General features: G+C 34.2%; 5 protein-coding genes across 6 annotated transcripts; 2 read left to right on the top strand and 3 right to left on the bottom strand.

Annotated features, from left to right (window-relative positions):
• Positions 1-5,526: 5,526 nt before the first annotated feature.
• LOC120353345 lies at positions 5,527-6,803 on the top strand. Its single transcript, XM_039436656.1, has 2 exons — positions 5,527-5,880; positions 6,705-6,803. Exons 1-2 carry the CDS (start codon positions 5,527-5,529, stop codon positions 6,786-6,788), a joined length of 438 nt encoding a protein of 145 aa, XP_039292590.1. The 3' UTR covers positions 6,789-6,803.
• A 7,556-nt stretch (positions 6,804-14,359) lies between these two features.
• Positions 14,360-22,244, bottom strand: LOC120353344. Its single transcript, XM_039436655.1, has 2 exons — positions 21,066-22,244; positions 14,360-14,866 (listed from the first exon to the last, which is right to left on the bottom strand). The coding sequence occupies exons 1-2, from the start codon at positions 22,014-22,016 to the stop codon at positions 14,360-14,362; spliced, it is 1,458 nt and encodes a 485-aa protein (XP_039292589.1). The 5' UTR covers positions 22,017-22,244.
• Positions 22,245-39,077: 16,833 nt separating this feature from the next.
• LOC111048476 (pre-mRNA-processing factor 19) lies at positions 39,078-97,754 on the bottom strand. Its single transcript, XM_022334364.2, has 9 exons — positions 97,603-97,754; positions 83,621-83,770; positions 82,592-82,872; positions 81,402-81,596; positions 72,502-72,687; positions 65,931-66,131; positions 44,814-44,958; positions 42,044-42,248; positions 39,078-41,262 (listed from the first exon to the last, which is right to left on the bottom strand). The coding sequence occupies exons 1-9, from the start codon at positions 97,619-97,621 to the stop codon at positions 41,121-41,123; spliced, it is 1,524 nt and encodes a 507-aa protein (XP_022190056.1). The 5' UTR covers positions 97,622-97,754; the 3' UTR covers positions 39,078-41,120.
• On the bottom strand, positions 96,463-116,489 carry LOC111048474 (neuralized-like protein 2). The gene is made up of 3 exons (XM_039436992.1): positions 115,411-116,489; positions 104,471-104,472; positions 96,463-96,558 (listed from the first exon to the last, which is right to left on the bottom strand). The coding sequence occupies exons 1-3, from the start codon at positions 116,102-116,104 to the stop codon at positions 96,478-96,480; spliced, it is 777 nt and encodes a 258-aa protein (XP_039292926.1). The 5' UTR covers positions 116,105-116,489; the 3' UTR covers positions 96,463-96,477.
• On the top strand, positions 103,474-109,262 carry LOC111048475. 2 transcript variants are annotated; one of them, XM_022334363.2, is made up of 4 exons: positions 103,474-103,635; positions 104,330-104,499; positions 105,991-106,098; positions 109,093-109,262. In XM_022334363.2, exons 1-4 carry the CDS (start codon positions 103,519-103,521, stop codon positions 109,217-109,219), a joined length of 522 nt encoding a protein of 173 aa, XP_022190055.1. In that variant the 5' UTR covers positions 103,474-103,518; the 3' UTR covers positions 109,220-109,262. The 2 variants fall into 2 exon arrangements, with proteins under 2 accessions (XP_022190055.1, XP_039292928.1); XM_039436994.1 differs by having other exon boundaries at positions 103,482-103,635; positions 104,337-104,499.
• Positions 116,490-144,179: the final 27,690 nt, after the last annotated feature.

Raw genomic sequence — 144,179 nt, 5'->3', positions numbered from 1 at the left:
TTTAATCAGATATACTTGTCTCTCCGATTCGTTTAATTGTGTTTTTTTAATTTCTTCTCCGTAAAACCTACCACCAATTACTTCTCCGTTTAGATCTTGCAAGCTGTACGTTACAGGTTGAGAAGGGAATATAGAATGAATCACAAAATACTCTGTGCTCCAATTTATGTTGTAAGATTTATCGAAAAAAACCCTTTTTTTTGAGATTCGTACAACATCTCCTAGCTTAAATTTTGGTTTTGAATCTTTCAATATTTATATTGTCTATTGAATGCATAATTCAAAGATATTAAAACATGATTACAATCTTTTTTCCACACATCTTTAGGTTTCATTCTAATTGAAGTGTGTGTTGTTGCATTATAATTTCGAACCAAACTGTCTAGCTGGCTTATCCAGTTTTTGGTTCCACATTCAATTAAATATCTATAAATTTTTGCTCTAATTGTTCTATTAAACCTTTCAACTATGGAAGCTTTCTTATCACTAAAAACATGGTAATGTTTAATACTGTATCTAACTTATAATGCTTTAACTTTCGAATTAGAGAATTCTGTTCCCTGATCTGATTGGAACAACTTAACTCCCTTATTTTTAGAAATAATTGGTTCAAGTGCATCAAATACAGATTGACTTGACTTCTCTTTTAATGTTACACAATATGCAAATTTTGAAAAACAATTAATAACAACTAAGATATACCTATAACCTTTATTAAAACGTGATAAACTGCTCATCTCAATGAGATTGGCTTGAAGCAAGTCTTTTCAACTTTTCAACTCATATTTGCGAGTGGGATAGTTGACACATGGCATGCTATGAAGTTCTAACGCTATCTTAGATCTAATAATATTCATATTTACAACAGAAAATCAAAATTAGTGGTGTTGGATGATCATCATGGGACATACTGAGCAATCAGTTAGAGCATTGTCGGCACTCTATAATGTCCAAAAGGCAAAGTGTCCACACCATTCTCTGCAATGTATCTCTTGTCATCATAAGGACTCAAGCAGATTTTTGCACATTCAATCTGATACATGGTGTGATTATAGGATCTCATCATATTGAATTTTTCAATGTGTTCACAACATTCAATCAGCGATTTCTTGTATAAATTAAAATTAGGTTTTCTACATTTCACTCCAGTCTATACACCCATTGCTACACATTTATTTACAGGTTCTTCATTCTCATTACATACTAAGTATGAGTAAAGTTTAGATCGAAGCCCAATAAATTGACGGATGGTTCTGAGGCTGTCTCATCCTTGAACTTTCCTACAACTTTATTTCTCTCCAAGGAAAAGCAGGGGTGGTAAGGGGGGTAGCTACTAGTGTCGAAAAGGTTCAAATTTTCTTTAATCGACTGATACACATCCTCTACTTTTACATTTAAAAGAAAACTATCGGTATCGGTCTTATAGAGTTCTACACAATCCCACGGTATAATTTTTTGTAATTTACAATAGAAAAAATTGTATATATGGAATTCACTCAACTCCAGTACAGAAAACCCGGAATAGATAGGCTTGTCCATTTTTAGTTCCAACTTACGAGAGAAAACTGCGATCACGTTCAGACTAATTATTTGCCAGCGTTTGCATAACGGATTTGGAATGTACTTATCTAATTGTTTTTCATCTGCAATAATTTTAACATTGATATGCTTGCAAACTGATTGTATAGTCTTACCAAAAATCAAATTGCAACAGGCCTTAAAAAAAGATACTTCAAATTTATTTTTCGCAGTCTGTCTATTGCAGATATTGAAATCGATGTAGCTTCTCAGCCAGGGAGATTAGGAGAAGCTAATTACGCGATGTACTTTCATTAATTGCAAACCGTGCTGAAGGTAGAGTTTTAAATTGAGGTAGTGGACAATATACTTTTCACGGTCAAAAAGTGTGTTCATGAGCTTTTTGGTTCCAGTTTGACCGTTCTCATTTGTTTGATAGTTTGACAGCAATTCGTGTGGAGGTGTTTGGTGGAGAGGTGCGAGTAGGAAGCTGGAATGCTTATCATGTAACTCTCTTGGATACTTGAGATCACATTCTATTACATATCCAGTTTCTGAATTGCTGTCCAAATTCGCGAAATCAAGCTTGGAAATTTCTTCCTCTGTGAGGAATTTGAAATTTCCAACAGGTAAGTTTCGACTCATGGCCTCCAAGTATAAACTGTTCACATCAATATAAAGGAGATAATTACTTGGTTTTGAGGGGTCGTATGTCTCAGGTAGATGCTTGTCATTCACCTCACAATAACGTTTACCGATAAATGACACCCCGCCACTCATCCCAGCTTCAAACATGAGATGCATGTCAGGATGTGTGATCAACTCTAGTTCGACCTTAGTGTACTTCAACATACAATTCCAGGTAAAGTGCGCGAGGGAAACAAAATGGGTGACATCAAGGCCGTATGAGCTAAAAAGCGTAGACCTCATAGATTCAAAAACTTCCGCTAATAGCAACACATCCAAACATAAATAGAAATTGTGATATTCACTGAGTGATTTCAGTTTGAATGTCGAGAACACTCTTTGTGCATGCTCATATTCTTTGTGAGACAGAGGTGTATCAGTTGAATCATTATGAAAACATTCGATGGGAGGAAGTGATATTTCTGCGAATTTTTCGTGACAACTCATGTATGAGTAAAGATATATTCCTTTTTTCAACAAGAGATGTCTGTGTTCACGTGGCGGGTCATGAAACACTGAAAATAAACGTTCAAACTTCTTTTCCATGTCTGAACTCTACCAAATTACGCACCAATACTTCCAAGGATTCACTCATAAACTTGTGGGAATCTAAAAATTTAATTTTGCCCACTGAAAGTGTCAAAAATCTCTCTGACATATTCGCAATGCAGGAAATTCCTTTTTTGCATTTACCAAGCGCTTTCAGAATGAAATGCAAATCAAACCCGGAGAAATTGTGAAAATAACATGAAATGTACTCTGGAGTACAAGCTGATAAATTACAAGAAACGTGGGCTGCACATAGGTAATTTCCGGTTTCATGCGCGTGGTGATGACATTTAATATCGGTGTCTAAGAATGGTTTGGCGCAAAGCCCACAGTTTACCAAATTTTGAAATTTGTGCTCTTGACTTTCGGATAAATGTTGCATCGGAATTTCGTGTTTCATATCCTCATACAAAATGTCACTGAGATCTGTAATTTCCTGAAGAAATTTCTCCATGATTTTTTCATCTAAATTACTCGATCTATGGAGTACAGGTCCGTGAGCGATTTCCCTGTTCACATCGATAACAACAAAACAATACCTGCAGGGAATATGTTGCACTGTTTTCTTTGTATAGCTATGAGTAATTTCATCGGAATCAGATTCATCATCATCATTATTATTGATATTAACAACGTGAGTTTCTAAATCCACGTAAATTGTATACTTTCTCTCCAACGTTGCACCTAGTTTCTTGAATTTAATTGTGTCTCCGCATTTAGGGTATGAAACACGCTGTGATTCAAACTTGGAACAAAGCTGCTCATGTTTCATCAAATTTGCTTTGCCATCACAATTTTAAGATTTGTTTGATGTGAATCTATGAAAACAGAAATTACAAACATGTACTAGACCGTTGTGTTTTGAAAGGTGAGAGAGAAGCTGTGATAATCCGTTTTTCCAGTTTGCTGTATCAATTAAACAAAAATGTGTTTTTCCTGCATCAGCTTCCAACATTAAAAGATTAATTTGATGTTTACGAGTGTGGAAAATGCTCGTGTGGTGGGGGAAAAACTTTTTGTTGTCATATGCAATGACATGAATTGCAATATCCGGATTCAGTATTTCAAATTTCTTAATATCGTGTGTCGTCACTGGAAAATTTACACCTCGCGTATTGAGTGTGTGAGCAAACTTGCTCAAATACTTTACAGTCAAGCATGAATTCCTTGGTTTCTGATGGAAATATGCGGGGACTGACCATAAAAAGCATTTTTCGTCAGACAGATTTTTGACATTTATAATACAATTTTTGTTTTTAAGAAACTGGGGTGTTTGAATGAAACTGGATGTGAATATTGGATTAAATTTAATCACGTTCATATCCAGTGACTCAATTTTCTTCAACACCCAACCGCTGCCATGTCGAACAAAGTTCTCAAAAGATGACAGGATTTTCATTATGGCCAACATGAAATGATCATTAAAATCTTCATAATACTCAAGCACGTTTAGTGCTATGTTGGAGTAACTATGAAGATTGATGAGAGATGAGACAGAATCACTAACCCCTTCATCCATCACCACTAATTTGTACAATAAAACATTTAACACAATGAACCATTTTACATTGCCATCATGCCGTGCCGCATGCTCCCTAATTATCTCGAAAACACGACATTTCGACCTCTCGAGCACGTTCTTGATGCTGATTTCCTCGGGATCCTTGATGTTAATATGATGGCGGACCGTGCTGGAATTCACGCCATGTAGTCTGTATTCCCTTGGCATGATGATGATGTTAGCTTCTGAAAAACAAAAGAATAACTATCAGGATGATATAGAATTAGAGTGATAGAGTACAACTGCATGTTTTTAAATCAGTTGTGAATTAGCATTGGTAGAAGAACGCTGTGTGAAAATGTTATCTCAGGATCAGATAATGTTGCATGAAAGATTAAGATTATGAAATTTGATAAAAGATGGACAAAATCTTCTCAGCATTTGTCAGCGGAAAACATGGCAAAAGAGGGATTTATATTCGCATGTGTACCAGACATTGTGCAGTGTGTATTTTGTCCAATTTATTTGGGAAAATGGGAAGAGAGTGACATACCAGCAATAGAACATGCAAGGTACAGTGAACTGTGCATTGAGAAGGAAAGATAATATAACAATTGAATAGGAGAATTCTGATAATAATATTCTACATCAATATGGAGAAAGATATTTAACTCTCAACTTTTATTTTGAAAAACATCATCGTCATCTACATTGTGACTATTGTAAATCATTATCTGATAAAGCAGACTATTTTGTGAGAAATGGTTATTTCTTACATAAAAATCACTATCTGCAATGTGTCTATTGCAAATATATTATTGAAAATCCATTTGAAAGAGTAATACATTTACCGTTTTGTTTATGTGAAGAGTGCGAGAAAGAAGGAGAAGGAGAAGATTAGTCAGAAAATCCTCCCCTCCGAGGACAAAAATTGTCCTCCGATGACAAAAATTTGTCCTCCGTCAAAATTTTCCTCTCCTCCGACTCCCCTCTGAGGTTAAAATCAAAGTAAAAATGTACTTACATGTGTTGGTTGATACATGAATGACAGGTATCTACTCGGCTATAGATGTGCAGGTATAGATGACTATCCGGCTATGCTTCCTTCTTGATGTAGGCGTGATTGTGTGGTAACCTCTCAGGTATGTTGCCTCGACAAGAGCTCAACTGCTTATGATGTTGGAAACCGAGTTGAGAGGTGAGCACTCCAATGCTGTGAAATCAATGAAATATTTAATAACTGATAATATTAGAAATCACTATCACACAAGATGAGTTCATCATCATCATCAACCTCATCCTCATTCATTCTCCCAGATAGCCCACCAGCACATGAGCGTATCCTCAACTACTGGCAACAGAAAGCTGCCCTCGCTGCCGATGCATCCGCTGCTGCACCTGCTCCTTCTCCACTCACAGTGGAACCACCATCACCGGGGGAGATCGTGCTGGGTGACAGTCCAGTTCAACACTTGGCTCCACCTGCTACCTGGGCACCGCGACATGCGGTGCTAACAATGCTGAGCAACAACAACATGAAGCAGAAGCAGGGGAAGAGGAGGTTGGTGTTTGACGAGCCTGAGGTTAGCGGGGATGAGGACGAGACAATCTTCTCACAAACAAAGGTTAGTTTCAACAAATATTATCAACTTGTATGTGTACAAATTTTTATAAAACAATGGATCATTGGAAAAAATCTGTACACATACAAGTCTTTGATTATTATTATTATTTGATAGCAAAGAATTATTGTTAAAAATAATCACTCATGCATAAATTATTTGATAGCAAGGAAATATTATTTGAACTGATCAGAGATACAATTGAATTACAAGATATTATTGTTAAAAGTAATCACTCATGCATAAATTATTTGATAGCAAGGAAATATTATTTGAACTGATTAGAGATACAATTGAATTACAAGATATTAGTGTTAAAAGTAATCACTCATGCATAAATTATTTGATATCAAGGAAATATTATTTGAACTGATTAGAGATACAATTGAATTACAAGATATTAGTGTTAAAAGTAGTCACTCATGCATAAATTATTTGATATCGAGGAAATATTATTTGAACTGATTAGAGATACAATTGAATTACAAGATATTACTGTTTAAAGTAATCAGTAATGCATAAATTATTTGATAGCAAGGAAATATTATTTGAACTGATTAGAGATACAATTGAATTACAAGATATTATTGTTTAAAGTAATCACTCATGCATAAATTATTTGATAGCAAGGAAATATTATTTGAACTGATTAGAGATACAATTGAATTACAAGATATTAGTGTTTGCGGATTCTGCAATACATAAGTTATTACTCACTTTGAGATTGTGTAGTGAATCTATTGATCAAGTTCTCTAGTATGATTTGACGAATCTGATTTGATGATAATCTGAAACAAATAAGACACTAATTAAATATTTTCCAACAGAAACGTGCTGCAGTGGAGGACGGCTCATCACTTGTCCCCCTGATGAAGGAAGTGCAGAGAGCAGAGGAGGTGGAGGATGAGTAGGGGGAGATGGACTTTGTTCAGCTCATCAATTACCCCGCACCCAAACCCTGGGTGCCACTGAGAGAGTTGAAAGAGGATGTACCCTACCCCATCATCAGTGTGAGGGAGCATACCAATAAACATTGATGATGTGTTATTTTGAAAATTAGCAATGTAGGAAGCAAATTGGTGTGTGAGGTGTATTTACCACAACGATTTGCTTCCTGCATTAAGGCAGAAAAAATTGTAGAATTTAATAAAATTTGTAAAAATTTGGTCATGGTAGTATCACATAAGTTGGGGAATTGGACTGATATAAAAATTGTTAAGCATTAACAGTTTTTATATCTATACAATTCATCGACTTATGTGTTACGAATTGTATAGATGTGTGTGTTAAGGTAGTATTGGTAGTAGTGAATAAATTGTGTACATATTTTGATAAAAATTGTTTTTAATTCTTACCTGTTTACACTTGTTGTTGTTGTTGATGATAAGTTCACAATGAATAGTAGAAACACAGACAGAAGAAGAAGAATGGTTCACCTTCCACCTTGCACTCTGTTGTGACTGATATGTAAATAAGCTGGGCTCCCCTTTTATAGTTTGTTGCGAACATGCACAGTGCCAAGCGTCTTTACTACTACACACACACATACACACACACAGCCAAGCGGTTTCGGTGAGTTGATGCATCGCTCTCTCCCACATCTGTTTTGGCACGCGTTCCTACAGATATGGGCAGGTCCGATGACATCATTTCCCCCTTTCAAATTGCTTTCACCTTTTCAGATTTGTTATTTAAAATAATATTCTTATCATTCAAACGATGCTATAAGCACATAGCAATCTGATAGTGTGTGAATTCATTTCCAACTCAATTGAAAATTAAACCAATTCAATTTTCTTTCAATTAAGTTAGTGTATTGATTAATTAAGTAATTAACTTCAGTTAATGTTCAACCATTGAGTTGAAAGGTAAGAAAATGGTATGTAGGAGAAAGCAAAGTCCAAGGAAACGAGGTAGAGGAATCTTGAGTTCAGCGGCAAAAGTTCTTAAGGGTGTGACGGGTATAGCAGGTAATGTGACATCCACTATTCTAAATAAGCTCATTGACCTTCAACAAAATGAAATCCACCTCCCTGGGGGCTATCAGTATTGCGGGCCGGGGACCAAGGTTAATGAAAGGTTAAAGAAAGGTGATCAAGGTATAAATTCATTAGATAGAGCCTGTAAGGTACATGATATAGTGTATACACGAAATAGCGATAATAAAACTCAAGCGATAGCTGACAGAGCTCTAGCAAACACAGAGTGGGAGATATTCAAAAATCCAGAAACACCCCTTGCTGAGAAAGCACTTAGCTATCTTGATACAAACGTCATGAAAGCTGAAGCAGCGTTTGGTGGGTCTTTGAGAAAGAAGAAGAAGAAGAGGAAGAATGAGAGGAGAAGTTATAGTAATGATATTAGATGCAAAGCTATAGCTCAGTTGAAAGAGCATATTGCAGGAAAAGGGTATTTTTTGAAACCTTTTCCTGGTATTAGTTGGGGGAGAGTTTTAATCCCACCCCCTTTACCACCACCATCATCATATGGTGTGAGTTTATTCCCCCAAAAACAAGTTAAGAAACGTAGAACAACAAAGAAGAGTAGGAAGAAGAAGAAGAAGAAGAAGAAGACATGAATATTGAAGGAGAATTGAGTAATTATGATTTGATTGATTGGTAGAAATTATTACAGATTCGGCTAAGAGGTATATATATGCTAGATGCATTACCCAAAAAATTCTAAAAAACAAGAATGGTATTGTGAATTTAGCAAGGGAAAGCAAGGATGGCACGCATTGGGTTGCATATAAAGAAGTTGGTTCTAATGTTTGGTATTTTGATCCATTTGGAAATTTACAACAGCCATACGAATTGGACAAATATTGGAAAAAAGAAATTGGAGTGAATATATTTTATAATGTAGAGCACATGCAACCATTAAATAGTGATTTTTGTGGGCATCTTACATTATTGTTTCTTGCAAATCAGTTGTAATTAAGTGTTTGTGCTGAACACACATTACAAGATGGTTGTTATTACAGATCTAACACAAGTAACTTCTATGAACATTTACAAGAAATTATAGAATTGGATAAAAATTGTCAATGGGAAATTGGATTGATTAATTTTTGTAGTTACAACAGTATTGCAAATGTTAACAAAGGAACAAATTCCAGCTTCAAATATGGTGATAGATTAATTGAGCTGGATACAGGTGCATATGAAGTTGAGGATATTATAAAATCTTGAAAGAATAAATTGAATATTGATGAGAAGAAGAATAAACTTATTATATGTGCAAACACAAATACTATGAAGATTGAAATTCATTCTGATAAAGTTATTGATTTAACACGTGCTGATTCGATTGTTAAGATACTTGGTTTTGATAATGTTGTTTTGCAAGCAAATAAATGGCATTATTCCCAGCATTTGGTTAACATAACAAGCATTGGCAGTATTGTACTCGAGTGTAATTTAGCATATGGTAGTTACTCTGACGGAAAACAAAAACATATAATCTACGAATTTTTGCCAAAGGTTCCTACCAGTTATTTAATAAACGAAGTACCATCACCAATTATTTATGTACCTTTGAATACTCATCGAATTCAAACTATTAATGTAAAGATAACAGACCAGAACGGATCGTTTATTGATTTCTGTGGAGATACAATTACAATTAGGTTGCACATATGTGAAAAACAAAAGTAAACGTAATGGGTTATCTTCTTTTCAATCCACGTTCAAATAAGACGTGTCATTAGACACGTCTTATTTGAACGTGGATTGAAAAGAAGATAACAATGTCACAATGTCATTAGAGAGACGAACGTGAGAGCGTCAACACTTAAAAACAAACGTGCTTTGTCAGCTAAAAGTGTGAGAAGTATTAGAAGAGTTAGGTTTTATAGTTGATTGGCGGAATGTTAGGAGGAGGAGCTGCAATTAGTGAAATTCTGGACATGGAGACAGAGCTTCAGTTTTATAATGATATAACCAAATTCGAATTTCACACTCATACAGTTTATTCGGGACAAGAAATAAAAAACTCTGACGAGGCATGTATTGGTATAAATTCTTTAGATGTCTATTCTTTACCTTGCAAATCATTTATATTTATTGAGGGAACAGTTAGCTGTACAAAACCGGGAGCAGACCCAGCTTGTCCACCGGTTGCGGCAGACTATAAATTAAGCAGTAACGTAATCGGTAACCTTTTTGATGAAATATGATATGAATTAGCAGGTCGACAAATTTCTAAATCATTGAAACGAGTGGAGGGAACATATTATAAGAATGCCAATGGAAAGAATTCCTTTAAAAATTTTAAATTACCATCCGATAGGAAAAAGAGACATTGGTAGACCTCGGAAAAGATGGCAATAGAGGAAATCAAATAAGAATATAGGAAAAGCTGATAAAGAAATTCAAAATTAATAACATTTTATACTTGTATAAGCTATAAATTTTAGATATAATATATTCCTCAAAAACATTTAGTTTTTTTGTAGAATGCTGTTGTGAGTCGGAACAGGCAAAAGCCTAATCCATGAAGGGAAGAAGAAGAAGAAGAAGATTGATTGGATTAACATCTACAATTAAAGCTATACTAGTGAAGAATACACTCGATAAAAACACATATCAGTTGGCTGGTTTTGACAGAGCAGGATATGCGCTAACAGATAATAAATTCACTTTCTGTGTACCACTGAAATTAATCCAAAGATTTTCAAAGAATAATTTTAAATTTGAAACAGGAACTCGTCTTATTGAGGTCACCGACAGACCTAAATTGTGTTGAGTCCACAACTGGAACAAGCATTAGTGTGAAAATTACAAAACTGCAATGGAGAATGCCCTACATAACTTTAGAAGATCACGTAAGACTGAAATTTTTGAGACTGCTCGATGCTGACACTCCACTGAAATTAAGTTTCCACCATTGGGAAATTTGTGAATTACCAAATTTGCAAAATTCACTTAACCATTCTTGGGCAGTCTGCATCACATCGATTTTTGATAGTCCAAAATACGTTATAATTGCATTTCAAACCGATCGTAAGAATAAAATTAAAAAATCAATATCTAATTTCAATAGCTGTGGTATTTACAATGTTAAAGTATATTTGAACAGTGAGTATTATCCATATGAAAATCTGCTAGGTAAAAAGGAACTATTATACAGAATGTTTTTGGATTTCACTCCCTCGTATTATAATCATTCAATCAATAGCAAACTTGGAACAGAATCGACTTTAAGATTTTTTGTGATTCAACACCGCTGGTTGTTGTGGATTGTTCATACCAAACAAGTCATTTGAAATCTTTGACAGATTTTCATATTGAAATGGAATTTATTACTGCAGTACCTGCAAATACTTCCGCTTATTGCATTTTAATCAGCGATTGTGTGATGGAGTACACACCAGGGATGGGTATCAATACATCAATGTCTAAAAACATTGATGTTTCAACACCAAACTGTACTTTACTGTTCTTTTACTGTTCTTTTACTTTACTGTTCTTTTACTTTACTGTTCTTTACTGTACTTTTCAAACTTTACTGTTTGATGTTTTTCACTTATCGATGGTTTTACCTAGACATCGGTCATCAGATGTTTTTCCCAACTAAAAAGAAGAAACAATTCTAATTTTTTAATTTGATACAAGTTTTTTTTTTTTGTTTGAAGGGGATTATCTTGAGAGCAATAAGCAATAGTAACAGAATTACAATCATTATCTCTATCATATTTAGTGTAGTATTCTGTTTAGTGTTTTTTTATGAATATAGATCACTCTTGTGAAAGATCTCACATAAGTTTTGATTTCCTGCAGATTGCTATTTTTATTTTCCAATCAGGCTCTCTGTATTTTTATGTGAGACTGTTGGATACTCTTGAAGATTCACATTACTTCTGTGGCCCGTGTCAAGGTTAGATAGTTAGTTTTTTAGAATTGAATAAGAGGTCGGATTCTTTGTTTCTTAGGAAGAAAGATTTTTTTCTTACTACAATTATTTCCTCAACATGTGTTTAACACTAATTAATCTAGCTCTGGAAAAGAGGTCCTTGTATTTTAAGGAGTGCAGATATCCATATAAAAAAACTTAATCCATTTTCATTTCCTAAAAAATCTATCAGGTATTGAATGAATACGATATGAGTATCAATGATTGCTAAAATTAGCTTAGGGTGAAATTTCAAGACCGAATCCTCAAGGATATCCCGAGAAGTTTCAGACTAAACCATGAAGATGACAAATCTTGTGAACTAGAGTCTTTCTAGTCACAACCTGACTTCAATTATTCGAAAGACTGTTACTTGAATACCACAAGTCCAAAATTGCTGTGATTCCAGTTAGTAACTGTTGGAATATTGGAACAATAGCTCCAGATAAAATAGTAGTCACTTTAGAAGCTCTTTTTGTGCTCTACAATCTGAGATCAGGTATAGCGATCTATCTCATATTCCAGGTACACCTGACAACAATGCTTTTTGTATTGTGAAAAACACCTAATTTTCATCTTCAAGCATCATCACCAACTACATTGTCCTCACATTGATATTTCGCACAACGACATAAGTTCTTGAGATTATGTTCTATGAGAAACACCTGTAAGATACACTTCATTTCAGTATTTCCTAGTGGAGAGGCGCGCTTTAAGGACACCTAAAGGATCAAAATTTCAAACACATAACTTTTGACACAATGCTCAGATTTCTTTGTACTACACTTCATCCTTCTCGGTTCGTCACAGCGGTTCAAAATCATGCATAATAAGTCAAATTCGGTCGAAAAATGGAAAATTGATTGTTGAGTGTACTTAAGCCCATATTCCAATACACAGAAAATGACCAATTTCTATATTCAAAGTTGCATGTCCTGTGAAATACTTCTGATAAAATTTACAAATCTAGTGAGAATGTGAAAATTGTCCCCCTCTACCCACTCCAATAAATAATACTTTCGATTCCAAAACAATTTGGAAGTTAAGATTTTAAAAATGGTTGTAATGGGGTATTTAAAATCGTATTATATTGGGGTTATATTATGTATGGTATTATAAGGTTGTGAGAACAACCCTAGACATTATGGTAACAATTTATAATAGGGGAATCGCTTGGCTTGCGAGAGGTAAAATTGATCTAACTCTATAACTCATGAGAAAGGAACTATATTTTAAAATAATAAACAAAACAGTTATATTTTGGAGAACTAAGTAATCGATTTAATCAAATTGTAACTCAAAATGAAACTGGAAACTTAAATAAAAATAATATTGAGAAAACTTTTTAAACAAACGATAGAATAATTACAGGATTTGCCTTCAATAAAAAAGATGAATAATATATAATAATAAAATTGATAATATTAGCTCACTGAACTCACTGAACCAGGAAAATGGTGTTTCGGAAAAGAAGGGTAGAGCCGGGCCCGATTATCTGCTGTAGATAGCTCCAGGTCCCGTCCTCGTAACCGACTGACTAGAGCCTCTCATTTTTTTCATAATTTTACTTGTCATGAATTTTCACCGTCGTCAGCAATTTATCTATTCATTGTGAAAATTCATGACAAATAATAAAAATTATGTAGTTCTATTACATCCCCGGGTCCCCCTAAACTTCGGCCCGAAGTTATCGAAAAAACGGCATCTCTCTAAGTTAATTTTTACACATTTCAATAATATTTCAAAAATTAAAGTCAAAATTACCGCAAGCTAAAATTATTATTATTATTCACAATATTATTCTAATTGGATATTTATATGTAACATAACTTTCAATGAATACCTTAAATCTATGTGAGTGCCAATTCATAAGCTAAATGCAAGTGATATAAATTACATTATAGTGAACTAATTCATAAAAAATCAAACTTAGCCTAACACATCAATCAACTTCCAATCAACAATTCAATACATTCATATCTGAATAAGAATTGAATGGAAAAAATTTCAATTATATTGATGAATAAAATTAAACCTACAAAATCTACGAAAGTAATAAAATTGAATCATAATGCAAAAATCAAACATCAAGTCCGAATAGTATTCGAGTAAGCAAAATAATATTGTGAACCTTGAAAATAAGAATAATAATAATAATTGAAATAGTTTATCTTCTAATCTGGGAAAATATTTGAATCGATAGCATAAAAGAGTAAATGGATACAATAATAGTGAATAAGTAATTATTATTTGCATAGTTTCCTATATCCTAACCCATTATTTTAATGATTTCATTACATACTACTTTACTAAAACACAATATATTCTTAAAGCTCCTGTGGGTAGTCCACAATTGGAGTACGTTTCGGGACTCTCAGTTGATTTGCTTTCTTCTTAATATAATTTTGAAGACATAAATACAAGAATATAACAGTTATCAGTGTTTGCCAGACAATAATAATATAAATGATCAGTTTATTGTTCACCCCTAACAAATCAAAGTTATTTGGCATTTCAACATGATGGAAAATGTCTTCTGAGAATGAGTTGTGCTCTTCAAATTTTGAAAAATTCAAGTGCCAATTTTCATTTAAATTTCCGAAAGGTTTAAGTACTGAGGCAGAGTCTCATGTTTAAAAATTGGGATGCTCAATTTAGATAAATTTGTCCACATGTGAGGAATTAAGTTATTAATAGCTGGAGAAGGATGGGAACGGGAGTCGCAAGGATAAAGAGTGCTTATCAGTACGTCGCCGTTGTCGTCTTGAAGTTCGCAGTTGCAAGGGATGTGGAGTGATAGGGTTCCTGGACTGTTGCTTGGGACCTCAGTTGTTGAGTTTTTACAGCGAATTGTCGTCTTTTTGCCGGTGTTGTGGAATAGGAAGGTGTCTTCTCGTAGGCGAGTGATTAGGGTTTGATTGTCAGTTGCTTTACAATCAAATTTGCAGACTTCTCGTAGCTCCGATACGTCTGCTTCTGATGTTAGAAGGTGGAGACAAGTGGCTTGGGTGGCGGAGTTCGACATCTTTTTCCTCGGAATCAAGCAGAGGCCTTTCTGCTTGAACTGGCAATCGTCTTCTTCGTCATCTGACAGGATTTGCAGTTTATTTTCTTCTCTAAGTATCAGGTGATGTTGGGAGGTCAAACGGCAGGTATGACCATTCCAATGAAGCGGGATAGATTGCAGGTGGAATAATGAAATAGTTGAATTTTTCTTCTTTATTGGTATTTTGAGGGTAACCAATAGTTCGTTGTCGGATTTTCTGCAGGATGTTAGTTTCAAGTTTCGAATTTTATCGTTGTCTTTTGTTGATATGGTGAAGTTTCTCTTGTTTATTTTCTTTTCGAGTTCTTGAAGTCGATTGTTTAGGTCTTCTTTTGAAATGACGTGATGAGAAAGTTGTTGATTGTAGCATCTCATGTCGATTTCATTGTAGTTGTTAGATAGAGTCATCATATACATGAAAATAGTAGTCCTCAGTTGTGTTTTCAGTACATCGGTTGTAGTATTCCCTTTCTGAAACTTATTCTGTTGGTGAATGATTCTTGCCAAAGAATAAGGTCATGCTTCATGTTGTTCAATACTTTCTTCACGTTCTCTGCCATGCCGTTCATCTTGCGTGTGTTGTCTATCAATTCGACATGTTCAGCGTGAACGAAGTCTTGAAGATTACTGAGATGAGAAGTGATGTCGGTTTCGGTTTTCACGTATGCGCCCAATTCTTCGTCGGTAGCTACTCCGCAACACCAGTTTAGGACCGCCCCGATCGTATCGATAGAGCGTTCGCGGCGTGGTAGTCGATTTTCGCTCTCAGCTGGAGTGTTGTCGTCATCGCTGCCAATGTAAATGCCGTCTTGTAGTTGTAGAAGTTGCAGCTCCGTTCGATGAATCTGATCAAATACTGCACACTCCGATGAGGAAGGGAAAGGACATGAGTCAATTTTTAAAGGAGTACTCAGAAGGTTCCTCATAACAAATAAAGGATTTGACCTAGGAATACTGAATGTTATTGGAACTGTGGACTCGTAAAATACTACATTGTGAATTTCTTTAAATAGAGCTCCGTGAAAAAGAGAAATTTCTTGAGACAATACCGTACAACATATTTCTACAAATGCTAAGGAACAAAGTATTATGGTATTCATTTTAAAAATATTATATCAGTTAGTACTCTATATTAATCTATCAATGAACAGTTCGTATAAGATATCAATTTTATAAACAATAATTACTAGTAAAATCCCCAAAAACCCTACAAATAGATTATGTAAATGGTCAAATTAATAGCTATTTCTTATATTCCAATCGTAATCACCTACTGGAATTGATTATTTCATTAACATCAATACAGATAATATTGTTATTAAAATATTTTATTCACATAAATAATCTTATAAATAAATAAATTATTATATCAAGAATCATCCGTTTCTGAAAAAGAGAAACATTTTATTACATACGAGTCAAGAAAATAATATTCAAGCATAAATCGTATTTGATGATTTTCAAATAGCATTCATTCATAAACAAAAACGTGAGAACAATTCACATCTTTTAATAATGAATCATCGTTAGAATGTCTAGTAAAATTGTCTATCAGAGCTCAATTATATTTCATTGTTTCATCGAAGTAGAAATCCAATTAATTAATTGATTGATTGAAAACTGCATACTATTGTGATTTGAGAATCATCTCGATATCTAGTCGTGAGAAAATGGATTTGATCGCTTCACAAGTCAATACTGATCTCGCAAACAAAATTCTCTAAAAATTCAGTTGTAAGCATGATATTGTTTTTCAATGATTTGGAAAATAAATAAATTACATGAATGTTTCATCTCGATTTCTTCTCATCAATTGTCTTTTTAATTAATGAAAGGCAAAGATTTAGGATGAGCGAGGTATAATTGCTAGCATAAAGAAAAGTGCTGGAATAAAGAATACAGTTAGACAATAAAACAATAAACACTTAATTGATGGGATCTCGTATGAAATATTTTTTCAATTTATCTACATGAAAAGCTACATTTTTATAAGTACCTCGTAGCGGAAAAAATATCTCATAGACTTCATCTGTTACTTTCTTTACTACTTCATATGGGCCTGAATATTTTTTGACTAATTTCCTAGACTGTCCTTGTCTTACATCAGGATCGTGGACCATAACTAAATCTCCTGGTTCAAAAATGCAATCTGTTCTATTCCTATCGTAATAGTATTTCTGTTTTTCTTGTGCATCTGATAAGATTGATGGTATCTGTTCTCGCACTTCTTTAAGATTTGCTAATCTCGCGTCTAAATGATAAGTGACGTCGTCATTTTCGGGAAAGATTTTCAAATCTAAAGGAGTAGTGGCTTCAAAACCGTGCAATAAGAAAAAGGTGTATATTTCAAAGAGCATTGTTTCGAAGTATTGTATGCGAATAAAACTTTCGGCAGCATTTGTACCCACAATTTCCTATTATCGGCTACGTAAGCTGTTAGCATCTCTTGAATTGTCCGGTTGGCTCTTTCGGCCAGACCTTGACTTTGGTGGTGACTTGATGATCCTAATATGTGTTTGATTCCAAGCTCAACCATAAGGTCATCGACTTTTTTATTTACAAAATGTGTACCTCTATCGGATCGAATTTCTTTTGGAACGCCAAATCGGTATATTAATTTCCATAAGCATTTAGTGGTATTATTTGCGTCGGCGTGTTTACAAGGTTCAGCTAAAATATATCGGGTCGTTAAGTCAACAATCGTTAGAATGTATGAATAGCCCATTGAGCTCTCTAACGGACCGATGTAGTCCATCATGATACTTGAGAAAGGCTTACTATCACACTTGATGGGTGATAAGAAACCTTGAGGCTTCGTAGTAGGGGTTTTTCTCTCTTGGCAATTTTTACATGATCTTACATAATTCGCAATGTTTTCATACATATTTTCCCAATAATATTTCGATGATATTTTCTCATGGGTTTTATAAATGCCGGTATGTCCACCTGTTAAGGAATCATCATGGAATGTTTCAAGGATTTTATTGATAAGAGATCGGGGTACGAGAAGTTTCAATTGATTGGTATGCCCATCAAATTTCTTCAGATAGACAATGTCTTTTTCGATCGTGTATTTTCTCGCCTTTCTAATCGTAGCTGTATCACTATGATTAGGGTTTCGTATTGCATCATATATTTTTCTTATACTCTCATCATTTTTCTGTAAAGTCTTTATGTCTATTTCTTCTATTTCGAATATATTGTAGTTTTCGTCCTTTGTGAGATCAGTTATATCCTTCTCTAGTGGATATCTACTCAGGGCATCAGGTACGTGCATTTGGGCTCCTGGTTTATATTTCAAATCAACGTGAACTCCGTTAATTTCATAAGTAACTTACTGACTCGAATACTGGGGTTTTTCCAAGTTTTATAGTATTGCAAACTAGCATGATCTGTGTAGATTGTAAATAATCGGCCAATTAAGTATTGTCTGAAATAATTTACACAATACACTATTGATAGAAGTTCAATCTCTCCTACTGCCCAATTTTCTTCATGTTTTGTCAGTTTTCTGGAAACAAAAGCTACTGGATGTAATTTTCCATTGTCATCTGGCTGCGAGATAATGCCCCCTATTCCAACTCGAGAAGCATCTGTGTGTACCACTACCTCCTTATCATTATTAAAATGATGAAGTACGGGTTGTGATAAAAGTTTGCTTTTTATTTCCGAGAATGCGTTCTGCTGATCTTCTTCCCAAGTGATTGGTTTATTCTCGTTATTTTTAGATATCAGATTTGTTAAGGGTCTTGCAATTATAGCGTAGTTTTGAATGAATTTTCGGTAAAATCCACTAAGACCAAGAAATGCTCTGACATCTTTGACAGTTTTGGGTATAGGGTATTTTTCGATAGCTTCCAAGGTTTCGGAAGCGGGTTGTATCCCTTCCTTTGAGACAGTGTGTCCAAGTACTTTAATTTTTCGGTAGAAGAAGTGACATTTAGATGTATTCAATTTTAGTCCTACGTCTTGCAATCTTTTCAAGGTTTTCTCGAGCTGTTGATATTGCTTATCAAATGATTCTCCATAGCTAATGATATCGTCCAAGTAAATCAAAACTCCTCTATACAATAATCATTGAATACTTGGTTGATTGCTCGTTGGAAAGCATTTGGAGATGTTCTAAGACCAAAAGGTAGTCTTTTGAACGTGTACAGCCCTTTATGAGTTGCAAATGCTACATATTTTCGACAATCTTCGTGTAATGGCTGTTGGAAAAATGCTTGTCTGATATCTAGGGTGGAAAAGTAATCCGAATTGTCAAGAGAATCAAAAATTGTTTGAAGAAGGGGAAGGGGATATCTATCCGGTAATATTTTCTCGTTCAACATTTTATAGTCTACAACCAATCTGAATCCACCGTCTTTTTTAGTAACTAAAAATGCGGGAGAAGCATAATGACTCTGGGTTTCACAAACTATTCCTGCTTTTATCAATAACTCTACTTGTCTGTCTATTTCTGTTCTTTGAGCGATAGGTAATCTGTACGGTGACTTAGCAATGGGTGTGTAATCTGTAAGTTTGAACTTGTATTCGGGTAATTTCGCTTCCTCGAAATCAATTTCGTTTGTTGAAAATAGGTGTTTGTATTTATTGATGAGTCTTTTCGCTTTGGAATTTTGCTCTGGTGTAAGATCTTTATTAATATCTATTTCACAACCCCCTCCATCGAATAGAACAGAGTCTACTAATGAAACAGATTCGTCGTAATTACAAACTTCTCCTTCAATTTCACCAATAATAGTTTCATGCAACAATCTTATATCTTGCCTTCCTAGATTCAAAATTCTAATTTCACTCATGTTTGTTTCAAAATCATCCTCATTCCAAAGCACATGCAATTTTTTATTATGTAATAACGATTCATTTGGAGTAAAATGGGATACTTTGAGCAATTTTTGTGTTAGATTGACTTTGACATTCACGTCTTTTTGAGCGGGGATTATTGTTTCAAGAGCACATTTGACGAAATTTACGGGATTGGGTATGCAGACTTCTTTTGTAATATTTGTTTCAGAATCGTTGTGTAATCTATTTAATGTACAAATCCACTCTTTATCCATGTCTAATTCGACTATTTTACCATTATCGGTCATTGAAATGATGTTATTCTCATAATCTAATTTCATTTTATATTTTGAGAAGAAGGAATTTCCAACAATAATATCGGCCTGTAAGTCTTCAGAAATTACTAAATTTACTTCGAATTTCCTGTCATGTATTTGAATTTCACTCGAGATCATTCCTGTGATCGGCATTAATGAACCATTAGCTACCGATAAAGCAATACTACTATTTTTCAAATGTTTTAGATCATCGCTACTTAAAAGATTTTTTTGAACTATGTTTACGTTCGTACCGGTGTCAATGGTAATTGATACATCTTTTCCTTTGAATTTTCCATTAATAGTAAGTACTGGGACTTGAATTCTTCTCTCTTTAGTCAATGATCCATTCATTCCAAGTTCGTGCTGAGCATGCATTTCGGAAGACAATAGCTGTTTGAAGTTGGTTTCACTTTCTATTTCGTTAGAGCAATTATTTTCACTTTCATTTGAGTATAACTGATTATTATTGGCATTGAGAAAAAACTGCCTGACAAATTCTATCGCTTTGGATTGTTCATCTTTCATTGATACAGAAGATATTATATTACATGTGATTTCTTCTTTATCAATTGAATTTGGAGAATAATTATCAAATGGAAATTCAGCGCTTTGTTTTTCAAATCCGGATCCCAAGTTCATATCCGATTCGTCTAGGCTCGGGATCCTGTATTCGAGTTTTTTGATAAGAAAAAACAATCGTCTTTCCAGTGATTATTCCTCTTACAGTATGTACAGAATCTAGTCCTATTAGGGTTGATTGGTGTCCTGTAATTGACTGATGTTGATTGTGTGTAATTATTGTTTGTATAAGGTTGTCTTTGGAAATTGTTCTGATTTGTTTCGTGTGGGAAGACGTTTCCGCTCCTATTTCCAAACTGTCTATTAGGATTAGGATTATGTGATTGTGTGTTTCTGTCGCGATCATTGTAATTATTATTGTTTGAATAAGGTTGTCTTTGGAAGTTGTTCTGATTTGTTTCGTGTGGGGAAAAGTTTCCGCTCCTATTTCCAAACTGTCTATTAGGATTGGGATTTTGTGATTGACCTACATTTCTACTCAAATTTTTCACCACAATACTCAGATCGTTCAATTTCTTTTCTAAAGTATCTACTACATTTATTTTTTGGACAGGCTGTTCGATTGAAGCATTATGCATTCCTAACTTTTTGTCTAGAAGGAAGCGAGATCTTTCATATTTGGCGAGATTTTTCTCTAAATCTTCAACTGATGCATTGTCCATGAAAGCAACATGTTGCAATGCTCCTACGTCTAAGCCTCTCAAAACATATCCTACTATTCTTTTCTCTGACATTTGAGGCTCAAGAATGTGACAAAGTTTTATTATATCTGCTGTGTATTCTGTGTATGTTTCTGTTGGTAATTTGTTTCTGTTTTCGAGTTTTTGTCTGGTTGTCTCTTCATGAACAGGGTCTACAAGTTTACTTTTTAAGTGGCCTACTGCATCAAGAAATGTCGCGTTTTCATTTTTATCCGAAAATATGTCGAAAATTGCCAATGCTGTTTTCTTGAGGTAGAGGGGTAAATACAAGATTTTATCATCCTCATCCCACTTATTTATTTTTGCTGCCCTATTGAAGGTTTTCAACCACTCGTTGAAGTCTTCACTCTTTGTACCCCCATAGCTTTCGGGTTTCGCAAAGGGTCTTTTATCATTCCCTGCCATATTATTTTCTGGAATTAGGATATTTGCTAAGTTATCGGGAGCTACTGTGTCGTAGATGGGTTCTTGATTTCTGCCTAGCTTGCCTACTATTCGCTCGTAATCGGCTAACATAGGGAAGATAATACGATCGCGTTGAGACAGGGACCCTAACTTAAGTAATCGACTTAGAGCATCTCTAGCTCCTGAATCGTGGTCCACATAAATACAAACTTTTTTTGCCAAGTCAACAGCGAATCTCAAGTATTCAATATTAACAGATTGAGGGATGTGAATACCTAACTGTTTGCCTAGCTCTAATAATTCTGATTTATCCAGAGATTTTACTTTTAAATCAATAGGTAAACGTAATAATGAAACCTCGAATTCACTAGGTGATTGTTCAGAGTCACTAGAACTAGAGCTACTCATCTCAATATAACAATAATAACAATTATCATATTTACCCTGTACGTTGAGAGAATAGAGGACATAATTATACGAGATCAAACACAGAATATAATAATTATGATAATGACCTGAAATGAAAATGTCAATAGATAATTTGAAGGCTAATCTTGTCAATTAATAAACTCTTTCTCATGAGAACGACGCCCAACACCATGTAATGGGGTATTTAAAATCGTATTATATTGGGGTTATATTATGTATGGTATTGTGATGGTATTATAAGGTTGTGAGAACAACCCTAGACATTATGGTAACAATTTATAATAGGGGAATCGCTTGGCTTGCGAGAGGTAAAATTGATCTAACTCTATAACTCATGAGAAAGGAACTATATTTTAAAATAATAAACAAAACAGTTATATTTTGGAGAACTAAGTAATCGATTTAATCAAATTGTAACTCAAAATGAAACTGGAAACTTAAATAAAAATAATATTGAGAAAACTTTTTAAACAAACAATAGAATAATTACAGGATTTGCCTTCAATAAAAAAGATGAATAATATATAATAATAAAATTGATAATATTAGCTCACTGAACTCACTGAACCAGGAAAATGGTGTCTCGGAAAAGAAGGGTAGAGCCGGGCCCGATTATCTGCTGTAGATAGCTCCAGGTCCCGTCCTCGTAACCGACTGACTAGAGCCTCTCATTTTTTTCATAATTTTACTTGTCATGAATTTTCACCGTCGTCAGCAATTTATCGATTCATTGTGAAAATTCATGACAAATAATAAAAATTATGTAGTTCTATTACATGGTGATTTCAGTTTTACATTTTTTTCGTAATTTTACTGTTGATCAAGAGTTTCTAAAACGAGTCTGATACATCATAGAAACTTACGATTGATTACAAATTGTAGATAAATTCATCCTCTACGAGCTCAGTTGCCTAAAATCCATCTTGAATCACTTTTCGCTATCATAGAACTGCCAAAAGCATTAATATGAGAAAAATATCTACAATTTCCGGATTTTTTTCAACAATCAAATCTCACTTTACGAACATATTTTTTCATGAATTGTCTACAGCAGATGAAATAGAAAATTCTATTGTACATATGAAGATCATGTAATAATTTTTATAATAAGGGGTTACGGAGATACATAGCTTTGAATATAGAAATTGGCCATTCCTTATGTATTGAATATGAATAAGTACCTACACTCAACAATAAATTTTCTATTTTTTGACCGAATTTGACTCTTGATGCATGATTTTGAACCGCCTTGGCGAGCTGAGAAGAATGAAGTGTAGTACGATGAAATCTGAGTATTGTGTCAAAAGTAAATTATAAGTGTTTGAAATTTTGATCCTTGAGGTGTCCTCAAGCGTGCTCTACTAGGAAATACTGAAATTAAGTGCATCTAATGGGTGATTCTTACCCATGAACTCATGTCATTGTGCAAAATATCAATGTGAGGAAGTAGTAGAAATGGATGGTTGAAAAACATCAACTCAGGAGTACTATCAACTCAGTTGATGGATCAACTCAGGAGTACTTTCAACTCAGTTGATGGATCAACTCAAGAGTACTTTCAACTCAGTTGATGGATCAATTCAGGAGTACTTTCTGATGAGCACATTCAGATCTAATGAACATATTATAAATACAGTGGAAAGTAACAAAATTTCATTAAGTAATCAGGATGATAAGAGAATTATTTGTGAAGATGGAATAAATACTTTTGCCTATGGGCATTTTTCATTGAACAAAGATTAAAGTAAAAAAATGAACTAAAAATACCGTAAGCATCAATTTTCATAACCATCTTCTTCACTGTTCAGTTTTAATTCATAAAAAAAGTAATATAGAGGATTCGAAGAGTTTGTTTGAGTTCATATAATTTAGATTGTGCTCATTACTATACACTATCAGGATTCAGTTTTGATGCAATGCTTTCATATACTAAAATTGAATTGGAATTTTTAACAGATTATGAAATGTATTTACTATTTGATGAGCACATTCAGATCTAATGAACATATTATAAATACAGTGGAAAGTAACAAAATTTCATTAAGTAATCAGGATGATAAGAGAATTATTTGTGAAGATGGAATAAATACTTTTGCCTATGGGCATTTTTCATTGAACAAAGATTAAAGTAAAAAAATGACTAAAAATACCGTAAGCATCAATTTTCATAACCATCTTCTTCACTGTTCAGTTTTTATTCATAAAAAAAGTAATATAGTGGATTCAAAGAGTTTGTTTGAGTTCATATATTTTAGATTGTGCTCATTACTATACACTATCAGGATTCAGTTTTGATGCAATGCTTCCATATACTAAAATTGAATTGGAACTTTTAAACAGATTATGAAATGTATTTACTATTTGATGAGCACATTCAGATCTAATGAACATATTATAAATACAGTGGAAAGTAACAAAATTTCATTAAGTAATCAGGATGATAAGAGAATTATTTGTGAGGATGGAATAAATACTTTGGCCTATGGGCATTTTTCATTGAACAAAGATTAAAGTAAAAAAATGAACTAAAAATACTGTAAACATCAATTTTCATAACCATCTTCTTCACTGTTCAGTTTTAATTTATAAAAAAGTAAAAAAATATACTATTGTATTCATAGATTCTATTCATTTTTTTTTCAGATGGCAGGAAAAATTTTGAACATCCTTGTATACCATATTACTAGTAAAAGTATACACATTACTTATGATTTGAACTCCAAAAAATGGTAGTTTCAAGTTCATTTGGTAGGACTATAGTAGATATGGATATAGAAGAGGTAGAAGAAAATATAGAATGTAGCATTTCATTGATAATAAATGATGATATTCATTATAAATTAAAAATCAATTTTATGAACTAGAAGTAATAAGAAGTGAATATGAATCAAACCTGCACTATTGCAATATAGATATTTATTTAGAATAAATAAATGTGTTGTTATTTAAATATAATATGAAAATGTTATTAAAATCAAAGATAATATTATGCTCTCATTGTATTTTTCATCAATAAATCTATTACCTATTAGCAGGATTATTGTTTTTTTTCCAATACATATTCCTCTCTATCCTCTTACATCACTTATTGATGATAATTGAAAAAAAATAGTTCTTTAATTGAAATGGGGAAGGACTTTGAAGAACTATTTTTTTTTCAAAAGAATCATCTATGATGCAAAACCATGTATTGCTACTCCTGGTATAATGTGTGTGCTCACAAGGTCACTCATAATAGCCTAATGTTTGTTAGCATAGATAATTTTTTATCATAATCTAATTGGACTCAACTCTTTGGATTATAAGGAAAGCTCAAAAATGGTTATCATTAGCAATTTTATCAGTTCAAAGTAGATATCCACTGTGGTGTAATGGGTAGCAGTCTTATCTGTTATACTCAAGGTCCCAGGTTCGAGACTTAGAGCTGTACTCTTAGGAAAGGTATAAGGTAAGGCAAGTATCATCAAACCTGAAAGATCTACTACACCACAGAGGATATATATATTTTTTTGTTTGTATGATGTCACTGAGCATTCAAGAATAAAATACACATACTAGAAATTGATGATCCTCTTTGATATTTTTTGTTTCACAATATACATATGCTGATTTTTGCAATCATTTTTTCTGTGTGAACAGTTAGCAATAGACTAATGTGTATGACAAGAGTCCTCTTCTATATAATCTACTCTATTCTAGAGTGGTGGTGAGGTAGATGAAAAATAACACATCTAATCAAGATAAGTGATTATTTATTGATATGAAAAGACGCAAATCAGGTGATTTGGACCAGAATTTTGCAACTGCAGATGAGATTAGTCGGTTTTGTGTTGACTAGTTCAGGTCATGATGATGGCTTTTCTGATGAGATGATTGAATTCTTAGCAACTCTTCAGAGAATTCCACTTCTTGGGGAGCATTTTGAATGGATTATTATATGAATTATTATGAATGGATAATTATTCAAATAAGTTGTCTTTTATGGTTTATTATTGTGATAATTGTACTATTGAAAACTAATTATCAAGGAGTTTTATTTTTATTTATTATAATATTGTTTTTATAGTTTAATTCATGCATCATGTGAATCATTTCAAGATTCATTTGATTTGATTATGTGTTATTATATTGTTGATATTGATATGTGAGCTGACGTTGTTGTAACATTTTGCCAATGTTCTAACTACACAATTTATTTTGAATTGTGATTCACCTTGATGTGTAATGGGATTAAATATTGAACAAAAGTAGACCATATGCAACAGACTACTCCTACCACAATTCTGATTGGAACATTCATTCGATTGAAACTACTTAATCAGTTTTGCCAGTTTGTACTTTAATTTTTATTTTCACATAAAACTGATATAAATGTGAGATTCTTGTATCTTTGTGAGTTCTCAGAGTATAAAAGATGATGCTGACAACAAAATGCACTCGGTCTTACAATGTTGTCAGACAGTGAACGTGAACGTTATCTGCTTAATGCAGTGAGTGAGCTTGAAGCTGAACTGAATTATCATGATATAATGACATTGAGTGACTTTTTCAAGGAGAGTGGTCATTTAGAGTTTTGTGCAGATCGTGAATCTCATAGTTGTGCATGCATACGACTCAGGCAGAAGCAGCAGGCTGTTGTTGATGCAGTCAAGGATAGCAACGTTTTCTATGTATGTGATGATCTTCACAACCCATTGAGAAATACTCATGTAACCTCCACCAATGTGAAATGTTTCCTGCTGAAAGTTTTCACGCAAACTATGAAAAGTATCAAGGATAATATCAACAAGAGGGCAATGCATCATTGCCCACCAGGACTTGCAATGAAATTCACTGTCATGTTTGATGACACTTGCATACTGCTAAAATCTTTCTTCAAGTTGGATAAGGGTAGAATGGCTGCTATTGTTAATCTTGAGAAGGTACCCAACTGGAGGGATAAGGATGTGAAGATTGTGTTGAGTGTTCTCAATCAAGACCAATACTACAAGTGTGATTTTATATGCGGACAACAATCTAAATGTCTACTGGGACTGGGTCAAAAGGAGATTAAATTTACAGGATTTACAAAAATTGAGAGTACAGGACATGTGAAACGATTCAGGCTGGAGGATGGAACATCTGGTGATTCAGCTTTTGAGATTAGGATCTACAAGGCTATACGCAGACCTATGCCACTGCCATCTACTGGGGGATATGATGAAGTTGATGGACCATGCATTGTTTGTGAAAGGAATAAGCCATCAGTTGAGCGGTATGTCACCAACAATGATTATAGCCGAGGAGAAAGACTTCTTCAGCTGTATATTCTGTTCAATACTGAAGATTAATTATATGTTTGTCAATAAATACTATGTGTAATGAGCCATTTGTTATTATTGACTATCCTACTTCCTCATTTTCAGTCATTTTTCAGTCACTGTTCAGTCACTGTTTACTTACAGCTCATATAGGTAAGAAATCACCTTACTATACTTTCAACAAAGTACTTGTGAAATGATAGTTCAACCGATTTGATAGTACTCCTGAGTTGATCCATCAACTGAGTTGATCCAAGCTTCTTTCTATTTGTTGGTTCAAGTTAATTGATAGTTCAACCAATTTGATAGTACTCCTGAGTTGGAGGCAACAAGTTCATCAGATCATGATGTTGGCGGAAGTCATGATTAACCAACTTCCTGCATAAAGATAAGTTTATCAGAGTAGGATGATTCCTATTGTATTGAATGACTAACAGTATAGGATGTAATTTATGCTTTATCTCACACCTTGTGCTTACTCTAGAAGTTGAAGGTTGTATGGAATAAAATGTGCAACAATTGTGGTATTACTTGATGTTTATTTACAGTGTATGCATGAAAAAATATATATAGTGCACAAAGATAATATTTCAGTCCAATATATCAAGAACTATCCAGTGATACAAATCTCCTAGTCGATTGCTTATTTCACAAAATCCTCTGCCGAACATGAATTTCAAGATGACTGCTCCCTCGCATAGATCGGTACAGCAGCTTGATACTTCAGTGTCATGGAAGATGTATGTCAATGTCTTCAAGAAGTTTTGAGCCATTCCAAACGGTTCAGGCAGGTCCTTATCTCCAAAGTTTAGGAATGGTTGTATGATCCATTGGTTGCTGGCTACTAGTAGACAGTCTCCACACTCACACATGTCTACTTGCTCCACTGCAGGCTGATGTTGTTACTGGGTCTGGCACAGTGGTAGGAGTTGTAGTAGCAGCAGTACTAGTTGGAGTAGTACTAGCGGGAGTTGTAGTGCTAGCAGGAGTTGTAGTACTAGCTTGAGTAGTTGTGATGATAGCAGCAAGAGTTGTTGTAGCAGTTGCAGTACTCACTGGAGTAGTAATAACAATGGATGCTTGTTCTTCACAGTACGGTGCACAGACCTCAACTGACCTTACAACAACCACTTCCAGAAAGTCCAACGATGTGAATGTAGGGTGAAGACAGGTGTGCAGATTGTATACGCAGTGGACTCGTTTGCAGAGAGATCCCACCACAGCTCATTCCCCAGCCATATTCATGTACCAGTCTCTGATATCGATGTACATTTGATCAATTGCTGACTGATTACCATGTAGAGCAGGAATCCCTGATGTTAGCAGGCACTGTTGCATATGACGGATGTTTGATGTATCCAGTCCGTGTTCCCTTGAAGTGAGAAATTCCTGTGTCCTGTACTTTGGATCCAATGCACTAGCACTGAGTACTAGCACAAGGTAGAGCGCTGCTTGGTACATGCTTGTAGCCACCATGATTGAAGTGGTGTAATGGTTTACAAACAATTACACCTACACTCTACCTACCTACCTACATTCCTTAACCAAACATCTTACATCCCCATATATACAAAGAAGATTCGAACCCAAGTCCTTATGAATAATTCAAACCCGAGTCCTCTAGAATGGAAAGCAGAAGTGCTAACCACTACACCATGGTGGATATCTATTTACTTGTTGTTTATTATGTATACTTTAACAACTATATCCAAGCTCATTCAGCTTCTAGTGAGCTGAAAGTGAACAGTGACTGAACAGTGACTGATCAGTAATTGAACTGACTGACTGACCACTGTGTGGACGACCCCCAACCATGCTCCTGCATGATCAACTTGAGCTAGAAAGATAGGTCCCCCATTGATGCCTCTAATGCAGGTGGGCATGGCCATTATTCTCATTTAGGATAATGATGAGGAGACATCTTGAAGTCCCCCACACAAAGTATTCATCAAAATGGATCTTTTAAAATAATAACCAACAATAATAATAAACAATATAGATTGTACTTACTTTGCTATTCACTAAAAACTGCACTGCACTGCCATTTCACAGTAACATCGGCTGTATGGAAAAGTCAGAATAACCATTTGATCATTGTTGCAGAGGTAAATTGAAGCATGTGGGAAAATCAAAGTCATTGAATCAAGAAAGTTCTCCAAAGATTTGAATGGTTCACAATTTTCTTTTCTATACTCAAACAGTAACTCCACAGTCCACCTGGTGCTCATGGTAAAGATGCAGGAACATGAAGATTCAGAGTTATCTGCTGGCTCCATTGCAAATGTGTGGTACTATTGATAAATGAATATCTGTTTCAATGTTACTGGTATCCAACACTGGAATTAATGTATCCACATAAAATGGTTTCATTGTTCTTGAAACTGGTGAAATCCAGCAGAAATTGCTGTTTTCAATGATTGCATGCTATTCTTAACACATACTTACTTTCAAACGGTACAAGGTTCATTCTTGTTGTTCATTCAAGTGAGTTGAACCTACTTTCAAAAAATGCAAGCTTCTTTCTATTTGCTGGTTCAAGTGAATTGATAGTTCAACCGATTTGATAGTACTCCTGAGTTGATCCATCAACTGAGTTGATCCAAGCTTCTTTCTATTTGTTGGTTCAAGTGAATTGATAGTTTAACTAATTTGATAGTACTCCTGAGTTGATGCATCAACTGAGTTGATAGTTCAACCGATTTGATAGTACTCCTGAGTTGATGCATCAACTGAGTTGATAGTTCAACCGATTTGATAGTACTCCTGATTTGATCCATCAACTGAGTTGATCCAAGCTTCTTTCTATTTGTTGGTTCAAGTGAATTGATAGTTCAACTGATTTGATAGTACTCCTGAGTTGATGCATCAACTGAGTTGATAGTTCAACTGATTTGATAGTACTCCTGATTTGATCCATCAACTGAGTTGATCCAAGCTTCTTTCTATTTGTTGGTTCAAGTGAATTGATGTTCTAGAACCTACCTTGAAGTACTGGTGGAATGATAGTTCAACTGATTTGATAGTACTCCTGAGTTGATCCATCAACTGAGTTGAAAGTACTCCTGAGTTGATCCATCAACTGAGTTGAAAGTACTCCTGAGTTGATGTTTTTCAACCATCCATTTCTACTACTTGAGGAAAAAGTAGATGGTGATGATGGTTGAAGCTGAAAATTAGGTGTTTTCCACAATACAAGGAGCATTGTTGTCAGGTGTACCTGGAAATCTATATGACATAGAGCGCTCTACCTGATCTCAGATTGTATAGCACAAAAATACACCTAGAGGGATTTTGAAATAAACATTTGAATTGTAACAATCAGAAGATATTGTTGATTAAGAACTAAAATTCACCAAAATTGATTTTTTCTTCAAATGTTACTCATTTTTGAAAAATTATAACAAAGTACTCTATCTAACTATTGGAGAGAGAGAGTTCCGAGTGATCTCATTTTTTTTCAGAATTATATAATCTGGGAGAGATTTGGCAGATATAGCTGAAAACTGGAAAATGAGCTGAAAATACAAGGTTTTTGGGCTATCTTGTATCTAGCAGAAGGAAATCTTGCATGAAGAAATTGGTTCTAGACTTCTCTTATGTTCCCAAATAATATATTAACAAATCAGAACTACAATATAAATTGCAAGCACACCCCCTTTTTTATGTCTATATTGACTGGACTAATAGTATCATCCTTAAATGTAGGGCGATAAACAATGTTTAAAAACATTGATGTTCGAAAACATTGATGTTTACTGTTTGATGTTTTTCACTTATCGATGTTAGGATGAAAAAACATCGATGTACAAAACATCGATGTTTTGTCTTTTGATACCCATCCCTAGTACACACCTCTGATGAGCATGGTGAAAGAAGTTCAGTAATTTTATTGATAGAGTGCACTGCACGCAATATTATATAAGGTGTGCACCCTGACAAATTTGGTTCATTATCAGTTTCACCTTTGAACAGGTAACATCTAAAATGTCCTATTCTTTGTGTTCTGATATTTTGGAGAGTAAGAACAAAGTGCAAACTCGGTCTATTGGTATCCAGTGTGATCTTGATTCTGATAGTTTCTATTATGAGCCAAGGTGCAGTACACCGATCCAGAAGCCACAGGAGGTGGAGGAGCAGAAACGGTAGGAGGAGGAGGAGGGGGAGAAAGACAACGGATTCAATGAGCCCGCCGAACAGAAAGAAGTGGACAAGCAGATGACTACAAAAATTGCTACAGTTGATCTTCACTGGTAAAATTATTGTGAATAATTATTGTAAATATATCAAATTATTGTGAAAGAACTTGCCATAATTGATCAGTTTAATAATTATATTGTATTCCATTTCAAATCGCCATTTGCAAAGACGGAATTGAGTGCAAAATTGTATAATGATGTAACATGGTTAGAACGTCACTATCATAAAATAAAATGGGAAGATGGAGATTTAGAATACACTAACTCATTAATACGTGATTACCTTGTAGGTTATGAAAAAAATTTAAAAAAGGAACTGAGAAAGCAAAGTTTTTAAGAAGATTGAATACTAACGTTCAATGTATACCAGAGGATTTTGCAAAACCCAATTTCAGCTTTTTCACTAGTTCATGGTGTTATGCTGTGTGTAACATTCATAAAAATAGGCCTGATGGACGATGTGCTTTGTTCAGTGCTCAACATTATAATTCTTTGTTGTTTAAAAATATGTATCAAACAAATAATTTCATGTGTGAAAACAATCGAATGCAAAGTATGAAAATGGCTGTGATGTACACGATTTCGCAGAAAAGAACCTTCGCTTGTTATGGATTTTTCTTCAACAGAAAAGAGATTCAGTGTGTTTATTGCATTCATGCATTGAGACTGCATAAAGCACGTACATGTTGCCTGTCTACAATTAATGAAGAAAGACCACTTAATTACTCTATAATAGTCCCAGCCTACACTTAGTTTTGTTCATTTGCTTATCATGGACCCGAGAAAGTGGTTGGCTGCTGACAACGAGTTGGAAGTGAGGTTAAAAAACTTTAATGATTGGTATGATGAGTGTGAAAGTGCAATTAGGAAATCAACTCGTAAAAATTATAGTTTGGCGAAACAATTAAAAGACATTTTTCTAAGCACGGTTAATTTAAATGACATAAGAGACTATCTATGTTATTATCGTCCTCATAATTTGTGTATAGATAAGTTAATTAAAATTGAAGATGAAATTATGAATAGTTGTAGTAAAATGTGTAAATGAACTTTTTCTGTGTTCAAATGATTTTTCATTCCAATATTCCACTCACTTTTTAGTTTAGTAGCAGCTCAGAGCTAGACCCAATAACACCAGCACGTGTGCCGCCGTGATCTTTTTATAGAAGTGAGACACACCCCCTTCAGCCATCTGTTGATGCTAACAGTACACAGTGTGCACGTTGTCAATTTATAGAACAGAGACACACACCAAACAGGGGAGGGCATTAACATGCAGTGTTATGGTTTTTCAAAATTCAAAAAATTAACTCGTCTCTTGATGGCAATTTCATTTAATGAATTTGATTCAATTGCGAAGAATATTAAATTTTCAACAGGATGTCAAGATGCTGATTTGCCGTTAACAAAAACAGAAAATGTGCACTTTCTAATTTTATCTGAGATATTTGAATTACTCGATATACTAGACACTGGTCATCTACATTATGATTGTACAAATGATTTGCCATTATCTGTTGTTACAAATTCCGATGAACTTTGGAAATGCTTGTACGATATTGCAGATAAAAAATGTAAAAGAACTTAGAGATTGCGGAGAGGGGGGAGGGGGATTTCGAGCAAAAAAGTGGCCTCACGCTCTCAAATCTCATCTACTGCAGTTGGCAAACTGTAGCGGGGACAATTTGAATATGATGCGAGATGCAACAGATATTATTGGAATATTGAATTATAAAATTCTAATTCGATAAGCAGAAGCGAGTCGAATAATTGAGCAATAGAAATTTTTAATGTATGCTGATATAAAAATCATGAAAGTTATTAGTTGATGCTATTAAGCAGAATAAGTTTTAATTGAGCCATCTGTGATATTTTTCTTGTGTATTTTCTCTTACTGTATTATATTTTGCTTTTATTGTTTCATATATTATTTTTTGCTCTTTGATTTCATTGTAGTTATTTATTGATTGAATGGTGTTCTTTTCATTTTTAATCCGGTCATCATGCATGACCAATCTTGTACTAGTATTTTTTATTATCATTATTGACAAATAAATAGAATTATTAACCAACTGTATTCTTCATCGAATAAGTTGGATAAATCAGATTTATTTAAATGGTTCAATCTAATCACTGAAATCAAATTGACTGAAATACAGGGTCATAGTATTAAGTCGAAGCAGTATTACAACCTCTTCAACATCTATAATTGTGGAGTCAGTCAATGCAGTGGTAAGGATTACCGATTGACAAAGCAGCAGCCGTTTGCAGCAGTTGATAGCGGAATTTGGTATAAGCTCCTCGAAGAGCTGGTAAGAAACATATGGTATCTTTATTTCAGCAGGTGTCAAAATAAAAAAAAAATATTCAAATTTCAAATGTTCTACCAACAGACTGCCAGCTGGGCACATGTAGGTCAAATACGGCTTTACAACTTTCGAGCTAGGATGGAAATATATTTTAAAAAATCTGGTGTGGTACACTCACACAACTTTCCTTGCCGTTATTTGAAACTACGATCAGACTTCTGTATATGTGTATATATAATTGTTTTCAGAGTACTTTTTCTTTGCGTGAATTGTGAAATTCGATGATTTTTTTTAGTCGTCATTTTTTAAAAGTCGTCAAAACAGCTGTTCTACAGCTCGACTATGTGTTCTTTTTATGAACTGCCTACCTACCCACCTCATGCACGAGAAGGAGGTTTCTAAGTCCATTTCCCAAGGATGGGGTGGACCCCCATTGGTTTCCCAGAAAGAAGACTCATGCCAGTTGATAGAGCTGATGAATTATACAGGGTTAAAAAAAACAGGGTTGATGAAATTGAAAAAAATCGGTCAAGTTATTTTTGAGAAAATCGTGAAAAACATGGTTTTTTAGTACGCCGCCATTTTCCTCAAGAATATTACGGAGCTCCTGGAATTTTCCCGGAAATGAGACTCATGCCAGTTGATAGGGCTTATAAATAGCTATCCATGGTATAAATTTGAAGGAAATCGTTAGAACCGTTTTCGAGAAAACCGTGAAAAACATGGTTTTTTAGTCATTATCCGCCATTTTTCTCAAGAATATTACGGAGCTCCTGAAATTTTCCCAGAAAAGAGACTAATGTCAGTCGATAGGGCTTATGAATAGCTATCCATGGTATAAATTTGAAGAAAATCGTTAGAGCCGTTTTCGAGAAAAACGTGAAAAACATGGTTTTTTAGTAATTATCCGCCATTTTTTCCGCCATCTTGAATTGAATTTTATTGAATTTCTTATTGTCGGATCCTCATGGTATAAGGAACTTAAGTTTAAAATTTCAACTCAATCGGTTAATTAGGAATGGAGTTATCGTGTTCACAGACATACACACACACACACACACATACACACACACAGACCAACACCCAAAAATCATGTTTTTGGACTCAGGGGATCTTGAAACGTATAGAAAACATGAAATTAGGGTACCTTAAATTTTTTTGGAAAGCAATACTTTCCTTACCTATGGTAATAGGGCAAGGAAAGTAAAAAATCAGTACACAGGTTTAGCTGAGGTGGAAGAATTTTTTCGCCAAAGATACGCCGATATAGTAACAGGTGTTTTTCGAGAACAAATTGACATAATAAGTTCGGTACAACAAACGTTGTAAGTTCGAAATAAGTTCAGTTCTGAAATCAAATTCGGTACAGAGGTTCCGCTGAGGTCTACATGCAGGCGAGCGAAGCGAGCCCGCTGATCTCATTTTTGGACGATCCAGTCGGGGGTCCAGGGGGCGGAGCCTGAAGCGAGCCTGACGGCTAGTGATTTAATAGAATCAACACTTGCAAACAGTTTGCATACTGAATAATCTCATTTTCTCGAACTTCGAGCTTATTTTCAATTTTAGGTGAAAATGTTACTGAACATTAATTGTAGATTTCTTTTCCACTTGAATTTTTTTGTTTAAAATGTATCTGAAGCCTGATAATTGGGATTCTAAAATCAAACTTTGCATGGATGGGGCGGAGCTCCTGAAATTTTTACAGATATGGGACTTGTGGCAGTTGATAGAGCTTATTAATGACTTTTTTAGGTATAAATTTGATCAAAATCATTGGAGCCGTTTTCGAGAAAATCGCGAAAACCACTGTTTTTTACAACATTTTCGCCATTTTAGTCGCCATCTTGAATTGCATTTGATCGAAATTGTTCGTGTCGGATCCTTATATTGTAAGGACCTTAAGGTTCGAACCCACTAGAACGTATCAGACACGGACCGTGTCAGACCATGCCAGGCACGTAAAATAACAACTATGCCCACTACACCGGATCAACAGCGGTCTATGCCAGTACATTACGCGTATGGTACGCGTATGATACGGGTATGATACGCGTATGATACGCGTATGATGCCCGGTCAGAAGTTGTTGGGAACGCGTCAGTTAGCAAGAGAATGTAGCGGTGAACTGGTTACCAACGCGGTGCATACGCGGTTACAACGGGGTTTGCAGGCGTCACGTGCCATGCAAGGAGCGTTCCGTCACAGACAAAATATACTGGCAGACAAATGTTGACCTGGACGTGCATGGCACGCTCCGTGCTTGGCCGGTGACGGAACGGTCTAATGGGTGCATTACATATCAAATGATGCAAAGAATATTTTTTTGCATGTGTCGGTACGGGCACGGTCATGGTATGATACGTTCTAGTGGGTTCGAACCTTTAAGTTCCTAACTTCAAGTCATTCTGTTAATTGGGAGATGAGATATCGTGTACACAGACACACATACAGACCAATACCCAAAAACCACTTTTTTGGACTCAGGGGACCTTGAAACGTATAGAAATTGGGGTACCTTATTTTTTCGGAAAGCAAGACTTTCCATATACTTATGGTAATAGGGCAAGGAAAGTAAAAAATCTGAAATTTGGGACTTGGAAAAAAAATCCGAATTCCAAAAATTTCATAATTTTGAACATGTGATACACATGAAATGATACCGCTTTGAAGCGCTGAGAAGATTGAGACCAATTTGAACCTGATCCGATAAAGTATTTGAAAGGTAGGTTGATTTTTAGGGTAAAATATAATTTCCGAATAAAGGGCCGCCATCTTGAAACGGGGATGAATTGAAAAATTAAATATACAGTATACGTTTCTACGCCTTGTTTCATAGTACTTGTATACCAGATTTTATCCAAATCGGACCATAACTGCGGTACAAACAGACAGATTCCGATTGACTTGAAACAAAGAATTCGCTTCGTTAATTCAATAATTATTATATCTGATAATTAACAAAAATAAAAATATTCAATAAATAGCTAATTAAAACGTCTTACTTGATTATATTGTACAAAGCTTTGCTTGCAGAAATAATTGAAGATACATTATTTTGGCAAAATCAAATCAAATCAAAATTTTTATTCACAATACAAACAGTTGAGGGTCCTGCCAAACCCAAAGGTTTTTCGGCGGGTGCCCAGTTACAGGAAAAAAATGAGTTACAAAAGATAAATAAACTTGAACAAAATAAATATTACACTTCAAAGATTTTAAGTAAAAAATAAAAGAAAACTAATGCAAAATGAAAAAATAAAATTAGAAATACACATCATATTTTGATACAGAATTAATAAAAAAAGGGAAAAATGGAAATTTATTAGAAAGGAATGAAATAATAAGGAAAAGGGAAAAATTTTTTTTACACAAGTAATAGTACATTTTTATCGTTGAGGCAGGCGGCAGTGACAATAAAAGGAAAATTTCAAAACTTCTGCCAGAAAAAATTGAAAAATTCTAATAATGTAAGCATATACTGTAATTTTTTTAACTTGACGTTTCTTAAATTATGTGTACGTTTGTAATATTATTAGTTCCATAAATTGATTGTGCTGTTATTATTGAGATACAACATTACATCCTTCTTAGTGTAATCACGAATATTTGGAGGTAGTATGTTAAATAAGTAGGGAATTACATAATGTAGGGATCTTCTACCATAAATATTATTGAATCTGGGTAGGTACTACATATATTGACGGGAGATCTTAAATTGTAGGGTGAGGGAGGAGCAAGGAGTCTATAGTATAAATTTTCTTTGTGGAGTATTACAATTATAAATTATACAAATATTTGAATCCCTCTCATGTACAAGTGGACTAAGGCGTTTCACCCTTCAGTCTGCTAGCCCTGCTTGGTTGTTGGTTCGAATCTAGCTTGTAGGCATGAACGTTGATTGGATTCTCTCATATTATTATCGAGTCAGAGTATTGCCACTCAGTCGGTGACCGGCCTCTGATACTCATATGTGTGAGTCCCGCTTGATCATCTCATGCCATTGCTCACGCACAAGCAAAACGCTTATGAAGGCTTCAAATACAATGAAAAAGTGTTTATTATTGGAAATTCAAAAAATTAGGAATTTTTCTTTCACTGAACGATGCCCACACAAGCTTCTAGATTGCACTTTCAATTTTCGTTCGTGCATGGATAATGAGATGAAATCTTAAGCCACACTGAACAAATGTTCGACATACATGTTCGGCAAACATGTTTGTTGAGGAGCTAAGGGACAAACATTTTGAAAAGTTTGGACAATAATATTGTTTGTCAAACAAAAAATTACTGTTTTTCAAAACATTTTCAGTTTTGACAGCTGTAAAACATAAAACCTGTTATTCCCACTTACAAATATTTTGTTTGGTGACGCATCCACACTTGCCACGGGCAAACATTGTTTGTCAAACATAATAAAATTTGCCCGATTTTTTCAACAAACATATTTGTCGATTTTGTTCAGTGTGGACACGGCTTTACACAATGCATTCGCAAACAAATTGTCTTTCAACAAAGGTTTCAATCGATTGAGCTATCGGAATCCAAAATGAATTTACGAAAGGCATTTTGTTACAATTTTGTACGGAATTTTGTCCGTAAAGGGCCCTAAACACCTACGGATTTGGCCTGGCTCGGCTCGGCACGGGCGAAATCCGTGAGTGTGTAGGCGATTTTCTTCCGAGCCAAGCCAGGCCAAATCCGTCCAGGGCTACTGGCGCGGCTCGTCTCGGCTCGGGCGAACTCCGTGAGTGTGTAGGCCTAATACAAATTGAATAGGTCGTGCACAAGTGTACAATGGAATGAATAATGAAATAATGTATTCGACTTTCAATTTCGGTTGTTTTTGAACAAACGGGAAGTGATTTTATAAGGGCATGAAGGAGTTAGGCTCAACTCACACGACTCAAGTCGAGAAGAGACTGCAATTTCTAGTCTCTTCTCGACGCAGCATTTGTTTTTAAATGGTGACGTCGCGGAGACTAGAATCGACTAGTCTGAGTGTCACCATTTGGAAACACATGCTGCGTCGAGAAGAGACTAGAGTCGCAGTCTCTTCTCGACCTGAGCCGCGTAAGTGTGAGTTGAGCCTACTAGCGGTCACAATTCCAACGAGCATCAGACTCTTATACAATCACATTAATTATATATCATTGTGATGACTGATATACAAAGCCAGTTCCCACAAAAACCAGAATAGAGACCATGAAAACAATAAAAGTTTGTAAGACCACAACATTAAAAAAGATCAGTATAGTTTTTAATAAGAACAGCATTTTTATTGGTTCCATTAAAAAAAGTCAATAATTTGACAAATACTAAGATAATAAGAAAACTAAATATATTTCTCTATTTGTTGCGAATACAATTCAAGAACGTTTATTATAAGAGTTATCAAATCTCTCTGCAATTAAAAGTTTCTCTTAGTAACAGCATACTTGTAATATATTCTAAAACTTTGGATTTTAAAACTGAAATGATAATAATATTCTATTCATTTATTTATTGATAAATAGAAAAATTGGATTAATTAATATTAAAACCTTATGAATTGATGCTGGAGATATCTAATGGTTATTCCATCTCTATCCAATAAATAAATAAATATTCTCTTTCATTTTCACGTAAGATTTAAAAATTCAATAATGAGGAAATATAATTTAAAATTATAGTAAAATGAACCTAATATAATAAATTCAAAATACGCTGATTGTTTCATTCCGGTATTAATAGTATAGATGGCTAGTCAAAAAAGTTAAATTCGAAACAGGTTTGTAAGATATCTTGACTTACTGGGGCCTATTTCACAAAGGTACAAGTAATGTTACCAACCATGGTTACGAACAAGTACTTGTAGTTACAAGTTTACAAGTACTCACGTTTAACAAAAATTTATGATCTACAAGTTTACAATTTTACAAGTCTACAAGTACTTCAATATTAAACATAACCTATTTTCATGATAATTTCCTTTTTTCATCCTTTATAAAGGTTACTTGTACTTTTCAATAATTACTTTGAAAATATTTGAAAGCAATATAATGTTTTTTGTACAGTCTACTTCATTTATTGCTGAATTTGTAGCCTACACAGTATATGTACTCTGTATATATATATATATATATAATATATATATATAAAATGTATACTATTTATACTAATGTATAATATTTATATATATATAAAATGTATACTATATTATAATGTATACTATATTATACTGTGCATATACTATAGTACACATAACCTATGAGGTAACATATTAAAAACTATTTTGGAAATTTATTAAATTCAATTTCCTGATGCATATATTTCCAAAATAATGAATTATAGAGGAATATAGGCATTTTTGATTATTGGAAATATTTATTGAATATTTAAAATAATTTTAATGATGACTTGTAAATCCTTTACATAGCTTTCCACTTCGGTAGAAATTTCATAGTTACGAACAAGTAATTTTGACAAAAATTGTTGGCTACAATGAAAATCTTTGTGAAACACTTGTTCGTAACAAGCAAATCACTTGTAAACTTGTAGAAATTCATTGTAACTACAAGTTTACAATTCTGCTTTTGTGAAACGCTTGTAATCAGCTGTTCTCCAAAAGCATGGTTGGCAACAAGACTTGTAACCTACTTGTACCTTTGTGAAACAGGCCACTGGTTACCAACGCATTGCGTTCAATTTATTCACTTTCAAGTAGGCCTATATACGTTTCGAATCGTTTTAGCAACGTGAATTCCCAACCTTAAGAACTTATACTGAGAAATTAAGTCACTTTCATTCTCAAATGTAAGTTAATTACACGTACTTGGAAACTGAGTTTAGCGTTAATTACCGAAACTAGCCGTTACTTGGAAAAATGAAATAAAAAAGGAAAGGTACTTAGTAGGCCTATATCAAATAATAAATTTGGATTGATTAATATTAAAACCGTATGACTTGATGCTGGAGAGATCTAATGGTTGTTCCACCTCACCGCATAACCTTCTATTTCCCAATATTTGGGAAAAGTTGTCTAAAACATGTTCATTTCTTCAAAGAAACTGCACATGAGGTCCTTAAGCACAATTTATTATTCCGCGCAAACATTTACGTCGTCAAAAACTACAATGATGAATAGAATCGCACTTTATGAGAGAGTGTAATCAAGAACTTTTATTCACAAGACTCTATAATTGGACAACTTCAAGTTCACTGTAGAGCTGTATTAATCACTCAAGCAGTTTTAAATGAAGAGCTGTTAAATTGATTTTTAATAGAGTTGGAATTTGTGAATTATAGACCGTAGAACTTGAGTGTACGATCCATACTTGTGGATGCGATATACTGAGCATGTTTTCCGAAGCGGACCCCTGTGGCCAGAGCTGTGTGGTCATTGAATACTCTCAATTCTTGCCACTGCTTGCACAGATAAACTCTGGAACAACAATACAAATAATTATTATACAAAATAATTACAATAGATTGAATACTATGCTATTAATTTTTTCAAGTATGTAAGCTTTTTGATATTTATATTGGAGTGTAGTGTTTATAAAAATTTTACTATGCTAAAATTGTTTTGAGATTTCACAAGGTAGAAACTTGAATAATTGATAACGCAGGACTAAAAACTGAATTAAAAGGTTTGGAAAAATATCCAAGATAATTGGAATTAAGCCATCAAAATGTAGAAGGAGCCTCCAATAGTGTATAGTGCTTAGTGCTATTCAAGCTAATATAGGCCTACTTCCCTCAGGTAACTCATGATTAATGATTGATTATGATAATATACGCAATTTTAGCTATGTTTAGTATAATATTGAGACATTACATTTGATCCCTGTAGAAACGTAAAGTTAGTGATTGATCTTATAGAATAAAAATTCAATGATGTATTTCTTTGCTTGAAAAAACTGATGTCATAAACATAGAAATTCAATATTTGTACAGATAAAACTATCAAGATTGAAAAGAAACTAGTTCAGTGGGTATGTATCAAGTGTTTGAAAGTAAGGGTATGCCGGGAAAATATATGATGCCTCCTACATGGCTGGGCTCTCAACTCAGCAATAGAGTCTCAAACAAGTTGGGCTTCACTTGCTAAACTTATATCTCATGCATGATAATTGCAAACTGACGTGGTAAAGAGAGAAACATTGTTTGTTATGAAAGATTCTATATTGAAATTTTGCTAAAATGTGAATAGCATAGCTTACCTAACATCAGTGCCAGCAACCGCCAGATAAGTTCCACTCTGGTCGAAGCACACGTCAGCGATCTCATAGTTGTCATCCAGCTGCAATGTTTTGATGTTTTTCAGCTTGCGAAGATCCCACAGTTTGACACAGGCATCATCAGCGGCAGTCGCAAGGTAGTAACCGTTCTCCGAGAACGAAATAGCTGTTATTGGGCCCGAATGTCCTGAAATAGAGAGATAAAACAATAATCGATTATAACTGTGAAGTTCAATAATTAATTTAATAGTGCTATTCAAGCTAATAAACTTCCCTCAGGTGACTCATGATTGATTATAAAATGTAAATACATTTGCATTGATTTAATAATAAATTAATTCAATTTAGAATTTATTAGAAAATTGACAGTTGCATTACATTATAAATGAATTTGAAATTATTGAAACAGTTCACTGATAGAATAGTAGAGAGATTGAAAATTGAAAGAAAATCAAGTTCAATTCATTTTCCATTTTTCTATAGAATCACCACAGTAGAGAACAGAAAATAAAACACATTTAATTCCTTTTTTATCCTGATACGTGGTAGGTCCAGAAAGTAAGTTCCGTTTGGTAATAAAATTAGATTGTGTACAGATACAGAAAAGTTATTTATTGCACAAAATTCTACAACTCTTAAACTACTTTTCCACATAACTACCAAAATTCTGCAGACATTTGTCATAGCGTGGCACAAGTTTTTGTATGCCTTCTTCATAGAAATTTGCCGCCTGTGTCTTCAATCAGTTGGAAACAGTTTCTTTCAGCTTGTCGAAATTTCAGTTTTCCGGTAACAATTTCATGCATTAGTGATCGTGAAATTTGGGGAAATTCCATAGCGAGAGCATTAATTGTAAACCTTCGGTTTTCATGGATCTTGTCATCAATCGCGTGAACCAGTTCTTCTGTAACCAAAGATGGACGCCCACTTCGTTCTTCATCAAGCACATCACTACGTCCGTCATTCAACTGACGGACCCATCTTCTCACCATTGAATCACTCATCGCACTTTGTCCATAAACATCGCAAATTTGCCGATAAATTTCACTTGGGTTCACTTTCATTGCATTCAGAAAACGAATCACAGACCTGATTTCACAAGCGGCGGGATTTTCAATCAACTCTGACATTGTAAACAAGCACAACAAAACGTACGTGGCTCACAGCGATCGCCGAATGGCCCACGTTTCTTCTCCTTGATACAGAGCGTCTACCGCGCATGTGCAGAACTGCGATCGCAGCGCTGTAGCAGATATAAATTGAAACGGAACTTACTTTCTGGACGTGCTATCGTATTATAGGTGGACTAGTTGGAGGGTATGAAACATACCCAATCCATGATCACTTTGAAAAGTCTCCCACATTTACTTCCTATTACCCCTGCAGAAGTATGGGGCTTAAAGTGTGGGGTTCACCCTTGGCAAAAGCAATTACAAACATTGTACCAAACACGTTTTAATTTTAATCAAGTGAAAGTATAACTTTTGGAACTTGACTTTACCAACATCAAAATCAAAAACATACGCATTAATGAAGATACAGAGATATGACACCATATGGATCCACAAGATAATTCCTGAAAGTCCACCAGAGTTGGAATATATGAACTAAGAATTGAGTGTATATTTTGAAACATTCAGTTGATGTTATTTATTAACACTAACTTGAACACTTTTTTTAATGTCAGGCCATTCATTTATTTTTATAGTCCAGTCAATATAGACATAATAAATGGGGTGTGCTTGCAATTTATATTGTGGTTCAGATTTTTTAATATATTACTTGGATACATGAGAAAATGAGGTGTTTTTCACAATACAAGGAGCATTGTTGTCAGGTGTACCTGGAAATGTAGGATAGAGGATACCTGATCTCAGATTGTAGAGCACAAAAATACGCCCAGAGGGGGTTTGAATTATACATCTAAATGATAACAATCGGAAGATATTGTTGATTAAAAACTAAAATTCATCAACATTAATTTTTTCTTCAAATTTTACTCATTTTTGAAAAATCATAACTCAGTACTCATTGGAGATAGAAAGTTCCGAATGATCTTATTTTATTCAGAATTTTATAATCTAAAAAAATAGCTGAAAACTAGAAAATGAACCGAAAATACGAGGTTTTTGGGCCACTCTGTATCTAGCACAAGGAAATTTTGCATGAAGAAATTGATTCTGGACTTTTCTCATGTACCCAAATAATATATTAAAAAATTTGAACTACAATATAAATTGCAAGCACCAATGTATATAGTGACTGGACTATTATTCACTCACTTGAAAATTATATCAATGCTGAAACATATTGTAAGAGAAAATTAGAAAAAAGGGTAAATGGTTTTTTTTTTAATTTTAATTTCTTGATTTTGTAACACGTATAATCTTGGGTCATAAGTCAATTCAAAACCAAGATATTATTTTTATTCATGCATCTCTAGTAATTTTCAATTATATTAGCTCTGTTCAATTTCATATTTATAAATAGTTATTTAAAATGTATACTGTTTCTCAGATTTAAAGCAATAAATAATTATTATCAATACCATGCTGTTTTTCAAGATTTTAGACAATAAAGTCTCGCCAATAGTTTGATGGCAAGTGTATGAGACCAGATATTTTTCCAAAAGATTACGTCCTAAAGACTCTAGTTGGAGCATAAGTCAGATCAATAAATTTACATAATCAACAATAAGTTTACATAAATCCACACTAAGTTGATCAATGCTAGGATGAGTGGAGTGACTTGCCTGGGAAATTGGCGACGTTGGACTTTTCTTTGAGGTCCCAAATCTTGACCTGAGAATCAGAAGTTCCTATGCCGAAAATGAGACCATCAGGATGGAATTGTGCAGTTGTCAGTGCTATGCCACCCGTAGCACCTTGGTCAGCCACCTAACATACATACATAATTGCAATAATTATAGTCCGGGCACAAATGTCATTCCGTGGTCATTTTTGGGTAACAGCCGTGGAAGAAGTATCAATTTCTTCGTTTAGGTCTGACATAATAAGGATCGTGATGATGATAAGTCGAAATCACAGGCAAACACCTCGAAAACAAGATGGCCGCAAATCTTCTAGGGTTTTACTTTATCTCTTGTATTTCAATAATCATTCAAGATATTCCATCGTTTTTTGTCGAAAATATTTTTAAAATCTTCCTTTACAAACTTTGTTCTATAAAATTTCCCTCTAAAGCGCATATTTTATTAGTTATAACCTTCAAAAGCCCAAAAAACTTTTCTTTTACATTTTTTCCGAATGAGATGATTCTATCGAATATTGTAGATTAATTTATTACACTTTGGTGGTAAAATCAATCCGATATTTCTCATAATAACTATGTGGTAAAATCAATCCGATATCTCTAATAACTGAATAGCAAGCGATATTAAAAAAATCTGTCAATAATGACCGCCATCTTGAATTTTTTAATGATGTCAAATTTTTTCGTTGTTTGCATCATGATTCGGCTTGATGTAACGAAGAGATTGAGGCCATTTGCAAGTCTCTATCTTGAAGTAGTAAAGAAAAATCTATTTTATAGTTCTAGCTTGTTACCTCAAGCGTATGGAAAAACGCACCAGAAATCATGCAGGGGTTTCTTTGGAGGGCGCTGGAGAACACATATGTTTACGCAAAGCGCATGAAGATACATAGAGTTTTAAACATGAAGAAACGATCTAAATTACATAGATTTGAGATTTGTCTGTATTGCACAAAAAGTTATAATGGAAAGAAATTAGAAAAAATGTTTTTTTTTGGGCTTTTGAAGGTTAACTAATAAAATATGCGCTTTAGAGGGAAATTTTATAGAACGAAATTTGCAGAGGAAGATTTTAAAAATATTTTCGTTCAAAAAACGGTTAAATATTTTGAACGGTTATTGAAATACAAGCGATATAGCAAAACCCAAGAAGATTTGGCGGCCATCTTGTTATCGAGGTGTTTGTCTGTGATTTCGACTTATCATCATAACGATCCTTATTATGTCAGACCTAAACGAAGAAATTGATACATATTCCACGGCTGTTACCCAACAATGACCACGGAGTGCCTTTTTCATGACATTTGCGCTCGAACTATTATAACAATATTAACTAACTAAAATAAATGATGAATCTCATTCTAATTTCAATAGAATTGAAAAAAAACCTGAAATAGAACATCATTATCAAGATATTAAGCTACACTTAAAAAAGTTGAACAAGACTTTCCTAAATCTTGATGATTTAATACAGTAATAAGGTTAAAAAGGTGAGTTCATATTGATATTATTGGATAGAATTGATTTAATGAAAAAATCTGGTGTGGCGCACTCACACAACTTTCCTTGCCGTTATTAAAATTGGTCACCTGACGCTAGTGTTCACGCGCATCTCAAGTCTACTATTCAAAGATCTGAGCCAGCTGGTGACAGGACAATAACGCTGGAGACACACGAGGTCTGCTATCTCTTCATAGTGAATGATTTAATAGAATCAACAGTTGCCAACAGTTTGCAATTGAATAATCACATTTACCCGAATTTCGAGCTTATTTTCAATTTCAGGTGAAAATGTTACTGAACATTAATTGTAGAGATTTTCATGCTCAATCTTTTCTACTTGGAATTTTTCGTTTAAATTGTATCTGAAGCCTGATAATTGGGAATCTAAAATCAAACTTTGCATAGATGGGGCGGAACTCCTGAAATGTTTACAGATATGTAGTCCAGTCAAATGGTAGTTTTTCAGGAAACAGCCCCGAAATAATTTTTCTCGACAGTTCTATATGTATTTTGGGGCGCTGAATTCGAATCTGAAATTTGCTGACACGCCAGAGGGCGGCTTCACCCCCAAAACCCCCCAAAATTTCGGACTTTTTTCAATTTTCCCATTTTATCTCGTGAACCTTGAGTTTCTCAAGAAAAATCATTCTCGACAAAATTAAAGAGAATAAGATTTCAAATAAATTGAGTGGTCGCGCAGGATTCTACCTTTTTTGGTTCCGGAGCTACGAATTTTCAAAAAAGGGGTATTTTTTAAGGGGTTTTCAAAAACACAAACACAAGCACAAGTTATGAGTCAATTCCACGTAACGAATATATTATATTTACAATAATAATGGAACGAATTTCCCACGATGACATATTCAAAAAATAACAAATTAAACAAATAGGAGTTGCTAATCATGGATCAACTATCCTAACGAAAAACAATGATCTGTCGACAATGAGATCTGTTTTGCAACTTAACTCAGCTCTGGGCTGCACATGCCTAGAGCGAAGGGGATGGCTCAAGTCGTGGGAATGAAAACGATAACAGGACAAAATCTCTTTCTCAGCAATAAGCAGCAGATCAAGGAAAACTAAAACTACTATACAAAGAAACTGGCTTGAACAATATGGGAAGCCGGCGTTTGCCGGCCGAGAGGTCGCAGTCTGACGTAGGCTCATGCCATCTCATGCGCTTACGTAGACGCGATCGAGGCAACCTGCTATATACCATCCTTGCTGATTGCGTTCTAACTATTCCGCCCACCAAATTAAGTTTCAACGAATTTAAATAACGTAGAATTTGAAATACATATGTGGAGTCACAAATTATAACACTGAATGAAGAAACACAAAATTAAGAGTTCAGAAAAAGTCTGTTACAACACTGGAACATTTTCCTATTGTTGTTGTAGATCTGTATACATTTCAATTATTAATGGGAAGCACGATCACGCGATTCACTACGCGCTTCATGACCCCACTTGCGGTGCAAAGTGTCATCACTCTGGTGTCATTGTCGGCGCCAGGTTGGATCGCTTTGACGCAATCGTAATTTGGTGGGCGGAATGGTTAGAACGCAATCAGCAAGGATGGTATAAAGCAGGTTGCCTCGATCGCGTTTACGTACGCGCATCAGATGGCATGAGCCTACGTCAGACTGCGACCTCTCGGCTGGCAAACGCCGGCTTCCCATATGAATTACATGCAAAACACCGCGTCAAATATCAATTCCTCTCATGAAAACCGCTGTATCGATAAAAAATATGAATATGCGATTCAATTCAGAAAGAAACTGGCTTTACATCAATATGTCATTTGAAACCATTAATTAATTTCCAAAAGTACAGAAAATACTTGAATCTATCACTATATTATTTAATCCGTAAAACCGATTCATCAGTGAAAAGGCTGGTAACTTATTTGTTTTGGACTTATTTTAAACAATGATACGACAAAATAAAGAAAACAAATATAATTTTATGCTGGTCATCCAATTATATTTAGAAATGATTGTTTTTTATTTGACAATCGTTTGTGAAAGTAAATAGTATCAGCGCCCGGAATGCTGAATAGTGGCCAATTGCCACTGGGTTGGTGAAGTGTTCAGATTTTTAGGCAGTAGTGGAGGGTGCTTCACATTACATGCAATCGCTGAGTTGCGTAGTCGACCGCCCACCTGGTGCGTTTCATGAGTGTGGTATTGTTTGCACATAACATTGTCCGGTGCCAATCTTTTCTAAAGAGAGAAGTACTCTTTCATAGAGGAGATTCGATTGTGGCCTGATTTTACACTTTCTTCTTTGAACGGTAGCGCTACAACGTACCGGCCAGAAGGAAGGCGCCTTGTAGTATCGGTAAAGAGTCTCCCGCAATATTTATGTGAAGGATCTTCTGGAGCGACGGTTGGAGCTTCTTCGGATTCCCAAAACTTGTGAAGCACTTCATTGATTGGTTCTATACAAGCGAGTGAGGCTGTAACGGCTTCAGACTGGCTGGCAGAATCAACCTTTCCGATAACGACACAACCGAATTTTGTATTCAACACATGAGGCCCAGACTCAAACTTCAATAATGTGTGCTCACTACATAAAATGTCAATGAAGCAATCAGCACCTATGATTAAATCAATCTTAGAAGATTCATAAAATAAATATAAGATTTTTATCAATTTGATATTTCCGTGCTCAACACTGATAAACAGTTCTATCTAATCAGGACAGACAAAAGTGGATAAATAACAACTGGCATAGAAAGTGTAGAATAGATTTTGTAACAGGCTTTATTATCTTCTACTAACTGCGGCGTTCTTTCGTTGCCATGACGACAAGCCTACTCCTTGTGAAGCGGGTATTTTAAAATTTCAAAATCCTTTTGTTTCCTTACTCGGGGGCTTCCTTTTCCGCTGACGTCTCGTTCGCCCTCTTGACGCATCCTTCTCTTCCCTTCTTTTTAGTTTCCTTTTCACAAGACCATTCTTATCACGGACTTCAATTTAAAATGTCTTCAGTGCGTACTCGAGCAAATCGAAGCAATCTCATTCGAGGAATAGAAGCCGATATTGATGATTTGAAAGAGGGTCTTATAAATGACGATTTGATCGACATAGCTATTGATTTTCACGCTACACTAGTCGGAATTAGTCATAAATTCTCAAATGAAGCTGTAGTTGATCTTATTCCATTAACTACTTCATTGTTAAATAAATATGATGCTTCTTTGAAGGTGAATTCTGATTTAATGACAATGGTAAATGATGCTAAAGACGAGAATACATCTCTATTGGAAAAATTGAAGGTAGAAAAGGAAAACAGAACTTTAATGCTAGATGAATCTCTGTCCAATGAGAGAGTGGCAAATAGTGAAATTTGCGCTTTGAAGTTGAGAGTGAATGAGTTGGAGGACCTAGAACTTCAGATGAAGGATGAGCTTAGTTCAAGAGATGCCATCATCAATATTTTGGAAAGAGATGCTCAACTTGCTGCGGATAAAATTGCAAACTTACAGGCAGAACTAAATTTGATAAAAAATTCTAAGAATTGCGAGTCCTCACTTTCGGAATCAGAGTTTGATATGCCTAAAAATACAGTAAGACCTAGACGTCGTGTTTCCAGTCCCTTAACTCAGACTGAAAATAGATTCTCTGTGCTGGAGGTGGATGAGCCACAGCCCTTGCTGTCGGCCAGGAGAACAAACTCCAGAACTAGGCCTACAAATACAAGGTCTCTGAACGTGCGATTCTTCGCAAGCAGCCAGGAAGGGACGTCCATAAGCACTTCCACGCTGGAGACCATAAATTCACGGCCATGGTCAAACCGCGAGCGAAATTCAGGGACGTAGCAGAGGAGTCTGGTGAGCTGAGCGACAACGATGTTAGCGTTTTCTTGGCAGGAGGAAACGACATCGCCTGTAATGAGAGGGAGGAGCTTCATGCAGCACTTCGTAGCAAACTACAGGATCTGCAAAACCGACGGGCTAAATATGTGATAGTTTTTTCAGTGCCTCACAGACACGACCTTCCAAAATGGTCTGCTATCAATAAAGAAATTGAGAAAGCCAATGAGGAAAATTTCAATCTGTGTAAACATTTCAAAAACGTTTCTTTTGTAAATATTAGTGATATTGGTAGAAGACTTCACACTAGACATGGTCTGCATCTGAACCGAGCACGGGCTGAAAGAACATGAAATTAATTCCCTTCGTATTAATAACATGTCTTTAGTATGTAGCTATAGCAGAGTTGATATGAGGAAGGGAGGAGTAGTCATATATGTTAGTCTTGAATTGTTGAATATTATTAATTATAAATTTACCGTTCTAAATACTTCTGATCTTTGTAAGGTGAAAGATATCGAGATATGTGGCTTTAGTTTCAAGGTTAATGGAAGTTCTTATTCCATTTTAGGTCTGTATCGGTCGCCTAGCGGTGATTCTAGTGTATTTTTTGAAAAGCTTGAAATCTTGTGTGGTCGTTTTTGCAGTCATTTAACTGATAAGGTGATTATTGCTGGTGATTATAATATTAATGTTTTAAAAAGTTCCTCTGAACATAGAAATCTTGTCAGTATTCTTAACCTATTTGATTTGCACTATGTCATTAAAGAACCTACAAGAATATCTAGAATAAGTACAACAGCCATTGACAACATTGTTACTAATATTGATATAGGTTTTTATTCAGTACAAATTCTTCATACACTTTTGTCTGATCATACTGCACAGGTATTTCAAACACATGATTCCATAAAAAGATTCAAGACTAAGAAATTACCCCTTGGCCCTCCAATGTATAATTGCTCAACTGATAATATAATGAAACTGAAAACTTCTTTGGGTGGTGAATCATGGGTTTCAGTTTATAATGCAACAGATGTAAATAACCAGTTTGCGCGATTCCATGAAGTTTTACTATCTCACCTTAATATAAATTGCCCTTTAAAGCGTAGAAGTGATAAGAATCAAAGCAAAAAGAAATTTAGAGGTGAATGGATTACTGATGAAATTATACAAATAAGAAACCTTTTGGAAGTGGCTAAACTCAGAATGAATGATGGTATGAGAATTGATATTGAGCTATTGACAAATATTAAGAAAATGTATGATTATAAAGTTGTTGAAGCAAAAAAGAAATGTTTAAGTGATAGGATTTTAAGAGAAACAAATAAATCAAGACTACCTGGAAAATCATTAACGAATTCAGAGGTAAAATAAAACAAATACAGCCTAATATAGAGTTAGAAGAAAATGGGAAAACTCTAAATAACTCCAAGCAGATAGCAGATACTTTCAATAGATTTTTCATATCAATGGCTCCCAAAATCAATGCTCCAAAATCAAATCTACAAGTTATTGATGCTCCATCCTTAGACAAATCAAATAATTGTAACAACAGTATTTTCTTGTTTCCAACTAATAGTGTAGAAATTCTCAAGATTATAAAAAGTATCAAAACAAAAAATAGTGTTGGATTTGATAATATTCCAGTTCATGTGATAAAGGAATGTTGTAATGAAATAGCTCTTCCTCTAGTCTTCATAATGAATAATGCTTTTGAAATTGGTATATTTCCAGATCTTCTCAAAGTTGCTAAGGTGAAACCATTGTTCAAGCAAGGTATAAGAACTGACATACATAATTACAGACCCATTTCTATTCTTTGTTCTCTCTCAAAAGTATTTGAGAAGCTAATTTATAACAGGATAGTAACCTATCTCGAGCAATTCAATTTAATTTCGTCCTGTCAAAATGGTTTTGTGAGGGGCAAATCGACAATAACTGCAGCAGTAACCTTTATTGAAAGTATTATTGATCAGGTTGATGAGGGTAACTTTGCTGTAGGTACATTTATGGATCTCTCCAAAGCTTTTGACAGTGTTGATAAAGAAATACTCCTTAGTAGGCTGAAAAGTGTTGGAATTAGAGGTGTATGTGGTAGTCTGATCAAGTCTTATTTGACAAATAGAGTTCAGTTTGTTACAGTTGACTCTCATTCTCAGCTGGCTGAATCAGTGCGATTGAGTGTTACAAGAGGCGTGCCCCAAGGCTCTATTTTGGGGCCCCTGCTCTTTGTTCTGTACACTAACAATGTGCAGTCCTCAGTCCCAGTGGGTTCAAACATAACACTTTATGCCGATGATACGACATTGATGTTTAACAACAAAAATTTAGCTGATCTTGAAGTGGATGCTAATATAAAAACAAATATGGTAGCACAATATTACAATGAGTCACTTCTGTCAGTAAACCCCCAAAAAAGTAAATATATTATGTTTGGTTCTAAGCATCAAATGTTCCAGCCTGTGATTAGCATTGGCGAGTCCACTGTTGAAAATGTAAAAGAGGCAAATTTTTTGGGATTGATTGTTGATAAGGATCTGTCCTGGAATGCACACACTGACGGTCTGGCAACTAGAATTAGTAGGAATCTATTTATATTGAGAAATATTGTCAGGTATGTGCCCAATGACACAGCGAAATTATTATATTATGCTTTAATATATTCCCATATTGTGTATGGAATAGAAATTTGGGGTAGCTCTTCATTGAAAAACATTAATAAAATATTTATTTTACAAAAAAAGGCAATAAGATACCTGGCAGGATTAGGCTACAACCACACATGCCGAGAAGCATTCAGAGAACTATCACTTCTTACGGTTCCTTGTATTTTTATTTATAGAGTAATTTTGTTTGTAGTTAAGAATATTAATAATTTTAATACTAATTCAGACGTGCACCATTATAATACGAGGTATAGGGGCAATCTTAGTGTTCAAGCTCACAGGCTTTCTCTTTTTGAGAAAAAACCTAGTTATGTAGGAGTGAAATTATTAAATGGTCTTCCAACTTATTTAAACCATACATCGGCTACTTTCAAAACAGATTTATATAGGTTTTTGGTTGAGAAGAGGTATTATAGTCTTCAAGAATTCTTTAATGATACATGACGTAGCCTATTCTTATAGACTAGTAATTTGTAATTAGATGTAAAATTCTATTTTATAGAAACTCTCATATGACTATTGTATTGATTGATTTATGAATTGTTTTGACTTTGATAATTGACGTTGTTCAACTATATGGATGTTTTGTTCTATATTATGTTGAATAAAAATATATTCTATTCTATTCTAAAATCTCTCATCTGCTAATTTCAAATTTGCGAACTGTCGAAAGTCTGCAGAATTGAAACTTACGCTAGGTTGATTACACGTTAGTTTCAATGACACTGTAGCGGTGGTACTCAATTTGAAGTGCGGTTGAAATCTAGATGAAATACTCAGGTCAACGTTTCCGTAGGTAATTGATGTTCGAGACCCAATTCCGACGAGCCTTCTGCTAGAAGGTTTTGGTTTAAATGTAACTTGTTCATGAGTTCTCTAGTGATGACGGTGACTTGCGATCTAGAGTCAATCACCGCACGATTAAATACATTAAACACAATAACTTGAGCAGTACCCAACAAGCAATTTGAGGAGTCGGATGCAGGAAGGTTGGTATCACATACATTAGAAGCGGAGTTTTCTAAATTAGACTGAGAAGACAACACTTGAGGTTCAGATCTGAGCGGCATTTTTTCAAAATGGAGTAAGGTGTGATGACCAGTTGAACTACAAGTTTTGCAAGATTTATTGGAGCGGCAAAATTTTCTATTTTGGTTGCTAAGACAAGCAAAGCAAAGTTTCAATCTCTTAACAGCATCATATCTTTCTTTGACTGTCATTTTGAATAATTTTGGACAAGAATAAATGTTGTGATCCTTTGATGAACAAACGTTACATGAGGTGTTACCTTTTCTATTCACGTTTGAATTTTCAGAGTCTGAGTTTGCGTTTGAAGTGCTAGCAACTATCAGGCTAGAATTGAATATATTTTTTGGCTTATCGATATTAGAATTGGATTTAACTGACGTGGATGTTCCGGTTGCATTGATAAGTTCATTAGTTCTTGACTTTTTGATCAAAAAATCTAGTAAAGATTTACACATTGGTATTCTTTGATAATTCAAACAATTATTTTTTCGTAGTTTGGGTTTATTGATTTCACTAAATAACTCTTGGACTGGCAATTATTGTCATGTAGGCTATTCTCCTATAATTATCACTGCATTTACATTGTGTAGTTTTGTTTACTATTATCATTATTAGTATTGATATAATTATCAGGCCACTAGCCGGAGTCTACTGGCTCAACCTCGACTTCCATTTGAGCAAGGACAGTAACTGAATGAATGTGTTAGATGAATTGAGTGATTACAGACACGTTGGATGTGAGGAGTTTGATGAATGTGGTGTGTATGCTGACTATTTGAGAGAGAATGGCATGAATGCTTCAAGTATTATACATTTAAATATTGGGAGTTATCGGAAAAATTTTGATGATTTTATCATTCTTTTGGAATGCCTTAAACACAAATTTGATATAGTTATACTGACAGAAACCTGGTTGAGTCTTGATGAGAATATAACACATTTAGAGGAATACTGTAGTTTCCGTACATCAGTTAAATTCAATCAGAATGATGGAGTATTAATTTATGTAAGATCTGAGCTTAATGCGTCCTGTAAAGAGATTAATATTGGAGGAGTAAATTGTTTAGATTTGGATTGCTATAGAGATGGGCAGAAGTTTGGAGTTTTATGTGTTTATCGATGTCAGGGCCTGGACTTGTCAAATTTTATCGGTGGACTTGAAGATAGATATGATGATAAGAGAAATAGTTTTAACGACACCATCGAGATTATAGCCGGTGATATCAATTGTAATATCCTCTCAAATCAAATAAACAATATCAGTAATAGATACCTAGATGCGCTTTATGAAGCCGGTTTTGTTTCTTGTGTTAACGTTCCTACAAGGCGGACGGCCTTCACTTCGACCTGCATTGACCATATTTTTGTCAAGCACGTTGATACGGAGGCCCTCCGTCCAGCTGTTTTCCGTGCTGACATTACCGACCATTATGCGACATCAATACTAATTAAAAATAAGAACTACTCACCCAACATGAGACCTGCACCTCTCTATGCTTCCATTGACTACTTGAAATTATCAGAGACTGTTTCACGACAAAACTGGGATGATATAACCACAATAGAAAGCGTCAATCAATGTACTGAATCCTTTATTAGAAAAATCAAAGAAGTACAAGATAGTTGTACTACTCACAAATCAAAAACCGTTAAATCTAAAAAAATAAAACCCTGGAACACCGATTCGCTTGTTAACTCCATTAAAAAAGAAATAAATTAAGTAAGCTTGTTATCAGACAACCATTTAATTTGCAATTAAAATTATACTATAATAACTATAGAAAAACCTTGAACAGATCATTAAAAAATACCAAAAATAGCTACTACAGGCAAAAATTACTATCCGCTACTAAACCCATATCATTTTGGAGAACTATTAATGAGATATCTTGTATTAATCCTCAAAATAACTCATACCCAATTCAAAAATTTCTAAATGGTAATTATGCTAACCGGAGCCCCCAGACAGAGAGTTGTTCTACCACCTTTGACGTAACTAATAAATTCAATTTTTTTTTTCTAAAGTTGGAGAAGCTCTTGCAAATGTTATGAAAAATGAAAACCAAAATAATAACCTACTTCATATGAACTACCCGCCAATCAACTCGGTTTTTGCCTTGCAACAAGTAAGTGAGTTGGATGTGGAAAATTGCATTACAGAGCTGCGTGGTGGTTCTTCACCCGGCTGCGATGGTATACCAGCAAGTCTTTTGAAAAACAATATTAACTCTATTATAGTCCCCCTCCGACACATTATTAATAGAAGCTTCACTACGGGTACTTTTCCAGACGTTCTCAAGCTAGCAAAAGTCATTCCACTCTATAAATCTGGTGCCAAAGACGATTTGAATAATTTCAGACCAATCAGCCTTCTCAGCTAAGGTTATCGAAAAATGTTTCAAGAAGCAATTCACCAAATATCTGAAGAATAATAACATACTAATAGATAACCAATTTGGGTTTAGGGATGACCGCAACTCTTCCAACTGTTTCTTCCAGCTCAGTGATTATTTGAGACAGGGCATAAATAATAACAAATATATCCTATTACTATTTATTGACCTATAAAGGGAGTAAGAAGAATTGTAAAAATTATAGGGTAATCACCTTGATGAGCCACTGTGCGAAAATCTTCGAAAGAATATTACTAAACAGAATCAGCCCAAAAATCGAGCTTGAACAAAGTGAGGAACAATATGGTTTTCGACCAGGCCGCAGTACAGTAGATCTTATATTCTCCATAAGACAACTGATGGAAAAGAGCTGGGAATATATTAAGAAGATTGTGATGCTATTTATAGACATAGAGAAAGCGTATGATTCAGTGGATAGGCAAGGTTTGTAGCAGGAAATGAAAAATTTTGGGATTGAGAAAGAACATATTGGCATAATAAAGGAGATGTATAGGGGATATAAGTGCAGAGTAAGAACACAAAGTGGTTGTACAGACGAGTTTGAAGTAAGGAATGGGCTAAAACAGGGAAATATTCTATCACCAGCCTTGTTTAATGTAGTTATGGAGCGAATGAATAGACAAGTGAGAGAGGAAGTAGGAGAAAGGGATAAGAAAATGATATTTGCGGATGATATGATGATTTGGGGAGAAACAGTTGAGGATGTACAGATGGAGTTGGATGCTTGGAGCAGGGTTATGGAGAAATATGGTCTGAAAATAAGCAGGGAAAAGAGTGAAGTAATGGTTTTTGGAAGGGATGACAATTTTGCCGGAGATATCAGATTGAATGGAGAACCCCTGAAAAATGTTGGAAGTTTCAGGTACTTGGGCAGTGAAATTGCAGATGATGGGAGAATAAACCACGAGATAACTAGAAGATTACAAAAGGGGGGGGGAATTTCTACCAAACAGTGAAACATTTGATTTGGGATGGAAAAGTACCAGAAAAGGCAAAGATTATGATGTAGAAGATGTATTACGTACCCATCATATTATACGGAGCCGAGACATGGTCGATGACGGAAAGAGAGTGGAGTCGAATACAGGCAGGAGAAATGAGGTTCCTCAGGGCAATAAAGGGGAAGACACGAAGAGACAGAGTTAGAAATGAGGATATAAGAAGAGAATTGAAAATGGGGAGTATAAGGGAAAAGGTTGAAAGTATGAGACTACGCTGGTTTGGGCACATGAAGAGAATGAGAGAGGATCGGCTGCCAAGGAGAATGGAGGAGATGAGGATTGAAGGGAGGAGACCAAGAGGACGACCGCGACGACGATGGACAGACTCAGTGGCCAACGAAGTGGAGAAGAGAGGACACCGATGGCGGCAGGTGGAGGACGAGCGATGGTGGAGGACCGAACAAGATAGAGAGGCATTGTAAACACCCAGACCCGGCACTAGCTGGAACGGGACCCGGATATGTATGTATGTATGTATGTATGTATGTATGTATGTATTTATTGACCTGGCAAAGGCATTTGACTCTATTGATCATGATTTGCTGATAAATAAATTAACGGCCATAGGAATTACTGGTGTAGCACATGATTGGGTCGAAAGTTTTCTGTCGAACCGCCGCCAATTAGTATCCATTGGAGAAGTAGAAAGCAACGTACAAGACATTCGATATGGTGTGGTCCAAGGTAGCACCCTTGGTCCGATTATATTCCTGGTTTACATCAATAATATCATTCAGGAAAATATGTCTGGGAAAATGATGCTTTTTGCTGACGACACCGCAATCTATTTTGAGGGGGACAGCTGGAGCATGTCTACAGAATTGCTTCAAGTGAGCTGAGGCAATTGAAAAGTTGGTTTTCGCCACACTTGGATGTAATGAGCTGGTTTACGTGCGTCATATGGAGGCCGAAAGTGATTGTTTTCCGACCAGGCCGGTAAAACTTTACGGCCCTAGGGCTGTAAAATGACCTTGAATAACAGCTGATCGTGTCCGATCTCACAAAAATCATAGAGAGATAATCTCATAATGACTGTAATAATCTATATAATTATGTATCGTGAATCGCGGTATTATGTCTATAATAATATATTTTATAAATTACTGTTTCATAATTTAATATTTATTATTGTGTTTTTGATATCAAACAATAGAATACGATGATATATCTCCATAGCCTCAACAATATAATGTTGGCTACATTGTCCATTGTCAGAAAGGTACGTATCGCAAGTATTAATTTAAAAGTGAAGAATCGAATTTGAATTCAAAGTACAATAATTGTATCAATATTTAAAAGTGAGGTAGAGTAATAATTGTTTCTTTTTTATTATCGAATTCCACTTCTTAATGCAATACAATCAACAATAATAATAAGCAAATACAGCACAGATCTGAAGTTTAAGGTAAGCCTACTGGTGAAACTCAGCCTTGACTGTTAAATTCCTAGTAATTTTTCCGTAATTCATTATTAAAACTTTTAGATAATTTTTCTTCAATATTAAACCATATAGAGAAAACATTAGGCCCACTAAAGATTGAATCTTCGAATGTTTTCTCTATGATTTAACTATTTTCAGAGCAATATTTTGTTGTGAAAATGCCAGCAAACCGGCTTCAAATTTGCGCTATACTCTATTATTATAGTAGCCTACATAGCCTACGTTATCTGACTTAATTCAGAGTGAAAATTTTATTGTGAGACAGATAATAATATTAATTTTAATAATATAAGTCATGAGCCAAAGTCTGTTGTACGGTACGCTTTTTAGGAGTGAAGTAAACCTTTTTACAAGTCTATTTTACAGTACAGTATTACGTGTATGCTATGTGTTAGCAGTCAGGCAGCGACTTTCAACAGTACCTAATGGCCGAGAGCTTAAAGGCGTGATACATCAGTAGTCAAAGTTCGGTGAATAACAAACATGATCTAGGTTCGAATCTCGGTCAATGACGTTTTTTTTGTCGATGAATTTCGACTTGTATTAGTTATTTTGTATATTAGTCACCGTAATTTAAATTTTTCAATCAATTTTTTAGATATATTTTGAGACAAAACTGTGAAATATGCAATTATATTATTTTTTTTCATCACATTATTTGAAAATAGTAATGAAAATTCTATTCATCCATCTATCCATGAGATATTGCACCGGGCGCAAAGCGCGAGCTATAAAAATTCAAACAATTATTCGAAATAGTATAAAAATATAGTCACTATTGTAAATTATTAATTAGTAATATTGAAATTAATTGACAGTAAAAGTTGTCATAACCAAGATTCAAACTATCAAAATAGGCTGTTTGAATTTTATTTATTTTTCAATTTCTATTTAACCTACCATTTTTCAAAAATAATATGGTCTAAAATGAAAATATTTGAATGTGAGAGCTCTGTCTGCAACAAATTTTGAAGGTAATTTACTATATAGGGTCTTTTGTATTGGTATGCCTATAGCCTACTAACTTTTGGTCTCAATTTCAGAAATGGAGAAGATGAGTGAGTCGATGAAGAGAAGGGCGAATGAAATTACGGAAGACCTATTACCAACCAAATCGAGGGAAAGATATGACGATGCTTACGAAAAATTTGTTCAATGGCTGAATGAAGAGAAAATTGTGCTTACAGAAGTGTGTGATGAAATTTTATTAGTGTATTTGTCCAATTTATCTAAAGTATGTAAAGCTAGTACAGTTTGGTCCAAGTTTTCGATGATTAAGAGTTGTCTCAATGTGAAGCACAACATTGACCCAAAATCATTTACACGATGCACTACATTTCTGAAAAAGCTCAATGTCAACTACGAACCTAAAAATCAAACGTTCTGACAGGTAACGAAGTAGTGAAGTTCATGAAAGAAGCTCCAGACAGCGAATGGCTTCTAACAAAGGCTATTATGGCTTTGGGTATTTTTGGAGCTTGCCGAAGAGATGATCTTTTACAACTAAATGTCGATGATATTAAAGACAATGGTAGTTTTATCGTAGTTTTCCTTGAAGAAGGAAAAACTCATTCGAAGAGAAGCTTCACAATAACTGATGAAGATTGCCCTTTCAGCCCTTGTGAATTGATTCGCAAATACATATCACTTCGTCCATCAACTATGATAAGTAAAAGATTATTTATAAAGTACAACCAGGGAAAGTGTTCATCTCAGCATGTAGGTAAAAATACTATAGCTGCTGTGCCAAAGAAAGTAGCTCAGTACCTTGGACTTGATAAGCCTGAAAGTTATACCGGCCATGCACTACGACGAACATCAGCTTCAATGTTAGTTGAAGGTGGGGGCGATTTGCTCACTTTAAAACGACATGGAGGCTGGAAATCTTCTTCAGTTGCCGAGGGCTATATTGAAGATTCAATTGCAAGGAAGGTTGAAGTGTCAAAAAAGCTCTTCAATAGTCTTGACCGACACACTACCAGTTCGACTATAACATCGAATTCCGAGGCACGTGCCCTAGACGAAGACGTCAATATTGTCGACGAGAACAAAAATGAAGAGAATGAGGAAGAAAACGGAGACAGTTTTTTTACTCTGGATAATATTTTTGGAAACAAAAATCAAAGCACAAGTAGTACCGGTACAGCTGAGACTGTAAATACAAACAATTTGAATTTACATGTGACATCTCAGAGAAAAGTAGTAGAATCTGCTAGAGGATTCATGTTCTCAAATAATCACAACTGTACATTCAACTTTTATTTAAATAATAAAGAATAAAATAATAGAAATTTGTTGTGTAAAAAGTATAATGATTATTTAATTTATTTTACGTGAAAAACAAAGAATTGACTGTCAATAATGCTTATTTTTTATAATTTAATATGTATTTATGTATCTAGTTTAATTAAATACGTTTTTAAACTGTCAATAAATGATCATTTCTATAAGATGATATGAATTATTTTGTAGTTTTGATACCGATCAATAGAATACAATGATACTATCATAACCTCAATAACATTGTATGATTTATAGTAGCATAACCTTAAAATTTTGCTTTCAAATTTCCAAATTAACATTATTATTTTTTTTTTTTTTGGTGTGGCGAAAAATAGCGTTCGCAACACGGGCAAAAATGTTTTTCCGGCTCTCAATCTTTTCTAGTCCTCGGCCTACGGCCTCGGACTTGAAAACCGATTTCGAGCCGGAAAAGTCTCATTTTCGGCCCTAAGTGCGAAATATACTATTAATACAAATATACTCAGTATGAACACTAAAAAGACCAAATGTTTGCCTATTTTTCTACATGACAGCCGTGCTCCTCCTACCAACATTAAACTGGTTCATACATGCGGTGGTGATTGGTGTGACGATTGCAGCTGTGATGTGATAGAAACCGTGTATGATTACAAATACCTAGGTATAAGCATAGATAGTCGACTGACATGGAGCACTCATGTAAGATATCTCAATAGTAGGTTGAGGAAGATGATTTATGTGTTCAGCCAGCTGAGGGGAATCTTAAGTATAAATCACCTGAGAACCGTTTTTTTTTGCATATGTCCAGTCTGTCTTGTCCTATGGTATTGTTTTATGGGGAGGTGCGCCCAAAACCTTACTAGATGAATTATCAGTCACCCAGAAAACAATTATAAAAGCTGGCCTTGGCCTTTGCAGAAGATTTCCATCTGATCAGTTGTTCCTGACTTTTGATGGTTTCAGAATTAGGCAACTCTTCATCAAGGCAGTTCTTTTGTACATGTTTAAGAATAAAATATACTTCAATTCAGAGTCTAATCATTTTACTAGGCATGCGCGATTTCATCACTCGGGTCTCCCGCGTAACTTACGCTCAGTTTGCGACAGGAATATATCATTTTTGTGTCACACCATTATGAATAATATTCCTCATGAAATTAGTCAGCCGGGTATATATAAAATATCCAAATACAAAAAAATCGTCTCAAACTGGCTGAAGACTATGGATGTAGATCAATGTGAGCGGCTGCTACAATCTGCCTACCAACACTAAATTGGCCTACCTAATTTCCTCTTTCTTTCCCCCTTTCTCTCTTTGTCAACAGACTGTCAAGTGTAGACCCTTTTCTCATGGATATATCCCATGCCATTGTGATTGCTCCGTATTCAACGTGTCTGGGTGTGTGTGTGTGTGTGTGTGTCTTTATTATTAAATAACATAAAATACTATCAGTAGAATAATAAATATTATACAGTTCTGAACTCATTGACCCACGAACAGGCCCATTAGGCCTATGTGGGCAATTATTATTTCCTATTAGGGTTCAGATATGCTAAGCAGTGCAATTTTCTCAGATCTAAGGATAAACTATAATAGTCTAAAGCTCTCTATTTATAACACTATTAATAGATATCAACCTTTATTATTTCTTATAAGATGTATCACTATTATAATTTAATATAATTATTGTATTACTCCTTAGGTCATGATGTCTTAAGTTTTATTTTACATAATTGTTACGTTGTGCTGCTTGCATTTTGTGCCCTTTTTAAATATTATAATCATGTATAATTTGGCGAAATAAACTCAATTCAATTCAATTCGGTATTTCATTAGGCAACAATGACGATTCAAAATCATAGCGAGTTTTCATGCCGATTTTCCTCAACATAATTGATAGTAATAAGAAATCGAAATGATCATCAATTTGCTGACCCTTTAATGACCCAATTGCCGCTTGATTTACATCAATGAATTGCCGAATTGAATTATAGTCAGCCTTTGTAACACTTTTACAATCGAGAATCTGATCAATGAAATAGTTTGATAAGATACGTGGGTTCAGATAACGTCTTTGCAACTGTTTATATGCTAATGAGTAGACTTGTTCGTATAAAGGAATGCTTGAAATGCTCTCATAAGCAGAATCTCTCAAACTTGATCGTAAGTATTGGAATTTCTCAATAGCAGACAAACTGTCATTATCATGAATGATAAAATTTAAAACATTTAAAATTATTGTAGAACTCGTTCCATTTGCTGATATTCCCGTTGAATATTGTGAGTGGAATTCGCGGTAACTGAATATTAGATTTACTAACAGTGGGGGTTACAGGAGTTTGCGGTTTTGACATTTGAATGAAACGTGGATACAATTCGTCGTACTTTGATTGAATCATGCAGGGAAGCATCTTGGATGTCATAAATAACTGATAATTCAAAAATTTGTTCACTAATATTCTCGAAAAGACTGAAATCATTTTCAATTTTACTGATCATGGCTTGAGAAATTTCACCTTGAATATTTTTCAAAGTGAATTCTATTTTTTGAATAAGTCGTAAGCGCTTATTGGAGAGCAATTTGTATTGAATGACACTCTTATAACTGTCCATTGTTGTTTGATTTAGGACAGATACGTTAATGTTCGACTCTGTTATGCTAGTTTCCGGAGGATCTGTCATTGCGAAAAGGTAAACAACGAACGCTTGGAGGTAATAACAATAATGTTATTGCTACAGCTGTCGGGCTGTGGGGTGAGCAGTACAGTGCGAATTGAATGGGATAGAATTCGGTGTAGTCTCACCTGTCTTACTCACTCCTTCTCTCTCTAACCTGTACAGGTGAAGGCTGCATACGTCTGCGCAGGTTAACGTTGCTCCTATTTGTTCTCTCTCCAGGCGAACGTGGCGCTAGCACCGCTTGCCAGCTGACAGTTGCTGTTCCTATTCGTGCGCTCTCTGGCGCGTGGGCGTACCGAACCGAACAGATTGGAAGTTGGAAAGAACAATCTCGGAAGCGATAAGGATAAACGATAAGCGTTTTACAAACAACGATATTGTACGTTTTGGATTGAAAAATGAAACACGTTTTGGAATTACAGTCTTTGAGAGAAATATGAAAAAATAATAGAAATGCAATAGCTTTTTCACAATCACACTCGCGAATTTGAACACTTGACACCCGAATAAATAAGATCAAATTAGTAAGAACAAACTCAGAACTTGGATTAATAAATTTGTGGATGAGGATTTGTGGATTCACAATTACAATAAACGAGATCAATATTTAAGTTTATCAGTAAACTGTACATTAATAGGAACAATGATTACATCTGGCACGGTTTTGGACCATATGAACAACGCGGGTTAACTTTGAGGGGTTTACAAAATACGGAGAACCGAGGAAAATACATAAAATGCGGATTGACTAACTTACTTTATGCGGTTGTAACGTTGCGGTTTTAACAAAGACTGGGGTCTCAGCCAGCTCTGCCAGGAGAAAGCACCCTTCTCCTCCTCCTCGGAGAGATAGACAGAGTTAGATAGAGAGAGAGAGGGGGGATCTAAAGCGATAAGACGCACTGTACTGATTGCGTTATAACCACCCTGTATAGATTTATTCTGCAACATATCGACTTTTATAACATTAGGATTTTATTTACAAATCTAAAAACATATAATATTTTAATATCGGGGCACCGAGATTCGCTTATTTATTTATTGATACGCAGAACTCAATTCTTTAAAATGATTGAGGAAGGACTAACAGGCACAGCCCAATACGGTTTCTTCCCCGAATTTTGATTTATACACTATTAATATTCCAAAAAGTAGGCTATGTTCCATACACTTGAGTTCAGGTCAAATTTTCAGTCCAAATATTTGAAAACATAAAAGTTCTAATTTAGATTGTTTACATACCAAATTGAATAACAGAATAACACTCACTAATCATTTAGAACTGTAAAATAATTATTAACTTTGAATATTATGATATGTCAACAAATCAGATTATTTTGATCAAGTCAATTGAAATTTCTAGATAATATTTCTCGCGAGATACGGTAAGCTGATTGAATGATTACACAGCTGATCTCCCACACAGGCACACGCACCTTCTGTCATCGACAGACGACGAAATTATCATCTGTTCTTCCAAGGATGAATTATCCTTTAAATGTCCTTCAGCGAGTTTCCCCAGGGATGAGACCTAGTGCAATCGAATTTTTATATCATAAACCTACTATGTTCCAAATTTCGTGAAAATCGCTAGAGCCGTTATCGAGATCCGTTGAACATAAATAACCAGATAATATAAAAATAACCAGTCATAGAAAAAAATAAACAGACATACAGGAATTGTTCGCTTAATATAATAGGATTTCAACTAATGGTTTTATTCCAACAAATGCTTACTTTCAGTTTAGAATTTTCAGAAGCTATGTTAAGGTGGGTTTCGTTTGTGCGCAAACTTCCAACGTCGAAGACGACTGGCATTGTTGTCTGATGAAACATTCAATTGTCCAAATTTCAAATGTGCTGAAACAGCTGATCAAATAACTTTTCGTTATTTGTGTTTATTATGTAAGAATAAAAACATTTCGAATAAAATCAGCAATATTGCAATTTAAATGTACACACCTAACCTTCTACTTTAAAACATAAATGAACATAATCTTTTAGGTTATTCAGACAAATCTGAGATCACCTAACCTTCTACTTGATCTGATACCCAACCTTCTACTTTAAAACATAATTGAACCTAATCTTTTATGTTATTCAGACAAATCTGAGATCCTCACCTTGTCTTGGTCGACGACGGCATTTACGCACAAACCAAAATCTACCTTCACCTTGATAATATTTCTCTATATATTTTCTTATTATTTCATCTACTATATTTAATCATATTTTATTTCTATCTTCTATTACATAATGTTATTTATTTAATAGGGTACCTTAGTGAGTAGCCGGCCAGTTCTGATGTCGGAGAAGGCCCAGTGCTGGTCGGAGGAGGTGGAGAGCACATAGTCGCCGGTTGGATGCAGTGAGAGGCCAGTGACGGCGGCACTGTGCGCCCGGATCAGCTGCATCGACTGCGACGTCGACACGTCCCATACTCTGATCGTCGTGTCCGGCGAGCCAGTAATTACCACCTCCTAAACAAAAAATAGTTACCAACAATACATAGATTTCAACACCAATCAATACTTTGTAACACCATAGGATAACAATAGAACGTTTGTCGCCTTCTTAAGAAGTTTTTTTTTTTTTTTTTTTTTAATAATCACATTACTATTGCTATCTAGTCTTGAGACTAATGAGCAAATTTAATCAAACCTAATTTACTAATTGTATATAATATGGACTACAGTGAAACTCTCTTTAGAATTTCTTACTGCTACCTACTAATAATTATTATGTACATCTATTAACTGTACTACTTAAGCTAGATTTCACTCAATCACTGCTCTGCTTTTTCACTAGACACCACTTTCACTGCACACCAATTCAAATGGTTTCCTTCTTTTCAGTCTCCGCACCAACCCTCCGTTGTCTAGCAGCTGGATTGCTTCGACGTTCGTGTGTTGGTGGAGCCGTTCTTCATGACTTTCTGCATACCTTTGAATCTCACAGGATACCATGTTGACTCCCAGGTCCCTATGGATGTCGCTGTTCCGCACATACCAGGGAGCATCAACGATGTTTCGGAGCACCTTGTTCTGGAATCTTTGTATGATGGTGACGTTGCTCTGTTTGGTGCAGCCCCATAGTTGTATTCCATAGGTCCAAACAGGTTTGAAGATCTGCTTGTAGAGGAGCAATTTGTTTGGTATTGAAAGTGATGAGTTTCTTCCAATAAGCCAGTAGAATTTCTTGTATTTTATGTTCAGTTCTTCTTTTTTCTTTTTGACATGCTCTTTCCAGCGAAGCTTAGCATCAAGAGTCATACCTAGGTATTTAGCTTGATTTTCATGTGGTATATTAATTCCATTGATGTTGATTGGAAGGTACACAGCTCTCTTGTTGGTGAAGTTAACATGAATCGACTTTTCCTCATTGAGCTTCATTCTCCACTTTTTGGTCCAGTCTTGTATCTTGTTGACAGATCTCTGAAGCTTCGCTGTTGCAATACCAACATCACTGTCTACTGCTAGTAGGGCGGTGTCATCTGCGAACGTGGCTGTGGTATTCTCCTCCAAATTAGGGATATCACTAGTGAAGAGAAGATAAAGGACTGGTCCTAAAACACTTCCTTGCGGAACTCCTGCTTTTATCTCTCTTAGATCAGAATATGAATCTTCATATTTGACTCTAAAGTACCTTCCTGTCAAATATGATTGCAATATTTCTGTAAATTGCTTAGGAAGCATTTTCTTCAGTTTATAAAGAAGTCCCTCATGCCATACTTTGTCAAAAGCTTGCCCTATGTCGAGAAAAACTGCTGAACAAACCTTTTTTTCTTCCAAGCTCTTCTCTATTATATTAACTATCCTATGTACTTGATCAATTGTGGAGTGTTTTTTTCTGAAACCAAATTGATGATTAGGAATTAATTGCTTTCTCTCAATTATTGGCTTGAGTCTACTCAATAATATCCTCTCAAACAACTTTGATAACACAGGTAACAATGAAATTGGTCTGTATGAAGCTACTTCATGTGGTTCTTTTCCTGGCTTGAGTAACATTATAACTTCAGCTACTTTCCAGACTCCTGGTACAAATCTGAGTCTGAATGAAGCATTCAGGATGTTTGTTAGCTTGATGAGTGCTTTCCTTGGTAGATGCTTCAGGACTAAGCCAGTTATCAGGTCAAATCCTGGAGTTTTCTTAGCATTCATAAGTTTTATTTCCTTTCTCACTTCTTCTACTGAGACATTCATTAGTTCTTGATTTTCCTGCATGATGTTACCTTCAATTTCTAGATCTTCTTGAGCTGCAACGTTTGGCTGGAAGACATTCACAAGATGATCAGCAAATGCCTGTGCCTTTTCTTCATTATTCTTGGCCCATTGTCTATTCAGTTTCCTAATAGGGGGAACTTGTTGGATGGGTGTTTTTATTTTCTTAGAAGCCTTCCATAGTGAGTAATCAGTGTTGCCTTGTCCTGTCAAATTACTCAAGTAACTGTTGATTGATTCATTTTTAATAAACTGTATCTCTCTTTTCAGTTCCTGTGTGAGAGTATTCAGTAATCTTTTATCTTGAGGAGAACGTGAATGCTGCCACCTCCTTCTAGCTCTTCTTTTCTCTGCAATCATTTCTCTTATTTCCAATGGATAATTATTTCCTACTGTTCTTCGTTTCCTAGTCTGCGGAGTATTACACCAGGCTGCCTGTTGTATATCAGTAACAAATTTTTCCAGCTCCTCATCTATTTGATCTGCAGTTGTTAATGGTGAATTCAGGTTAATTCTTTCCTCCAACACTTGCTGAAAGCCATCCCAATCTGTATACTTATTAACTAGTGTGGGATAATTATTTTGTTTTTGTAAAATAGTGTCACTCAACTTCAGAATAATTGGAGAGTGGTCTGAATTGAGATCAAAACTTTCCTCTACTTGCAAATAGTTTACTGAAATGTTTTTGATTATGAAAAAGTCTATGAGATCAGGTATCTTACTTGTATCTGTAGGCCAATAAGTTGGTTTTCCAGTTGAAAGAGATTCACATCTTGACTCTCTTACAGCTTCGTAAAGTACCTTGCCCTTATGAGTTGTTAATCGTGATCCCCAATGAATGTGTTTTGAATTGAAGTCACCGCCAAGGATAAATCTCGTTCCCAACATATCAAACATTGATAGATGATCTTCTTTTCTGAATGAATATCGAGGAGGACAGTAGACAGCTGCAACTACAAATCGATAATTAACTGCTTCCACACATACTCCTATCAATTGAATTCGTTCAGTTTCTAATTTAACGTGTTCATTATGCTGAATGCTCTCTTTGATTATGATTGAACTCCCCCCTCTCGCAACATTGTTGGGATGTAAGGCGTGGTAGGTCCTGTAACCTTTAAATTTTATGTAGGACTGTTTTGTAAAGTGAGACTCAGAAATGAGACAAATATCTACATTATCTATGTTTAGAACTGCTTCCAATTCCAGTTGTCGTTGTAAGAGTCCATTTGCGTTCCATTCCATTATGTTTAGTGAACGAATCATTTTGGTTTTTGTTGTCTATTATTGTCTAATTTCTCGATGCGAGATTGAAGGGATGAAATTATTTTCTCTTGTTTATCAAGTTTAGATAAGATGAGCTGTAGGATTTGTGAGGTGTCTTTTACTTCTTCATTTTTCTTCATCTGCGATTTATTTTCTTTGGATACGATTTCGGCGAAAGTCATTCTCTTTTCTGTGGGCCTACTTTGATGTTGAGTGGGCCTACTTTGAGAATTAGCCACATTCCGAGCCTGAGAATCGACAACATTTTTTGATGTTATATTCTTACTGGCTACCCTACTCGAGTTACGTATTTTTTGTAACTCAATTGCTACAGAGCAACCACGGTAGCTTGCAGGATGAGCTTCACCACAATGAATGCATTTCGGTAGTGCTTCACTAGGTTTCGTACACTCCTTTGATGCATGTTTTCCAGCGCACTTCACACATCTGGCCTCCTTGTTGCAATAAGCCTGAGTGTGGTTGAAAGCCTGGCAACGCTTACATTGAGGTATTAGATTAACTTTCTTCAATGCTTCAACTTCTACTCTGCAACCCAGAATATGTTTAAGTTCAAAAACCTTCTTAACATTCTCTTCTGCGCTGAACGAAACCATGAACATGTCTAATGGTTCTTTAGTTTTCCACTTCAACTTATTCACTACATCTACCACTAGCAATCCCTTAGCCTTTAAGTCCTCCATTATGGATTCTATACTACAGGAGTGATGAAGTTTTTTTATCATCACTCTTATGGGTCTCACCTGTTTGTTTTCATACGAGTGCCAGTTGAAACCATCGTTGATTAATTCTTTTGTAATATTTCTGTACGTTTCTGAATCTACTGAATTTACTTTGAAAGTCTCTCTACTCAAGAGCTTTATTCTAAATTTTTCATCTGAAGTCACTTTTTTCAAACTTTTATGAAGAGACTCCAGGCTCTTTATACCATCCACTATGATTGGTGGCGGTGGCGTTTCTTTCTTCTTGTTCTTTACTTCCTCACCTTTATTCTTCTGCAATGAGGTGATTTTGTTCAACTGACGATGGTTACCAGTAGGCTCATTCTTTGGTTCAGGAGACAAAGTACTATTTAGTTTCCTCTTCTTTGTAGTACGTTTGTTACGGGCCTGATCCACTCAGTCTCTTTTGCCAACTCCTCCTCATTAGTTGAGTAGTTTTCAGCAACTGCTGGACTGCATGGTTGTTGAATGTTCTGTTCTATTTTTTGAAATCGCAATTCAAAGTCTTCAATTCTCCGCTGAAGTTCTACGTTGCTCTTCTCTAGCTGCTTTCTCTTCTCATCCGACTCCTTCCAGGCGATGAAGAGTGCATGCTCGGCGGCTGAATGGAGCTTATTTGATTTAATATAACCATCCGGTGAACACTGGATCTCTGATGGTTTGGTGGTGTCCATGTTCTCGATGTTGCTTTCCTCGTCTTCTTGCTCTTCAAACTCCGGGGCAAGAAAACTGGGTAGTTTCAACAATTTTCCACTTGACGTAGCCATAGTCAATAATTTGCGAACATACTTTTCGAAAAGCCCTCGTACTCACTCACGATCGCGGAAACGCGAGCGCGAACGAAAATTGAAGGCCGCGCGAAAGTAGGTCACTTCGATTGCATAAAGACGGCGGATTTTAACCGAAATTTGATGCAATGTTTTGTTCCACTTAAATACCGTGAACAATCAACTGCTGACTCACTACTTCTACTGCACTACACTACGAGTACGTCTGCACTGTATGAGAGCTAACGCGATACTCTTCTTAAGAAGTGATGCTATAATTTGCAACCGCCGCTAGCGTTCAACTTCGCTATCTGTTGACGACTCTGTGGAGCTTCTTGGACTCGCGCTTGAAAAATACATGTGTTTGAACGGCGAGACTGTAGTCCCAAAAGTAATTCAACGTGTCAAGGTCAATAAACTGTATCTACATCTATAATAGTCTAGCAAATTAAATTTTCTTTATTTAGATAAATATATATTCTTTATGTCAAAAATTTAGGAGCAGACATTATATTGAATTTTTGAAAGTTATTTTCAACTATCTTTGTGGAAAAATATAATAATTAACCATAGAGAAGGCATAAACAAGCGATTGCTCATTCTACACATAATAAGAATTTCTACATAAAATATAATTTTATTAAGAGGAAATAATAAGTTGAAACTTAAATCTATAGACATAATAAAAAGCAAAAGAGCTAAAGACAATCTAAAGAAGCACCGTATGACAAGTTCATATCCCTTATTCAAAGAATGGGGGTTTCTCCAACTAAGATATCTATATTTCTATAAAGTGTTGATGATCTTTTTCATTAGAAGTGGTAAACTTAATCCAGCTAGTAGCACTTATAGAGATCGACAGGGAACTGGATTCCACCAACTTTATATCTCACCAAGAGTGTATAACATGTTACCCTTAGAAAATTGAAACAGCTGAATAATATGGTACGCTTCAAGGTTAAATTGAAAGACTGGTTAATGGTTATTAGAAACGAATGATGTTGAAGTCTTCTTCAACAAATTAACTTGAATCCTGATAGAAATAATTTTGTTAAAATATTTTTTTTAGACTTCGAAATCTACAGTTGATTCCAATGATGTATAATTTAAGTAAAGGACTGATTCTGAATAATATTGACAACACAAAATTAGTAAGTTGTAGCCCGACCAAGCGACGTTACCACAAAATAACAAATTAAATCAAACATTTAATATTTTAATGTAAATAATACATAAGTTTACCTCAGTTTATTATTATATTTTTGTTCATATACAAATTATAAGTGTGTTTCTGGTTTATTTCTTTATGCTGGGACTCCCACATAGGCCTTTGCCTCGGGAGTACCTAATTATTTCCTTTCAGATGTTTGTGTGTGTAGAAGTGATATTTTGTTTTTTTTTCACGACATTAGCTACATACAGACTTTTATATCACTTAACTATTCATACAGTGTAATTAATATTATTTTATATGATATTGTTTTTTGTTCTTTTATAGACATCTTAATGGAAATAATAATAATAATTATTATTATTATTAATAATTAGTTATTTAATTGAATTCAATTGATCACATTGAAATGTGAAGGCAATCAAGACACTTGAATGGCGATAAACCATGTGAGTGAAATAGGCTGGATTACAGAAGATGAATACATTTTATATTACCTATAGAAAGTATAGGTAATTACTAGATATAGCATATGCTTTAAAAAATTATGTTCAGTCAGTCAACTAGGAAAGGACTTATAAGACGATTTAATCAACAATTGGAATCGAGAGTTATTGAAATTTATACGGGAGAATATTATAAAGAAACTCACATTATAATTCAATGATTGACAATCGACTTACCTCATCAGGATGATAGATGACTCTAGTGACTTTTTTTGTATGGCCCTTGAGCACAGCTACCACCTGTTCGGTTTCCTTATTGAACACAGTTGCATTACGATCGTTTCCACCAGTCAAAATCTTGCTTGTGTCAGCAGCATGAATGTCCAAAGATAAAATACCGGGTATACTGGCACTGTGGAGACCCTGAACAAATGTTCAAAAATGTCATGAGAAATGAGAATTGAAACTTGACATAACACAGTATGTGGTTTGATATGGCTTATTATAGGTGGGGAGAATCTTGCGGGAAGGTTCCACCTCGCAAGGTATAGGCCTATATTATATTCAAGCCGTTAATGGGTCAAAAAACTGTCACACTTGTCACCTTTTTTTATTCATGTTTTATTCACCTAATCATGTCCAGTCAATCAATTATTCATTTTGTTATGATATCAATCAGAAATTAACTACCTTTCATACAATTATTGTTTTGAATATTATTGTTAACGTTAATATTGGTCGAATTTCATTGTATGTACAGAAACTTGTCAAATAGTTTTCTACTTAATTCATGTATTATTGCTCTTGATATTTATTGATTTTTCAAGTCATCTTGATCTTTCTTCGAGTCATTTTATCGAATTTGAAGTTTGTTAAATATTATGGTCGTTACTTGGCATTTCTTGTCTGATTTGAGATTGAATATTTTCTTCTTTTTGAAATTATCGTATTAAATTTTTAGATTTTTTGTGGTCGCTACTCAACAGTTTGGTTTTTATTCAATTGAACTTTAGTATTTCTCTTTTCGAAGTTATTTTTATTGAATTTGATATTTTGTTTAGGGTTAGCTGTAGAGTTTTATAATTGTGTAATGAAAAGTTTAGTAGACTTTGAGATTGGTACATGAAATAGTTTCTTATAATTGTAAAGGGGTTTATCCTTTCCTTAAATTTCCCTTGAATTAAATTTGATTTTTTCTTATTTATTCATATTTCAATATGATTCCTATAAGTAGTAGTTCTCATATTACATCTTTTGATTTCGGACTTCGCGGGAATACGTGGACTTCACCTCGAGTACTTCAGGACTTCGCGGGATTTCATGGACTCCATGAATCAAACACTCAAGGACTTCGTGGATTTCACAAGCTTGTTCGAGATGACTTCAGCTTCAGCGCAAGGCGACTTGTGAATTGTCACTACACTCTACGAGATCGATTTTCCTGAAGATCTGGAGGATACTCAACAACGGAGAGGACATCAGGCGCTAATCAGAGCTTCAGTATACCGATGCAATAATTTCATCTTCTGTAGAAACCAGAATCGGTGGGTTTAAATGCTGGCAGATTTCTTACTTTTGGCGGCTAAATTGAATGAATTGAGATCCAGTGACTACTCGACTACCGTATCAATTATAGTTGGACACATGCATACAATTTTACTATTTGCGAGCTGAGCTGCGAGAGATTTCTTCGACAGTTGAGAGATGGCTAGACTTCAACCAGAAATATGGATACTTTACGATTATCATCTTATCTCTAGTACATGGTGGCTGGAGGCCTGAAGTAGCTGAAGCAACTATGATGGTCATAGACGGGCATTGGCGGACGCAAGTTCCATACACCACACATCACATCGGAGGAATGCAGAGGACGTCACATACAAGGACGTCTACTAGTAGCCTACATCGACGAGGACTTCGGAGGATTATCTACATAGTTGAGAACTACTCTACCCTATCTTTATTCCAGAACCCCTAAAATTCGAATTATCACGTCAATCAAGCGCACGTCAGTTTTCAAAGTATATTATTTTGTTTATATTTTTCTTTTTTTCTAATTTTTGTTCCCCTCTTAACTACACTCAGGGACGAGTCTTTCAGCAGGATGGGTGATGTATCACCTGGTCATATGGGACATATATATGAATGATATATTTATCTCATATTGATCAGGATTATAGTTTTAAATTAAGAAAGTTCAATGAACAGAGTTTTTGTCTTTGAACAATCTTTGTCATCGACAGAAAGATTGTATTGTAATGTAACCACATAAATCAGCGGTGTTTCAACAATGAATAAATGATAATTTCAATGAATAAATATACACCCCACCATAAATTATATGTGTTGGGGTATAAGTAATTAGTTGCTTATTGCGTGTTATAATTACTATTTAAAAACTTCATTCACTGATATGAGATTAAGGTTTTTTATAATAAAATAAGTAAAAATTTATAATACAAACAAAATTATGAAATTAGTAGATAAATATTAATGTTCTATTAAGGATAATTATAAGAAAGGTTATTTTTAGAAAAATGAAAAACAGTAAAGAGAAGAATGAAGAATAAATAGTTTCAATATTTACAGTCTAACTAAATTTTCACAATTTTCCACTCCAATATCAACCAACCAGGAAAATAAACTTTTCTTGAACCTGTGTCTATTGAATTCTTCCCTAATGTAACTTGGTATTGAATTGTAAATTTTTGGTCCCAAATATATTGCTTGTTTATTTTATTTGTCAATATTAACGTAGCTTCTTTTTGTTTCTAATAACAAACGTGCCGCTTGTGCGACGGATAAAAATATGTACTTGAAATGGCTTTCATGTTTGAGTTTATATTAATACCCAAAATTTAGCTTTTGGAGCAGAGCTCGTTCGTTAGGACTGGGAGTAAAGTCCGGCTGATCCAGTGAAAAAGGCTAGACTTTCGTTTCGTTTTATAATACAGTTATTCTGTCACAGATGGGGCAGTTTAAAATAATTATTATTAAGGGAGACGGGTTCTGAACCTATTTATGGGTTCAGTTAATTTTTGTTCTTTTAAAAATACTAACTGTAAAGTAGCGATTAAACCAGTGGATGCCAAAGGGGGAAACCATATTCAAAAGGTAGGTGATTACTGGATAAGATCATTGTTATTAATTTATTTTCATAACCACAAAGATTGAATCATCATAAGCAGCAGCGAGTAGTTTCCCCATTAAATTCAATTTTAATATTGTGTTTGTATTTATATTTTACCTTTTTGGAATAGAGAAAAATTAATATTTATCATTTTCAACCATGTAAACCGAAAGTTAGCAATTAAATAAAGTTCTAGTATTTCTGTTTTTCTCCGTACATAATTGGTGAAGGCATATCCTCCTTACATATTTGGTGGAGGCTTCTCCCGCCGTTCCTCATTTTGCTTACATAATTGGTAGAGGCGTCTCTTACCGTGCTTACACACTTCAGCCGGGACCGACAAAACAATTTAGATTGAGTATTACCTTGAAATTAACATAGATCCCTAGTTCTGCTCTCAGAATATTTAGGGGTATTTATAGTGATGTAGATCGGGAATATTCCCAGTGGGAATGAGCTTATGATTTGGCAATATTTCCGGGAATATTTCCGAGGCCAAGAAATTATGGAAATTTAAGGGAACTTGAGGGAATTTATAAAATTGATCTAAAAATGATTGAAATTGATCAATCCCACTCATATTTTACATCAATATAATCAATAAATCATCATTCTATTTGATATTGATCAAGCTCAGCCACATTTTGCATTGATATAATCAATAAATCATCATTCTTTGAGCCGGTTTTTGCTCACTCACTCACTGTCTATTAAATACTCGTATAGTCCAGTCCAGTCAATGAAATATTATAGAGGGAAAATTTTGGAACACAATTATTGACCCCGTAGCTCTTTTAAGGGTAGTAAGGGGGTAAATATATCAAAAGTCCTCATCCTATTTTCTATTAAAAAAACGTGTTATTAACTTTTGTTAAGATAAATTTTTGTCGATTCAGTCAAGTTGGCAACTTTTTATTAATAACTCAAGTTACTTTTTATTGACTTTTGTAATTAACATCTGATAACAAAAATGTTAAAAATCTGGTGTGGCGCACTCACACAACTTTCCTTGCCGTTATGAAAATTGATCACCTGACGCTAGTGTTCCCGCGCATCTCAAAGTTACTATTCAAAGATTTTTAGTCAGCTGGTGAAAGGGCAATAACGCTGGAGACACACATGAGGTCTGCTATCTCTTCATAGTGAATGATTTAATAGAATCAACAATAATTTGCAATTGAATAATCATATTTTCTCGAATTTAAAGCTTATTTTCAATTTTAGGTGAAAATGTTACTGAACATTAATTGTAGAGATTTTCATGCTCAATCTACTCCACATGATTTTTTTTGTTTAAATTGTATCTGAAGCCTGATAATTGGGAATCTAAAATCGAACTTTGCATTGATGGGGCGGAGCTCCTGAAATTTTTACAGATATGGGACTTGTGGCAGTTGATAGTGCTTATCGATGACTATTTTAGGTATGAATTTGATCAAAATCGTTGGAGCCGTTTCCGAGAAAATCACGAAAAAATCTGGTGTGGTACACTCACACAACTTTCCTTGCTCATTGAACTGTAAGACTCATTCTTAGACGAGAATAATTTAGGGGAATAACATAATGACGATTGGCGGCAAAATATTTGCAACTACGATCAGACTACTTTATATGTTTATATATATATAATATTGTTTTCAGAGTACTATTTCCTTTGTGAAAATTGTGAAACTCTATGATTTTTTCAAAATTCGTCGAAACAGCTGTTCTACAGATGAAATATCTCGACTATGACTGTGTTCTTTTTATAAACTGCTCTACCTACCTACCTCATGCACGAGGAGGTTACAAAGTCCATTTCTCAAGGATGGGGTGGACCCCCCATTGGTTTCCCAGAAAGGAGACTCATTCCAGTTGATAGAGCTGATAAATAACTAAACAGGGTATGAATTTGAAAAAAATCGGTCAAGTAATTTTTGAGAAAATCGTGAAGAGCATGGTTTTTTAGTAATTATCTGCCATTATTCTCAAGAATATTACGGAGCTCCTGCAATTTTCCCAAAAATGAGACTCATGTCAGTTGATAGGGCTTATGAATAGCTATGTATGGTATGAATTTGAAGAAAATCGTTAAAGCCGTTTTCGAGAAAACTGTGAAAAACATGGTTTTTTCGTCATTATCCGCCATTTTTCTCAAGAATATTACAGAGCTCCTGAAATTTTCCCAGAAATGAGACTCATGTCAGTTGATAGGGCTTATAAATAGCTATCCATGATATGAATTTGAAGAAAATCGTTAGAGCCGTTTTCGTGAAAAACATGGTTTTTTAGTAATCATCCGCCATTTTTTCCGCCATCTTGAATTGAATTTTATTGAATTTCTTATTGTCGGATCCTTATGGTATAAGGACCTCAAGTTTAAAAAGTCAATCGGTTAATTAGGAATGGAGTTATCGTGTTCACAGACATACACACATACACACACAGACCAACACCCAAAAATCTGGTGTGGTACACTCACACAACTTTCCTTGCTCATTGAACAGTAAGCCTCATTCTCAAACGAGAATAATTTAGGGGAATAACATCATGGCAATTATTGGCGGCAACATATTATTTGCAACTACGATCAGACTACTGTATATGTGTATATATAATTATTGTTTTCAGAGTACTTTTTCCTTCGTGTAAATTGTGAAATTCGATGATTTTTTAAAAAGTCGTCAGAACAGCTGTTCTACAGATGAAATATCTTGACTATGACTGTGTACTTTTTATAAACTGCTCTACCTACCTACCTACCTCATGCACGAGATGGAGGTTACAAAGTCCATTTCTCAAGGATGGGGTGGACCCCCCATTAGTTTCCCAGGAAAAAGACTCATGCCAGTTGATAGATCTGATAAATAACTATACAGGGTATGAATTTGAAAAAAATCGTTAGAGCCGTTTTTGAGAAAATCGTGAAAAAATCTGGTGTGGTACACTCACACAACTTTCCTTGCTCATTGAACTGTAAGCCTCATTCTTAGACGAGAATAATTTAGGGGAATAACATAATGACGATTGGCGGCAAAATATTTGCAACTACGATCAGACTACTTTATATGTTTATATATATAATATTGTTTTCAGAGTACTATTTCCTTTGTGAAAATTGTGAAACTCTATGATTTTTTCAAAATTCGTCGAAACAGCTGTTCTACAGATGAAATATCTCGACTATGACTGTGTTCTTTTTATAAACTGCTCTACCTACCTACCTCATGCACGAGGAGGTTACAAAGTCCATTTCTCAAGGATGGGGTGGACCCCCCATTGGTTTCCCAGAAAGGAGACTCATTCCAGTTGATAGAGCTGATAAATAACTATACAGGGTATGAATTTGAAAAAAATCGGTCAAGTAATTTTTGAGAAAATCGTGAAAAGCATGGTTTTTTAGTAATTATCTTCCATTTTTCTCAAGAATATTACGGAGCTCCTGCAATTTTCCCAAAAATGAGACTCATGTCAGTTGATAGGGCTTATGAATAGCTATGTATGGTATGAATTTGAAGAAAATCGTTGACGCCGTTTTCGAGAAAACCGTGAAAAACATGGTTTTTTAGTCATTATCCACCATTTTTCTCAAGAATATTACGGAGCTCCTGGAATTTTCCCAGAAATGAGACTCATATCAGTAGATAGGGCTTATAAATAGCTATCCATGGTATAAATTTGAAGAAAATCGTTAGAGCCGTTTTCGAGAAAAACGTGAAAAACATGGTTTTTTAGTAATCATCCGCCATTTTTTCCGCCATCTTGAATTGAATTTTATTGAATTTCTTATTGTCGGATCCTTATGGTATAAGGACCTCAAGTTTAAAAAGTCAATCGGTTAATTAGGAATGGAGTTATCGTGTTCACAGACATACACACATACACACACAGACCAACACCCAAAAATCATGTTTTTGGACTCAGGGGACCTTGAAACGTATAGAAAACTTGAAATTAGGGTACCTTAATTTTTTTTGGAAAGCAATACTTTCCTTACCTATGGTAATAGGGCAAGGAAAGTAAAACCCTGTTTTTGACAACATTTTCGCCATTTTTGCCGCCATCTTTAATTGCATTTGATCGAAATTGTTCGTGTCGGATACTTATAGTGAAAGGACCTTAAGTTCCAAATTTCAAGTCATTCCGTTAATTGGGAGATGAGATATCGTGTACACAGACGCACATACACTCATACACACACACACACATATAAGACCAATACCCAAAAACCACTTTTTTGGTCTCAGGGGACCTTGAAATGTATAGAAATTTAGAAATTGGGGTACCTTAATTTTTTTCGGAAAGCAATACTTTCCTTACCTATCTATGGTAATAGGGCAAGGAAAGTAAAAATTGGGTTCCAAACTTTTCTATCTATATCTTTTTGAGCATTCGTTGCCTGGACTAGTATCTTATTACAAGTTAAGTGAGCCTCATTGACTCTTGAAAGGTTGTGAGCTCATTGGTTGTGAGAATTATTTTCTTTTTAATATTGAATTAAACTCGAGTATGCTTCTTGTTTTAGTTTAGCCTATTTTGCTGTATTTTATAATTTCTAATTTTTGAATTATATTCTACTCTAATCTTTATTTAGGGGGTCAATTATTTTTGTGCGGAGAAATTGAATAAAATCATGCAATGAAAGTTAAATTACACTCAATACTTTGTTGACTTTGTTTACCTGATTTACAGGCATTTATTTGTAAGAAAAAAATCTTATTCAACTCGTAAGACATGAAAGAAGCATGATAATAGTGGTGCAATTGAATGATTTATCAAGTGCTCATTTCTCTTTTCAGTCTATAAACTTCAAATTACTGTTTTCTTTGAACTTACTGCAATTTATAAGTTATTCATCTTCATATTTCTTACATAAATATGTTGTATAGCAGGTGATTGAGACCTTGTGTAACAGAAAACGTCTTTTTCGGTCATTTTTTATGAAAGAAATCATAAATTTCCTCAAATTCCCGGGAATTTATGATTTTTGGGAATATTTCCCTAAAATTCCTCGATCTTAAATTCCAGGGAATTTTACATCACTAGGTATTTAACAACTAAGGACTAGAATCGTACGGAGCAAAACTCGTGACTAAACAACTAAGAAACATTCATAAATATGGAACATAGTCAATCAGCCATGAGTTTTCTGATAACAACTGAATGATTTAAATACTGGTGAGCTTCAATTTCCATAAGGATAAATGATTACTAGAGAATTAATTCATGTAAGGTTGAATTGATTCAGATGAATACTTATCCCTTATTCGTCTCCTCCATACTATAGTTTGTAAAAAATAAGATGAGACTTGGCCCTTCATCAGAACAAATAACAGCGTTGCCAATTTGTGTAAAATTGCGATTTTCTCAAATTTCTAATCTAACCAGATTTTTTTGTAGAATATCATCACCTATTCCAATCATGCGAAAAACGTTCAAGAGTTGAAGGATTAAAAGGATATTTAATTGATAAAATTGAAAACATTATAATATATGTTTTTCTTTTGAATATCACTTCTCTAAGAATTATGAGATGAAAAAGAGAGAATTTTGTATAAAAATAATAGGGAGAATTTCTCCTCTCTAATGGTGTTTGAATTATTTTTATTCGACCTCTTGTTTTTTTTCTAATTAGCCTAATGATTATGTCCGTCGATGCCGAGACATCTCGAGCAAAAACATGAAACTTTCGACATCCTGAAAACTTTTTTGTTTCAAAAGATAAGCGGGTGGTGGAAGCGAGAAAGTTTGTCAGAAATAATTGAAATTATTTCTCCAATTTTCAAAAGTAGTCGGAAGATTGTAATTTGGTCTCTAAGGAATTTTAAAGTTAGGAGAGCGTCGACAAGAGGATTATAACTAGCTGTTGATACCAATCTTTCAAGCCGACCAAACTATTAGTTATCTATGATATTTTTATCAATCTATTTATATTAAATGAATCTGTGATAATAAAATGTTTTGAATTTCCTCCATGCTGCAATAACAAATCGAACTTGAAATTGTTTATGATTTTGCAACTTCTTACAGGATGTGAAGACAAAGTGTGGAAGCTCCTGATGTTTTCATGCGAGACAAGATCTTCAGGTACTGTTCTGCCACGTCTCTTTCTCTCCTGGGTGAGAACTGTGGCCTTGTCTTGCAGTTTCTTGATAATCTCGGGGGTCATGCCGGCTTGCTCTGTCGGTTGGTTAGCCACACCACCGGCCTCAACGGCAATCGCCTGAAATTCAAATTGTATAAAGAGGTAAATATTGAAATCGATCAGTATTGGAGAACCCAGTATATCAAGAAATCATGTATAAAAATTGACCAACCAGGAGAGGATATCAGGGAGATGACTTACTAAGGAAAACCAAGGGAAATAATCTTCATTGCACGCCAAGTCTTGTAGACTAACAAAAATACTATAAAAATGGATATTTTACAATCAGATCCAATGAGAACAAGACTGCCACCATGCAGAACAGAATACGGATGCTTGAATAATCGCTTGAAAAGCATGTATGTTATACAGCACAATATTATTTTATAGTTCAAATAACTTAACGAATCCAAACGCAATTGGATTTGAGTGATTTTTAAATATCCATGAATTCTAATGATCAAATCATCGCTTTGATTTTTCTACAATTATGTGGTGAGTTATGAATGGGAACATAATCGCATGTGAGAGTATTTTTCAGTTAAGGCCTACCGACCGGACTTTTTAGGAGTGTGAATAACTAGAAGTGTAATTCTTTCAATTAAAACTACTGCACATAATTCATAAAGTATCTAGTTATGATCTTGGTCGGATGAGAAGTACATTCTGATTCTGAAATTAATTAACAAAATAGAGTGGTTCAGATACGTTTAAACGTAAGAAAAAATAATACAATTTTGAAGAATATTTCAAGCTTCAATTGCTCTACTTCCAATTATAACTACTGCACATCATTTACAATGTTATCTTTGTTGAATGAGCATTCAGAATTTCTAATTACCAGAATAAAGCTGTTCAGATACGTTTGAACATACACAAGTAGTAGCCTACACAGTGCGAAAGGACTTTATGCCACATCTACATGTTGGCCTAGTCGCTGGTCCAGCCTGCAGTTTACCTAGTGTCCAATGAAGGTCAACGGTAGCCAGCTTCGGCGAGCCAACATGTAGATGTGGCATTACAGGAGTAAAATCCGAAACTATGGTTTGTCCTGCAATAAGCGTGTAACTGACCGGCTGCGGAATACCGGCGGGCGGCTGTGCGATACCCGCTTGCGGCTTGAGCGTGGCGAGAGCCTCTCTGGCGGCCGTGACCTCCTTGGTGAGTCGGCCGATGACGCGACACGCAGCGTCGTGCTGGTACAGCGCGTGACTCAGCTCCTGACGTGCCGTCTGCAGTTGCTGACGCAGCGTAAAGCTGTGCAGCATCACCGCGTCCCATTCGTCCTGCAACGTTTTCAAAATGGCCGGAATGCTGGTCGCCGATGGCGGCTTCGGTTTCACTATCGGCGTGGCTGAAATCAATCGCAACAATCTACTATTAGGCTACCTCCAATAACAGACAGCGTTAGAGTTGAAAAACAAAACACAAGAACTTCATTGCACGACGAATGCGTATAAGTATTTCTAATTTATTTATTTTCACATGGAAAATGATCACAAATCAGATGAATGATTGAAAAAGGAAAAAAAGGCTCATCTCAAAACTGTCCCTTTCCCAGTTTTTTATTTTATAAATTTCAATTTCAAACAATTGAAATAAATTCCAAGGTAGAACAGTACTATAGCTAACTGTGCCCTGTACTAAGCTTATACCAAGCATATAATATAAAAAGTCATAAATATATATTTTCAAGTAACTAAACAGCCTTGAGCTTTCGTTTTAATTGAGAAGATTATTTTTTCTCACACTTGAATCAACATAAATGAGTAAAGTTTTCATGAGACATTCACATTTGGGTGTCATGGAGCTATAAAGCAGGTTGTTTCGTACAGTAAATATATCTTAGGTTGCAATATCCTCTGACAATTTTCAACCGCATTTACAGCAGAGCAAAGAACAAAGTTAGGAAATATAACAGAATTGTACGTCATTGATAGACATTAATTAAATAAAATTAACATATTGACGATGGTCTTTCAAATAAAAAAAAATCATACGTTTTTCGGTTAATTTAAAACAGAACTATCCTGGACTGGATAGGTACTTATAGAAACTTGATTTCTAAAATCTTATAAGATTTACAACAAGCTTTCACTTACTTTTAACATCAATAAGCTGTTCTACAGTCAACTCCTTTCCTGAAATTGGATCGATTCCATTTTCTATAATATATTTCTCGATTAGTCTTCTTTCGAATATAGAACCCGACGTCGGTGAGACAACTGGGTGCTCAGGAACTTCGTTTGATACTGAAAAGAGAAAATAATTATTTAGTACATACAGATTAGGATTAGTCTATATGTGGTCTAATTTGAATTTAATTTACTAGAACTTGATAAAATTAAAATAAAATGTAACTTACCTACAACTGTACCGATAATAATTTAGGGCCGGTTTTCGAGCTCGGGATTTAGCTAAGTTCTAGACTTTGAACAGCTAGACAGGGTGTACACTGAATCAGGCCCAGAAAATTCCCGTACAATTCCCGTACATTTCACGTTTTTCCCCGCCGGTTGAAAAACATTAATAATATGGAAGAAAATATAGGTTGGGGAGGGGGGTATGGGGGTTACTCAGAAAGGGGTCCATTTTGAAAAACGTGATATTCTTAAAATAATAATTTCAAAATTGCACAAGTATGTTTTTCATCAAAATGTAGCATCGTTATATGATTATAATGGTACACTAAATTTCAAAAAATATAAGAAAAGACAATTTAGAAGAAAAAACGAAACTCCCTAACCTACCTTTAATATTAAAAACATTATAGTCCAGTCACTACCGGTTTATACATTGGTGCTTGCAATATATTGTAGTTCTGATTTTTCAATATATTGTTTGGATACATTAGAGAAGTTTAAAAACAATTTTAGCATGCAACATTTTCAATATTATTCCGATTGTCACAATTCAAATTTATAATTCAAAATACCTCTGGGCGTAATTCTGTGTGCTCTACCCAGTCTCAGATTGAAGAGCACAAAATCAAATAAATAAAATAAATGTTTATTTCCCAAAAAAACTAAAAACTACAACATCAATTACACAAAATATTAGATAAATTACAATATTACATACAATGGTTAGTTACAAAAAATTCGTATAATGTGTCCTCTACTTGTTTAGTTTTTTCTGTTTGGAAATTGACCTACTCCACTATGGCGTACCATTTTCTAGAGTAGGTTTTGTTAGTTTTTTGTGCGTATTATTAATTAGTTAGTGTTCAGTAAGTCATTAGGTGATTAGTTGTTATTTGAAATAATGTTTTCTATGTTCTGTCTTCCTTTGCTCATCAACCAATTGTGTACTATTGTTTTGAACTTTCTAGGATGATTAATCTGTTTAAAGTTTGCAGGAAGTAGATTATATAATTTTGGTGCTAAATGATTGAAATGTCTCTGGTATAGTGCCTTCCTTGCAACACTGGTGATGAGAAGATTCCTGTATTTGGTGTTGTGGTTTCTGGTTTGAAATGTTGTTGGGTTCTTGTGTAATCTGCATAGTATATCCTTGGAGTAAAGCTGTCTTGGATCCATCACGTCAAACTCATTGAATAGCTGGTCTGATGAATAGCGTGGAGGCTTCTGGTTGATGACCCTCATGATCAGCTTCTGTACCCTGAAGAGCGGATCGATGTGCAAGAAGCTTGCACCTCCCCATCCCACAATCCCATACATCATGAGGGACTGTGCCAGAGAGAAGTAGATAACTCTTAGACATCCCTTGTGGACCAGTGTCCTCAGAATCCTGAATCTGCAGATAGTCTTCCTCAGTCTCCCACATAATTCATTGAGATGATGATCCCAGCGCAGAAAAGAGTCCATTGTAACTCTATTTCTGTGACTGTTTCCTGTGAACTGTGTATCAAGTGTTATTCCGTTGATTCTTGATTACTATCTCATCTCCTGTTGGCTGTCCATGTTGAGTCGCCGAAAAGGTCAGAAAGAAGGTTTTCTCATGATTCAATGTTAGCAGATTTTCAGCCAACCAGCGAGACACCCTCTGAAGTCCAGTCTCGGCTTCTCTCCAGGTCATCTCCCAGGTCGGTTCAGAGAACAGTAGAACAGTATCATCTGCAAAGGTGGTGATTGATCCATTAATTTCCATGTTGCATAATGGATTTATGTAGAGAAGAAAAAGAATTGGTCCTAGTACTGTTCCTTGTGGCACTCCAAACTTTACAGTCAGCTTGTTGCTTATACATTCATTGAATCTGACACATTGTGTTCGTTTTGATAGGTAGCTCTTGAAAAGATTCCATGCGACTCCTCTTATTCCATAGTTATCAAGCCTTGAAAGAAGAATGTCATGTGACACCGTATCAAAAGCCTTCTTTAAATCTGAGAGTACTGCTAATGGTTTCTCTTCAGTGTTTATTTTATGAGTGGTCACATAGTGGATAGCATCATTTGTACTGCGACTAGATCTATTACCATATTGGTTTGGCGATAGAAGATTATTTTTTTCAAGAAAGCTGATCAGTCTTGTTTTGATACACTTTTCAAAAAATTTTGATAATGTACTGAGTAATGATATGGGTCTGTAGCAATTCATATCTTTCTTATCTCCTGTTTTGAAGATTGGACAAATAACAGCTTCCTTAAGACACTATGGAAAAACACCTTCCTCAAAAATTCTGTTTGCAATATGTGTTAAAGGCTTGGCAAGTATAGTATTATTCTGTTTGAAAAAATCTGGTTTTAAATGATCGAGTCCAGGTGCACTATTAGCTTTAAGGCTATAAATGATTTTATCATTTCGTCCTCACTGACAGGTGTAAAGAATAATGACCGGCAGACTATCTGATCAGCTGCCGCATGCTCATCTGCGCCATTACAATCGCTATTTAGAATGTCCTGGGCCAGTTTTGATCCAATACTAATAAAAAAATCATTGAAAGAATTTGCCATATCTTTATCATCATCTCCCAATTTCAACTCTCTCCCTTCCAAGTTGATTTGGTGGATTTGTGTTCTTGGCCGTTGCACATCAGTTATTTCTCTTATTACATCCCATGTTTGCTTAGAGTTGCTGGAAGTTTCAAATCGCCTTGAAAAGTATTGTTTCTTCGCATTTTCTATTACAGTTGTTAGTAGATTTCTGTACCTTCTATAATACTCTCTAAGCTATAGATTCGCTGTTTTATTCTTGCTTTGTCTCTCTTCCTTATTGATGTAATTAATCCATTTGTAATCAGAGGCTTAATTTTTCTTTTTGTGTACAATACTCTATTAATAACTTTACATTCTTCTGTGTATTTCTTCAGTATTTCTATCATTCTCTTCAAAGCACTATCAGCTGCAGGTACACGGAATTCCAGGTCTCATTCGTTAGTGCTAATGAAAGTTTATTATAATCAATACTTTCATAGTAGGGTTTTCTTCTGTTGTGATTGTGTTCCACCGCATCATATTTAATTCCCAGAATAGTTATAAAATGATCTGTGATAGAATTTGGGAAAACTATTGGTATTATATCTTTTTAAAGTTTATCAGAATATGATCTATACATGAAGCGCTATTATTTCCAATGCGAGTTGCCTGCTTTATACAATGTAGGAATCCATATTCACTGAGTAGATTATCATAGTCTTCCAGTTGCCTGTGCTGATTTGGTTCTTTTGTGTTGATGTTCAAATCTCCTAGAACGATGTTAAAATATTTTCCATTATCATCCAAAATCTGCCTCAGATCAATGAGAAATTCTGTTAAGTCCAAGTGTGATGGAGATCTATATAACGCTGTTATAGAATAAGAATAAGAATAAGAATAAGAATTTTATTTGCCATTAAACATATAACATCAATGCAATAGGCTTCGTCAAAATATAAATTTGAAATACATATTACAATATAATATATAACATGAAAACTAATTATAGCTCCTTGTCTCCTATTCTGCAGATAAGACATGATTACATTTAGCTCACTGCCCAAGATACCATAGTGGCGTAATTTATTCTCCAGAATAGTGTGTGATATGCAGTCGAATGCTTTTTGTAAATCTATTAGACACACACCTGCAATTAACTTATTCTCAAATGCTTCTAATATCCTATTAACAACAGTCTCAACGGCTGTTATGGTAGAATGTTTCGGTCGGTAACCATATTGATGTTCATAGAGTAAGTCATTGGAATTAAAATAGTCGTACAATTGAACAAACATACAGGCTTCAATAATCTTACCTATTATAGGAACTAAAGCTATTGGTCTGTAACTATTAGGCTGCGTTTTATCACCTTTCTTGTAAACCGGAGTTACCTTACTGAGCTTTAAGCAATCTGGAAATTTTCCACCCATAAGAACTGAATTAATCAGAAATGTAAGAGGTGTCAGTATACCTTCTATGAAACCTTTGACAACGACATTGCTCAGGCCATAAATATCACCTGCTGATGAAGTGCTTAGATTTTTTACAATGTCAAGAACCAGCTTTGGTTCCACTTTTTTCCATTTGAAATTATTATTTTCTAAGTTCAAAGGCATTTTAAATTTATTTAACAAAATTGAATGATTCTCAGAAGGTACGTTACTAGCATTAATAGCACATGATACATTTATAAAATAATTGTTTAAAACATCTGCTGATATAGGTGGCTCTTGAAAAGATTCCATGCGACTCCTCTTATTCCATAGTTATCAAGCCTTGAAAGAAGAATGTCATGTGACACCGTATCAAAAGCCTTCTTTAAATCTGAGAGTACTGCTAATGGTTTCTCTTCAGTGTTTATTTTATGAGTGGTCACATAGTGGATAGCATCATTTGTACTGCGACTAGATCTATTACCATATTGGTTTGGCGATAGAAGATTATTTTTTTCAAGAAAGCTGATCAGTCTTGTTTTGATACACTTTTCAAAAATTTTGATAATGTACTGAGTAATGATATGGGTCTGTAGCAATTCATATCTTTCTTATCTCCTGTTTTGAAGATTGGACAAATAACAGCTTCCTTAAGACACTATGGAAAACACCTTCCTCAAAAATTCTGTTTGCAATATGTGTTAAAGGCTTGGCAAGTATAGTATTATTCTGTTTGAAAAAATCTGGTTTTAAATGATCGAGTCCAGGTGCACTATTAGCTTTAAGGCTATAAATGATTTTATCATTTCGTCCTCACTGACAGGTGTAAAGAATAATGACCGGCAGACTATCTGATCAGCTGCCGCATGCTCATCTGCGCCATTACAATCGCTATTTAGAATGTCCTGGGCCAGTTTTGATCCAATACTAATAAAAAATCATTGAAAGAATTTGCCATATCTTTATCATCATCTCCCAATTTCAACTCTCTCCCTTCCAAGTTGATTTGGTGGATTTGTGTTCTTGGCCGTTGCACATCAGTTATTTCTCTTATTACATCCCATGTTTGCTTAGAGTTGCTGGAAGTTTCAAATCGCCTTGAAAAGTATTGTTTCTTCGCATTTTCTATTACAGTTGTTAGTAGATTTCTGAACCTTCTATAATACTCTCTAAGCTATAGATTCGCTGTTTTATTCTTGCTTTGTCTCTCTTCCTTATTGATGTAATTAATCCATTTGTAATCCGAGGCTTAATTTTTCTTTTTGTGTACAATACTCTATTAATAACTTTACATTCTTCTGTGTATTTCTTCAGTATTTCTATCATTCTCTTCAAAGCACTATCAGCTGCAGGTACACGGAATTCCAGGTCTCATTCGTTAGTGCTAATGAAAGTTTATTATAATCAATACTTTCATAGTAGGGTTTTCTTCTGTTGTGATTGTGTTCCACCGCATCATATTTAATTCCCAGAATAGTTATAAAATGATCTGTGATAGAATTTGGGAAAACTATTGGTATTATATCTTTTTTAAAGTTTATCAGAATATGATCTATACATGAAGCGCTATTATTTCCAATGCGAGTTGCCTGCTTTATACAATGTAGGAATCCATATTCACTGAGTAGATTATCATAGTCTTCCAGTTGCCTGTGCTGATTTGGTTCTTTTGTGTTGATGTTCAAATCTCCTAGAACGATGTTAAAATATTTTCCATTATCATCCAAAATCTGCCTCAGATCAATGAGAAATTCTGTTAAGTCCAAGTGTGATGGAGATCTATATAACGCTGTTATAACAAAAGTATCTTTCCCAATTTTTAAATGCATATTCAAACAGTTGGCTTGCCTAACTGCAATTTCTTTTATTTCGACAAAATAGTCAGATTTGACATAAATTATTACTCCATCATTCTGTAGAATATTGTTTTCTGTTTTGTGGCAGGTATATATAATAATTATTAATTGATTTCAAGGAAACACCACCAGCAATCCAGCATTCCGTTAAGACTATCACGTCGAAATCCACGTTCATGTCTTCCAGTTGAATAAGAAATTCTTCAAAATTTCTATTGTAGCTTCTGATGTTGAAATTGATGATTTTCAAGTTGAAAGGTTGGATTGTATAGTTGACATCTTGTGAATTTGGAATCGAAAAGTCTTCAATGTCTAATAAATCCAAATCAGCCATTTTTTTGTATTTATAATTATTTGTGTGCCAATTGTAGATATCCTTGTCCTCAACTGATTGTATTTTTTGAGTTAATGACAGCATGAGATCTTGCTCTCCAACTGTTAAATATCTGAATGAGTTGGTATGCCTACTAAGTGCTACTATTATGTACTGAATGCTATTGTAAATCTTGTGTGGTTTAGTATTTTTCCTCACTAGGATAACATCTCTAAACGTTAAACCCTGAGCTTCATGTATAGTTAGTATTGTTAATGAGCCAGCGGGAGCCTTGTTTTTAATAGCTTCCAGTACCATTTGTTTTTCTGATTGCGTGAATGTGAGGATTAAAGTTTGTGGTTGTAGGTTGTGAGATTATCCGTTAGTTATTGTTGGTTCAATTGATCTAATAATTTTATTTGTAGTGCAGATATCATTGTAGTAGTTGGACAACAAACAGCACACATCCATTGGACACCTGTTGGTTACTGATTGGTAGGGATCCGGATCCGCGAAAACAGAAATATTTTTCCAGACTGCTGGTAAACCACTTCTCTCGATGTAAGATATTTGTTTTGAGTCTCCAACCAGTACTATGTCGTCTGCGCCTGTCAGCTCAGAGACGAATCCCACAAAGCCGGCGTGCATAAGCACAGCTTCATCGTTGAATACGCGCTTATATTTTTTGTGGCAGCCATTAATTAGAAACGACGTCACGGTTCTGTAATTTGAATTGATGATTGAGTTGAATTTATTTCCGTGTTTCTCCTGTATAGTTGATCTTATTCCTTTGATTGCGGCTCTTGTTTGAGTTAGTATGAGGTATTCCATTGGTCGATGTTTATCAACAATTAGATGTGTTTTTCCGCTCCCTGGAACTCCATCAATCCATCTGATTCTTGGTATTCAATTTTCGAAACAGCATCCAACAGTTCCTCATTAAGCATCACTTGAGTGTCTCGACTAACCATAATATATTTTTCATTGGTTCTAATCTGCGAGAACTGTTGTCAAATGATACGTAAGCTCCGCCTCCCTCCATACTGAATCCCATTCTATATTTTGAAGTAGTTGGTAGAAGGAACATTTTCAATTCATTATCGTAAACATTCATACTCCTCAATTCAATTTCTCTGAAGACCGACGATGAAGCATGAAGATTTTCGGTTCGAAGTGTTAAAAGAGCTTCTTTGAAAATATGTGCGTTCATTTTATCATATTGCTGTGAAAGATTTTTCAATTCAATCATGCAATTTAGAAAGTTATGGTGCTTGCTATCTTCTGGTAGATAACCTCTTGGGCATACTTTTTCTCCAATTACCCAGAGGGATTTTGACTTATACATAAGAATTGTGACAATCGGAAGATATTGTTGATTAAAAACTAAAATTCATTAAAATTGACTATTTTACTCGTATTTGTAACTCAGTACCGGTACACATTAGATATAGAGATTTTGGGATGACTCCATTTTATTCAGAATTTTATAATCTGAAAAAAGACAAGAGCAAATTTTACTGTCCATTATCTGGTTTTGGCAGAAATAGCTTGAAACTGGAAAATGAACCGAAAATACTTTGTGTTTGGGCCATTCAGTATCTAGCAGAAGGAAATTAGCATGCAAAAATTGGTTCTGGACTTCTCTTATGTATCCAAACAATATATTGAAAAATCAAAACTACAATACCCCCTTTTTCATGTCTATAGTGACTGGACTATCCTATAGCCTACTATTAAACGAGCAACATCTGTTTATATTTTTAGATGTTTGGATGTTTATATGTTTGTGTGTATTTATATGTTTATATGTTTGATTCGATTGCACTAGGTCTCATCCCTGAAGAAACTCGCTGAAGGACATTAAAAGGATAATTATTATTCGTCCTTGGAATAATTATAATTATTTCGTCGTCTGTTGGAGATGAAGTGAGTGAGCGAGTTCATGTGTGTGGGACTGTGTCAAAATTATGACTCAGCTGCTGTTGAACCTTTGTAATCATTCAATCAGGGGCCTGTTTCACAAAGGTACAAGTAGGTTACAAGTCTTGTTGCCAACCATGGTTTTGGAGAACAGCTGATTACAAGCGTTTCACAAAAGCAGAATTGTAAATTTGTAGTTACAATGAATTTCTACAAGTTTACAAAAGATTTGCTTGTTACGAACAAGTGTTTCACAAAGATTTTTATTGTAGCCAACAAATTTCTACCAAAGTGGAAAGCTATGAAAAGGATTTACAAGTGATCATTAAAATGATTTTAAATATTCAATAAATAATTCTAATAATCAAAAATGCCCTATATTCCTCTATAATCCATTATTTTGGAAATATATGCATTAGGAAATTGAATTTAATCATAGGTTATGTGTACTATAGTATATATACACAGTATATATAGTATACATTATATATAGTACATTATATAGTATATATATATATAGAGTACATATACTATGTAGGTTACAAATTCAGCAATCAATGAAGTAGACTGTACAAAAAACTATATTGCTTTCAAATATTTTCAAAGTAATTATTGAAAAGTACAAGTAACCTTTTTGAAGGATGAAAAAAGGAAATTATCATGAAAATAGGTTATGTTTACTATTGAAGTAGGCCTACTTGTAGACTTGTAAAATTGTAAACTTGTAGATCATAAATTTTTGTGAAACGTGAGTAGGCCTACTTGTAAACTTGTAACTACAAGTACTTGTCCGTAACCATGGTTGGTAACAATATTTGTACCTTACTGAAATAGGCCCCAGGTACTTAGTGCCGGTTGTGAAAAAGCCGGGTTATTTTCATTCCTGATTAATTCCAGTAGATCCATCTTTTTGAAATGGTCTTCTCTGATTTGGTTCACGTGAAGTTGATCAGGATTAGAATTTAACCGGCTTTTGTGCAACTGGGCCTTTGTGAGGGAGATTTTTGCATTATTCTGGAAATTAATCTCAAGTTACTGTTTTTAGATAGAGCATCTCTGCATGAATGTTATTATAATTTCTTCTTTCGTAATAATTTCTGTCGTAATAAAATTGTGCTGCCACAAGCCGCTCTTTTAACCGTTCTCCAAGCCGTTCGCCGAACACTAAACTTTTCAGCCAATCAGAGCCCTTGATCGAATTTCGCCGTGCAGGTCGCGTTCCAATTTTGACTCTCCATTCGAAGTGGAGAACATGCGAATACTTTCGCGAACATTAAATACAGTACAGACCTCTTCTTATTTTATCCATTCTATATTTTGAACAATTAATTTTCATGAATTTATAGGAATCGATATTAATATTTAATGCAAATAGATTAATTTCTAAAAATTGATGATTGAATAAATTTTAATATTAAAATATTGATGGGTCGATGTCAAACGAGGCAAACGACAGAAGAGACCAGCGACAGTCGAGACCAGCGACGGTAGACACCGGCGACATTCGAGGCCAGCGACGGTAGAGGACTCATGAAAAAGTGGCCTCAAATGTCGTCTGCGTTAGGCGACAGTTGAGGCCACTCTAATTTTTGTACAGCCCACCTGCGACGGCAGAGGACTCCTGAAAAAGAGGCCTCAAATGTCGCCTGCGTTAGGCGACAGTTGAGGCCTCTCTAATTTCTGTACACTCCCGACAGTCGAGACCTGCGACCGTAGAGGACTCCTGAAAAAGAGGCCTCAACTGTCGCCTGCGCTAGGCTCTCCAGAATGGTAGACAGCACCAAAAGAATATTATCATTTAATTTGTATGGATTTACCAGCAATTGAATAATATCCCATTATTCCTTCCATATTATGAATAAGTATTGCAACTTTACAATTGTAAATAAACCTTAGTTGCTTCATCATAAAAAACGAAATTTTCAAACTCGTAAATACCTTTTTGATACTTTGATGTCAAATTCTCAGTTCATGATAGATGTAGGATATTATTCTACGAATCAATATCCTGTTACAAATCAATAACTTTTATCAATTTCACACATTCACATTTTACATTTTCTTGATCTATATATACATTGAGCTTTTCTCATAAAAACTAAATTGTTCATTTATTTCATTACCGATGTTGCTTATGGAATTAATCACATGATTACTTTCATATGATGATAACATCATATGTATAAGTTATAATCATTATAAAATGTATTTTGTCTGGAATCGCAGTAGGATGTGTCCTCAACTGTCGCCTGCTGCAAGCGAGTCTCTAATCTTTGTACAGGCCCGACAGTCGAGACCAGCGACATTCGAGGCCAGCGACGGTAGATGACTCCTGAAAAAGAGGCCTCAAATGTCGCCTGAGTTAGGCGACAGTTGAGGCCATTCTAATTTTTGTGCAGCCCCGACAGTCGAGACCTACGACGGGAGAGGACTCCTGAAAAAGTGTTCAAATTTTCGTACACTCCCGACAGTCGAGGCCTACGACCGTAGAGGACTGTAAAACAGTCCTCTACGGTCGTAGGCCTCGAATGTCGTCGGTCTCGACTGTCGCGCCCCCATATTGATGACCAAGAACTTAGTATCATGACAATTATTTCCTTTTAAAATCATAATAATTTTGTTATTTTTAAACTAATATAATTAATTCCACTGACTAACCATGAGGTTGACTGGAATAGATTTTGTAATACCAATATCTTATTTATACTAATAAATATTACAGTATATACTAATTCACAAAAAGTGACACCAATATGAATATTGCCATTGAATCATTGATCATTGTATTTCACGAAAAAGTAGGTAGAATTGAATAATTTCCCCCCAAAAGGGATGTTTTGGCAGGCCAAAAACGTACTTTTGTAGTTGAAGAAATGTCAAAGAGGACCTTTTTAGGATTGCCAAAATCAATAATTAAGGTTTATCACGGAATAAGGGAGTGTTATTTTCAATTTTTCGTCATTTTTGCAATTTGGTCTGAAGAAATCGATACAAGTGGATTATTACGCGATTTGTAACATTCAGAACAGTCCCTTACTGAACTGTACTCTGCACGACACTCCACAACGTTTTCGGTCGACTGTACAGTGTGTCAGTCAGTCTATCAGTGACTTAAATGAAAAAGGGACTGAAAAAATTATAATAGAAAAAAAATCTCATAGATTTACAATTTATTGATAAAAAATAAACATCAAAGAATGCGTTTTCGCATTGCTGGTACATACAAACATCAAGCTGGAAAAACAGTTTATCCAATATGTTGCTCATTTGAAATGACCCTGAAAACCCGGATAAGCAAGGTGGATGATATTAATTTTCCATTATTATAGATACCGTACTCTAAATACTGTTGTTACAAAATATATTATAATATCCTAGAGCCTGTTTGATTGAATTCGTCAATTTATTTAGTAGGCTACCTATTGATTCATAATGGATTATCAATATTATTGATTCACAAGAAAGTATGAATCCAAATCAAAATAGAATCCAAATAAGATAATATTCTAATCATGTTAGGAAAAAAATCAGTGATTGAAAGATAATTATTATGTCTTGGAATTATGTTTTCAGATATCATTGACACTACGAAAACTGATGATTTGAAGCCGAAATTATTAAAATAAATCAACAGAACCTGGAAACACACATTGCCTTGTTGATTTCCAAAAGGCTTTCGATCCACTAAATAGGATGAAACTATGGGAAGTGCTACATGAGTCTGGTTACCCTCTACACCTTATAAAAGTAGTCCAGAGTTTATATAGAAATACAAAGGTGATAATAGAAGTAGGACATTCCATATCTGATGAAATAGAGACTAATAAAGGAGTAAGACAAGGGTGTGGATTATCACCTGCTCTGTTTAATATTTATTTGAATGACGTAATCAGGATTTGGAAGTCTGAAATTAATACTGGAATCACCATAAACGCAAAATGTGTTGACTGCTTGTTCTTTGCTGATGACCTTACAATCATACAGAACAGTGAGGATGGCCTGCAGAGAGTTATCTTCAAGCTATACAGCCTCTGTCAAGAATATGACCTGAAAATATCACAGCAAAAGACGAAGGTTATGGCTTTCAAGGGAAAGGAGCCAGTAAGAAGCAAGGTAGTATTAAATAATAGTATCCTGGAACAGGTATCAAATTTCAATTACTTGGGCAGTGATATCTCTTACAGGAAAGGGAGAGATACTACCAATAAAATACATAGCTTCCAAAACATATGTAGTACCATACATGGAAATCTGAAGAATAATGCTAGCCAGAGCACCTGGCTAAAATTTTACAAACTATAGCTGCACCAACCCTTTTATATGGGTGTGAAACCGGGATGCTGTCAGGGCCAGATGAAAGTAGACTACAGGCAACTGAAATGAGATTCTCCGAAGAATCTATGGGTGCAGCCGAGAAGAAAGAAAGAATCATTTAATAAATACTGAGATAAGAAAAGAACTTAATGTATTTTCTAAAAATGAAAAGATATCTCAGAGTAGGTTTAAATGGTACCAGCATGTGAATAGGATGGAGGAAGACAGGCTACCAAAATTGGTGCTCAACTACGAGCTAGTAGGCAAGAGAGACCGAGGCCGTCCAAGGAAAAGATGGGCAGATATGAGGTTCGGAACAGGCAGAGATGCCTAAACCCTGAAAGGTACAAGAGGAAGAAGAAGAAATCAACAGAACAGAACAGAAGTTTGGGATAAAACCCCATATTGATATTCCAACCTGCGTCACCCATCACTAATACACCACTCATCCACCGGCTGAATTTCAACTCTGTACTTTAGTATTATAAATTAGTATACACTATACAATTAGCTAGTTGACTGAAGGGTCAAAAAATTCCCGTATCTCGACAAAATTCCCGTACATTTCCCGCCCAAATGAAATTCACGTAAAATTCCCGGATTTCCCGCTGCGTGGACACCCTGCTGGTCAGAAAATTGGCTTTCCGAAACGGGGCGTAGTCGTAGTTTCTATGATAATCTCTATTTACTCATATGAAACGTTTTTTCTTGACAAAATAAAACATTCCTAAATAGGCTACAGTAATTCAAAATAGCTGAAACTTTAGACTATTTTCTTTTGTGTTGAATTTTATAGTTTTCTAAATTTAATTTAAACGTAGATTACGACTATGCCCCGTTTTGGAAAGCCAATTTCTGACTCCAGCTGTTTAAAGTCTAGATAACTTAGCTAAATCCCGAGCTTGGAAACCGGCCCTTAATGATCAAATAATTATGGATAAATAATAGATCAACTTGAAAACTCATATTCAACTAGTTGCTTAAATTATTAGAATAAGGAAGGGGTTTTTAGTATTCATAAATTAATATTTAATGTACGCAAGTTCTAAAAAAGAGTAAAGTTTTCAATTCCTTCTCAAAGACGCTACCATGTCGTAAGCCTAGAATGTTACACTACGGCCGGTGTTCTTCAAAGCATGTAAATGTGCAATTTTAACAATGATAATATACTCAATGAACATTCATTCAATTAGTAATATTTTTAATTATCATTCAATAGTAGACAAATAGTGAGCTTTTAGAAATAATTGAGTTTTAACTCTGGCAACATAACCCACAGAGGGTTATGTTGGAGGGAATCATGTTAGATTAATTATTACTGTGATTTAATTATTAATATAATTTGTATGGGATAATAGATTTATGATTACTTACTTGCGCAACACAATGCCATTTTCAAGAAGTTCAATAATGCAATAAACAAATTAAATACAACCCGGCCATCAAACGCTTGCTTTCAGTTTAGGAACACACAGCCATCAGCCATTGATCAACACGCACACACACAATAATATCCGTATAGAGTACCAACTGTTAAATATATTCCAATTTTGAATGCAATTCAGAAACTTTATTTTTTAGAGTAAATAAATTCATCAATATTATATCCTTAATCACTCGATCACAATGAATTTAGAACTGGATTGATATGATTGATTATTATTCACTTTGATTGAGAAAAAGTATGTATTTTCCACAAAATGTTATCCCTTTCGAATAGCGCGAAACTTGAATACCGCGGGATGTACAGTACTGTATTTTGAATTATTATACAGTAGGCCTAATATTTATATATTTAATCATTCAGAATTACACAATTTACAGAAAAATACCACAGGCTTACGCCTAATTTCCAGGAACCAAAAAAAAAGTCAAAGAGTATATCTCTGGTCGGCAGTACAAAGGTGTTAAGTCAATTTTTGGTCAAAATGAGTTACGGTATGTCGATAGATAAATGTAGAAAAAAATTTTTTCCTCCACCTACTATCAAAAGTCTCATTTTACACCCTGGAATCGAATACTAAAGTACTACTTTTCCTCCCATGGGACTAAAAATAATTCCCAGCGGGAAAAGTGATCACTTTTACTCCCAAGGGAGTAAAAATAAACCCATAAGATTAACATGGGAAGAAGTCCGACAACGCCGCGATTGAAGAATGAGGAATGTGGCAACACTGTCGTGGTCGGTAGAGGAAAAGTAAAAGAGCTCTATTTCGATCTTTGGAATATTTTAGCTCTAGGAAATAAGTAGCTCTATTTCGATTGTCAGGTTATGTTCAACCGTTGGTGGATATGAAAAAGTACACACCTCTAACGTCATCGGCATCTCTACGAGAGCGTTCATCTAAAGGTACGTTTTCGTTTATGCGAACTTTTCCGCAGTCGACGACGGCAAGCATTGTTGACATTCATATTGTCCAAATTTCAAGTGTGCTAAAAGAGCTCTATTTCGATCTTTGGAAAGCTCTAGGAAATAAGTAGCTCTATTTCGATTGTTAGGTTATGTTCAACCGTTGGTGGATATGAAAAAGTACACACCTCTAACGTGGATATGAAAAAGTACACACCTCTAACGTCATCGGCATCTCTACGAGAGCGTTCATCTAAAGGTACGTTTTCGTTTATGCGAACTTTTATTTAATTATTCAATATACAAATTATTCATTGTTATAGGTATTGGTGTAGGTGGAGGAAAAATGTTGTGTGCATCACGGGACTAAAGTACTTATTCTCCCTCAGGGAAATTGTCGCCCTCGGCTACGCCATCGGGCGACAACAGTTTCCCTCAGGGAGAAAAAGTTGCACTTTAGTCCCTAGATGCACAAATAACTATTGCTTTCAGATGGTACAAACGGCATAAGTCTACTATGAATATTACCTGAGTTATTGATGATGGTATTTTAGTCACATCTCACATCATCATATAAAGGAATTTCACAGGATGGTACAAACGTCTTAAGTTTACTTATAACATTAGTATCATCTGTGATGAATTTCCCATTGCGGTACAAAAGTCTCAAGTCAACATTATGGCATTCATATCGCACCACTCGCGTTCCACCTTTTGGTACTTAAATCTTACTTGTGACGTTGTTACCACTGACACGTTTTTAGAATTATCATACTGGCAATGGCATAACACAGATTGAGCATTGAACATTGGACACTTGGAAAACATGACTGTATGGAATTGATTTGTTTTTGATTAATTATTTCTATATAATAAGAGAGAGTAGGGTTGTGTTTGTTCGTGTGTTCGTTAGTTCGCATCAAAACATGTCAACTTGTGGATTGCATACCGGAGAAACGGGAATGATTTGGATCTCAAAATTTTGCACATAGATTCTAAAAATATCAATCTCGTGCACCTGGAAGCCCAAATTTTAATTTTCCTTCTAGATTTATCAGAATTAATGTTTAAATTTCATTAATGGTACATTCGATTTCATTAAAAAATTACCAAATCATATGGTCGAAATTAAAAAAGGAACATCTGTTTCTATATTGCTTTCTATCTGAAAAACATAGTTTTGAAACTTCGTTTTCCTGATGCACTGTTTAGTCCTACACGTGGCATGGATTATTAATTTTTCAGCTAGAAATTTTTGAGACAAAGTGCTGAATAAACGTTTACAGTTTCATCAATGCTGTATCGGCAATATGAAAACGCATGCAGTTTTTATGTCTTTGAATAAAGGTGTTGTTATTTACATAAAGAAATTATATTCTTCCATTTTTATTTAATTAAAATTTCAAAATTATTCGTGCCCTGATAGAATGACTGACTCACTGTACAGTCAGTCGAAAATTTTAATATTGGAATGAGGGGTATTTTGGCAAGCTGAGCAAAAAATAAGGTCATATACACCTTTTCGTTATATCTTCAAATGAAAAATGAGTTTTGTGGGTTGTCAAAACTCCCTCTGAAAGGGAAACTATTCAACTTATTCTATCTTTTAGTAAAATAACAATGATCATCCATCCATGTATCATCTTCTATACTATAATAAAGGAAAGAACTGGATTATAAATGTAGCCTATACATGTATAATTATAGGGAATTATGTTTGACGCATTATCACGTCAGAACTACTGGACTGATTAACTTGAAATTTTGCATATAGATTCTTGCTTAACCGAGGGTGGTTATAGATCAATTTTAAATTCTTCAAGATTTGATTACATCAAGTTTTCAATCATTTGTCATGCTTCCAGTTTGTATGGAAGCAGCAGAAGATTTCTCTTAAGAGGTCAGACTGATTTATCGAAAATTTGAGTTTGATTCAATTTTTATTGTCATGCGTGAGGAGTTGCATTCTGGCCAAGTATTCATAGAATGGAACAAAATGACAATTTTGATAGTCATCAGCAAACCCTAATGTATTCAGCAAATAAAAACTCACATGTATCTGTCATGTTTATGAAGGCTGTATCTGATTTCCCACACATCCATACAATCAACCATAAATTTCTAGTTCCAGGACATACTCACATGGAATGTGATGTTGATCTTTCAATCATTGAAAAACGAAAGAAAAAGACCCAGGTACCAATTTACCACCCACATGACTGTTACCAGTTGGTACGGTCATGTAGCAAGAAGAATCCATTTGTGGTACACGAAATGAAGCAGGATCATTTTTTCAGCTTTCCCCAGTTGTTGAAAGTGGGTTTAGTTCTCAAGAAAAGAAACGATGAGAATGAACAATTTTTCTGGCGCAACATACAATGGCTCCAGTATGTGAAGTCTGAAGTGGGTATTGTGCGTTACAAAGAGAGTTTAGGGGAAAATGTACCATTCAAAAGAATAAATTTCAAGGGAAGGGGGAAAAACATTATGTCATTTACATGTAAAAAATCCTACAACGGGATTTTACCAATTAGTTTGGAGAAGAAAAATGATCTTTTGCCTCTGATTCCACCTCTATTCCACGAATTTTACAGGAGTCTGACAACCCATGCTTCACAGGCTTGTGATATAGATCCAGACCTACGAGATGTAAATATTGATGAAGAGAATAATAATTGATTCATTTTTTTATTAAACTGAGTAATATTTCAAATCAAATAAATATATTTTTTATCTGAAAGAGTATTTTGATCAATTTACCTGATCTAATCTATATGCAAGGAATCTGGTATTTTAGACATAAGTCAACAATCATTCATCAAATATGGATGCTCTCAACGGCTTAAGTCATAAAATTTGAATAAATATCAAATTCTATCTGATATTGATTAAATGCATCAGTACCATTCAGAACTGTGGATAAAAACGAATATAATGTGTTAACTTTGAAATTTAATGTGTTTCAAGTCTTGTGTTAGAATTTTTTGATATCTTCTTTCCTCTCTATCAGATTTTTTGACTTAACACCTTTGTACTGCTGACCAGAGATATTTTTTGTAAAAAAAAGGATTTTAATTATGTTGCACTTGTGATTTGGCTTTCACATAGTAAAACAATCTCCACATTAAAAAGTTATCTTTACAAATGAGATAGACCAACTCTTGAGGAGCAGGGGTGTTCAAAGAAGCGATTTTTGGTCCAGGTCCAGACAGGGTCGGACGATAGTAATAATTGTAAGGGTAGGCGGTATAGGGCAACAGCAGGGGGGTCAACGCTGTTACCCCCACCTGGAAAGGGGGTACGGGGGGCATTATTTCTTATTAAAACTCACGTTTCAAGCATTTTGAGCACTAAAATTCACTGAATAAGATCGAGTGGCAAATTTCAGATGAAATCCTCTGGAGTTGATGGGACACACGGGTATGGCCATTTTCAACTTAAATACAACATACGTTTTTTTAATTATTATCAACTACAACACATTTTTTAAACCATATTTTACATATTTATTATACATACTATGTATTACGTATGGTATAAAAAATATTTTGTAGTTTATAATAATTAAGCTGTTCACATCACATAGTCTGTAGTTTTACAATGCGAGTTTTTCAAAAGATTTAGGTATTAGTTAGTCTAGCAAATGTGTTTAAACGGCCCCCTAAAAATATAAAAAATTTCCCTGGTCAAGGGGGGGCGGACCCCCCCTCAGAACCGCCACTGGGTCCTGATCAGCATGTCCGGGGTCTGGAATACTCTATAATCATAATGTAAATAAGTAGTACAAAATAAAGCTGATTCCATTCATTTAATCAGGGGTGCTCCAACCCCCCTCCAATGAAATTGGAGAAAGAATTCAGCTGCTACCCTCCCTTGAATTGCCAATTTGAAAAATTGTCACCAGTAGATATTCTAAACACTGCTGACCTTTTTTGAGACCCCCCCCCCTCCAAGAACCTGAATTTAGCGATCCTTTGGGTTTTCAATAGCACATGTTATTTCAACTTCTTCAAGAGCGTCCCGGTTAAAAAGTCATACTTGATAATGTTTCACCTTATATGATAACTTATATAAGGAGATGTGGAAGAATAGCTCTTAGAATAATTTAGTCCGAAATCGATGCAATGCATGCAAATCAAGCCTGCTGGTTAAACTTGACCTGCTAGGAAGGAATTTTAAAAACATAATTTTAAGATCATCAGTGATGATCTGAACTTTTTTTAAAAAGTGGTCACTGTTTTACCTGCCATCTGAATAGTTTTGTGTTGTTATTGTGTATATTGAAATTGAGGGCCAAAACATAGTGGAGCGATGAGAGTACCTACCATACCGTACGGTATATAGATGAAGATAAAAAGTCTCTATTTTCACACTTTACAAGAAATTAATTATTGTAGGCGAAGTTCAGGCAATAAGAGCCATCGATTTGAGCCTCCTCTTCCACTTGACCCGCAATCTTTGCTAGGTAGAGTGTAATCTTTGGAAGGTACTATACAGAGTGTTTCAGAGAAGGTTTAGATTATGAATGTTTCTAATTATTGTCTCCGCTTCCTTCTACCTTCCACCCTCCTTCACCACTCCAATATGTTCTGACATTTGAATACCCGGTACATGCATTATTTTCAACTTTATCGGCTACCTTCTCTCTAATACACTATACCCAGGCCGCTCGACTATTTTAACCCTAGGGTGAGTACTAGAAAAACAATACTTAGAAAAGTATACTATTTTTCAATAATTCCAGTATTCTGCTATTAAAACTTTCTTCAAATAATAATTAACCATAGAAATGTAGGTTCCTGTAATATGTGGTTCAAATACATTAGTTTCTTGTGAATTGTTTCAGGTAAACATCACATGCATATGCTAATTGATGGCATTTCTTCTCTTCTTTTTGAAAAGTGTGACATGCAGAGTGTCGCCATCATTAGTGGAACAGAATGAAGACTCTCATCTCAGTGACCTTATGTTTCATAGTTTACATTAGTTTTAATGTAGCAAATACGTTTGGCGAGAGTGGAAGACACCTTATTTATACACCAGGATGTGTACTTCAAGTAAGTGGACCGACAATTACTATCTATTCATAAAAAAATGAGCACTTACATATAATGAAAACAAAATATGTTTCAATTTTACTTGAATAGTTAAATTGACACGAAAATATCTGACTAGCTTATTGTTTTTTATTTAATAATTATCTATTCAGTGTGCTAAGTTGGGCCTGTGCTATTGTGTTGTTTTCCAACACAATTAGTGAAGTTATTGTATTGCAGTGGTACGGTAGTCCCCAAGTGAACATCGATACAATGATCTATATCATACGGTATAACTCCTCTTACTGAAAGTAATAAGCTTTATAACAAAGATTTGGATATTTCGCATAGAAATAATAGTTTATTTTTACAATGATGAGATAATTGGTTGACAAACATACTATTACATATATCATCATTTTACGTTTAAGATGAAACTATCTCTATACCAGAAGTTAAAGCCTATTTATTTATTTACATTATCTCTTTGGAGATACGTAGCATAATTTTATTAGAGTTGTTGGGGAATTACCTGTTTTTTATTTGCGCATGTTGTTCAGCACATCCTTGAATAAGTTTCAAAGATGCAAAATGTATTCCTGAGACACCTTTAATACTATTTTAAAATAGCCCTTCTAGTGATGATATACAGCTTTTCAGTGGACAATAACGGAAAAATAATTTTTTAATATTTTTTCCTATCATGACATTTGAGTTTGCAGTTGGCTTTGCTGCTCCTACAAAAGTGACATACAGATCGTTGGCGGCCAATGGGGGAATCCTACTCAACATGAACCTGCCTTCAAACCTTAGTCACTTCTTTTCACCGTATGACAGAAAGCAGCGTATAATTGACCACTCCATAATCGAGGACCTTCATGAAATGTAAAGAAATTGCTATTTATTTCAGTATTGGAAAATCTTAGATTTTATATAATACCGTATTTGAGTGGCCGCTATTTGAAATATATTAATTATTTCATTCACAAGTCAATCAATAATTAATTTATAGGTTGTGATATCTATCAAACGAAAATTTAATTTAACAGATAAACTTGAATATCTATCAAACATAAATTCGTTCAATATAACTTAAAACTTGAACGGAATAATCCGTTCAAACTTAGAGTAGTTTAATATCTATGAAACTAAAATTTGATTTACCAGATAATCTTGTTTAGTTTTAAATTTGATGTTCTAGATAAACTTGTCAAGTTTTTCTTGCTAACAATAATTGTCAAACATCAGATTTTTTACGAGTAAGTTGTTGAGGATTATTGAGTGCCACATCAATTAATAACCCCGAATTTAATTCAAGTCGAAAATTGTAGCCATAGAAGTTATTTTTTCTACAACTGCGCGTAAAAAGAATTTACATACTCAATTCTCCTCGTAAAAAAGCTTATTCTGAGGAAAATCTACTTTTTCGCTCGCTAACCATCCGCGCATGCGCAGTAGATTTTCTTTACTCTCGCTAATCATTCGCGCATGCGCAGATGAGTTTCTTTACGCTCGCTAATCAGCTGACGGTAAGCACCTCACCAAAAGGTCAGATCTTAACCTAAAAAGTCGGTAATTGTATCTCCGCCGATATAAGTAATTTAACAGGTTTGGGCAGTTGTGGAAAAAAATTTTATGTAATTCGCGCGTAATGCTTCTTTATCGCTCTTGCAAAATTATCACGCTCCACTTCGTGTCGCGTTATAACTGTTTTGCGCGAGCGATAAAGACGCGCATTACGCTCTTAATACATAAATAGCTATTTTAGACTTGCATATTGTGAGATGTATAGACATATACTATATTCTTTAAAAGCTACTGATCAAGGATACTCTTTACTCTTATACTTTCAAGGATTGTATACTCTTTTCAAGACACGACCAGTTTCCGCTAATTACACATTTTCAAGTGTCATAAATAATTGAAGAGAACTAGTTTTATTACAAACAAAAAACTATCAAATGGACCTATAAAAATGAATCAAAATATAAAATTTTTCCCAAGTTATTTATTAAAATTAAAAAGAGACAAGTTTATACAGTTGTAGATTGAAGCTGTTGTTTCTATATCTATCATTGTAATAATTGTTCTTGTCATTGTAATGACTTCTCCAACATTATGCTTTATTCTTAGCTTTATAATTAGATTGCTATGTTCAATTGTTATTGAATGAGATGTGACCATGTAACACTGCAATTTGATGAAGGTATTGGAGTTTTATACGAAGAATATTTATTATTGGTTAGGCAATAATTAATAGTTATCAAAGTAATTAGAGTACCGTACAATAGTTGACTTCAAAGTACAATTCGAAGACTGGTTTTTTACCTTAATAACAAACAAATCCCACAGGAACAATTCTGATTCATTTTCTAGGTTCGGATTGAAGGCCAGGAATTGCATGGAGAAAACTGTATGTCAATTGAGAGATGCTTCAGTTATTGGAAAGAATATTTTCTCGAAGGCACTTCAAATTCTTGCCATGTAAGTTGGACTTTTTCAATAAATCATGAACATAAGGATTTTTTTTTCATCAAGAACGAAAGTTTGAAGTAACATAAAATAACATAGCTTAATAAGTTTATATAGTAGTTTATAAAACATAAGAGCTAGGTAGTTAATAGGTAGTTTATACAACAGTTTTATAACAGGGGTCTTTAACGCACGAGTTAGATGTATAGTTAAGACTCAAGTAAGCAGTCACAGCCAGGAAACACGTGTCTTAAACATCTCAATAGTGCTTTAAAGTCTATATAAAACTGCTGTAGGCTATACAGTGATTTATATACCACCATTCAAGCAAAGTATCACATTGCTGACTTATTGTAAGGTTATAAATCAACCAACTAGCCTATTTGATGAAAATATTGAAATAACAATCGGTAAAAAGCTACCAGTACTCAGAGAGAGTTAACAGTGAATTTGAAATACTGAAAACAAGCCGAACTGAAAACTTGATAAACTGAGAGCTTGAGGAACTGAAAACATGACAAGTATCGTAGTTTGCATTCTTGAAGAATTTTTCTGAATTATTTTACTTCTCTATGCTTGAAATAGTCTCTTTGAGCAATTTCTGGTCAACCATGTTATTAGGTGTTATTAAAATTCTCTGTAAACTATAGAACATGAAATCATCAATCTTGGATGTATAAATGGTTTAATGAATAATCAATGTATAATCAATGGTTTGTATAAATATTTTTGGACAGATTTTGTAGAAATCTAGGAGACATAACCTCATTTGGACTTTTAGGCCGGTTACAGAGCTCGACTGACCGTCAGTGCGTATGTACCATACGCATCCATACATCAGTTTTACACATTTAGAACACTCCTGACGAACGAACTGATCTGACTCACAATATTGTATCACCATTCACGATCACCATCACGATCTTGTATCACCATTGGGAATACTTTCAGTCACTTCAAGCTACGGATCAAAGAAATTTAGATAATTGACCGAGCAAAGTGAGGTCTAAGATTCAAGTCGACGGTTTGGCAATTCTCTTTGTTGAATGTTCAAGGGCCGGTTTCCGAGCTCGGGATCCAAGTCCTAGACTTTAAAGAGCTGGAGTCAGAAAATTGGCTTTCCAAAACGGGGCGTAGTCGCAGCTTTCATAACAGTAGTTGTAGTTTTAATTTTCTCATTTCTATAAATTGGAAACGTTTTTCCTTGACGAAATTAGACATTCCTAAATAATTCAAAATAGCTGAAACTTTACACTATTTTCTCTTTATTTTATTTTGTGTTCAATTTCCTAGTTTTTCGAAATTTAATTCAAACGTGACTATGACAATGACTGCGACTACGTCCTGTATTGGGAAACCAATTTTCTGACTCCAGCTGTTTAAAGTCTAGGACTTAGCTGAATCCCGAGCTTGGAAACCGGCCCTAAATGTTAATACGTTGCACATTTACGGCGAAACGCGGTAATATACTTTCATGAAATTTGACAGGTATGTTCCTTTTTTAATTGCGTGTCGACGTATATACAAGGTTTTTGGAAATTTTGCATTTCAAGGATAATATAAAAGGAAGCCTCCTTCATACGCCAATATTAGAGTAAAAATCAGACTATAGAATTATTCATCATAGATCCGCTGACAAGTGATTACACAGATGTGTGGAGAAGCCAGTCTATTGCTGTATTTCCATAAGGTCTATAGTTTCAATCAGGTACTTGTGGATGAGAATACTGCGTGAGGTCTACTGTTCACAGAGCTACTAGTAATAGTAATATATGATTTTTCCAATTAAAAATTTAGAAATGATTGAAGAAATGTATAGAAAAACTCTGAATTCAAATATGACATTATTAATTGAATTCATTCATTATACTATTCAATTCAATATCAGCTTATTGTCGTGCAGAGGTGTCAGCTTATGTTGCGATCGGGCTTCTGATCAGTACAGCTCTGAAAGCTTCTATTTGCTTCAATAGTGCGTCAGTCGACCGATGGAACGGATGCGCACAAGCTCGACCAGGACTTCCTATATACCGGACCTGCGCCTACAAAAAAAAAAATGGCCACCGTATGTGGTGGCCAGTATTGATAATTTAAACGGGAACTAGACAAATTGAGATTTCGACGAACTGAGACGCTCTCCAACAGCTGATTAGTGATTTTTTCTGAGTAGGAATTCCTATAAGACCACCACATACGGCGGCCATTTTTTTTCTAGGCTCAGGTCCGGTAGTATATAAGAGGTCTGTGCGCATGCGTGCCGTCAGTCCTGCTATGTACGGATACATGGAATATCTATGGAAAAGACAAGCGCGACTGACGTACGCACTGCCGGTCGGTGAGCTCTGATACCTAATTTGGGAGATAAATAGTACAAGGTATTCTTAGTATTTCTCTCCCGATCTGTGCTTCATTGTAAAAAAGAATTCGGTAAAGGAACTACTTGAAAAAAGTGAGTGGGTTAGGGTATTTTTGGCTTTAATTTTCTAAAATAACTGAATTTTATAAGTTTTCAGTGATTTATCAAGTGTATTAGTTCTAATTCAGTGCTAATATATTATACATTTCTATTTTTTTTCATTTTGGACATGAAATTGAACTCAAATTCTTGATTAAGAAAATATAACCTAATCTTTTGGTTTCACTATGTATGAAATTTGAGAGTCGTGCAGTTTTGTTGTTCTCGTCCAGTCATATCTATATTATGATTTGTAGTTGTTTTAATGAAAAAATTAATTTTAATTTTTCATCAAATTCTCAATGATATAGGCCGACTGCTTTATAAGTTATTCATTAAAAATCAAAGTAACATTGCAAAATTAAGTTAATAAAGATAATTTGATTTGATTGTTTCTTCTTCAATCGTGATCTCAAATGATTTTTGGTCGCGAGTGCCGTAAATCACTAAAACGAAATTTGGTTTTACACCATGGTTTTGTTATTTGATTAATTTTGGTTGGTTTAATTTGGTTTTATGTTTTGTATTCATTGAGCTATCTTTGATTCAAGGCCGAAACTCACAAATTCTTCTCTATTGGACAACTGTGGAGAATATTACTCAAACTGCCCTTACAGCCTGGTTGATATGGTTAGCGAAGTCTACCGAGCAACGGATCAACTTTACACTCTATTGTAAATTGTAATAGGAAATAAACTTTTTGTTGAACTCATTTCACCAACTCATGCAGATAAATTTGGGAATAAGAATTACTGTCGGATTTCTAAAGGTGACCGACTTATGTGCCACGGACGCGCGTCTTTTGCTTTTCACAGCTGATTATAGCTGTATTGGTACAGTTACAGTAAGATACATATATAACAATCATAGCAACAGCTGATGAAGGCACACGTTCGCGGCGCATGAGTAAGTCCGAATATTAGTATTAGATGTGAGGGATTACCCATTTCATAATATTGATAAAAAACTCAATTTACAACATAAATTTAATAGAAATTGAAATTATACAATAATAATTACCCATTAAGAGGGAGAATGGGAATCACCCATTAATGATTGGATTGACTTCGATTTATTTAAAATAAACTGTAAAACACATAACTTGTATAAATAGTCTTTTACTATTTAACTTCAATCAAGAACTATGTATTAATAAAATTAACGTTCAGTTTTCAATATAATATTAATGATAAAATCAAATTAAGAATTTTAAAAATAAATGCATGATCAATCAATCATATTATAATATATATCGATTGAAGAAGAATCCAGTTATTTTTATCATAACGATTAACTAGTTAATGCTGTTCAACCAAGTAGCGACAATGTTTGAGGAACATGGTTTAATAGACTGTTTTTGGCAGAACACTTGAAAATTTTCACGTAAAAAATAAAGCATTTTTAAATGCATTGAGTTCAGAAGTGTATAGTTGAAAAACAAATCTTCATCATTGGACAGATGTGCAAACATTTGATGGTAGATTTTTAGATTTGAAAACTCCACAGAATGCAATAATTTTGGAATAGGAATAAAATTTTTTTTTTAAAGAATGAAATAATTTTAAAAATGTACAGGCTGTAAAAACCCGCGTAAAAGGTAAGGTAAGGTAAAAATGTAGAAACTATTCTACAAATATTGCGATATATCTATAATTCAAAAAAGTATTGCTATGAAAGATATCCCAAATCTATAGAGAGAAACAGTCCTTAATACGAGTAAAAAATCACAATTGAAAACTTTCAAGATGAATGCAAGTTCTGCATAGCGAATGCCGCGCTGGAAGAAAGGAGAGAAGAATGTCTGCAATCTTGAGACGCCTGTACTAAAGTTATGAATTATAGTGGGCTATTAAAGTGTGGGTCATGGTTATAGTGTTTTCCATATGAAACACTATATCGTGGGCATACAAGGAGAATCCACTAATAAAAGTAAAATTTTCAGGAAATCAATTTCTTATTTCAAACATCAATCAATTTCTTATAGTGATTACTTACAAAATAATTTCATACTGCAAGAAATTAAATATTCTTAATTTGTTTGATAATTAATTATCATTTAACATTCATAGTTTATAGGATTAATTGAAAACTAATAATGAATCAAAGTTTAGAAGAATTGGACTTAGTGCATTTTCCTTCATATTATGAAGTGTTTTTTAGAAATGTAGAACTTAATAATTGGAACATGAATTATTTTGCCAGAAAAATATAAGACGGAAAATCGAAGGCTGAATGAATTGGAAATTACTATTTCGAACATCCAGAAATTATATTACTAAAAAAATTATTGAGAATCCATTACTGCCGAACTACACAATCTCCTGTATTTTTTAGAAAATGTCTGTCCTCTAAACGTTTATAAAAGTTATGAAAAGGATTATGAGCATCCTATCTCAAACTCAAAATAAGAGAAATTATAATTTTCACACAATCTCCAATGATATTTTGTTGGCTAATGGCTTAAATCTAAAATAAGTTTATATTAAGACTACGAATTAATTAATAACATTTGAAAAATGATTTATCTTCATTTATTGGTGCAAATGAAGAATGTAATAGGTTGGGGAGTACTGTCATTGGTAACCGGAGTGCCTAGAGACTAGAGAGCTCTGCCCTCCACTCGTCAAACTCTGATAAATGATCATTATTTTAAGTTCTTTGAAGAAGAAAAAGAACTATTTTACACTTGGAAAAACGATATTTTTATAAATGTTACAGCTCCCAATCCAGGCTGCTAAAAATAACTTAATTTGAAGACTGAGGAAAATTATGAAATTACTGTTTAAAAGATTATCATTCCAACAATGTAGAATATAATAATCACAGAGAGGTGTGACGCTTGTGTTTCTCTACCCCCAACCTGCCATCACTATCAACATCAAACAGTAGTTGGTTTGATAGTAGTAATTTATAATTAAATAATCAACAATTATAAATATAGTAGGGCTAATACAGATAGATATAGATAAATGACTTTTATTTACACTTTACAATAAAAGTGATGTGGGCGAAATTGAGGCAATAGAAGTCCCCTCTTCCATTTAACCCACGATGATGAGTTACATAAAAATAATAATATACATTACAATATTTGAAATTAAATGATAATTAAAAATTATAAGGAACTACTAAATCAATTTGCTACAAATTGAATAAATTAAGAGGAAAAAAGAGAAAACTAAAAGCAAGAAATCTTAATAGTGAATAAATCTCACTCACACAAAACATTCACACACACACACACACACACACACACACACACACAACACACACACACACACACACACACACACACACACACACACATACAGTATATGTGTTATCTATACAGTATAGATAAGATAATTAAAAAAATATTTTGGAATAAAAAATTGAGGATTTGTTAATTGAGTAAGTATTGTTACAACTTTTGGTAATACAGTTACAAGCTTCGAATATAACACAGGTGTGTAAAATTGCAACTTTTAAAATTTGTAAATTTAATCACAGAATTTTATGTAGAATATCATCCTCCATAGTTCTAGAAAAGTTTCAAGGTTAAAGGTTTAGAAGGAAATTAATTATTCAAAATTATTTCTAAAATTGCCAAAAAGTGTCGGAAGAACGTATTTCAAATATCATATTTTAAAATTGTCCGGAAGTCTTCAGTTACTCACACAGCGGCCATTTTGCTTTATTCACTTATTATTTTTTTCTAAATAATGGTTAAACATACGAAATTGAAACTTTGCACAATCATTTATAACAACTATACAAAGCTACAAAAAAATTATGATTTTTCAGATTCATAAGACAAAATGGCGGCCATTTAAAATTTATTGAGAATACATTACATGAAAAAAGTACAACTCAAAGAGGTTTACAGTTAAACGCCAAAACAAACCTTATTTACACAAAAAGTATGACACAAATGATTTAGAAATAATATTATTGAGAACTTAAAATCAAAAAGCAAAACAAAACTAGATAAAGAAAACAGAAAATAGTTGCTTAGAGAAAAAAAACTGTTTTAGAAAATTTGTTTCTTAAATAACTCAGTAACCGATAGTTTCACGAAAACTTTACAGGAATAACTTTTTTTAGTAAATTTAATTGCCTATCGAATGGTACCAGATTTTTTGAGATTGGGCCAATATTAAATGAGATATGACAGCTTTAGTGGTTGGTGTCTCACCTTTAAAGGGTTATGCAACGTTATTTTATTGTTTGAAATGACCTAAAATTGCTTATTATTAGCATGCAATGCAAATAGAGATTGTTGCATCATTGGTGCCACTCTTATTGGCATACCTTGATTTGTACTGCAACAAACTTTCAGTGGTCTCCTATCACTAAGGCTGCCTTATCTCAGTTAATATTGGTCCAATCTCAGAAATACTGATACCAATCGATAGGCAATTAAATTTATTTAAAAAAATAATTCTTGTAATTTTTTTGTAAAACCAACGGTTTCTGAGTTATTTAAGAAACAAAATTTAATGGCCGCCATTTTGTTTTATGAATTTGAAAAATCATAATATTTTTTGTAGCTTTGCCTATTTGTTATAAATGATTGTGCAAAGTTAGTTTCAATTTCATATGTTTAACCATTATTTCGAAAAAAATAATAAGTGAAAAAAGCAAAATGGCCAATGTGTGAGCAACTGAAGACTTCCGGACAATTCAAGTATGATATTTAGATATGTTCCTTACCCAGGAACAATGCCCTATAGTGAGGTCCACGTTATAATGGCAGTGAAGAAAGATAGGAGAAAAACGTTGCCAAGTCTCTCCATTTTGCCACTGATTGTACACAGCTGTTACTCAATTCATCCCATTAAATTTGATCTAATAATAATTATCATTTACTAGTAGGTCTAACCTAAACGTGTTGGCTAACTGAAGCATGGATGAAGTCTAGGATGGTTAGTTATCAACTTTTAAAATGTCATTTCAGGTATTTTAATTTGTCTTTCTCATACGGTAATGTCTAAAAATTATTTCATTGTTTCAAAAATACATTTTAAATCAATTAAACGATTTGTGCACCAAAGTACTTTGATAGAATGAAGAAAATAAATGGCGGCTGAGTTACTTTTGTACAGTCACTGTCAAAAGTAAAAAAAATATATTCTGGCAAACTGACAACATTGCAAAGATAGAGAGAGATAGCGCTATCTGTTTTGTTGTATGATAGAAAAGGACAGCAACAGTATTGTTAATTGTTCACTGCCATTATAACGTGGACCTCACTATAGAGTATTTGTAGGGAGTTCGTAAACACCCTGTATAAAAATTTACAGTTCCAATAAGTTCTATCAATCATCTGAATTTCTTAAGTGGATGAGTAACACTACTGCAAATAGATAAGTATAAAGTATCTCACAAATATCAAGAAGATTCAAGATCAACTTCACATATCTGAAGTAATCCACATTTACAATCAATCACAAATTTTAAATTTATGCCAATCCACAATCGTTATAGTAAGTGTATATGAAAGCGGAATGGCTACCATATTTTAGGCGCTTAAATCCCAAAAAATAATAATTGAAAAATAAACTAAAATTTTCTAAGATTTTTCCAATTTGATATACATTGATAATACATGAATCGAATGTTTTTACTATCACCAGAATAATACCCAAATCGAAATTTTCAACAGTTAATAAAAATATTGTTCATTAGATACAATATTCTTCAACAAACGATTCTTTTTTATGGGAGGTAGTAGGTACTGATTCAATCATCAATATCATATTTCGAGTATACACATACGCTTGTGCCCTTCCTCCGTCACTGTCCCTGATTATTAATGACCCAAGTCCTCCCATTCATAACGACTGCCTACGTTATTGTTATTCTGAACAATGGATCGCTCAGTGGACTACTTTTTCCCTGATCGCTCAGCGGACGACACCGAATGAAGGGACAAGTCTCAACTTATTTTATACGAAAACTTTTATAAAAGTGGCATCATACCATTAAAATGTAAAGAAATATTGATTTGTACCTATAACAAAAAGAGATCTATAGAAAGAATTTTAAAAACTTTTCGAAATTTACAGGAATTTAATGAAAAATATGTTGTACCACACACCAGTGTCATATTATAGTGTATTATTCTATGGGGCTGAATATTGTTGTAGGGCCTAGGTGTTATATATTAATTAACACGCGAGTAGTCGCACGGACTTGCAGAGCATTTTGCTCACACTGACCCTTATGGCTCCCTACAATATAAACAGTTGGTTTTGACAATGATCTTTCAATATTTATTAATTTCAAATCTTTCTCAACGTGTTTTATGTTATTATATACTATTTAATAGTATATAATAACATAATACATGGAGGAGATTACAAAAATACATACTGCAAATTTATTGTAAGAATTTATTATTTTTATGGGATAAAATAATCTACTCATGAATGGAATGAATATAGCCTACCTTCTTTATTTGACTCATTTTTTGACATCTAGTTGGAATAAAAAGATAATGAAAGTTAAAATCAGAAGAAGGAATATAAAATAGGAAGATAATACCTATATATTGAAATTAATCAACGTTCATTCTGTCATCCTCAAACTGTTCAAGATTTTCTAGAAAACAGTCACAGCGAGGATTACATGAGCAGCAAACCTTGGAAAACTAAAATTCCCAAAGCTACATACAAAAGTTACGACTGTGAGGCAATTTACCGCGGGCGCGACTACTCGCGTGTTGAAAGATTTAATCTTACGTTTGAATATTTTTATTTAGAGGGGGATATAATCTGAAAAACATTTTTCAGATTATAGGTATATGATTTTTAAAACTGGAGTAATAAATGAGAAGGAATTTTATATGTGAAACAGTAGTCTAATAACTTAATTACGTTACAACTTACCCCCATATAACTGAATGATTCTGACTTGTTTGGTTGTTCCATAAACATCAACCACAGCGAACAATGGACTGTCTTTATATGGAATGTCTTTGAAACAAGGACCTTGATCCTCGCCATTAATAATCAGATGCATTTCAGCTAAATCGTTTAACGATCTATCACTTGGAATGTAAACAACTCCAATTCTGCTTCCTATATCAGTGGCAAGAATTTGATGAGCTGGTTCACTAGATGACGGCCTCAGAACGCTTCTAGGTATGGTGCCCCTTGATGTTCGAACAATGTTGTCATCACCAAGAAAATATTTTGGCTCTACGTCTTCCTTGGAGGTCAAGGAAATTGCACCGGTTTCGTAGACATTGTTTTGACATTTGGTAATTGCATAGATCCACGAAATACTAATATTTGATAAATCGGGCAACGCATACTGTGGCAGCATACGTCCACTAATCTTGGCTGTTTGAGGGTCAAGTTGTGTCAAACCTAACCTCATATAACCACTCCATCCTCGTTCATTCTTTTCTATTTCAACTAAAAATATTTCACCAGGTAATAGGGGTTTTTCACTAAATGTCAAGCCATTGGCAAAGCTTGATCTACGGAATGCAACAGTATTGTCTTCAAACATCACTATGTTATCTCCATGATATGGATGAAACCTACTTGCTATTTTTCTAGGTATTTTTTCATCCATTATAAAATAATTCAACTGAAAAGTGAACACAAAACTACAAAACTGTCACAATCGAAATCACTGATGAATCAAGATAATACACACATTATCTATAAAATTGCATGTTCAGAATTTTACAATCATTATTATTTACAAAATTGTTAGATGATATCGAATGATAGGTTAACTCATTCTATTACAATCGATCATAATATACCTAGAATTTCCAATTTGAAATATAATCAAGTTTTTTTCTTACAAAATATAATTATTCTTATCATTTAAGTACAATTTTAAGATTAAATAGTTAGTTTCAAGACGACTTTTAAATGTTGTTTCAGTTTATCTTGAACTTGTAGGATTGTAGCCGAACAGACAGAAACAGAATCGGCAACTGGCATCTGGCAAAAGCAAAGTGCAATGGAAGTGCATATCAGGATCAGCTGATTGCATACTCCTTTGTGTGATTTTGTAATTTGAAGAATGTAATCAGAATAAGATTAGAGTTATCAAAAGATTCATGAAAAAATGAAATTATTCTAATATGAATGACTTTCCGAGGAAAATCTCATTGTGCAAGTATTGTTCCAAAACATTTTGCAGTGTAAAGTTGGCACTAAGCCAAGTATTGAACAAGCGGTCTTGTTTGAAATCCCATCACAAGTCAATTTGAGATTATTTGCTCCTTTCGACTTTGTCTACCGCCAGGGTGACTGTCCCGCCTTTGCTAAAAAATATTTAAATACGTTTTCTCCGATCTCTGATCTATTATCATAAAAAATTGTTTAACATCGATAGCCGTAGCCTTATAAAATAGGTAAATACGCTTTATACGTTTGCCTTTTCATTATATTTCAATTATTGGTTAATAATAATATTAATATTGATATTATTAATATATATATATAAGTTATTAATTATATATATTGTGACAGGCCTAGCTCCATGGAGGGCATGGACCACACAAAAAATATATAAATTTATGAAAATTCTCACTTTTATGGGTACATGAATATATGACCCTCTGTGTAATATCGGGACTGAGAATTTATTTAATTGGTTGAGAAATTTGTGGGTTATCCCAGATTTGGGATTTTGGGAGTATTCCAATTTTGTACTGAGCTTGAATAAAGCAATCTTAAAATTATTACCTGGTTTTTGTTCTGATAAAGACCCAATGCAACCTGAACAAAGATATAGATCACAAATCCATGTATGATCGTGTCTCTCACCGCTATTAGAATTAATAATGAATACTTTATTAAATAAATATAATTTCTGAAAAGAGGTTCAAGTACAGCATCTAATCCTATCAGTGTTGGGTTACATTGACTTAAATCCTGCAAAATGCCGCATACACTGTTCGATTTAGTCTGGAAATTATAAGCTAAGCCGCCGACAGTGATCAATGTAGAAGCAAATGTAAGCAGAATTATATTTATTAATTCCGCAGTGATCCAATGATACATTAGCAACCATCCACAACTTTCCACTCAATTAATTTCTCGACTTAAAAAATAAAATGAATAAAATTATTTAATTATTTAATTATTTATTATTTGACTTGTTACATTGACCATATGAGGTCTATCACAATACCAATGGTAACGTGTCAAATACGATATTAAGGTTTTCAGAAAAGAAACGAGCTGGAAGATATGCTCAGCTATTTCAATATATTGACAATTTTCAGGATAAGCAGATAGAAAATTTTAATTTTTAAGTGAATAGTGGTGATCAATATAATGTGTTCTGGTTTAACAATACCAGACATGTACAATTTATACTTTAATAGTTACTTATGAATTAAAAGAAAATGATATGATAAAATGATAATCACAGGGTTGTGAGTTCTGCTTTGGAATAGCTTGATCAATAGACAGATTATAAATTAATTTAATTTAATGATGATTATTATAATGTATATTGACGTTGGATTTTCCCTGATTGCAATTTGGTCATGACCATTAATTTTCACTAGAATTTATATCACTCATGAATCGTAGATGGGGCCCCAATAATATTCACTAGAAGAACAACTCACACAACTCTGTTTTCCTTTTTTCTTGGTTCACAAATAATTATTCTTCTGCCATTTGCTGGATTTTCTGGCCTCAAAGTAGAACGTGTTGCTGGTATATTACTCAGTAATTCATGTAGATTCAATCGGGTATTTTACATTAATTATTATTTTTACAAACAAAAGGAACTTTACAATTAACATTTAAATTCATCAATTAACAATAATTAAGAAACAATTTATGTAAAATTTTTCAACAAAATGCAAGTTCACTCAGAACGTGTGACTAGGGCAAGGTCAGTGCTAGAGAAGAAGTCTCCTTCCAGGAATTGAGCTTACAATTCTTTGAATCTCTCTGTTTCTAATTTGCATAAGACAATTGCTATTGGTTGTAGCTGAGTGACGTAGTGCCACGTCATATTTTTATGAAAAAATTGTTCCTTTGTTTACATTCAATTACCTGACTTACAAGACGAATTAATACATTAAAACATAAATGTAATTCAATCATTTCAAAATACAGTTCAATTCCAACAGTGTAGGTGAATTATAATAATAAAGAAAATTATAATAACAGAGATCTCGACATTCTGTGTTGCATCTCAACAATTCAAATTTTGGTATCCCTTTCTTTGTTCTCTGCTGATTGGTTGTTCATGCAAAGAGGAATAAATCTAGCAAGATCGCTTCTATTTAATATTTATTTGTCGATAATCCAAACAATAAATGTAATTAAATTAAATAATACCGTTTGTCAATGTAGACTTACATACAACAAGTATTTGTAACTTTTTTGCTATTATTGTACATCAGAAGACTTTTTCTTTTTTATAATTTGTTTTTCAAAAATAAACTCATTTATTGTGCTAATAATTTTGATTAGCTTATTATTATAGATTCCTTTCTCCTTTTCTACACAATAACGAAAAATAATAATTCACAAATAAACATGCTATCACATTATTATATAATACACAGGTCTGATCGATCTCAACTCTATACTAGTGTTCTAAGCATTCAAACGTTTCAGGTTAGGTTTATTATGACAACATTCCCTTAACCTATAAATGCGATTTTAATATAATAATTTTATAACTAATAGAATAAATAGTATAATAAATAATATGAACTCAATTGGTTTACTGGAAGAGACTGATTCAATTTTTGATATTGTTATCAGTTAATGGTAATGTTGATAATTATTTCATTTCGAGATTGTTTGCTGCCTCTGCCTTGATTTTCATAATATGATTTAATGAACTAGTTTTTCGAATAGCCACTAAAACGAATTGTCACTATATTTATAAATAGCACATAACAGAAGACACTTTAAAGTTTGTAATATAAATTAAAAAAGGAGACACAATATAAATAGATTGAAAACACTTGAAAACTTACATTAGAAATGGGGGAAATTTTCGGAGACTAAGTCTCCTTTCTCAACCGGGCACAGACTGCAGTTTTGAATCCAGCTTCGATTCAGCTTGGATTGAAAAGTGCAGTCTGTGCCCGGTTGAGAAAGGAGGCTCAGTCTCCGAAAATTTCCCCCATTTCTAATGTAAGTTTTCAATATATTTATATTGTGTCTCCTGTTTTATATATTATATATTATGACGTTATTTCTGTCAATATTGGTTTGCCTGGCTTGGCTACAGTCGGTAAAGCATGAGTAAGAAATTATACAACTCTGGTTGTGGTTCTTAGAATATAAATTAGACCAAATTCTTACTGGCTCGCCCAGGAGCTCCCGCAATTCACTACTCTGGACAATTTATATAAATCTCTGGAATGTATTATTTCCAAGGATTTGATTATCAATGCTATATATCACTGTCTAAACCAACTTATTCGGTGAAGAATATAGTTGGATGGTAATCTTCTTAATACTTCAATACTGGTAACTCGATAAATAAAAATGAGATTGGTCATGCATGGAAGTAGGGGAGTCAATAAAGGATACACCATAAAAAATTTGATACATATATTACACAGAAAAATATCAACAAACAAATAAATATAGAAATATATAGAGCAACAAGCAAAAAATAGTAGAATAAGAACAAATTACATATCAAAAAGAGAATATCAAAGATCAGCTCACTAGTTCTTTAGCACGAAAAGTTACCATGTGCTTTTAAATCATCAATCCTATGCATTTATTTTATGCAGCTCTGATATCGACTTGCTGCTGCTTGTTGATTTGAAAATCTCAATATATATCTTCTTCCAAAATTAATAAAAATAATCAATATTGATAAATCATAAACCTCAAATAATTATATTAATAAGTATAGATCTCAGTATATATCTCAGGGCTTAAGGTTCAGCCTCTGGTGGAATTAGATAAATCAATTTATCTGGTGAAAATGAGCTACATTTATGTCTTTATATTTTGCTAATAAAATTAATGATTGAGTGAGCATATATACATTATAATATTAAATTTAAATACTCCTTTTATCTGTGCATCTGGCATATAAATTTGATACTATTCTTATCCAATAAAATGTGCTTTTTGGTACCTTTTTAAGACTTGTACAAGTTTTATATTAATTCGATATTTATAACCTTTCGACAAGCTAGCTTTTTATATTTTTTATTTAACTCAAAGCACTGAAGGCGCCCTAAATTCATATATTTTGACAATTATCACTCATGTGCTGAATTTCACAAGACGATGGTGGCGATCTGAATTTCCTGTCGTCCTGGATTTTCTGGTGGCCGAAGTCGTCTTCTCCAAGGGAATAAATAAATATCCAAATGACTTACGCTTCAATACAGCATCACTAAGTCTTATACAAATCAATTAATGAAATTAATTCAACTTTAAGTATTTCAAATGTACAATTCAACAAAAGGTACTTGTGCTCTATAACATTTAGTGGCATTCCATGGCAGCATCTGGCAGGCAAGTGGGCTCTGTTCTACCCCTATTTTCTAAGATCATACTTCCGACTTATAAATTTGCATATATTTAAATATTCCACTACTACACCATTAAAAAGATCAAATAGTTTGTGCCAATCTGCTAAGTTATTCTCTATATCTTAGGTTTTATATTTTACAATTATTCGGACCACATCCAATACATGAACTGAGTAGTGATAACTTATAAATTCTTATAATTTATAAAAATATCTATAGATAAAGTAGTATTTTGTGTTCATGTCTTTATATTTGATTATTAATTCATATTAATTGATTTCAAAGCATACAATATTTTCAATTGATCATTTAATATGAACCAAACTGAACTTGACTTCTATGCCACATTGTCAGCTTTCACTATCCATAACTACAATTATTATTATCACGTATTATTACAGTGAATTTATTTGGTATTTGATTATTATTTCATGTTAATTGATTTCAAGTTACAATATTTCCCAATTATTCATTTCAATATGAACCAAATTGAATTTTGATTTCTATGCCACATTGCTGGCTTTTATTGCTCATGACTGCAATCATTATCACTACTTATTATTGCAGTAAATTTGTTCTGTAACTTATTCATATTATCTTTTATTCTGATTATTTTGTTTACACTAGTGCTTCATTGTCCATTCAATTATTATCAATACTAGTAATCTACATATATAACATAGATGACCTACTACTCTATATCAAACTATTATTTTTCAGTTAAATTGATTCAAAGTAATTAGCACTCACTGAAATTATCATTACAATAGAATTTAAAGCGTTATAATAATTTATTTCATAACATTAATTCCAAGTCAATTAAACATTGCTATTCTCTGCATAACATTTAGGCTATTCCAAGTCAATTAAACATTGTATTCTCAATTTAGCTTACTTTAAATCTGCTGAGTGTATTTGTAACCACATTAATTCAATTAATATTATTCTCATACTCTATGCTTTATCTGGAATGAAGATTTTCGGATTTCATTGATAATTTTATGGTTTATTGATATATTTCCATGTTATTGACAAATCTATTCTGCTTGACTACTGTATCGAATCTTATGAGACTATATAAACCTTATGGTCAATCTCTATCAGACTATTCTTTTATCTTAGCTATTCACCTTGATCAACCTTTTATATGTCAATATTTTTTTGCATTTTATGTTGTGACGACTCGTTCCAGTGGCTACTTAGAAAAAAAAACTAATTCTTCAAATCATATTATGAAAATCAAGGCAGAGGCAGCAAACAATCTCAAAACATAATGGTTATCAACGTTACCGCTAACTGATAACAATATCAAATTGAATCAGTCTCTTCCAGTAAACCAATTGAGTTCATATTGCTCATTATATTATTTATTCTATTAATTTGTAAAATTATTATATTAAAATCACATCTATAGGTTAAGGGAATGTTGTGGTAAACCTAACCTAAAACGTTCAAACACTTTGAACACCAATATAGAGTCGAGATCGTTCAGACCTGCTTATTGTATAATAAATAATGTGGTGGCATGTTTATTTATAAATTATTATTTTTCGTTATTGTGTAGGAAAAAAGGAATCTATAGGCTAATAATAAGCTAATCAAATAAAATCAAAACTCCCTCTAAAATATCCATAGCAAAGTTTATAATTACGGTAAGTGTCCTTCAGCTGTTCCAATCCTAGGCCTAGAATCATGTATTGATCTCAACTTGATTGAAAGAGTTGACTCTATAGATGAAAAAAATGATACAAATTATAAAGAGGATAAGGAAAAACAGGCTATCTATATAAAAAACAAACATGTCTTCGACGGCCTTGGGCGTTTTCCTGATATTTGCAAGATTAAATTGAAAAAAAATGCATCCCCAACAATAAGTCCTGCTCGGCGTATCCCACTCAAAATTAAAGAGAAATTTCGAGAAACTTTGGAATCACTGAAGTCAAAAGGTATTTTAACCCCAGTTGAGGAGCCTGTTGACTGGATAAATAACGTTGTAGTTGTTGAAAAGCTGGATGGATCACTGAGAATTTGTATTGACCCAGTTGAACTTAATAAATATATAATCAGGGAACGTTATCTCATTCAACAGTGGAAGAACTAGCACCAAAATTGTCACACAAGAAGGTGTTCACTGTATTAGATATTATATTAAAGATGCATTCTATCATATTGCACTTGATGAGGAGTCCAGTAAGCTGTGTTCATTTAGCACAGGATTTGGAACATACAGATTATTACGAGCACCATTTGGTTTGTCGTGCTTGCCTGAACTGTTTCAGAGGTTAGTGCACAAATACTTTGGAGATATTAAAGGCATCTCACTTTACTTTGATGACCTCTGCATTGCTAGTAATTCAAAAGGAGAAAATGATTTGATACTGACTAAAGTTTTAGAAAGAGCAAAGAAATAATTTAATGTAAAATTCAACTTCGAAAAATTTCAGTATTGTGTGCCTCAAATAAAATATGTAGGTGTAATATTTTGCGAAAAAGGCATGCTACCCGACCCCGAGAAGATTGAAATAATACAGATACTTGAAAATCCAAAGAATAAAAAAGATCTACAATGCATGTTGGGAATGGTAAACTTCTTAAGACATTTCATCCCAAATATGTCAGAGTTAATATCACCCATGAGAAAACTTCTGAGGAAAGATACTTTATGGGAATGGAACGAAACTCACAGTCAAGCTTTCCAGACATTAAAACAGGCTATATGCAATCCTCAAGTATTAAGAGCATTCGACCCAAAGAGCCCAATTGAAATACAATGTGATGCATTGAAGGAATCACTTGGCTTTTTTATGCTTCAAGAAGGATACCATTGTACTTTGGATCAAGATCAATGACAACAACTGTAGAATCCTATGCTCAAGTGGAAAAAGAAATGCTAGCCATTTGCTTTGCCATAAACAAACTACACAACTACGTCTATGGCCATGACTCTGTCACTATTTTTACTGATCACCTACCTTTGGTGTCAGTAATGTCCAAGCCAATGGATAGAATTTTGAACAACCGACTAAAAAGGCTCAAACTGAAGCTTATTAATTATACTTTGGAAGTGAAATATTTACCCGGAAAATATATGTTCATTGCAGACTATTTGTCCCGTACAGGGATCAAAACTAAGACCAAAGAGGACCAATCAATGAAAGACTTTATTCACACGCTGGGATCTACAGACGTGAAAATAAGTGAACCTAAGCTAAAAGAATTTGTAGAAAAAACCAAAGAAGATGAAAATCTAAGAGACATTGTATCATATCTGCATGAAGGATGGCCTGACATGAACCTCGATAACCAGTGATATGAAACACTTTTACAGAATAAGAAATGACTTGCAACTGAGTAATGGTTCATTGTATTTTGGAACAAGGTTAATTGTACCTCTAAAACTCCGGAATTTTATAATGAGTCGCTTACATGAAACTCACCTTGGCAGTTCGAAGATTAATTCTCTTGTTGATCAGTTCTACTATTGGCCAGGTATATATTCAGATATTCGCAATTTGATATTATCATGTAACATTTGTCAAAGGTTTAAAAAATCAAAAACTAAAGACCCACTGATCAATCACGACATTCCAGATAAACCGTTTTGTAAAATTGCAGCAGACATTGCAGAAGTTGATAGATTGAACTACTTAATTGTAATTGATTATTATTCGAGATGGATTGAAGCATACCCAATCAATAGCAAAAGCAGCTTTACCGTAATTAAAAAATTTAAGGAAACATTCAGCAGATTTGGAATACCTCAAACACTAATAGCAGATAACATGCCATTTAATAGCAGAGAAATGCATCAATTTGCAGAGAATTGGGGATTCAAAATTACCACATCAAGTCCATACCATCCAAAATCAAATGGATTAGCAGAAAAGGCAGTTGGAATATTCAAAACTATGTTTGAAAAGGCAGCTGCAAACAAGCAAGATTTGGAATTGTATTTAATAAATTATCGTAATGCTCCCGTAGCTGGATTGGTATATACACCTTCACAGCTTCTTAATAGCAGACATATAAGAACTAAGATTCCTATACCACATTACGCATTGAATCCAAAAATTGTACTTAATGAGATAATCGACAAGATGGCAAAGAATCAATCAATTCAAAAACTTTACTATGATCGTAATGTATCTAAAAACACCGAAGATTTTGTAGTTGGAGAGGAGATATACATGCAGAATATTCATAACAAAGAATGGGAAAAGGGAAGAATAATTGAGAAATTACCACAACCATGTTCATTCCTGGTTAGAAACAATAATGGCGGTGTTCAGCGAAGAAACACAATTCATATACGAAAAATAAAAAGGTGAATATAGGATAATATAAAGTCTTGAAGAGGGAGATGTTACAGATGATATTTATTATCATTTATGATTTCAATACATTAGTTACCAGAACGTTAATAACAGTCTAGTCTTAAATGTATTAAAAATAAAGATGGTTGGTTGATATGAAGAGTATTATTTATTCAATATCTAACAAAAGTAATTGTTGTTGAAAGAGAATAGACTAGAGTAACAAATAAAGCAAAACTTAATCTGGAGAGAGGTATCATTTAAGCGAATAAAATAAACCAAATCAGGAAAGAAGTGGAAAGCACAGTGAGATCAATGAACAAAATAAAAACGTTCAAAGAGATACAATAATTATTGAAACTTGCATTTTTGAACAAGGAGTAAGATCATTTTTATCTTACAAGCACACTCATTCACACATTTGTTACTCAATTTCAATGTTTAGGCAATGTACAATTATTAGCCGAAAATAAGCTTCAATTTTCGGAAAGAGTAAGGTTATACTAAAATACCTAGATGATTGTCTATAGTTTCAGAACAGTCTATCATGTGGCGTCTCATTAGTAGCCGTGCACAACAGGGATCGAATACAATGTACAGAATCTGGAAGCACGGATTCCCAATCTGATAAATCCAAATACTGTACCTGTGCTTCAATGTAAGAGACACTGTGTGTCAAATTGTACCACGTTCTCATTCAATTCAACCATTTCCTGGTAGATTATAGGATGATGACAAGGAAGTGGCTACTCCTCGATTATGGAGGAATTCCTGCAGCTCTCTGGATATGAAAGAGGTTCTTAGTATGTACATAAGAAGGTAAACCAAATGTAAACACCTTCTTGTGTGACAATTTTGGTGCTAGTTCTTCCACTGTTGGAATGAGATAACGTTCCCTGATTATATATTTATTAAGTTCAACTGGGTCAATACAAATTCTCAGTGATCCATCTGGCTTTTCAACAACTACAACGTTATTTATCCAGTCAACAGGCTCCTCAACTGGGGTTATAATACCTTTTGACTTCAGTGATTCCAAAGTTTCTCGAAATTTCTCTTTAATCTTGAGTGGGATACGCCGAGCAGGACTTATTGTTGGGGATGCATTTTTTTTCAATTTAATCTTGCAAATATCAGGAAAACGCCCAAGGCCGTCGAAGACATGTTTGTTTTTTATATAGATAGCCTGTTTTTCCTTATCCACTTTATAATTTGTATCATTTTTTCATCTATAGAGTCAACTCTTTCAATCAAGTTGAGATCAATACATGATTCTAGGCCTAGGATTGGAACAGCTGAAGGACACTTTACAATTATAAACTTTGCTATTGATATTTTAGACTCAGGTTCAATTTGTACAGTTACACAACCTACAGGTCTTATCTTAAAACCCCCAAAAGCCTCCAACAGTACATTACATTTCTCCAATGACTTGTATGGAATACCATATTTCCCAAGTAAGTGAAATGGTAGAATATTAGCATCAGCTCCACTGTCAAGCTTGAATTTTATTTCATGCCCATTTAGAAGCAATTCTTGTAACCATACCCGTTTTTTATTAAGTAAGTTTACAGTATAAATGCTATCAATTTCATGAGATGATTACATTACTTCTGCTTCCTCATAACTTTGATCTTCCTTGCTGCTAATCTCATGAGTTTGCTGGGATTGTTCCAATCTACATACTATGGAAAAATGATTGGGTTTTGAGCAATAGTTGCAAATCTTCCCTAAAGCTGGACAAATCTCTGAGTGTTTTCTACCACATCTGAAGCAACATTTGTGATTGATTACTGACGACTTGTTGAATTTTTTATTAAGAATAGGATTACCTGACTTAGCTGTAGGGGTGGAAGGCGTCAGTTTGACTGAGTCAACACCTCTCATGATTTCAGTGCCTCTGTTCAATATTTCCATATTTTTATCCACAAGCTCAACTGATTTGCAAAAGTTGACTAGCATTAGATTAGATTAGCATCTTCACAAAGAAGTTTTTGCTGTAATTCTCTCGAGTTCACTCCGAGTGCTATTAGTGCTTTCATAATTTTATCTTCCTGGTCATTGAGGTTACAAGGTTTTATTAATCTTCTTAAATCTGCAAAGAAACTATCAAATGGTTCATTAGGACTTTGTTTTCTGGTTAGCAATTTGTAGATGTCCATTGTCATTTTTTGTTTAGGCTTACAATATTTCTCCAAAACTTCAAGAATTGAGGTACGGTAACCGTTTCAATGTCTTTCTCCCCTGATAATGTGTTGTACAATTTAAGTCCATCAGGTCCCAGTAAGTTTTTCAATCTAGCTACTTGTATTTCTCGAGATTTCTTTACAGTCTCGGTAGCAGTCAAATAAAATTGTTACTTCTTCTTTGAAGTTGGCAAAATTATTTGCGATATCCCCATGTAGAACTAGCATACCTGGTTTGTTGAATTCCATTTTCAATATTGAGCTATCACTTCTCACTTGAACACTTAATAATTCAACTATTTTATTATAACTTTCTTGTTTTATCTTATTTTCGACTGCGTCATGTTAGATATTGAATAAATAATACTCTTCATATCAACCAACCATCTTTATTTTTAATACATTTAGGACTAGACTGTTATTAACGTTCAGGTAACTAATGTATTGAAATCATATGATAATAAATATCATCTGTAACAACTTTTATTGTATTCAGCCATATTTTTCATAGCTATAAATATTATAATTTAAGATTGTTGCTACTAGACAACTCGCTCCTCTCTCACAGGCATCTGCCCATGAGAGGAGCCTCCAATCAAATGTATGTTTACTTTCCTTGCCATACTACCATAGATAAAGGAAAGTATTGCTTTCCCAAAAAAATTAAGGTACCCCAATTTCAAGTTTTCTATATCTTTCAAGGTCCCCTGAGTCCATAGACATGATTTTTGGGTGTTGGTCTGTGTGTGTATGTGTGTGTGTATGTATGTGAACACGATAACTCCATTCCTAATTAACCGATTGACTTGAAATTTCAAACTTAAGGTCTTCACACGATGAGGATCTGACAATAAGAAATTCAATCCAAAATGACGGAAAAAATGGCGGATAATTACTAAAAAGCCATGTTTTTCACGAAAACGGCTCCAGCGATTTCCTTCAAAGTCATACCATGGATAGCTATATATTTATAAGCCCTATCAACTGACATGAGTCTTATTTCTGGGAAAATTGCAGGAGCTCCGTAATATTCTTGAGAAAAATATGGCGGATGATTATTAAAAAACCATGTTTTTCACGGTTTTCTCAACAACGGTTCTGAAAGGTTTCTTCAAATTCATACCATGGATAGCTATTTATAAGCCCTATCAACTGACATGCGTCTCATTTCTTGGAAAATTGCAGGAGCTCTGTAATATTCTTGAGAAAAATGGCGGATAGTTACTAATAAACCACGTTTTTCACGATTTTCTCAAAAATGATGCGACCAATTTTTCTCAAATTCATACCCTGTATAGTTATTCATCAGCTCTATCAACTGGCATGAGTGTATTTCCTGGGAAACTAATGGGATCCACCCCATCCTTGAGAAATGGACTTTGTGAACTGACATGAGTCTTTTGTCCTTCTTGTGCATGAGGTAGGTAGGTAGAGCAGTTCATAGAAAGAACACATAGTCGAGATATTTCATCTGTAGAACAGCTGTTTTGACGACTTTGAAAAATCATCGAATTTCACAATTTACACAAAGGAAAAAGTACTCTAAAAACAATTATATATACACATATACAGTAGTCTGATCGTAGTTTCAAATATGTTGCCGCCAATCGTCATTATGTTATTCTCCCAAATTATTCTCGTTCAAGAATGAGCTTCACAGTTCAATGAACAAGGAAAGTTGTGTGAGTGTACCACACCAGATTTTTATTCTCCACATGCAAATATAATTTTATTTTCAATCTTTTTTGGAGAATAAAGAATAACAATTTCAATTCAATTTACTCGTATAGCACTTCCAACCTGGTTTGCCCCTTCAAACACAGTGCTCATGAAAGTCTCTATAAGAAAAAGTAAATTCAATCCATTGGTTGAGGAAGTAGATACTCTTTAAATCAACCCCACAGTATGCCAAGGTACAGCTTAATGATGATTGATTGATTGATTGATTCATTTATCACATGCCAGGTCTTGAAAATCCTATTGCATTTATAACATTACAACATTGCGAAATTACAAAATGAAAAAAAAATATTCTAAATGTACAAAAGAAGAAATAATAAGTAAACTAAGTTAAAAATAATTGAAAAATATAAAAGTAAAACAAAAAAAGCATAACCTCATTACAATTGAAAAATATTAAGATACATCATATTATGATGAAGAAGGAAGAACATTTTTGAAACAATCTAATGAAGAATAATAATGAAAAAGTTAAAGAAAATTATGATGGAGGAAGAAACAGATGATGAAGAAGAGTACTGGAATTAAAAAGATAATTTATTGTATAAGATAGAAAAGGCACCATAATCAAAATTTGATTGGTCCAATATATTCAAATGGAATTATAATAACCACACTAAACCCGCCCACAATGCTGCAAATATCCATGAACTATATATGAAAATCGCAAAAAATGGAGATGAAGAACGAACATTCAGAATATATCAATGCTAAATCCTACACTCTAAGCTTGGTAGCTACTGAGAAGTTGGTAGAGACTTTTTTACTTTCCTTGCCCTATTACCATAGATAAGGAAAGTATTGCTTTCCAAAAAAAATTAAGGTACCCTAATCTCAAGTTTTCTATACGTTTCAAGGTCCCCTGAGTCCAAAAAAATTATTTTTGGGTATTAGTCCGTGTGTGTGTATGTGTGTGTGTATGTGTGTGTATGTGTGTATGTCTGTGAACACCATAACTCCATTCCTAATTAACCGATTGACTTGAAATTTCAAACATAAGGTCCTTATACCATGAGGATCCGACAATAAGAAATTCAATTCAAGATGGCGGAAAAAATGACAGATAATTACTAAAAACCCATGTTTTTCACGGTTTTCTCAGAAACGGCTCTAACGATTTTCTTCAAATTTATATCGTGGATAGCTATTCACAAGCCCTATCAACTGACATGAGTCTCATTTCTGGGAAAATTGCAGAGTTCCGTAATATTCTTGAGAAAAATGACGGATAATTAATAAAAAAATCATGTATTTCACGGTTTTTTCGAAAATGGATCTAACGATTTTCTTCAAATTTATACCATGGATAGCTATTTATAACCTCTATCAACTGACATGAGTCTCATTCCTGGGAAAATTGGAGGAGTTCCGTAATATTCTTAAGAAAAATGGTGGATGATTACTAAAAAAACATGTTTTTCACGATTTTCTCAAAAATGATTCGACCGATTTTTTTCAAATTCATACCCTGTATAGTAATTCATCAGCTCTATCAACTGGCATGAGTCTCCTACCTGAGAAACTGATGGGGGGTCCACCCCCCCAGAGAATTGGACTTTGTAACCTCCTTCTCGTGCATGAGGTAGGTAGGTAGAGCAGTTGATAAAAAGAACACATAGTCGAGATATTTCATCTGTAGAACAGCTGTTTTGACGACTTTAAAAAAAATAATCGAATTTCACAATTTACACAAAGGAAAAAGAACTCTGAAAAAAGTATATATATATATATAAGTATATATAAGTATATAAGTATATAAGTATATAAGTATATAATATATATATATATATATATATATAATATATATATATATATATATATATATATATATATATTATATATATATATATACAGTAGTCTGATCATAGTTTCAAATATGTTACTGCCAATCGCCATAACGTTATTCCCCTAAATTATTCTCGTTTGAGAATGAGGCTTACTACAGTTCAATGAGCAAGGAAAGTTGTGTGAGAGTACCAAACCAGATTTTTTGAAAGTAGACAATGAGCCGGATAGATGAGGAGCTGTATCACTAAAACACCTAGCATCTCGAGGAGAGAACAATCGAGAAAAATGTAATGAAAATCAAGATGATACAAATTTAATACAGTATCAAGCCTTAGTGATCAGGTAGAACCTGAGAACAATCGAGAGAATGAATGGAGCAGATCCTTCTGATGACATCCTGCGAAGATCTTGTAGATAGCGCAAAGTGCCTCCCTATTTGAAAGACTATTGATTAAATTCTTAAAGGTGAGAAGAATGTGATGATATTGAATCATCATACGACTTGTGGTGTCTCTTCTTAATACATTTGTTATTAGACGTTATATTCTAATTCAATCTATTGGGAATTCATTTCTGATTATTAATGCCTAAAATGCACAGGTTTTTCAATCACAATCATAATCAGTTTTCTTTAATTATCTTTTTCTCTTGCTCTTGATGCTTATAGGATACAGATTACTTGATAACCTCACTAGAAGTGCTTTATGTTACTCGACATAATCACCTGAATTGAATTCAGTCCTAATTATGACACCACACATATTATTGTGGGGGTGACCATAATATTATTATCTAAAACGTGAACAAAAATTGAAATAAGTTGATCTTCTACAAGTGGAGGTTTCGTGTTAGAAATATTTTGTACATAATTTCCTTCAACAATAGAATGAACAACAGTTATGTTAAAACCAATATCGATTGGCTACAGATGGAGGCTATATTCGACATTGTATTTCAATGTAGGCCTTTGTAGTTAAATAACTGACAGCAATTATGTTCAATATCAAACTCTATTCCATATTGAATGTCTCGATTGAATACAATAAACCAAATAATATTTTGTTCATTCAGTTATGGTATTCCCATATCAAGAAATTTCGCGAGGGATGACTGACTTTATTACGGATCACAATGATAACCCCTCTGGGCAAACAATATTCTCTGTCTGGAATTTAATCAAGTGGGATTTCCATTCACATATATGCGGCTTTCTGAGTTATTCATGAGAGTTTCACGAATTCATGGGAGGTTTAAGTCTCTTTTGACATAACAATTATTCGTGGCATTCATCTTAGTTGACAGAGTGTATCTCGAGCGATTAATTATTGGACTGTTATACAATTGTTGTACAATTTATTGATGAAATCTATAACTGTGATTGGAAAAGTGAAATAATGGTGGCGCACTTGTTATCCCATGTTGAATATATTGAGTTTTTTGCATTGTAAATGATACTTCCCCTCGTTTCTCATTTTTGCCATCTTTACTGTTATTTCCACGATGAAAGAAAATGAGAATCTCAACCGAACATCATTCCACAGAGTTTCCCCATCAAGGAAGAATAAAGAAAGCTTGATTTCCCTTTGTTACTCTTCCCTTTACAATCGTGTTTTTAATAACTATAAACCATTAGAGCGTTCATCTCGTAGCCAAAGTTACAATGAGATGAAAGAAGGCATTAATATTTCGGGAAAATCTGCCTGTCTAACCAAGTGTCAGAGTCCCGAATTCAAAGTTTTGAGATTAGAAAGGTAAAAAAGCCAACCACAAGTATGCAGCTCAATTTAATTTCAACATCCAATCTAACGTAAAGCTCCACAGCTCAACCGTTCCAAAATTAAGATATTTTCTGTCCAATCTCAGCTACAAAAAGCAATTTCTTTTTTCCTATTTAACCATCTTTTCACGTGTTGAACAATTTCTCTTTCAAGAGGAAAAAATATCAGAACTTTTCCGAGAACTTTAATACGCAGTTTTAAGCAAGACGATGAAAATTGAGAAAGATGTAGTTTAAATTTAATTTTCCATCCCTTTTATACCAACTCAAGTTGAAGCTAAAAGTCTGAAGGGTAGATGGAAGATATATGAGGGTTGAGTAGAGAAAGGGCACGATGATGATATGATGATATTACATTCAATGTCGTTAAAAACTTTGTCTGCTAAAATTATCAGATTATGAACTTCTTCAAGAGTTATTATTTCCATAGCCTCAGCAAGCACATAGATTTTGTAATCTTCAGCTAAATTTTTCATTCTGGTTCAATATTCTTCAATAAGATTATTTTTAAATGTTTCTGTTCATGATTTCCTGAACTTTTTACAATAAAGACTGGACTGAGACAAGGATATTGGCTTTCCCCCTTGTTACGTTTCTTTGGTTGGCAGTAAAAATTCAGAATACATTTTGAATCACATAACAAAATAAAGACTATTCGACTTACTATCTGGTGTGAGAAGGAGACTCAAAAAAGAACAACATATTTGTAGAGAGAGAGAGAGACTGAGAGAGAGATATGACTTTAATGGACCTTACTTTTGTGAACATTACAAAATATATTTCAACTGGCTAGAAATGAACTTAAGGCCTTGAGAAATCAGGTAAACCAAAAGTAATACAAAAATCTGCAAAAAATAAATTAATTCAGCAAACAAGGAATTTAAAAAAATCTAAGGTTGGGAAGTTACTCGAACAGGAACTATCAGGACTCTAGTAAAATTCGAACTAAAACAAAACAAGTTTACAAGATCAGCCTGTTCTTCACATTACAGGAAATTAACATTTTAAATCTAATTTATAGTCCCCAGGCGCCTTCCATTATTTTCACCACAAAAGACTTAGATTGTGTCAGGGGTTATTAAACATTTTAAGAAATGCTAATCACACCAAACACAATCTGTATTGGCAAACCCCCTCCCCTTTTTGAAACAGTTCATATTCCACTTCGTTTTCCCTGTTTACAACTTTTCACGATGAATGATCTTTTCATACCTTGTTCCGTTGATCGTACTGGGGTATTATATTGATTTGATACTGACGTTTTATTTCTGTCCCTGACACGCCCTGCGAGTTCGTAGTACAGAGCCCGTTGGTAGAATCCACTGAGGCCGTCCTTATAACTATGTGAGGGTTCCTGGTCGATTGTGAAGGCGGTGGGTCGTCAACTCGTAAACCGCTGTTTGAAATGGAATAAAACTAAATAATTTCGGTATTTCTAGAGAGAGTTCAAAGAAACTAACATTGATACAAAAAACAATTCTACGACCTAACCTCAAATTAAAATCAAAGTACAGGTTACCTAGAGACTACTCTGTATTTGCTTTAAAAAGAACAAAGACAAATCATGGATACAGTTGCTTCAAGAAATTTATGAAAGTACCCTACTTCAGTATACAGCGACTTGAGAGCTGTGATAATTTACAAAACAATAATGCTTACCAAAAATAGTTTTTACTCCTTATCTTGTTAAGTTATTCCAATCGTTATGGTATCATGAGTCCATAAATTGAATAACTCAGTTGTTTTAATGAGTACTCTTATCAAGTTACCTAGGATCAAATTATTGATTAATAAAATGAAGTAGGCTAAAAGTAGATCAGGGTAATCAACTTCCAGTAATATACAGCAGTATGCAGTGGATAATTGAAATTACATGGGTTTATATTATATATATATATATATATATATATATATATATATATATATATATATATATATATATATATAAATTAAAACAGGAGACACAAGACATAAATAGATTGAAAACACTTTAAAACTTACATTAGAAATGAGGAAAATTTTTGGAAACTGAGTTTCCTTCCCCAACCGAGCAGACTGCCTAAAATATGGCAGTCTGCTCGGTTGAGGAAGGAAATGGGGGAAATTGCCTAAAATATGGCTAAAATGGGGAAAATGGAAAAATAGCAAATTTCCCCCATTTCTAATGTAAGTTTTTAAGTGTTTTTCAATCTATTTATGTCTTGTGTCTCCTGTTTTAATTTATATATATATATATATATATATATATAATATATATTATATATAATATATATTATATATATGATTTATTCTATAACAGGTTTAAAGGTTTATATTTGTGGGATGGGTGAGGGATGGTAGTCATATGATCGTACTAGGGCTGGACAGTTTCAGTCATTTGTTCCAAAAGATGTTTTTTTAAAGTCAGGATGAAGCTCGCTCGGCTCTTGAGGAACAGGGAGTGCATTCCATGCATGACATGTGACGACTAAGAAGGATTCTGTGAAAATGGTAGTTCAATGATTGGTTATCCTTGAAGTACTTTCTCCGGTTCTAGTATGTGAAGCATCTATCCTCCTACCTTCAGAGACAAATTTGAAATCATCTTTAAAATAGTTCGGATTACCGTTTTTCAAGATATCTCTAAGAAGCTTGACTATTCGAAAAAGCCTTTGATCAGGAAGCTTTAATGTTGAATTAGCAATGTGGGCTGGGGTGATATAATCATGACGTTGGAGAGAGTAGACGAAACGTAGACAATAATTTTGGCAACGCTGTAGTTTATCATTCAGAGTAACTTTCATATCATTAAGAACAGAATTACAATACATTAAATGTGGAAAGATGAAAGATTGTACCAATAATAATTTAATGTTTCTAGGAAGGATATCGTGAATTTTCTTGAATGCATGCATGGCTGGGAATAACTTTTTACAAGTTTTGTCCACTTGTTCTTACCAGTCAAGAAAATTATTCATAATAATGCCTAAATTTTTAACTGAGCTACAGTGAGGAATGTAATTACCGTCTACACTAATCTTGTGAATCAATTCAAGGTCAATATTGTTTATAAGACGAGAATATCCAATTATAATGGGTTGTATTTGATGAGATTAAGCTTAAGGCCATATTTCTTCGTCCATTTCACTATCGAATTCATATCCTGATCCATTATTCCAACTGTTCCATTAATTATTGTTATGGGACAGCTCAAATAGATTTGAAGGTGTTCTGCATAAGTATGGAAACTGGAGAATTTTATAATGGAAGAAAGGTCATTAGCATACAAAGTGAAGAGGAGAGGGCCTAAAATTGAATATTGTGGTACTCGATGCATAACGTTTTTCCAAGTTGCCTTTTGTCACCGACAGAAATATACATTGTTTCCTACCTAGTAGATAGGATTTGAACCAAACTAACGAGTTGTGGCGGATTGTTCACTATTTTTAAAAACACTAGTTCAAAAAATTCACTAAACACAATAACATGTAGATATTGTGATCTTTGGAGTTCCAGTAATGAATAATCCTAATGGTGAATAAGATGGAGATTGAGGAAGAACTGGTAGTGGGAGATCTAGTCCAAATGGAGATAGAGCGAGTAGGTATCCAGTAGTGGAAGAATCGAGTCCGAGTGGAGGTAGAGCGAGAAGGAATCCAGTAGTGGAAAATCAAGTTAAAGTGAAGATTGTGTGAGAAGGAATCCAGAAGTGGAAGATCAAGTCCGAGTGGAGTCAGAGAGAGATGGAATCCAGTGATGGAAATTCGAGTCCAAGTGGAGATAGAGAGAGATGGAATCCAGTAGTGGAAGATCGTGTTCAAGGTGGAGATAGAACGGAATGGGATCCAGTAAAGACTGCAAAAGAGAAGAAATAGCAAGCAGAAAAACGGAAAATCTGTGAAGAAAGTTATCAATATTGAGAAAAGATACATAATGCAACTGATAATGAATAATATTGCATAAAATGGGAGAGGAATAGTATGATTTAATGAGAGAAAGAATCGAATATCAAATATGGATATTAGTAGAGATTGATCAGATAGAAAGAGAAAAGGTAGAAAGAGGAATAGAGATAGTAAGAGAAATATTTCACATAAACATTTTATATAAACATTTGAACATGCTGGATAGCTAGTGGAAAAATCACTGGGAGAATAATGATAATAATAGGGCAGAAGAGTAGAGAAAGAAGGAATGTACACAATTGAGAAGAACTTATGAAACTGAACTATAGAATAAGAAATAGAGCATCGTATTGTGATCTTGAATTAATCAAGGAAAGAAGAAGAAGAAGAAAATAAAAAGGAAGAGAAAAGAAGAAGAAGAAGAAGAAGAAAAAGAAGAAGAAGAAAAAGAAGAAGAAGATGAAGAAGAATAGAAAATAATAATAATCATCATCACAAAAATCACAACAGTTATAATAAATGTAATAATTACAACAATATTCTAGTGATCATAATAACTATAAGATTAAGAAGAGAAATGAGAAAGAAAAATATGAAGTAGAGGAGACGATTGAGAAAGTGCTAGATTATTTTAGATGAGTTTTGAATAGGATTGAATGGTGAAGAATGAAAAATATTATATAGTATGAAGCTGCGTACTCATATACGCGCCTCCAACCCGCACCGAGCACGCTCCGCCCTCGTACCGCCCTCGTTCCTCCATCGCACCACATTCACTCCGCCCCCGCTCTGCACTTGCACCCATCATGAACGTTACGGAAGATGTTAGATCTTCTCGCGTTCCCCGGTCGAACCGGTTGCTCCAAGAGCAACTGGTCGATCATCAATCGCTCTGCTGGAGTGACATTTGGTTGCGGAGCAGAGCGAAAGTCTGTACGCACCTATATAAGTATAATTAACTATTGGTAGTTGCAATAACGATAAAAGTAGTAAATTGAGTACTGTAATATTTTAGTGATGAATGTCTAAGATAACGTTGAATGAAACTCAACCCCTATATAAGCATATGAACAGACTACCAATCCTTCTGTTCTATCAATAATTCTTCACACATTAGCTGCTGGCGCTTGATGTCTTCAACAGAAGCTTAACGTGCTCGTGACTCTGGCCGATGTCAACCGTTCGCATCGCGTTGTAAGGCGTCAACCACCTTAACAAGGGCAAGTGAAACCTAAGGACCGACCCATACTAGTTCGACTCTGCAGCTACCGGACCAGGAAGATGATCTTCGACGCTAAGAGGAAGCTGAAGGGTTCCGGCGTCACCATTCTCGAGGATCTGACTGAGGAGCGTCTCAAAATCCTCAACGCTGCGGCCGACCGTCATTGGCACAGGAATGTCTGGTCATCTGACCGGAGGATCAAGATCTCTATCAGCGAGGGAGGATCGAAGAGGGTCCCTACAGTCACACAGTCGAGAGGATGACTAACTTCTAACAATAAAGGTGAATTGAATCATTTCAGGATTTGATGACTAAGGTGCCCTCCACTGCAATAATAGGAAATTCGTATTAATAGATTTCACAGTAGATATACCTTGGCATTTTTCATGAGCTGGCTTTCTGTTCTATAAATGAATATTTCCACTGCTATTTATGATTATATATAAGGCAATTATTTCAAACTAAGGAGATCCACATTTGTTAATACTGATTAATAATTTATCTTGATATTAATCCCCAAAACTACGTTCAATGCATCAACTACTATACTCCAGAGGGTACTAAGAAAACCATTATCTCTATTCTTCCCAATAATTACATCTCTTACAAAATTATCCCCATAATTAATAACATAGAGAAACAATAGCGTGAGTTTCTCTATGTTAATAATTTTCGAAATGCTGAATTTCAAATAAATTGGATAATTCACATAATGCTATAGATATAAATGTAATCTATAGGTATAGATAGTAATCTCTTCTATATTAGGTGTACATAATAATATCATATACTATTGCCACAGCTCGAACAATAGAAGCTAATGTGTGAAGAATTATTGATAGAACAGAAGGGTGGGTAGTCTGTACATATGCTTATATAATTATAGGGGCTGTGTTCCATTTAATGTTATCTTAGACATTCATCACTAAAATATTACAGTACTCAATTTACTACTCTTATCATCATTGCAACTCCCAATAGTTAATTATACTTTCTAATACTATATAATATTTTTCATACTTCACCGTTCAATCCCATTTAAAACTCATCTACAATAATCTAGCACTTTCTCAATCGTCTCCTCTACTTCATATTCTTCTTTCTCATTCATCTTCTCAATCTTATAGTTATGATTACTAGAATATTGTTGTAATTATTACAATTATTATAACTGTTGTGATTTTTGCGATGATGATTATTATTCTTTCCTATTCTTCTTCTTCTTCTTCTTCTTCTTCTCTTCTTCTTCTTCTTCTTCTTCTCTTCTTCTTCTTCTTCTTCTTCTTCTTCTTCTTCTTCTTCTTCTTCTTCGTCTCTTCTTCTTCTTCTTCTTCTTCTTCTTCTTCTTCTCTCTTCTTCTTCTTCTTCTTCTTCTCTTCTTATTCTTCTTCTTCTTCTTCTTCTCTCTTCTTCTTCTTCTTCTTCTCTTCTTCTCTTCTTCTTCTTCTTCTTTTATTCTTCTTCTTCTTCTTCTTCTTCTTCTTTCCTTGATTAATTCAAGATCACAATACGATGTTCTATTTCTTATTCTATAGTTCAGTTTCATAAGCTCTTCTCAATTGTGTACATTCCTTCTTTCTCTTTTCTTCTCCCCTATTATTATCATTATTTTCCCTGTGATTCTTCCACTAGCTATCCAGCATGTTCAAATGTTTATTTCTCTTTCCATCTGATTACTTTCTACTAATATCCATAGTTGATATTCGATTCTTTCTCACATTAAATCATACTATTCCTCTTTCATCTTATGCAAATATTAATCATTATCAGTTGTTTTATGTATATTTTCTCAATGGATAACTTTCTTCAAAAATTTTTCGTTTTTCTGCTGGCTTTTTCTACTCTTTTGCAGTTTTTACTGGATCTCATTTCGCTCTATCTCTACCTTGAACACGATCTTCCACTACTGGATTCCATCTCTCTCTATCTCCACTTGGACTCGATTTTCCACCACTGGATTATATCTCTCTATGTCTCTACTTGGACTCGATCTTCCACTACTGGATTCCTTCTCGCACAATCTTCACTTGGACTCGATTGTTCCACTACTGGATACCTACTCACTCTATCTCCACTTGGACTAGATCTCCCACTACCAGTTCTTCCTCAATCTTCATCTTATTCACCATTAGGATTATTCATCACCGGAACTCCACAGATCACAACATCTACATGTTATTGTGTTCAGTGAATTTTTTATCTAGTGTTTTCAAATAGTGAAGGGAGCCGAGCTGTCAAGGCATACAGAATGCACTCGAATCAAAGGACTTTTTCATTTAGGTTAAGTTTTATCAGTTTCAACCCCATTTTCCCCGTCATGTCGGTTCTGGTCTGCTGCTTCCATGATGCCTCTCACTGACACGTCAGCTCACTCGCTCTCAAGTAGGTATGATTATTTCAATAATAGTAATAATGATGCATGTATGTTTCCAGCAAATAAGCTCCACTCTTTCAAAAAACTTTTCAAGGCTGCTCACCTCAACGTCCAATCCCTCAGCTGCCACATTGATGAACTCAGAGCAATCTTCCGTTTTCAGGACTTCAATATAATTGGAATTTCCGAATCATTTTTGAAGCTGTAATTTTATTTTTGCCGTAACATGTGCCCTGCTTGGCCGCAGTCGGTAGAGCAAAGATTTTTGAATATATATAATATTTTTTGTAACTCCTGAAAGAAAAATAGCACCAGTTTCTTACCAGCTCTTCCAGGAGCTCAAACAATTATCTGTTTTTGCTGGCTGCAAACATCGGCCACTTTAACAGTTCACAGTTTTTGTGACTGATTTGGTAGACTCCACAGATATAGATACAGGAGAGGTAGATAGAAGGGCTCTGATTTTTTGTACTAGACAATGTGGTATCACCACCAATGCCACCTGCCACCATTCAACAAAGTGGTCAGCAATGCAAAATGATACCGAGTGAAATCAAAGGTGACACTCTATCAGAATACCTTATAAATTCTATTAATTTGTATTGCTGCTGTAACTTAATACTATGACCCTTGAGTTCTTCCAAATTGGATGCGATGGTTCTGAATAATTTAAGTGAGTCTCGAGAACGTAATATTTCCAAAGATTCAATACTATATACTTTTGTTCAATACTATGACCTTTCAGTTATTTTTCAAAATTGTGCTGGTCCTGGATAATTTGAATAAATATCGGGAATGTATTATTTCCAAAGATTAGATAATAAATGCTGTATATCGCCGACTGATCCACCTATTCAGTGAAGAATACAGTTGGTTGATAGTTTTAATAAAATGTCAATAATGATAATAAAATAGAATATAACACGATTTGGTCATGCATGGAGATAGGATAATAAATAAAGGGTACACCATTCAATAAACACAAAAATATAATTACAAGAAAAATCAACAAGCAGTAGAAAAAATATATAGAGCAACAAATATAAAAATAATATGAGAATAAATATATATCAAAAAATATCACAGATAGCTCACTAAGGATCGACTTTGCTTCTTAGCATGAATTATTACCATGTGCTTCTTTAATCAACATATATTCTTTCAAATTGTACAGCTCAGTTGTCGACTTGCTGTTGCTTGTTGAATAAAAACTTACCATGTGCTTCTTTAATCAGCATATATTCTTTCAAATTGTACAGCTCAGTTGTTGACTTGCTGTTGCTTATTGAATAAAAACTTATAAATCTTATTTCAAAATTAATATGAAAAATATAAATATCAGGGCTTGGGCTTGGCCTCTAGTGGAAATCAGATAAATCAATTCAACTCATGAACATGAGCTTCGCAAAACTCTAATAAAATACTGATACAAGATATATGAGTGGGCATATAATTATAATTAATCAAATACTAATAAATATTCCCTCTGTACATATTTAATAGTAATCTCATAAATGTTTCTTAGAAATATTCCCTTTACATTTAAAGACTTGCACAAGTTTTAATATTATTTTTAATATTTGAATAACCCTTTGATGAGCTAGCTTGATTTAATCGTGATTATTCCAAAGCACTGAGGGCCCTCCTAAATAACTTTTCAATTGAACTCACGTGTTGAAATTCACAAATTTGATGGTGGTCCAGATTTGTTTCGATGTCCTCGGCCTTCCTAGTGGGCTGCTGTCGTTTTCTCCAAGGGGATTATTTGAATTTAATGACTCCTGTCAACACACTGCAACTTCACTGAGTCTTATGAAATTAATTTCTAATTATTCAACTTTAGATTTTTGAAACGTACAATTATTGAAAAAGGGATGAACTCTAAATTGGTAGCTGTCCCCTGTGACCTTTTGGCAAGCAAGTGGGCTTGGACCTACCCTTATTCTTTCACCACCACACTTTCGTCTGTTCAATTTACGTGAAATTTAAATATCCACTCTCATTGGTGGACTCAACTACTACTCAATGACATAATTCGAAGTTATCAAAATAGTCCATATGAAACAGCTATATTACAACCAAAAGAGCAAATATTTTAGTCTTAAATACTTAATTTATATTTGTTGCATAAATCTGGGTACTGCAAAGTTTACAATTTCTTACTGTTCATATAATAAATATGTGTATATTTTGAATTAATTCGCTTTTACTGCCAGTCAATTACTGCACTGTGATTGGCATTTCCTAAAAATACAAATGTTTCCATGTGCTGAATAAAGTTACTTCATCACGTTATTTTGAGGAATATCCAAAATTATATTCTTACAAAGCCTAGTATTTCATAAAATTTTGTTGCATTACCTGGATATAATCTTCTCCAGAATGATAAATTTGATAAAGCTTGTGGGGGTGTAGCAATTTATGTGAAAGATGGTATCAAAACAAAAGTTTTAATTACATCTAAACAAGAGTATTGTTCCAGACCAGAGTTTATGCTTTTTGAATTATCCTTATCTAGTACTGGTAAATCACTTGTTGGCATCTGTAATCGCCCTCCAAAAATAGGTCATTTTACATATTTCGAAAATGCCTTGCTTTCTCTTAAGCCTTGTTATAACCATATACTAGTTATGGGGGATATGTACACCGACTTGAACATGACAAATCGTAGCTTTGACCACTTTCAACTGACTACAATATTTTCTTGTGCCTAAACATGACTATTTCACCTCTTGATTCAACTCATCATACTAATGAATCTGACACACTCATTGACCTTCTCATTGTTAGTGATCCCAACAAGGTTGTTAAAGCAGGCCAAATCCCAGTCCCAGCTATTTCTGGACATGATTTGATCTTCTGTGTACTTTCCCATAAGATACCTAAGCCAGACCAGAAAATTATCACTTATAGAGACTTCAAAAACTTTGATAAAGCCGCCTCCCTGACTGATGTGGCTCAGACTCTATGTCATCAAATTGAAGCATTACCCTCAGTTGATGACATGGTCAAGACTTTCTAGAATTGGACTTTGACTTTGTATGACAAACATGCACCTTATGTGACAAGGAGGATTAATAGAAAACGACGAGTACCATGGATGATTGAAGACATACTTGAGATGATGGGACATAGAGACAAAGCACATAGAAAATTTAAAGAGACATTTGACTTGGACAGTTTGATTGAGTATAGGAGCCTTAGAAATGGAGTTAAACAGGAATTACGGAACTAAAAGATTAGGTACTTGAATTTGTTCATGACAAACAATAGACAAGACTCTAAATCACGTTGGCAGGGAATAAAAGAATTTGGGCTTGGCAAACAGACATCAAATCCCCAAATTGACTTAACATTGAACAATATAAATGTCCATTTCGTTTCACACTTCAACCAATGCGATGTAGTTGTCATTGCTAATCATATCGATGATCATGAAGAGCAGGATACAAACTTAGATTTACCTATTACTGATCAATTTCATTTGCATCTATCGCGCCCCCCTCAGCGTCAACCACCGCTACTACCGCTACTTCCGCCGTCAGCAGTGTATCTGCTACCTCACTTTGCGCGGACGAAGAGAGACACATTTTTAAAAGGATAAACTGTCAAAAAAAATTAAAAAAGTGAAAGTTTGGCTGACGAGGCCTCTAGGTCACAAGATAGGATTGTAAAAAAGTGAAGTGTGTTTGCGGCTACAAACTCTGCCAGGTATTTACTACTTTAGATCTTATAATATATTAATATTGTTCATGTGTTGAATTGTCGATTTCTGACTAGCTTACAGACTGTAGCTTATATTATTCTCCAACTAGCTTATGGTAATCCCGTCCTGTCCCCAAACCTATGGATTGGGGTACAGTTAAG

This window comes from Nilaparvata lugens, chromosome 10 (assembly GCF_014356525.2).
Source record: "Nilaparvata lugens isolate BPH chromosome 10, ASM1435652v1, whole genome shotgun sequence".
NCBI lineage: Eukaryota > Metazoa > Arthropoda > Insecta > Hemiptera > Delphacidae > Nilaparvata > Nilaparvata lugens.
Note: the sequence above shows the minus strand (reverse complement) of the source record. Positions and strands in the feature narration are given on the sequence as shown.

Coding starts and splice junctions, on each gene's coding strand:
- LOC120353345 (XM_039436656.1), top strand. CDS start 5,527: ATGAGTTCATCATCATCATCAACCTCATCCTCATTCATTCTCCCAGAT. Junction 5,881..6,704: donor CAATCTTCTCACAAACAAAG/GTTAGTTTCAAC, acceptor ATTTTCCAACAG/AAACGTGCTGCAGTGGAGGA.
- LOC120353344 (XM_039436655.1), bottom strand. CDS start 22,016: ATGAGTAGCTCTAGTTCTAGTGACTCTGAACAATCACCTAGTGAATTC. Junction 14,867..21,065: donor TAGGAATGCATAATGCTTCA/ATCGAACAGCCT, acceptor AATAAACTGCAA/ATCCTGTCAGATGACGAAGA.
- LOC111048476 (XM_022334364.2), bottom strand. Junction 82,873..83,620: donor ACAGCTTATTGATGTTAAAA/GTAAGTGAAAGC, acceptor GATTGATTTCAG/CCACGCCGATAGTGAAACCG. Junction 41,263..42,043: donor GTTGCTGGCACTGATGTTAG/GTAAGCTATGCT, acceptor TTGTTGTTCCAG/AGTTTATCTGTGCAAGCAGT.
- LOC111048475 (XM_022334363.2), top strand. CDS start 103,519: ATGAAGACTCTCATCTCAGTGACCTTATGTTTCATAGTTTACATTAGT. Junction 103,636..104,329: donor CACCAGGATGTGTACTTCAA/GTAAGTGGACCG, acceptor ATGACATTTGAG/TTTGCAGTTGGCTTTGCTGC. Junction 106,099..109,092: donor GCACTTCAAATTCTTGCCAT/GTAAGTTGGACT, acceptor CTTTGATTCAAG/GCCGAAACTCACAAATTCTT.
- LOC111048474 (XM_039436992.1), bottom strand. CDS start 116,104: ATGGATGAAAAAATACCTAGAAAAATAGCAAGTAGGTTTCATCCATAT.